At 39.3% G+C, this 138,982-nt stretch overlaps 18 protein-coding genes, 1 long non-coding RNA gene and 2 pseudogenes across 24 annotated transcripts; 11 read left to right on the forward strand and 10 right to left on the reverse strand.

The window, feature by feature from the left end:
• The first annotated feature begins 24,242 nt into the window (after positions 1-24,242).
• Positions 24,243-28,789, forward strand: LOC121748630 (probable inactive receptor kinase At5g58300). 3 transcript variants are annotated; one of them, XM_042143103.1, is made up of 4 exons: positions 24,243-25,382; positions 25,990-26,104; positions 26,525-27,844; positions 27,989-28,789. In XM_042143103.1, exons 3-4 carry the CDS (start codon positions 26,572-26,574, stop codon positions 28,606-28,608), a joined length of 1,893 nt encoding a protein of 630 aa, XP_041999037.1. In that variant the 5' UTR covers positions 24,243-25,382; positions 25,990-26,104; positions 26,525-26,571; the 3' UTR covers positions 28,609-28,789. The 3 variants fall into 3 exon arrangements, with proteins under 3 accessions (XP_041999037.1, XP_041999036.1, XP_041999035.1); XM_042143102.1 differs by lacking the exon at positions 25,990-26,104 and having other exon boundaries at positions 24,243-24,628; positions 25,273-25,382; XM_042143101.1 differs by lacking the exon at positions 25,990-26,104.
• A 2,954-nt stretch (positions 28,790-31,743) lies between these two features.
• On the reverse strand, positions 31,744-35,691 carry LOC121749014 (mediator of RNA polymerase II transcription subunit 19a-like). The gene is made up of 7 exons (XM_042143621.1): positions 35,410-35,691; positions 34,837-34,919; positions 33,485-33,774; positions 33,138-33,365; positions 32,781-32,840; positions 32,502-32,639; positions 31,744-32,033 (listed from the first exon to the last, which is right to left on the reverse strand). The coding sequence occupies exons 2-6, from the start codon at positions 34,865-34,867 to the stop codon at positions 32,589-32,591; spliced, it is 660 nt and encodes a 219-aa protein (XP_041999555.1). The 5' UTR covers positions 34,868-34,919; positions 35,410-35,691; the 3' UTR covers positions 31,744-32,033; positions 32,502-32,588.
• A 13,741-nt stretch (positions 35,692-49,432) lies between these two features.
• Positions 49,433-53,629, forward strand: LOC121746679 (protein ASPARTIC PROTEASE IN GUARD CELL 2-like). Its single transcript, XM_042140592.1, has 2 exons — positions 49,433-50,981; positions 53,425-53,629. Exon 1 carries the CDS (start codon positions 49,500-49,502, stop codon positions 50,889-50,891), a length of 1,392 nt encoding a protein of 463 aa, XP_041996526.1. The 5' UTR covers positions 49,433-49,499; the 3' UTR covers positions 50,892-50,981; positions 53,425-53,629.
• A 1,161-nt stretch (positions 53,630-54,790) lies between these two features.
• On the reverse strand, positions 54,791-57,124 carry LOC121748837 (60S ribosomal protein L5-like). The gene is made up of 9 exons (XM_042143372.1): positions 57,035-57,124; positions 56,567-56,636; positions 56,401-56,492; positions 56,162-56,288; positions 56,017-56,096; positions 55,697-55,813; positions 55,426-55,560; positions 55,177-55,346; positions 54,791-55,096 (listed from the first exon to the last, which is right to left on the reverse strand). The coding sequence occupies exons 1-9, from the start codon at positions 57,035-57,037 to the stop codon at positions 54,976-54,978; spliced, it is 915 nt and encodes a 304-aa protein (XP_041999306.1). The 5' UTR covers positions 57,038-57,124; the 3' UTR covers positions 54,791-54,975.
• A 490-nt stretch (positions 57,125-57,614) lies between these two features.
• On the reverse strand, positions 57,615-61,140 carry LOC121748258 (cytochrome b561 and DOMON domain-containing protein At3g07570-like). Its single transcript, XM_042142499.1, has 4 exons — positions 60,823-61,140; positions 60,239-60,663; positions 58,488-58,761; positions 57,615-58,061 (listed from the first exon to the last, which is right to left on the reverse strand). Exons 1-4 carry the CDS (start codon positions 61,000-61,002, stop codon positions 57,831-57,833), a joined length of 1,110 nt encoding a protein of 369 aa, XP_041998433.1. The 5' UTR covers positions 61,003-61,140; the 3' UTR covers positions 57,615-57,830.
• Positions 61,141-61,923: 783 nt separating this feature from the next.
• Positions 61,924-64,372, reverse strand: LOC121748257 (ubiquitin carboxyl-terminal hydrolase 5-like). The gene is made up of 6 exons (XM_042142498.1): positions 64,286-64,372; positions 64,056-64,204; positions 63,338-63,886; positions 62,725-62,998; positions 62,412-62,541; positions 61,924-62,035 (listed from the first exon to the last, which is right to left on the reverse strand). The coding sequence occupies exons 2-6, from the start codon at positions 64,163-64,165 to the stop codon at positions 62,016-62,018; spliced, it is 1,083 nt and encodes a 360-aa protein (XP_041998432.1). The 5' UTR covers positions 64,166-64,204; positions 64,286-64,372; the 3' UTR covers positions 61,924-62,015.
• Positions 64,373-67,610: 3,238 nt separating this feature from the next.
• Positions 67,611-74,655, reverse strand: LOC121748036 (ubiquitin carboxyl-terminal hydrolase 5-like). The gene is made up of 8 exons (XM_042142251.1): positions 74,546-74,655; positions 73,475-73,720; positions 72,915-73,059; positions 72,784-72,843; positions 72,595-72,690; positions 71,268-71,651; positions 70,682-70,822; positions 67,611-67,808 (listed from the first exon to the last, which is right to left on the reverse strand). The coding sequence occupies exons 1-8, from the start codon at positions 74,653-74,655 to the stop codon at positions 67,611-67,613; spliced, it is 1,380 nt and encodes a 459-aa protein (XP_041998185.1).
• A 1,481-nt stretch (positions 74,656-76,136) lies between these two features.
• On the forward strand, positions 76,137-78,744 carry LOC121748440 (peroxisomal membrane protein 13-like). 4 transcript variants are annotated; one of them, XM_042142804.1, is made up of 7 exons: positions 76,137-76,326; positions 76,496-76,640; positions 76,739-76,978; positions 77,244-77,282; positions 77,337-77,551; positions 77,986-78,078; positions 78,221-78,744. In XM_042142804.1, exons 1-7 carry the CDS (start codon positions 76,222-76,224, stop codon positions 78,419-78,421), a joined length of 1,038 nt encoding a protein of 345 aa, XP_041998738.1. In that variant the 5' UTR covers positions 76,137-76,221; the 3' UTR covers positions 78,422-78,744. The 4 variants fall into 4 exon arrangements, with proteins under 4 accessions (XP_041998738.1, XP_041998739.1, XP_041998737.1 ...); XM_042142805.1 differs by having other exon boundaries at positions 76,138-76,326; positions 77,367-77,551; XM_042142803.1 differs by having other exon boundaries at positions 76,138-76,326; positions 77,244-77,551.
• Positions 78,745-78,940: 196 nt separating this feature from the next.
• LOC121748441 (protein CURVATURE THYLAKOID 1A, chloroplastic-like) lies at positions 78,941-81,113 on the reverse strand. Its single transcript, XM_042142807.1, has 5 exons — positions 80,840-81,113; positions 80,074-80,168; positions 79,841-79,948; positions 79,667-79,738; positions 78,941-79,259 (listed from the first exon to the last, which is right to left on the reverse strand). The coding sequence occupies exons 1-5, from the start codon at positions 80,967-80,969 to the stop codon at positions 79,194-79,196; spliced, it is 471 nt and encodes a 156-aa protein (XP_041998741.1). The 5' UTR covers positions 80,970-81,113; the 3' UTR covers positions 78,941-79,193.
• A 2,435-nt stretch (positions 81,114-83,548) lies between these two features.
• Positions 83,549-86,887, forward strand: LOC121748268 (FRIGIDA-like protein 3). The gene is made up of 4 exons (XM_042142511.1): positions 83,549-83,772; positions 84,343-85,396; positions 85,900-86,078; positions 86,208-86,887. The coding sequence occupies exons 2-4, from the start codon at positions 84,355-84,357 to the stop codon at positions 86,667-86,669; spliced, it is 1,683 nt and encodes a 560-aa protein (XP_041998445.1). The 5' UTR covers positions 83,549-83,772; positions 84,343-84,354; the 3' UTR covers positions 86,670-86,887.
• A 201-nt stretch (positions 86,888-87,088) lies between these two features.
• LOC121748270 (photosystem I reaction center subunit XI, chloroplastic) lies at positions 87,089-88,208 on the forward strand. Its single transcript, XM_042142513.1, has 2 exons — positions 87,089-87,335; positions 87,621-88,208. Exons 1-2 carry the CDS (start codon positions 87,180-87,182, stop codon positions 88,110-88,112), a joined length of 648 nt encoding a protein of 215 aa, XP_041998447.1. The 5' UTR covers positions 87,089-87,179; the 3' UTR covers positions 88,113-88,208.
• Positions 88,043-93,832, reverse strand: LOC121748271. Its single transcript, XR_006039425.1, has 2 exons — positions 93,747-93,832; positions 88,043-88,091 (listed from the first exon to the last, which is right to left on the reverse strand). It is a non-coding gene; the product is annotated as an uncharacterized LOC121748271 (long non-coding RNA).
• LOC121748267 (FRIGIDA-like protein 3) lies at positions 89,564-92,523 on the forward strand. The gene is made up of 4 exons (XM_042142510.1): positions 89,564-89,772; positions 90,322-91,375; positions 91,608-91,786; positions 91,909-92,523. Exons 1-4 carry the CDS (start codon positions 89,590-89,592, stop codon positions 92,323-92,325), a joined length of 1,833 nt encoding a protein of 610 aa, XP_041998444.1. The 5' UTR covers positions 89,564-89,589; the 3' UTR covers positions 92,326-92,523.
• On the forward strand, positions 92,821-93,858 carry LOC121748269 (photosystem I reaction center subunit XI, chloroplastic-like). The gene is made up of 2 exons (XM_042142512.1): positions 92,821-93,085; positions 93,276-93,858. The coding sequence occupies exons 1-2, from the start codon at positions 92,930-92,932 to the stop codon at positions 93,765-93,767; spliced, it is 648 nt and encodes a 215-aa protein (XP_041998446.1). The 5' UTR covers positions 92,821-92,929; the 3' UTR covers positions 93,768-93,858.
• Positions 93,859-94,045: 187 nt separating this feature from the next.
• LOC121748039 lies at positions 94,046-96,303 on the forward strand (annotated as a pseudogene).
• Positions 96,304-97,554: 1,251 nt separating this feature from the next.
• LOC121747833 (uncharacterized protein At5g48480-like) lies at positions 97,555-98,715 on the reverse strand. Its single transcript, XM_042141966.1, has 2 exons — positions 98,348-98,715; positions 97,555-97,994 (listed from the first exon to the last, which is right to left on the reverse strand). The coding sequence occupies exons 1-2, from the start codon at positions 98,593-98,595 to the stop codon at positions 97,775-97,777; spliced, it is 468 nt and encodes a 155-aa protein (XP_041997900.1). The 5' UTR covers positions 98,596-98,715; the 3' UTR covers positions 97,555-97,774.
• A 4,065-nt stretch (positions 98,716-102,780) lies between these two features.
• Positions 102,781-105,695, reverse strand: LOC121746645 (probable sodium/metabolite cotransporter BASS3, chloroplastic). The gene is made up of 5 exons (XM_042140554.1): positions 105,154-105,695; positions 104,567-104,662; positions 104,177-104,483; positions 103,830-104,077; positions 102,781-103,223 (listed from the first exon to the last, which is right to left on the reverse strand). The coding sequence occupies exons 1-5, from the start codon at positions 105,525-105,527 to the stop codon at positions 102,986-102,988; spliced, it is 1,263 nt and encodes a 420-aa protein (XP_041996488.1). The 5' UTR covers positions 105,528-105,695; the 3' UTR covers positions 102,781-102,985.
• A 9,688-nt stretch (positions 105,696-115,383) lies between these two features.
• Positions 115,384-118,691, forward strand: LOC121748991 (serine carboxypeptidase-like 20). Its single transcript, XM_042143594.1, has 14 exons — positions 115,384-115,632; positions 115,735-115,871; positions 116,235-116,308; positions 116,394-116,516; positions 116,600-116,702; positions 116,782-116,819; positions 116,898-116,999; positions 117,120-117,200; positions 117,284-117,523; positions 117,594-117,659; positions 117,725-117,846; positions 117,999-118,112; positions 118,289-118,334; positions 118,425-118,691. The coding sequence occupies exons 1-14, from the start codon at positions 115,499-115,501 to the stop codon at positions 118,506-118,508; spliced, it is 1,464 nt and encodes a 487-aa protein (XP_041999528.1). The 5' UTR covers positions 115,384-115,498; the 3' UTR covers positions 118,509-118,691.
• Positions 118,692-131,006: 12,315 nt separating this feature from the next.
• On the forward strand, positions 131,007-131,726 carry LOC121749752 (dicamba O-demethylase, ferredoxin component-like). The gene has a single exon (XM_042144374.1). It carries the CDS (start codon positions 131,034-131,036, stop codon positions 131,529-131,531), a length of 498 nt encoding a protein of 165 aa, XP_042000308.1. The 5' UTR covers positions 131,007-131,033; the 3' UTR covers positions 131,532-131,726.
• A 3,281-nt stretch (positions 131,727-135,007) lies between these two features.
• LOC121749750 lies at positions 135,008-135,671 on the reverse strand. Its single transcript, XM_042144373.1, has one exon. It carries the CDS (start codon positions 135,669-135,671, stop codon positions 135,159-135,161), a length of 513 nt encoding a protein of 170 aa, XP_042000307.1. The 3' UTR covers positions 135,008-135,158.
• A 10-nt stretch (positions 135,672-135,681) lies between these two features.
• The window catches only part of LOC121749748, a 4,416-nt pseudogene continuing 1,115 nt past the window's right edge, over positions 135,682-138,982 (forward strand).

Raw genomic sequence — 138,982 nt, forward strand, 5'->3', positions numbered from 1 at the left:
CATTATCATGCACAACATGATGGTCGAGCAAGAAGGTCCAGAACTGACTGATTGGGCCAATGAAGATTCGGACGGCGCCAGTCCAAGCCACGGCGTGGCCACCACCAATGTGCGAATGGGTGTACCGCACGACGTCGCCGATCGACTCTGTGCATTTACCGACATGCGCCAACAAGAAGCCCATATTCGACTCCAGAAGGATATAATTGAAGAGTAGTGGGCGCGCCGTAGTGCACGTTGATATTTTCATTACTTTAATTCGCGGAACTCATTTTTTTTAATTGTACCTTTTTTTAAAAAAATTTATAAATTGTTTGCATTTCCCCCGTATTCGCGTCGAAATTTAAATTCCATATTTGTGAATTAGTGATTTTGTTTGTTGGCTAGTCCTTGTGCTAGTCCGTGTGCTAGTCCTTTGTTGTGCAGTGGCTAGTCCGTGTGACGTGGCAGTGCAGTGGCTAGTCTGTGTGACGTGGCAGAATGTGTTTTTTGCTAGTCCGTCTGCTAGTCCGCCTTACCGTGGATGCTCTGGCTCTCAAGACATGAGGCATATATGCCCAGTATTTATATAAGTACATTATCAGGCCCAATTAAATCATATGTGCGCATTTCGGAAGCTACTACAAATTCTCCTATTAAAGAATTAAACAGCCGTAATGTTTTGAAAACTTAATTTAAGTGGCCGTAGTGTTTTGAAAATTTTATTTAAGTAGATGTAAAATTTGAACTTACGAATTGGAATGAAACTACAAAAAAATGCAATCTTGTAAAAAAAGGAAACTAATGCTGTATAATTGAAATACTATGAAATAGTACTAGTATGAATTACTACGTACGGATCCTCAGCACCACCAACCGCGAGTTGCTCAAGCCGTCCGCCTCCGTCGCTACTCCAACGCCTTCGTCGACTCCAGCATCTAGCTCCTGAGTCAATCGTATAAGCCTAACGTCATATATAATGTGAATTTTGTTGATTAATTTCGCGATTTATTTATAACGTAGGGTTTTGCTTCTCTGTCATTTATTAGTTTTGATGCTGATGGTAACTTTACTAAGTGAGTTGATTGATAATATATGGTGACCATTAACTTACTGTGCTATTATTTGATGCATTTATATTTGAAGTGAATTTGTAACATAACCTCTGCTTGAATTAGTGGTGAAGGCTTCTGATATCTGTGTACTGCAGGATTGTCGCCAATGATTGTTAAACAGAAACCTACTGGTCTCTGACAGCCTGTTAAACGGAAACCTACTGTCTCTGACATCCTGACATAGAAAATGACTAACCAGAAGATTAAAGTGCACTGCATCAATATCTAGACACATCAAACTAAGTAACCTTGTTTGTGTTTTATCTCTTAAGTTTGCTTTCTGGAGAAATAGGAGCTGGACTGGAACCAATGTTTTTAATTCAACCTATATTGATTCAGGTTGTATGTGATTGAATTCGAATATAATCTGATCAGTCATAAAGATAAAACCATGAAAAAAAGATACTATATCTTGCTTCCCTATAAGATACAAGTGCTGAGATAGTTGTTCCAATCCATTGAGAAAGCTAAAGATCAAGGTTTGCTGTGCCAAAACTCACTCAGGTAAATTCTGGTACTTATTTGAATGCTCTATTAATTCTCTTGAATTTTGGTAACTTTTCAACTTCATAACTGTCTCCCTTTGTAGGAGTCGTCCTATGCTCGTTTAGGATCTGTGGTGAAACAACCAAGGTGATAAAACAGGATTATCGTTTTTCCATTCAACTTGATTCATTCTAATTCATCATGCCCCTTTAAATGGGTATAAGGATCAATACATACGGAAAATATTTACCCTATCTTCTATATGGTAAGGATCAATTATCGATCAATTACAAATCAATCAATTATTAACCCTCAATCTTTGATATCTTCTCCATGATTTGGTCTTCTTTCCAACACTCCCCCTCAAGTTAAGCAAGAATGTCGGTCTCCATGATTTTGGTCTTCTTTGGTCTTCTTTCCATCCACAGCCTTAGTAAGAATGTCTGCCAACTGATCTTCGGATCTCACAAAAGGAAGTTCAACAATCTTTGTCCCTATGTTTTCCTTGATGAAATGTCGGTCTACTTCAACATGTTTTGTTCGATCATGTTGGACTGGATTCTCAGATATACTGATAGCTGCCTTGTTATCACAGAACAACTTACATGTTTTATACGAGAATAAACCCAATTCGGTCATTAACTTCTTGAGCCACAGGATCTCACTTAGCCCACTCTTAATTCCTCTGACCTCAGCCTCAACACTTGACAATGCAACCACCCTTTGTTTCTTTCTTCGCCACGTAACAAGATTACCTCCAACAAAGGTGAAATAACCAGCAGTTGATCTTCGATCATTTGGATTTCCAGCCCAGTCAGCATCAGTAAATTCATGTATCTCAATGTGTCCATGTTTTTCAAACAACAGACCATGTCCGAATGTGCCTTTCAAGTATCTTACAATCCTCAAAACTGCTTCCCAGTGGTCAGTTTGAGGTTTGTGCATGAATTGGCTGACTATACCGACTACATAGGCTATATCATATTTGGTATGAGAAAGATAGATTAGTTTTCCAACCAATAAATCCAGAATGTATTTCTTCTGATTAATGAATATCCCCTTCGGTGATCTTAGCACTTCAATTCCCAAAAAATACTTGACTAGACCAAGATCTTTCATCTCGAATTCGGCAAAGAGATTGTATTTTAACTAGCATATCTCCTCATCATCGTCTCCAGTGAGTATCATGTCATCTACATAGATAATGTGGCACGTAATCTTTTCCCCTTTTCTCTTCAAAAACAAGGTGTGGTCCGAATTACTCTGCTTATAGCCATATTTCTTCACGACTTCATTAAATCTTCCAAACCAAGCTCTAGGAGATTGCTTCAAGCCATAGAGTGTTTTTTTCAGCTTACATACTTCCCCTCTCTTGAATTCCTCAGAAGAACCAGGTGGAGCTTCCATGTAGATCGGTTTCGTCAGTTCCCCGTGTAGGAATGCATTGGTTACATCAAATTGAAGTAGGGTCCATTCTTTGTTTGCTGCAATAAAGAACAAAACTCTGATAGTGCTCATCTTCGCTACTGGCGAGAAAGTCTCTGCATAGTCCACTCCATACGTCTGGGTGTACCCTTTGGCTACCAATCTTGCCTTATATCTTTCAATAGACCCATCTGGATTTCGTTTGATGGTGAAGACCCACCTACATCCCACCATTCGTGCATTTTCAGGAGGTTGGCATTTTTCCCAAGTATTATTCTTCATGAGCGCTTTCATTTCTACCATCATTGCCTCCCTCCAGTGGGGAATATGCATTACTTCTTCTGCACTCTGAGGTAGTTATTCTTCTTCATACAGGGCTGTAGTAAAAGCTCTGGCCATTTCTGTCAAATTGGCCTTCGTAAGATTGGCTATAGAGTATCGACTCTTGGTCCCTATCTTCTCGGGACTATATCTCTTTGGGGGAATCCCACGAGTGCTTCGGGGGCAGAATATATCAGCCCATATCTCCATCAATTGCAGCATTCTCCTTGGCTGTATCAGGGTTAGTAGCAGAAACTACAGTGCTATAATCAAGACTGGGTTCTAAAGTTACCTCAAATATCACTATAGGAGTTTCTTCGGGCAATGACACCAGAGGAGATTCTACATCACACAAGTCTTGCTCGGCGATGACACTAGCTTGTTCTGTTGGTTCCGCCGTTGATCCACTTGGCAATGGCACTAACCAACTTACAAGTCGACTATCGTTACTCTCCCCCTGGCCTCTAAGTTGGGTAGGATAAAAGTACTCCTTTCGAGGAAATTGCAATTCATAGTGGTTATCATTTTCCGTGAGTTTGGATCACAATTCATAGGATAAAAGTACTCCTCTAAGTTGGATCATATACCCCTTCTAGATCATATACCCCTTCTAGTTTATCTCATATCCCAAAAAAACACATTTAATAGCACATGCAGAAAACTTGGTTCGTTCATGTTTGGGAACATGGACATAAACAGAACATCCAAAGATCGTAAGCGGAAGTGTGAGTACTTCGGGTAATTTGGTGAGGGAGGATAGGGTTTGGATGGGTGTTTTCATGTTGAGGATTTTTGTAGGGAGGCGATTGACTAAGTATATGGCGGTAGCTACAGCTTCTGGCCATAAAAACTTGGGAACATTTGAGTCAAAAAATAAGGCAAGAGTAATTTCCAAAATTATCCTATTTTTCCTTTCCGCTGCCCCATTTTGTTCGGGCGTGTATGGACAAGTAGTTTGGTGGACTAGCCCTTTTTTCCTTGAAAAAATTATTCATTTCCTTATTGACAAACTCTCTACCATTATCGGACCTCAGAACTTTAATCGTGGTTGAAAATTGAGCCTGGATAAATTTAAAGAACAAGACGATTTTTTCAAAAACCTCATATTTGTTTTTCAAAAAATAAGTCTAGATCATCCTAGTACAATCATCCACAAACATCAAAAAATATCTAAAACCATAGTCACCAATAATGGGCGCAGGACCCCACACATGAGCATGGACTAAAGAAAAAACATCTTTAACATGAGTCTCACTAGATTTAAAAGATTGTATGTGGCTCTTGGCCAAAACACAAGATTCAAATGTAATGTCTTTAAACTTAGAATTTGGGAAAAGTAATTTAAAATAACCAGGTGAAGGATGAACCATTCTACGGTGCCACAACCAAGCTTCTCGAGTAGCAGATCCGTGAGCAAGCATCGCGGTGCCACCTTGTTGAGCTATCTCGTCCACATAGTAGAGACCTTGACGCTCAGTGCCACGCCCAATTATCCCCCTCGTCCTGATATCCTGTAATAGACAGAGGTTCGGATGCATAAGTAGGGTGCAATTCAACTATTTGGTCACATGACTAATCGATATAAGTTTATGAGATAATTTTGGCATATAGAGACAATTGGACAGTTTCAGAGTTTGTGATATTTCAATAGTTCCACTACCAGCCACAGGAGTTGATTCCCCATCAGCTGTTTGTATCCAATTTTTTTTAGTCTCACCAAAGCAAGAAAAATCTCCCTTATCATAGGTCATAGTATCCGTTGTACCACAATCGAAAATCTACCCTCCCCCTTTGGTTTTACTTTGGGCCATACAAGCAATAAGAATTTTCTCTAAGGGAGCAAAACTATTGTGACTCACAAAGGTATTTTCAATTTTTTCGGGAGTCAATCTGCAATTATTAACACTTTTGGGGTTGGATCTCGGCATAGGGGGAATATGGGTACCAAACTGCATAAAATTCTTAGGGCGGGGTTTTTTTTGTAAATCACACAAAATTGGAGGATGTTTATGTAAAGTATAAAATGGATTAGGATTTTATGACCCTAAGGCCATCTACAACGTTGTCTCTTATCCATCCCTTAACCATCTCTTAAATTACTATTCATGGGCCCCACTGTACTTTTTTACTCCATCTCTTAACTAAGGGACGGAACCTGCAACCCTCCTTCTATTATTCGTCCCTTAACCATCTCTTAAATTACTATTCATTCAATTTCATTTTTTATTTTTATTTCCAACAAGTTCAATTAATAAAAAACACACTTCATTAAATAAAATAAAAATACAACTTAAAATCCTAAAAAAATAAATAATTAAATTCGTGGCAAAATAAATAAAAAAAGACATAATTTAAAATATTAGAAATTAAAATGCAAATTATTGACCATAAAAATTCCACGTACGGAAGAAAATCTTAATCAAACCAAATTTATAATAGATGCGTATGAGAAAAAGCAAACGTCATCGATCGCTGTTTGATGAAGTCCACGTCAGGTCATTCAACTCTATATATTTTGATTCCTTAAATTTATTTTCATTTTTTATTTTTATTTCCAACAAATTCAATTAATAAAAACACATTTCATTAAATAAAATAAAATTACAACATTACATTCTTAAAACAATAAAACAAAACATAATTAAAAATCCTAAAAAATGAAAAATACATAATTTAATTTCTACCGGCGATGATGTGCGCCTACCGGTTGCCAAAGTTTGCCCAAATGTGCTCAATTAGATCATCTTGGAGTTGGGTGTGGGCGGTAGAGTCACGTCTCCTTGCCCGAATAGACAACCCTTCTTGTATAGACGGATGCACTCCACTTCGAGGCGGACTACTTGCGGTTGAGCTTCCGGGGGCTTCAGGGTCGAACCAATTTCCCGCCTCGGGTCCTTCGTCTTGGACAATCATGTTGTGCAAGATTATGCACGTATACATGATGTCGACCATGCTCTCCATGAACCACGTACGAGCCGGGGCTTTGATAATGTGTAAGCGCGCTTGGAGAACCCCGAACGCCCACTCCACATCCTTCCGAGCAGCCTCCTGCTTCTGCGCAAAAAGAGTTTGCTTTGCGTTCACAGCCCTGGTGCACGTCTTCACGAAGGTTGTCCACTTTGGGTAGATGCCGTCGGCAAGATAGTACCCCATTTTATAGCGTCGGTTGTTAGCAGTGAAGTTGATGGCCAGCGCTTTACCATCCAAAACTTCGGCGAAGAGGTCGGATTGGTGGAGCACGTTTATGTCATTGTTCGAGCCGGGGACCCTGAAGTACGCATGCCAGATCCATAGCCGGTAGTCGGCAACGGCCTTGAGTATAACGGTGGGGTGGGTCCCTTTGTGGCCGCTCGTGTACGACCCCCTCCACGCCACCGGGCAATTCTTCCATTGCCAGTGCATGCAATTGACGCTGCCAAGCATCCCGGGGAATCCGTACACTTCTTCGTGAAGGCGGAGCAGAAACTGGCAATTTGTCGTGCTTGGCTTCCGGAGAAATTCGTTGGTGAAGTCTGCCCGGACGCCTTTACAGAATTGGATCAAGCACATTCTCCCAGTGCTTTCTCCAATGTGGAGGTATTCGTCGAACACATCCGCCGTTTGTCCAGTCGCAAGCTGACGGATTGCTGTAGTACATTTCTGCAGCGTCGTGTGGCTGGGACGGCCGACGGCGTCAAACTCTTGGAAGAACTCTTCCCGGGCCGCCAATGTATTTGCGATGTGGAGAAATAGCGGTCGCCGCATGTGGTAACGGCGACGGAAGTAGGTATCTCCCCATACCGGGTTATCGCAGAAGTAGCCGCGTACTAACCTTGCGGCGGCTTCCTCCCGGTTACGATGGATGTAAGTCCGGGAGCATCTTTGGGGCGGCGCGGCTTCCTCCGCCTCCCGGCGTCGATCTTCTTCAAGTGATTCTTCCATTATTCGACGCATTTGCTCAAATGGATCCATTAGATCGATTAACTTTGAGAGAAGAATAAAAGAGATGATTTGAGATGAAAATTGGAGTGGAAAGAGAGATGATTTGAGATGATTAGATGTGTGTTTGTGTGTGAAATGAGGATGAAATATGAGTATTTATAGAGTCAAAACAAATAAATTTAAAAAAAGGGAAAACGGTCGAAAACGGTAATATTACCGTTTTCAAATTTTAATTTTTTTTATTAAATTCGATTTTTTTAAAAAAAATGATTTATTGCGTCAGCGTGACGAAACCCACTCGCGGGCCGGCGAGTGGGCATCACGCATCGCCCCGGAGCGTGCCACGTCGCGCAAGCGCGTGGCGAGACAGCTCACGGGCTGTCTCGGTGTGACGGGGGTCTCGGCGGGATGGTGACGAGACAGGACGCCGCCACGCGTCCCGCGCCCGTCTCGTCACGGAGGGACGGGACTGGAACCTCCCGCGTATAGCGTTGCGGGTGGCGTAATCCAATACCTCCATTTCCTCCACTGATGTTCTCCCGTCTGAACTCGGCAAAAGCCGCTTCTCCCACTTCTCCCCCCTCTCGTCTACCACCGCCGCCGCCACAGTTGGTCTCCGTTCCTCGTTCGTGAGTGCTGGTAGCCTCAGGGTTGCCCACTCCGGATGGGGCAAACATCGTCGTTTCATCCTCGACCCCGATTACCATCTTGGCTTTTGATTTTTGATTTTCTTCCCACCAATCCGGGTACCCAATGCGTTGGAAGCAAGTTTCCCGAGTATGCTTGTTCATCCCACAGTGGGAACACCATAATTTTGACTTGTCTTGCTTGAAACTCCCCTGTCGGCGGTTGGAGGCAACGGGTCGATTTGGGATTCCGGTCTGTTGTGGGGTCGATTTGGTGGTCCAGCCTGCAATGGGGTCGATAGTCGCTGCCCTTTGGCTCCAAAGCCATACCCGACACTGCCCGATGATGTGTATTCTCCGTTGGTTGCGACGGGATGGTCAGGGCTTGCCGGCAGCATAATTTTGAACCGTAGGGCTTCCCTTCTAACCCATCCGTACGCGGACTCTGCTGAGGGCCATGGATCTTCCCTCAGAATTTCTCTCCGTATGCTTTCATACTTCGGGTTGAGTCCATGCATAAATTTGAACAGCCGGCGGTCCCCTTCGTGTTTCCGATACTGCACAACACCTTTGTCGCAGCAGGTAATCGGCTTTGCTTGGCATCGATCGATCTCTTTCCATGCGCCATGTAGTTGACGCCAATACGTTTCCAGCCCCTGTTCTCCTTGAACAATGTTTCCTACTTTCTCGTCCAGATCATAGGTTAAGTAGGGATCAGATACATTTTCGTAAGTTACGGTCAAGCTCTCCCATAAAGCTTGTGCCATTTGGTGATGTGCAAAATCTATGACAATATCGGTTTCAATATTGTGTATAATCCAGGAAAAAACAACCAAATCCATTTCTTCCCAATCGGGATATTATCTGCTGCCACGCTTTAACTTGGGAGTTTTTAACTATTGTCTTTACTCTAGGCAGAATTTTAACTAGCTAGCTTGATCAATGAAACTTTAACTACTGGGTCAAGTGAATTGCAGTTAACAGCAGAAAAGTAAATGTGAGAATGTAAACGAAAATAACTTTGATTAAACTAAAAACTGAGTACAGCGTGAAATTTAAACTAAGCTAACACTTCGGAAGCTAGAAAAGCTATAAAAACTGAGAAGAATCTCAGCTGGAAACTTAAGATAACGCTAACAGAAATGAGTATTCTGCAGCGCTCCCTTCGGTCACCCTTTTAAATAAGCTATCTAAGCTAAGCTAGAGAACTGAACTAAACTAAGCTAGAGAGCTGAACTACACTAGATAACTAAGCTAAGCTAAACTAGACGGAAAGTAAAGTCTCGGATCCCCTTCTTGTGGTGGCACATCATCTATTTATAAGCTCGATTCGACTCCCAGCTGGATAACGATCTTGACAGTGAATATTCGCTCATTCTGAGAGTGAGCGACTCATTGATTGCTACGTGCTGTTCTTCTAGAATGACGATGCTTTTTGGTAACAGATTCGTATAACAGCTTCGTCCTTGCGTTCTCATATTCCGGCACGTGTCCCCTTCTAGAACGTCGTCCTTGATAACAGAATGGTGCGCCATATCCAGCTCATTTTCTCACGTGTTCTTCTTCTAGAAGCCAGCGGTCCCCACCTAACTGCTTGATCGCTCCCCCGATTCTTGGCCCTTTTTCGCCTTTTGTACTTGCTTGATCAGTTCGACCTTGCTGCCTTGGTCAAGTAGCATTTCTGCACATTTTAACACTTGTTTTGCGCGATAAATCGATCAAGTAGTATACATTTTTCCCTTAAACCGATGCATGAAATGAGCCTTATCAAACCGATCACACTTAAAACATACTTGTCCTCAAGTATAAAGAAAAAGAAAAGAAAAAGATAATGCAAATTTCAGGCATGGTTTACTTATTTCACAAGTAAAAGAAAAAAAACGAAAAGAAAAAACAAGACCTCAAGATAAAAACACGTATTCACATATATATGGATTAGACCGAATAATTTTCCAACAATCATACCCGAGGTCGAGGTCAATCCATTTGTCAGTAGCTTGTGTTCCTTCTCTTTCGCCTTTGCTTGATCAAAGTGTCAGCTTGTCAAGATTGCTCAATTTAAAAACCACTGTTGGATTCACTCAGTCACTCATTTCTCACAGAGATGTTAGGATTGTTCACTCGGTGTTGCCATAAATTTAATACCTTGAATCGGACTGCACAAGATAGTTCCTTAAGGTCTTTGTTTTGGGTTGTAACGGGGCTCAAGGGTAGTAACGTATTAGGGTAGGGTCCTAGGGGTTCTAAGTTCAAATATAAAATTTTAAAGAAAAATCACATGAGTCGAAAAGCCAAAGATTTGACTAAACTCACTGGACCATAATTGAGATATTTATTTCTTCCTCTTCTTGATGCTCCTTCTAGATCAAATTTCGACCTTTAGCCATATAACTTTCGGCTTATTTGTTTATTTTTGATTTTCTGGGTCAGGTTACAACTATTTCCTGCATTTTCTTCTTCTCAAACCTTTTCATCATTTTTAATATGATCAACCCGATTGTCTAACTTAATCAACCCGGCTACCCTTTATTTCGATCATTCTATTGTTATCCCCTTTTGTTTCCCTTGACAAACCTTATCTCTTCGACCCTCTTTTCTCATGTGATATGAAACTTGTATTTGGTCTTAAAGCTTCAAAGAATGGGTAAGGACGTTTGGGCTCAAAGTGGTTAACTAAGGGGTGCCTTGATTAATGAGACGGGGTTGTGGAATCGAAAGAAGAAAACGGCTCAAAAGGCTAAGTCCTAGTGCCTTTAGTCCTTACTACTTGTGCAATTTTCATCTCAATATTAAAAGTCAGCCTCTCGTAAATTTTTCTTTTGTAAAAATAGTAGAAAGTGTTCTACTTTTGGCTTATAACTCACATATAGAGAGGCTTCACAGTTGGTTTAGAAATTGAGCGTTTCCATCATACTTGCGTCGTTCAAATTGATCAAGTTTTTGCAATCAAATTTTACATGTGAGCATATTGAATCCTTTTTCTAACTCTCCCAAAAAGTAATCAAGTCTTCCATTTATCCAATATCATGCATATTCCCTATCTTATTACTATCTGGAATTTGTTATTTTTGAAAAAACTTTAGCATGTATGATTCTACTGTAACTAACCCGTCCCCCCTCCCCACTGTATATGAACTCGTCCTCGAGGGACTGGATGCAGTGGGAAAAAAAAGGGTTAGGCACAGGCGACGGCACAACAAGGGAAACTTCTTACTCTTAGACCAGATACTGGGCTAAGTGTGAGACAGTGTTAGCAATCAACACATGCTAATATAGAAAAAACATAACACATAGGCAAAACAGACAATAACTTCCATAAACTTCTCACACTTAGTCCAGACACAGGACTAAGTGTGAGAACGGAGTCAAAAACACAATTTACACAAAGAAACAGGGTTAAGTGTGATACTACTGCCTTCTAGACTGTTGAATCATGGGAATGTTGCGCGCCTTCCTTATCGCCTCCATTACACAGGCCTTCCTTATTGCCTTTAAGGCTTCGCGTTTATCGGAGCTCCTCCTCCTTGGTATTTTTATTCTTTTTCTCCTTCGTGGGGAGAAGCATGCTGGCAGCGTTAGTAAGCCCCATACCTTGGTTGGTATGGTGGCCCATTTTAGGGGAAGGAATGATACTTTCTTCCCACTTCCTCTTGCTCCCTTCCTCTGCTCTCACCTGGTTGCTCTCCACAGTCTTGCTTGCTTCAATGACTGCTCCGGTCCCTTGGTTTTCTCCTCATCCGCTTGCTGCCTTGAACCATCAGCTTCAGGAAGCAGCTGGTTCATTGTCTGGTGGCGCGTCCTTCTCGGGATGGAGTCTTCCTCTATAGTCGAAGAAAGGTTAAATTCTGCCTCCTTTCGTCGTAGAAGGAAATCACTGGGAAGAGGCAGCCCTTCTGTTGGTGGTGGCGGAGCAGGGTCCTTAGACCGAGAAATTCTTAGGCGAGCTTTTAGGGCAGTGTAAATCTCCACGGGGTCAGCGCCGGCGGGAAAACTTCTGAGTACGGAGTCCACACGCCTTATGTCAGTCGGGTCCACATATTGGAGCGGGCCGATGAATCTAGGAGGCAATAATGGGGTTCTGGTGGTTGGTGGACTGGATGGTAACAAGGACCACTGATTATCACTATTGATGCCGGCTCCTGAAGAAAACGATGATGTATTGGATGTCTCGAGTTGATTGTCCTGCATTTCTTTCTGATTATGTTTGCTGGTGATTTGAATTTGGAGAGAATTAGATGAGGATAACACAAAGGTTCTGAAGGTAGTTGATGGAAAGTGAGATCCGGAAGACCCTTTTTTATATTGCAGCCCCGACTGTTGAGATTTCTGCCTGTTTGAGATCTCTGCGTTTGTTCAGATTTGTGCGACTCTTCACGTGCAGGCGCACCTTTTTAGAGTGCCAGGTGGCAAAGCTTCTCCGATACGCTTCCTTCCTCTCTGCAGGACGTCCTTTCATTTCAACAGTCGGCGCCGCCTGACACCTCTCAAATTACTGCGCACGTCTTATCATCACCTGTTCTTATCAACTCAATCACTGTACCACCAATTAAATTCAAATTGCACTGATTACGTGGACCATTAAATCCCAATGACAACTCACATAATTCCACTTGATCAGTTTCTTTCCTCCACGTCCGACTTTTGATTAACTAAGAAAAACTTAACACACTAAAAAAACCTATTTACACTAACAAGGATTTGACCGGGTTTCCTTGGAATGTCACTTGATCAAATTAAGAGATTTAGAATTTGTCGCTTGATCAAGCAGACTATCCATGAATACCCGATCACTCCTTCTACCTGTTTACTGGTGTGAGCTAGGCATTGGTAGTGAAATGTCGTTCACTACAAACGCCTCCATTCCGTTCCTACCGGGTAACTTGCTTTCCTCCAAATTGTCGGTCCTTCCTGCGAACTTTGCCCTTTTAGGTGCAAGTTGCTCTCAGCTTCTCTGTTTACTTTGATCAATCCTCCTTTCCTGGCAGATCCGTTGTCCCTCAGACTTCGACTTGATCAGATGCAGGTGCCCTTCAGGGAGTAACCATCTGATCAAATGCTTCCCACTCAAACTCCTGTAGAAGGAGTAACCATCTGATCAAATGTGGGTTTGATCTCGCCTCTATTTTTTCACATCCTTTCCTATCAACTACTTCCCACTCAAACTCTTGTAGAAGGAGTAACCATCTGATCAAATGCGGGTTTGATCTCCTCTTCGACGATAGGTATTTGATGGCCGCATGGTTTGTATACACCATCACTTTGGAACTAAGTAGGTGCTGTCTGAACTCCCCAAATGCAAAGACTACTGATAGCATTTCTTTTTCGGTACATCATAGTTCATTTGTGCCTGACCCAATGTTTTTGATGCGTAGAGGACAACATAACTTTTCCCATGGATTTTATGACTTAGTATTGCTCTCACCGCACAGTTACCTGTCTCACACATCACCTCAAAAGAGTGATTCCAGTCAGGGTCGCGTATTATAGAATAACTCATCAATCGATCTTTCAAAAATGGGAACGCGGCCTTGCAAACATCAGAAAATTTAAACTTTACGTCATCCTGGGGAAGCTTCGTCAGGATCTGGGCTCTCCCGGCGAAATCCTTGATGAGTCTTCCATGGGCCTCAGCGTGCCTTAACAAGGCTCTGATCTCCTCCTGGTTAATAGGGTACGGAAGTTTTGCCACATGTGTGTGCCTTGCCATGACTGTTCGAGGGTCCGACCAGTGTGAACTTCGCTTCTTGGACATCAGCTGTGGTTGATGTTGGAAGAGTAGTTCTTCCTGTTTCTGCAATCTTGGTTCGACTGGTTTGTGATCTGTCTGGCTGGACAGGTTCTTGAAAGCCATCGGCGATGCTGGTACGGAAAATAGTTGCCTTGTAAGCGAGGGATCCTTCTTCAGCATTCCTTTTAATGGGGCGGCTTGGTTAGGTGGTTTCTCGACCCTTCTTGGTTGAGTAATCTCTCTTGCCTCGGCTGGTTGTGACGGCTGGTAAAATTCCATAATTGCCCTTCTAATGGCTTGATCATCCATTGCTCCAGTCATTGCCATATCAAACCATTCTGCTGCCTCTCTCTTGAGCTGTTCACCTTTAGCGGAACCAGAGGGTGGCTCTTTGAAGGATTCCTTTTTCGAATACTTCTGTTTCTGAGGGCTGATAGCGTCTACTGTTTGTATGCTATCTCTGTCCTGTGGCATTCATGCAGCTTCATTAATGCCAACTGTAAGTCGCTCTCCTTTAAACTCTAGATTAATTGTCCCATAGCGGACGTCAATGACTGTGTTAGCGGTGGATAGGAAAGGTCTCCCCAAAAGGATTCCAATAGACTCCTCCGTTTCTGGTTCCGTCATTTTTATAACAAAGAAGTCGGCGGGATACATAAATCTGTTCACCTTGACGATTTCATCTTCCAGAACTCCCTCGGGGTAAATGCAAGACCCGTCTGCTAGATGTATTTCCATATTGGTTTTGACGAGCTTAGCATTCTCCAGTTTCTTGTATATAGAATATGGCATAATATTGATGGAAACCCCTAAGTCGCACATTGCGTACTCTATTTGAACGTTTCTGATGGAAATTGGGAACGTAAATACCCCTGGGTCAGTTCTCTTGGGGGGAGATCACCAGATTGGATCATACCGGTCACTTTTTATGCTTCGACCCTCCTCCTCTTTTCAGTACCTTGTTCACAAATGTTAGACTCTTCTTTCGCTGTGACTTGATCAAGGGCGCTGGATTCAAGGCTTTTATTAAGACTGGTCCTGGGTGATGGAAAACTTGCAGTCGAGCTCTGATAAACTTCTTCTTATTTCAGAGAGACTGTGTTGACATTCTCTCGCTCTGCCGGAGGTTGCACTGTAGCCGGAATCTTTCCTTCATTACCTCTCAGCTCGCCCAGTGACATGGCGACCTGAGATAACTGTTTCGTAAGCATTTCCAATGCAGCTCTCTGTTCTCTCTGGGCTTCCTGTATTTCTCGCACAGCATCATGGGGCTGGTGTGGGATCATCATATCCCCTGGACCTTCATTTTGCTGCATGTTATTTCTCTAATTAAATCGGCCTCCCCCATGGCCTTGCTAGTAGAAACCGGAGGGTCCATACTGTCCTGGTTGGTCTTGGGAAAGATGATTTTGTTGGTTTCCTTGGAAATACTGTGGGTTCCCTTGATTTTGCTGGTTTCCTCTGTGGTACTGCGGAACATAACTCACCATTCGATTACTTGGTTGCCTTCCCTGGTTGCTATACTGAGGGGCTTAGTGTTGGTATCCACATTCTCCTTCCTGTTGTCGGCTTGACCAGCTACGTTGTCATCCACTTGACCAGTTCCCTTGAGGTCTACTTGACCAACCTGTCTGACCTCCATGCATTCTATTCCCTCCAGTGTTTGGTCTATCCAGGATTCGAGCTGGCCAGTTGGACTGCCCGTTAGGGGGCTGTACCTGTTGCGTCGCAGTTAGTTGTGGTTGGCTTTGATTCTGATCAGTCCATCTGAAGTTTGGGTGGTCCCTCCACGGAGCATCTCTCTGCTTCCCCTGGATCCAGTTGCCTTTTGTGTTCCAGTGGCCTATGGCGTTTACTTGCTCTACCTCAGGGGGAAACTCGCAGTAATAGTAGTGATGCTCTTCTGGCGGTGGCTGCTGCGGCACATACTGTGTCTCCTTCGGTGCAGGCGGTGGCGGCGGTCTCGTTTTTTCTACTGCTTCCAGCAGTTTCTTCTCCATCTGCTCGAATCGAGCCTCCAGCTTTTCATCGTTGCGCGCCTCTGCTGCGTGCACTGCTCATCTCCTGTACTGCCCTCGAGATGTTTCGTACGACCGCTTAGTCTCAATCAGCCTCTCCAAAATATTCTTAGCTTGGCTAAAAATGGTTTTTGAGAAATCCCCCTGTGCTGCAAGGTTGAGGTCGTTCTTGCTCTCCACAGTGAGTCCGCCATAGAAGATCGAGTAGATCTCTTTCTCTCCCAGCTTGTGGTTAGGGCATGCTTGAAGCAGCCCTTGGAACCTATCCCAGTACTGGCCGAGGGGCTCATCATACTCCTGTCTGGCTTCTGTAATTTCCCTTTTCAAGGCACTTGTTTTCGATGCTGGAAAGAAACGATCGAGGAATATCATGCGGAATTCGGCCCAAGTCCTGATGGATCCTTCTGGCGGCCTAGACAGCCAGACACTCGCGTCCCCCTTCAAAACAAATGGAATAGCCTTAAGCCTATAATCTTCGGATGTGGATCCAGCTGGCACGGGCTGAATATCACAGTATCGGCAGAATTCCTCCAGAAAAGCATACGGACACTCCTTCGAAAGGCCCTAGAAGTGGGACAAAACGGCCAGTACTCCTGATTTCATTGCGATGGTCCGCATCCCAGGAGTAGCGGTGATGGCATGTGTGGGCTCTCTCTCATCATGAGCGTGTAGAGAGCCGATTCCAGAGTCGTCAGGGACAAGGGCCATTTTTACTTCTGCTTGTTCAGGTGGTGGTGGGTTTGTGTTCTGCTCGGTGGCTGCTGCTACTTGTGCGGCTCTGTAACGAGTGGTGACAACGCCGGCTTCCTGGACTCTCCAATGAGCGTTAGTCTCTCTGTATAGAAAGGGGTGATTCTAGTGTCCACCGCGTTGGTGCCTTCTCATCAACAGTGAAAAAAAAATGTGAAAACAAGGAAATAAGACTATATACACCTACGCACTACGCACAAACATAAAGTAACATCATGCTTCCCCGGCAACGGCGCCATTTTGGCGGGACTTGGAAAGAGGCGAAAACGCGATTAGAATGCGGATCAAGTTATATGGAATGATAACCGAACCGGTCGGATCAGTTAGCAAATTGTCGTTGCCACTTAATCACTGCAGTCTTGTTTTGCTCTTTCTTCCTTGCCAAAGTAATTTATAAACTCCCAATTTTGCACAACTTTAACAGTAAAGCCGCAAGTTCGGGGTCGATCCCACAAAGAAGTTGGTGTGTCGAGTGTGTGAGTAGTGAACAGGGGGGTTGGCTGCTGCCACGCTTTAACTTGGGATTTTTTAACTATTGTCTTTACTCTAGGCAGAATTTTAACTAGATAGCTTGATCAATGGAACTTTAACTACTGGGTCAAGTGAATTGCAGTTAACAGCAGAAAAGTAAATGCGAGAAGGTAAACGAAAATAACTTTGATTAAACTAAAACTTAGTACAGCGTGAAATTTAAACTAAGCTAACACTTCGAAAGCTAAGAAAGTGGTAAAAACTGAGAAGAATCTCAGCGGGAAACTTAAGATAACACTAACAGAAATGAGTATTCTGCAGCGCTCCCTTCGGTCACCCTTTTAACTAAGCTATCTAAGCTAAGCTAGAGAACTGAACTAAACTAAGCTAGAGAGCTGAACTACGCTAGATAACTAAGCTAAGCTAAACTAGACGGAAAGTAAAGTCTCGGATCCCCTTCTTGTGGTGGCACATCATCTATTTATAAGCTCGATTCGACTCCCAGCTGGATAACGATCTTGACAGGGAATATTCGCTCATTCTGAGAGTGAGCGACTCATTGATTGCTACGTGCTGTTCTTCTAGAATGACAATGCTTTTTGGTAACAGATTCGTATAACAGCTTCGTCCTTGCGTTCTCATATTTCGGCACGTGTCCCCTTCTAGAACGTCGTCCTTGATAACAGAATGGTGCGTCATATCCAGCTCATTTCCAAGAACAAACAGGTAAAAAGATTTAGTAATTTGTTTCCTTTCTTAAAAAAAAGGATTTGAATATTCATCCTTCTATAAAAAATTTCACATATCTTTATTACTCCACTATCTTTAACAAATATTTGTATTTACCTTCAGGCCTATAAACGTTCAATTAATGGTATTTTCCATGCAATATGCTGCTTAAATGTTTATTTCAATTTATATTTATAACTATATAAAAGCCGAGTTTTTAGCTAATTTTTTAATATGTATACGTTTTGGGCTGGAATGTGAATATTTATGAGTTTTAAGCTAAATTTTGAATTTTTATGAATATTGTATTGGATTGTGAATATTAAGTTTTGGACAGGATTTCCAACAAATTTAAATAGTGTAGTAACTGCCATGAATATTTATTTGTAATAATTGCCATTGAATCTTTAGACTTTAAACTCATTTTGTTCATTTTTAATTGGCAACAAATTTAGATATATTTTTTAATAAATCATTACAATATAAAAGGAATGTTTTGAGGATATATATATAAGGAACATTTTGAGGATGTAATTTAGGAACAAAGTCAAGGTCATTAATAAACTCATATCTAAAAAATGATGAAGAGGTCGTGCATTTCTTTTCAAATAGTTTGATAGTTTAAAAAACACGTGATGCAGCAAAAAAAATATAATAAGAAATCTCATTTTAAAAAAATCAATTATTTACCGCAATTACAAAAACAATTTTAATTATATATGTCTCAACGTTTTATAAAACTACTATGTTAATTATATAATAATTAATAATCAATTAAAAGCATGGAATTAATATGAATATACCTTTAATTTCTCTAAATGTTTTTACATAAATTATAAATTAATTATTATTGATTAACTAAATAAATATATTTAATGTATAATAACAACTGAAAGGTTTTAGAATTTGTTGTTTACTTTAATTTTTATCTATAAATACATGTTTATTTCATTGTGGAAATATCTATTTGCATACAATAATAAATTTCATTACCGCTTTCTCAAATGATTCAACACCAGTGCCCTACGATAAGGGTTGTCCTGTAATGGTAAATGGAGACGGAGGCGTTGGAAATATAATCCTATAAAAGAGAGTGAAAGCCGAAGAGCCAAAGATGTGAGTCAGAGGTTATGGAGAGATGGTGAAAAAGACAAATAACATTTTTAAACATATTAACATTTTTAAACATATTTTGAGCATTTTCTAATTCATTGATGTTAGTTCATATTTTAAACTTTATTAAAGTCAGATTTTTTTTGTTCGTTTTATTTTATTTTTTTGTCTTAGTCTATAGCAGTTCTTTTTTTCATAAAAAATCATATAAATTGACTATTTATAATATTTTGAAGCTACAAGTTTACATATTCGTCGCCAACTTCGTCACTTCCATAATTTTTACGTAAAAAAAAACACCCAAAGTTAATGAAATGACCAAAGGAAACAAAGAAATCGAAAAGCATAAAAATTTCACATTGTTATGTATAAATAATCAATTTGGATATTAAGAAGGGAAATAAGATTGTGGCAGAGTCGTAGATTGAGATTTGGCGGGCTGCGAAAATGCGGTTTTTTTTTTAGTTATATGGAAGAGATAACTGAACCGGATGGATCAGTTAGCAAATGTCGTTGCCACTTGATCAAGTTGATCTCGCTATCGCACGCCACCAATGTAATTTATAAACTTCCAATTTTGCACTACTTTAACAGTAAAGCGGAAAGTTCGGGGTCGATCCCACAGAGAAGCTAGTGTATCAAGTATGTGAGTAGTGAACAGGGGGTTAGCTGCTGCCACGCTTTACTTTTGGGAGTTTTTAACTACAGATTTTAACTTAGACAGAAAAGTAACTAACTACTTGCTCAAGGGAACTTTAACTACTGGGTCAAGTAAATCTCAGACTGGAATGAAAATTAACTACTCAGAACAGTAAACACGATGATGAAAACGAAAGCAACTTTGATTAAAACTAAAACTCAGAACAGTACAGCGTGAAATTTAAACTAAGCTAACACTTCGGAACTACGAAAGCAAGTAAACCGAGGAGATCCTCGGCGGGAAACTTAAGAATACGCCGACAGATATCAAGTATTCTGCAGCGCTCCTTCAATCGCCCTTTCTAACTAAGCATTACTTTATCTAAGCTATCTAGGGAACTGAACTAGAAAGCTAAACTAAACTAAACTAAAGACGGAAAGTAAAGGATCCCGCTCCTTTTTTTTTAATGTGGTGGCACATCCTCTATTTATAGGCTCGGCACGACCTCTAGTTGGATAACGATCTTGGCAGGGAATATTCGCTCATGCTAAGAGTGAGCGACTCATTGATTGCTACGTGCTCTCCTTCTAGAATGACGATGCTTTTCTGTAACAGATTCGTGACTCAGCTTCGTCCTTGCGTCTTATATATCAGCACGTGTCCCATTCTAGAACGTTGTCCTTGATAACAGAATGATGCGCACCACCAGCTCATAGCCTCATGTGTCCTTCTTCTGGAAGCCAGTGGTCCCCTCCTTGACTGCTTGATTACTCCCCTTGATCAACTCCCCCGATATTTGGCTTTTTCGCCTATTGTACTCGCTTGATCAGTTTGGCCTTGTTGCCTTGGTCAAGCGGCATTCCTTCATATTTAACACTTGCTTTGCGCGATAAACTGATCAAGTAGCGTACATTTTACCCCTAAACCGATGCATGAAATGAGCCTTATCAAGATTTGTGCTTTACTATATCTTTTTATTTATTTTGTTATTCTTATTATTGTACTATTATGGTTGTTTACGGATACTAAGTTTTTTCATATTACAAATTATTATTTATTATTCTAATGATTGTATATGTGTTTTTTATTTATTTTATAGTTCATAATTTTATCTTTCTAAGGTGATAGCATTGTCCTCATTATATTTTGTAGTTATATATTTAATATTTTATATTGACTTAACATTAATAGTATTTTAGTATCAAAGTGTGTATATTATTAAGGACGATATGTTTCTTTGTTGTAGAGACCTAATGAATATTATAATTAAGAAATATCTTCACGTTGGTTCAATTGAACACTTATTAATTTTATATTTATAATTTTTTAACATTTTTACTATATATATATTTTATTTTATGTAATAATGTTATTTTTATTTTATTTGATTTATTCACAATATTAAATTAATAGAATTTTGAGTCGCGCTACGCGGGGATAACACTAGTTAATGTAACATTCGACATTAGTTTTTTTTATTGATTTGTCACTTTATACCTAACAAACACACCTTTACGAATTTAACTTAATGTTTTAAAAAAAAATGCTTGTCTTGATTAGTGTTGTTAGATCTAATTTATACTGAGTTGCCGAAATTAAAAAGTATAGATCATAATAATAATATTGGATAATGGATTGTAGTACCATAATATTTTAGTTCATCTAGTAATATACACGGATATGACATTTATATTAAAAATGTACTGATTAAATAAATCAAATATGAAAGGTATTAATTATTTGAGCAACAATGTCTAAAGTCCAGATTTTATAAACCACATTTGGAGGTGATTATCTTAGTCAAAAAACAGCATTTCGCAATTAGTTAAAATTCTAGTATATTATAAAAATGCTGGACCTGCTCATTTGATTGTATTGAATACACTCTTTACATCTAATTATATTAAGGGAAATGCTACGTGGCCACATTATGACTGGCCATAAAATGTCATTTCAGTAAAATTTAGATGTTAGGGCATCCACAATGGGGTACCCCCAAGACGCGCCCTATGGCGAGCCACGTCAGCAGTTTTATCCTCCTACCCCCCCACCTGCAATGGGCGTCCTTAGGCGCGCCCTAGGCATTTTATTTTATTTGAATATTTAAATAACAAAAAATTGGGAAAAAACTTCATTTCATATATAAAAATTAATACATTACAATACAAATTAAAAAAATACGCAAACTCAACGACGGCGGTTACGGGCCCACACTTCTTCAATCATGTCGTTCATGAGTTGTGCATGGTCTTGTTGGTTGTGCATTGAGGCCTGTCTAGCTAGAACCTCGTCGAAGCCCGACGGCAATCCTCTAGCGGGGGGCTCGGTCGCCGTGCTGGACGAGCTAGATGCACCGTCATCATCGTTCCACTCGGTGATGCTCCCACCTTCATGCTCGACTATCATGTTGTGCATGATAATGCAAGCATACATGACGTCGGCGATGATTTCCTTTAACCAAAGACGAGCCGGCCCTCTCACAACGGCCCACCGTGATCGGAGCACACCAAATGCCTGCTCGACATCCTTCTGCGCCGACTCCTGCTTTTGCGCAAACAAAACCCTCTTCTCACCCATTGGGCAGTTGATCGTCTTCAGAAAAACAGGTCACCGTGGGTATATGTCATCGGCCAAGTAGTACCCCATGTGGTATCAACGCCAGTTGGCAGTGTACTCGATGGTCGGGCCGTTGTCGTTGCATTGCTCGGCGAAGAGGGTGGAGGAGTTGAGGACGTTGACGTCGTTGTTGGACCCGGCTACGGCGAAGTACGCATGCCAGATCCAGAGCTGATGGTCAGCGACGGCTTCGAGGATCAAAGTCGGGTGGCTGCCCTTGTATCCACTAGTGAATTGGCCTCTCCACGCCGTCGGACAATTCTTCCACTCTCAGTGCATACAGTCGATGCTCCCTAGCATCCCAAGAAAGCCGTGCGCCGTCTCGTGCATCTTCATCAGGCCCAGGCAATCAGCGGCAGCCGGCTTGCGCAAATATGTGTCGCCGTAGGCCTCCACAACTCCCCTACAAAATCTCTTCAAGGACTCCCGGCCTGTTGTCTCCTCGACTTGGAGGTACTCGTCGAAAATGTCCGTCGTGGTGCGGTATGTCAACTGACGGAGTGCAGCCGTGCACTTTTGCAACGGTTTAAAACCGGGTCTGCCGATGTCGTCTTCCCGATACGTGAAGTATTCATCACGTGACGACAACGTCCGGACAATGCTGAGAAATAGGTAACGCGCCATTCTAAACCGCCGGTGGAAAACAGTTGGTCCCCACCGTGTTTGATCGGCAAAATAGTCTTCAACCAGACGTTGGTGAGCTGCCGCGTGGTCGCGTCGGACAGACGTCCGATGTCGAATAGGCCTGCGGATCTGCTCTGCCCCCGCCGCCGCCTCCTCGCGCTGCAGTTCGAGTAAGCATTCCGCCATGGCCTCTTCAACGGCTGCATCTAAAGCTGCCGAGGTCTCCGAGTGCGAACTACCCGACTCCGAGGAGCTAGAACTAGTGGTGTCATCGTCGTGGTTCATTTTGGTATGTGAGATAGGTAGAAATGTGAGAGAGGCGAGATGTTCGTATGAACAAATGAATGAGAAACGAGGTTTAAATAGAAAAAAAATAAAAAACGCATGGCATCGTCCGCGACCATTGTCCGCCGATCCCGCAATGGGGCGCCCGATGGCGCGGACGATAGGCCATCATCCGCGCTTCAACCGCGGACGATGCATTGGGCGTGGACGTAGGGCGCGGACGATGGCGGGTACCCACAATGGGCAGACGATGGCACCCGCGGACGATGGCACGCATCGGGCGTGCCATCGGGCGTCCCATTGTGGATGCCCTTATAGCTCAAATAGGTCATTTAATGCTCCAATACCTTTACACTATTATCCTTTCTATGTAATTGTTTTCCAATTTCATTTCCTTAATCCGATATTTACATTTCTTTTTTAATTTATTTATTTTTTAATTTTCTATTTTCAGCAATTTATTTTTAAACAATTTTTTAGTCTAAGATTAAGTTTTTATCTTTCCCTAAATGTTTTCTATTAATCATATTAAATTGAAATCAATAATAACTAAGTTGTATGGTGCATTATAATGTAATTTTAAAAATAAACATACTAATTATTTTTTATATACTATGATATAGTTTGTTTACATAATTATCTTTTTCTCTTTATTTTGAATGTTAGGTTCTAACATAAATGTTAGTATTTTATAAATAATAAAATATTAAAATAGAAAAAAAAAATTAAAACATGAAAATTCCCATCCCCAGTAAGTTTCTGCCATGTCCCACTATCTTTAAAAAAATAAAAATAATTCCTCCGGTGCATTATATTAATTTGACTTACCTATTTACTAAGTAAAATTAGTGTGGAAAAGTTATTTGACTCATCTGAAATTCTCTCCCGCATACACTCATTAACAAAAGCTATACCATCCTGGGTGAGCAAAAAAACCGAAAACCGATTATCCAAACCGAAAATTTGAAATTCGGTTCAGTTTTTTCAGTTTTTCGTTTCGGTTCGGTTTTAAAATTTTAAAAATTTCAGTTTTTCGGTTCGGTTTGGTTCGGAGGAAAAAAATAACCGAAAAACCGAATTTTATTTATATATATATATATATAGGGGAGCGTTATTCTCCTATTCATCCCTTAGATCCTTTATTCTTCTTAATATGGGCCATTAGATCTCATTCATCAACTGTCCAGATGATCTGCATTATTACATTATAATGATGCATTATTAGTCGGTGTGCATTATTTAACTGAAAATCTGCATTATTACACAATAATGGTGCATTATTAGTCAGTGTGCATTATTCAACTGAAAATCTGCATTATTAAATGACACGTGGCACCAATCTAACCGTCGGATGATAAAATCATAGGACTGAGATTAAAAAGAACAAAGATCAAAATATACAAAAAGTCTAACTCTAATTTCTCTCCTTTAGCTTTCCGCCTCCTTTCCAGAACCTCTCCAAAATTTGAAATCTAGATTCTCCATCTCTTCTCCACCTCTTCTCCCATCTCTTCTCCACCTCGTCACCTTGCCTCCATCTATTCTCTACCCCGTCGCCTCCATCTCTTCTCCACCTCGTCGCCTCCATCCTCCAGCCGTGCTCCAGAGTCTAGCCCGTCGCCTCCGGTCTCCATGTCGGCGCCCCTCCACCCACGTCTTCAACTTCACGCCCTCACCGGTAACATCCGCCATCCGGCCATCCACGCAGGCGACGCGACTCCAGATCTGGCATCTAACCCTAGATGCTAAATCTCTCCGGCTCTAGCTTAGCAGAATGCTATGTAAATGAAATATATTATGGAAATTTAAGAATTTATTATCGAAATTGTACTCATTTTGTTGAAATTGTGGTAAATTATTGTTGATGAGTTTACTATTTACCCATTTTGATTAGATTAGTTAATAATGAAATTTAAATTTTTTGTATTTCAGATTTTGGTTGTTCTTGGTGGATGATAATCAGTATTTCTAATTTTTTTGGTTTTAGCTTTTTTAGGTTTTTAAAAATCTTATAGAATTTTGGTTTTTTCGGTTTTATTCGGTTTTTGTATTTCGGTTTTTCGGATTTCGGTTTTTCAGTTTTCGATTTCAGTTCGGTTTTAATTTTCAATAAAATTCAGCTTTTCGGTTCAATTCGGTTTTGGTAAAAACCGAACCGAAACCTACCAAAATCGAACCGAAATCCGAATACTCACCCTAGATCCTATTATCCTACCCATCTTCCTCCCTGACTGACTGAGTCATGACCACCTCACTCTCTCTTCCTCTCTTGAATTTTCCTTTTTCCATTTCCAGCTCACTCGCCAACACACCCCCAAAAAAATGAAAAAATTAAAAAATAAAACACAGATCTTCGAATTCTCGCCTGCAGTTGCAAATGCTGCTTCTTCTTCAGCCAGTAAGCTCCAATTCTCTCTCTCTGCAGCATTCCTCTGCTACGGTTTGAAGTTTGGAAGAAAAAGATCAGATTTTTACTCCCAAGCTCAGCATTTGTCTTCTGGCTGAAGATTCTAGTATTTCTCGGCATGCTTCGAGGTAGTCTTGCAAAACCCTTCTCACAAACAAATTTGGTTAGTTGTAGGCAAGGATGTTTAGTGGCAGTCTGGCAGATCTGACTCAGACATATTTGTACTTTTCTCAGAGGTTGCAATGTTAGTTTTATTTTGCTTAAATAATTACTGAATTGGTCCATCTTTTTTGCTGCAATTCACAATCTTAGAATTACTGTATTGTGAAGAAGATAGATTGGAACTGCATTGTTTCACAATTGACCAAAAAATGCCTTTTTTTCTTTTAGTCTGTGATTCTCTTTAAGAATGTTCTATAGGATTCTGTCTTCATACTTATTCCCTTTTGTTGTGTGTGTTTGTGTGATTAAAACTTGCCATCAGAAATCTCTTTTTCTCTACAGAAACTATATGTATCTTTTTTGTGTTATGGTGCTTTGATTAAAGATCTGGGATGTGCAAATGTGGGAGTTGGATTTTGTTGTTTTAGATTGTAAGATTTACTCTTCATGTAAAAATATGGTTGATGATTAAATTTTTATCTTTTCCTTTTTTTGGGGCACTAGCAGCAGTTACTAATCCACTTTCTTCCTTAAATAAGCTTGTTTTTCTTTTGGTGCTTGTTTCCTTTCCAGCTCTCCAGCAACTTCTTTTGTTGAGATGTGTTTTCAACAGCATGCTTTGCCTTTGATGTGTGGAGCGTGGTGGATATGTCAAATTCTAGCACCTAATCTTCTTTGAGCTTATTTGGTAACAATGAGGAATTCGAAACTTTCTAGTTTGTTAACATTCATGTGTGCTTGTGAGTTTGGACTCTCAAAGACAGCCTCTTCCTTTTTCTCAGCTGCGATAAAGTAATAATGTCTCAAGTTGAAACTTGAAAGTTCTGCATCATATGAGATGCTGCCCTTTGTGGAAAAGTTGTGAATATCATTGTGGAAACTCTAATGTCCTTGAACCTCTGTGTTTATAACTGATAACCATGAAATGCTCTTCGATACTAGTGCACTGCCTTTTGTGTAGAAATGGTTTGCCTTGTGTTCTTTTACTTTCTTGATTCCTCGGGGAGCTGCTTTTCAATTATAGCTTGGATTGACTGCAGATTTCGTTGCTTTCGTCTTCGCTTACGTTAACATGGATACTCACAAACTGATCTTGCTTTTCCTTCAGGAAAAATTTGTTGCTCGGACTGCTTGAACGCTTGGGGGAGTTTTCTAATGAAGTGCTGCTCTTCCCATGTAACATTATGCCCTCTCTTGATCATTGTGGCTCTTTTTCCCCTGGCATGGGGTGACTTGAGCTCAGACAGTCGAGCCCTTCTGGCATTCTCGACAGCCATACCTCATGGCCGGAAGCTCAACTGGAATGCTGGTTCCCCTGTCTGCACGTCGTGGACAGGAGTCAATTGCAGCACAGATGGCAATTCTGTGGTTGGTCTACGCCTTCCAGGTATCGGACTTACTGGTCCGATTCCCTCGGACACTATTGGGAAATTAAACAACTTGAGGGTTCTAAGCTTTCGTTCCAATAGCCTTAGTGGTAGCCTTCCTTCTGATGTCCTTTATCTCCCTTCTCTTCGCTACGTCTTCCTCCAGAACAACAACTTCTCCGGCGAAATACCATCGTCGCTCCCTCCTCAGCTTGCGGTTTTGGATCTCTCATTCAATTATTTGACCGGAGGCATTCCACACACGTTTGAGAACCTGACACATCTTACAGCATTGAGCCTTCAAAACAATTCACTCTTTGGATCCATTCCTGACCTCGACCTTCCACATCTCAAGCGTCTCAACCTAAGCTACAACCAATTCAAAGGCAGCATTCCGCCTTCGTTGGATAAGTTTCCGAAATCTTCGTTCATTGGAAACTCTCTATGTGGACCACCTCTCAATCCTTGCTTCCTTAATTCCCCACCTCCCACTAGCCCCACTGCTTCATCTCCGCCTATGGGGAGACAAACGCCCACAAAGAAACTCTCGTTGGGAGCTATAATTGCTATTGCAGTGGGAGGTGCATTACTGCTATTTCTTGCTGCTCTGATTTTATTCCTGTGCTGCTGTAAGAGGAGACAGAATGAAGATGGTGCTTCTCCCAAGATCAAGTCTTCGGGTGTCGGGAGACCTGAGAAACCAAGTGAAGAGTTTGGCAGCGGGGTGCAACAACCAGAGAAAAACAAGCTAGTTTTCTTTGAAGGGTGCTCATATAACTTTGATCTCGAGGATTTGTTGAGGGCCTCGGCTGAAGTACTGGGGAAGGGTAGTTTTGGGACTGCGTACAAGGCAGTGCTGGAGGAGTCAACCACAGTTGTTGTGAAGAGACTAAAAGAGGTCATCGTGGGGAAGAAAGACTTCGAACAGCAAATGGAATTAGTCGGGAGAGTCGGACAGCACCCGAATATCGCCCCTTTACGTGCTTACTATTACTCTAAGGATGAAAAGCTCTTGGTCTATGACTACTATCCTAATAGTAGCTTGGCAAGTCTACTACATGGTACTCTCTCTCTCTCTCTCTCTCTCTCTCTCTAAATATAGAGTTCAATGTAAGAGTTCTCACGGTTATATACATATACGATATAGTTATTGTTTAGTCACACCATTTTCTCATAGTCTTTTTATGCTATTCCTATTAAAACAGGAAACAAGGCTTCTGGGAGAGCTCCACTGGATTGGGATTCGAGAGTGAAGATAACCCTCGGTGCTGCGAGAGGGATCGCACACTCGCATGCTGTTGGAGGCGCGAAATTCACTCATGGAAACATCAAGTCCTCAAATGTCCTCCTGAACCATGATCTTGATGGTTGTGTGTCTGATTTCGGCCTCGCCCCTCTCATGAACTACCCGGCTACTGCATCGCGGCAGGCGGGGTACCGGGCTCCAGAGATCATCGAGACACGCAAGTACACTCATAAAGCGGATGTGTACAGCTTCGGAGTGGTCCTACTCGAGATGTTGACAGGGAAGCAGCCGATCCAGTCCTCCACGCGGGACGACATTGCCGATCTCCCCCGGTGGGTCCAGTCGGTCGTCCGGGAGGAGTGGACGGCAGAGGTCTTTGACTTCGAGCTCATGAGATTTCAGAACATCGAGGAAGAGATGGTACAGATGCTGCAGATCGCCATGGCTTGCGTCGCGAAGGTGCCGGACTTGCGCCCCACGATGCCTGAGGTCGTTAGGATGATCGAGGAGCTCCGGCAGTCGGACTCCGAGAACCGGCCGTCTTCTGATGAAAATAAGTCTAATGTGCAGACCCCGTGATTCTTCCCATTCTTGTGAATTTGTCTCAGGTCATTTGAACTTGGTAGTTTTCTAGTTTAATTTATGTTTCATTTAACAACTCGTTAAGATTTGTCTGTCTCTTTGTACAACCCTTCAACTTCAACAGGTAGACTACATTACAAATTGATTCCAAATTATATCAACTCCCATTTCGTATTTATATTGTTACGCATGATTTTTTTATTGTCCCAAGTGGTGAGATTTTCCATGGTACACCTTATGAAATAGAATATCCATGGTACACTTTAGGAGATTTTCCATTACTCTAAGAGTGAACGGCACAAAAGGTCCTTAATTTTTCACCCTATAACAGCAGAGACCCCTAACATTTAAAAATCTCATCACAGGTATCTAACAAAATATATAATCACAAACCTTGTATTTTTTACCATTTTTCGGACGAAAATGCCCAAATGGGCTGAAGGGCAGTTTAGTCTTTTTACCTACCAAACCTGCACCCTATGCTGCACATCTAGTCTGCATGTGTAGGGCAATTAGCTAAGAATGTGCCATATTTCCCTTTTCAGAACATGCAATTTATTTTATGTACACGCATTCTTAGCTAATTGTCCTATTCTATATATCATTTATTAATACTGTGATTCATCATTTTCAATGTACTTGTCATTACAATGCAAATTATGTGAATTTTTTTATAAGTTGCGTTCGTTTTGTTTTTTTTTTCTTTTTCTTTGCTTTAAATGGGAAATAACTCATACAGTCATAGTAGTAGTATATAACACGTGTAGCCATGTATATAGGATTAAAAAAACTTGAAATTCAACTAATAAAAAAAAACTCTTGTATATAAATCGAGCTAAAATATTGGATTTATATGAAATTGATTATCCCACGTAATTAAATTCCTAATAGTGTAAGGATAATAAATGCATGATCTAATGCTTAAATGCGAGAATTTTTAAATTTTATAACACATTTTAATTGTAGATTGAATTGATAAATCGTAATTTGAAAAAAATTATAATTAACTATAAATATGTCTTTATCGTTGCAAGGCTTTATTTTAAGTGGGATATAGTATTTTCTATTTTCTTTGTTTGTTTCTTGAATGCGTGAGAGATATTCTATTTCTTTGGAAGATTTATATGCTACTATGTTTTTATTGTTTTGAAAATTATACGCTTTATTTATTTGTAAATATACGCTGAAAGTGATGTGAACATATATATAATAAGATTGAAAAACAAAATAGACTTTACATATATAGTTTCTTTTTTTAAAAGAGAAGGCTTGATCTACAAAAAACATGCCGACATATTATTTTAAATACACTATTTTTCAAAGAATCAATAACGAATAAATTTATACTACTTTCTTTCATTATCAATTTTCTTTTATGTTCATTAAAATTAAATTAATACAACGATTAATTGAAAAAGGACGGCACCAGTTTCTGTTATCTTTTACTTCAACCCTTAGCCTATCAATTTTATATAGAATAATTTATGGAGTCTCCCTTAGTCAATGATGACGTGTACCCCACCCCACCCCCACCCCCACCCCCACCACACCAATCGTTGATTCCCTTTTCTGTCACATCAATTAGGATTGGCAGTACATGCAGCAGGTGGGATGCAGTGACGGCGTCACAAAAGGTCGAGTTTGCTCTTTCAAGGTTTATATATTTTGTTAGATACATGTGATGGGATTTAAAAATGTTATGGGTCTCTGCTGTTACAGGGCGAAAAGTTAGGGACCTTTTGTGCAGTTCACTCTTACTCTAATATGTAATTGATTCGTAAATCATGGATTGGATGTCTTAATCTATTTCGTTTTCTTACTAATATCTCTATCTATAGTTTTAAATTCTAAATAGGCCTCATGGTTGCATTTATGCGATTTCATAATTTTTGAATTTGAACGTCTCTTTAACTTGAGAGTTTATTATCTTGTTCAGAGAGAGAATCTCTAGTAGACATATAATGGATATTTTCTGTGTTTCCATAGGAAAATAATCTAAATTCATTCATCTTTGAATTATGTGTTTAGCTACTTTAAAGATGATAATTCTTCGAGTGAAAACGAAACCTAGTCTCATAAAGTAGTAGTGAGAATTAATAGAATAGGAAATTTGTTTGATCTTGATTCATGAATCTCACTTTGTTAGAAGCAATATTTGAGTTATTGGAACTACCAACTTTAATTTAGCTTTTAGTTTAGTTTTGGTAAGCTTGTTTCAAATGCTCCTTCAAAATTGGGTTATACCAAAATAATAATCCAAATTAAAAGTTTAGGAGCAGATTCAACATTAGTCTACTACATGGTAGGTTTACTTGCCTATGTATAGTATAATGCTTGATTATCTCTGATTTCGCATTACTATTTGCTTGGAACCATATGCCGAGTTGCTTGCATATGTATAACAGATTGTTTATCTAGGTTGTCATTTTAACAATAGTGTCATCATAATGCTCTGATTTCGTTTCACAGATTGCTTAGAACCATATGTCGTGTTGGTTGTCCATGTATCGCAGATTGCTTGCCTAAATTGTCATTTTTACTATATTGTCATTCTAACGCATTTTTCGAGTTAAATGAACATTAGCTCCCTATAGAGTATTATTGACCAACACTCTAATTATTACTCCCTCCGTCCCTTAAATTTTATCAAATTTTTCCATTTCCGTCCGTCCCACAAAATTTATCACATTTCACTTTTTACCATTTTTTGTAGTAGACCGCATATTCCACTAACTCACTTCAACTCACATTTTATTATAAAACTAATATATAAAAGTAAAACTCACTCTCTACTAACTTTTTCAACTTACTTTCCATTACATTTCTTAAAATTCGTGTCCGATCAAAGTGTGACAACATTTAAAGAACGGAGGGAGTACTACGAAGATAAATATAATCTTACGCTAAAGTTTGTACTTCTTGGTCTTTCATTAATCATTTCATTTTGTCATTTTAATTTGTTCGTAAATAAATGTCTCATTTACTCTTTTAACAACTTTTGGAAATGAACCCCAAATTCCACTAAAGTAATTTCACTCGTATTTTATTATACAACTAATACTACATAAAAGTAGGACCAACCTTATTTCCGCCCACTTTGCATTACAATTGCTGAAACTCAAACCGAGTAAATTAGTAGCGGACGGAAGAAAGCTATTTTATTACTGTATTTTTTAAACTAAGTGTCATTTATTCATTGATTAAACTTCTATTACACATCAAAAGGCTTGCATTTCTAATCTATCTGTAACTAATTGAATGATACACATCGCCACATCCTTACAAATAAGTTACTGCAGTTAAGGGTTAGAAGACAAATCCTATCTCCACCTATTCTCATTACCATGTATTCAACCAAATCTGCAAGCTGTGCACACCTTGGATTCACTTCTTGGCATTCTTTAGTAAGTCCAAATAAAGCTCTGCACGGAAAAGAGAGATTCAAATAAATGTAACGAAGCAGTGCACACCTTATAGGAGTAAAGTAACAATAAGTGCATACCACATCTAACACTATCTGCAGTTTCAGAATGTTATATGTAAATCTCCATATAATGGTACTAATGCATGAAGCATCAAATACAAGATGATCTAAAATCATTCTATGGCTTTCAGCATTCTCATTATCATTGTGGACAGTGTTATGACAGCGGATATATTTTTACAATGTTATTTCTTCTAAAATGGTTGCTTTAATCTCTCCATTTGCACATTAGACACTTCTAAGTTTGGTGATTTGGTTTGTATTGGACTATTGAGACCCCTCATCCCCCCATATTGACCCACTCAATTATACAAGATAGGCCTGTATAGTTTAAAAGATACTACGGAAACATAACGTATAACAAGGCAAAGACATAAGCTGCCTCTCATAAGTGAATAATATGTACCTTAGATAACTTGAAATAACTAAGTAAGAATTCCTCTATTATCAACTCCAACATCTGATGAGAAATTTAAAGATCAACCACCATTTTTCACCCTGCAACCTTTATTGCTCCCATATCATCTATCTTCGAGCTCTTGTGCTGCATAATTACAAGTGGGTGATGTATGGTTTTGAAAGATGTTTAAGGAAAATGAATGGAAGGTACGTAAAGATGAAAATCAAAATCACATGCAAAAAGAGTCGATTTGAAATTGAGGATTAATCGTTTTCTTTTTTATACCTTACTTTTCTTGTGTTTATGAATATCACCGTCATCCTCATCTCCATCATGCTTCCTTTTCTGAAAGTAATTGGTGTGATGAGTAAGAGCATCACAAGTTAATAGCTACCAGAAAAGTAGAAACCAAATAAAACTCAATGCATAAACTGTAAAATTTCTAATAAATACACTCAACAATATTTACATGTCTTGCCACCAGAAAATAACATCAGTGAAAAAAGAAGACATGATAACGAAATTTTCCTCAAAGGTAAAAAATGATAGACTACAAGACAAATTTATTTAAAGAAACAGGATACATGCAATACACGAAAAGGCTAGTTAAAGATTCAAGAAAGTAGGACATATAATTCAAACCTTCTCATGATGTCTTTTTGAGTGGTCATTTCCAGAATCATGATGACCATTTTTATCTTTTTTCTTCTCCTTGTCCTTGTCTTTGCTTCGATCTTTATGCCGATGTTTGTGCTTTTTGTGCTCTCTGTCCTTGTCCTTATCTTTGTCCTTATGCTTCTTATGTTTCTTCTCTTTATCTTTAGACTCGTTCTTTGATTTCCCAGCAATGGTGGGAGTGCCCTTCTCAGACTACAAATATAACGAGACTAACTCAAAAATTCCAAAAAATAACATTAATCTTTTAAAAGATGATATAATTGCTGTCATAGATTGACAGTAGGTTGCAATATCAATATACAGAAACTCACAGAAGGAAGATCTACTAGAGCCGTTTCCCTTAGCTGAAAGGCTTCCCTAAGAACATCTAGGTCAAAAGGTTGTATACGTGTATTAGTTTCTCTAGATAAAGAAGAATTCTGAATGAGCTGACCCAATTGCATCCCCTCCCCCTTTCTGATTTCTGTATCTCCGGCAACATTGTGAAGATAATGGGTGTCTGCTATTGGCACAGGAAGTGACCTCTTGCAGAAGAAATCATAATGAGGTAACAACTTGTAGTGACTTATAAGATCCACAGCACCTGTAAGTTCTCTAGGCCCTGAATTGAAAGATAGGCATGAAAAAAATAGTTGATGAGGTTAGAATCAGGCGGGATGAAAAGAACAACTAAAAAGTTGGCAGGCGTTTTTTAAAAAAACTGAGTAAAATTTCAGTACCAGGACCCGTGAAAGGAATGTCATTTAAGTGAATGCATTCTGCTAAAAGAATTTAGCCACATTTCATGAAATAGATATTACCAAGACATTTCTATGGAAATAATATTAGCCAAGTTGTTCTCTCTTCTATTATTCCTTTTCATATCATCATTAAACCGTCAACCCTTCTGGGTACGATGGAATGGCCTGTGATTCCTACTTCCATTCTATTCATTTGCTTGGTACGATGGAATGAAGGAGGAAATAGAATGAAAATGCAAAGGAAATGCAAAGAAATTGTCATTTGATTCATATCTTCATTCCATTCCTACATTCATTTCATTCCATCTTACCAAGAAGAGCCTCACTAGATAAAGAAGAATCAGTACCCAATTTTATCTAACGAACCACCAATGTCATCATTATGTCAAGTCTGCAAAGTCAAAACCAGTTCAATAATCCCCTTTTTCTACCTCCCAAATTTTATTTCCATCTTCAGAATAAAAAGATTCCAACAAACAAAAAGTTTAACGGATAAGCTTTTAAGCCAGTACGGGAGAATGTGCTTCTTGCTCTAGTTTTTCTGACACATCCACTTATAATATTAAATCTGCTTTGCTAACCACATAACCCCTCATGACTGGCCCAAAGATTATAAGAAAAAACAGATTTAGTTATATGTAAGGGTGACGAATGACGATTGAATCTCTTTGTTGAATCAACTATTCTAGTTGCCATCCAGAATCCAGTATTAGTATCTGGCATCTTAAGAGTGACCATTGAGTCTAAGCTACTCAGTAACTTTAACAGCCAATCAGGGCACATAATTCTTAAAACCAGCATGCTTACATGCTAGAACTAAAAGTCGCTGCAACTCAGCTACAAACATTATTGTTATTTAATTATATCATGCATGCATTTGGTTTGAATTTTCAAATACAGCACCATAGAGATAACATACTTACCTCTTCCAAACTTTTGGTAATCTGAATCCATGAATCAGCAGCTGACATGGAGATAGCTCATTACTTGTCAGGGACTATTTTTACTGTAACAAATGGGTCGAATAATTAAGCCCACCATCATGTTGCTACGCTTACTTGCTATTAGCAACAAAACAATCATAAATACCAACAAGCAGCACAGCAGTGCATAAATAATTCAAAAACAAGAAAGTTGATATGACCTTTGGAGAGTTCATAAGCTTAATTGAGCTGGTAAATAAATGAAACATCAAATATGAACAATTATAACTAAAACAACGAAAAATCATTATTCAATTAAATAACAGTCGCAGCTTAAAAGCACGGATATCCAGATAAATAAGAAACCGAAACCATGAATATTTCGCGAGTAGACAGCTTAATTAAGAGTAAAACACAGGTTGGGCTGAATTCCCACAACTCTAAAACCGAAACCCTAGTTCCCAAATCCCAAAAACAAAACAGCAACAACGACAATTAACCAAATCCACGCCCAATCACACGGAGAAACCAATCACAATTCTACACAAATGAAGCGCAAATCACGTGCCATACCTTGGCAAATTCGTGGGTTTTTTCACCGAGTTTGAGCGATCGCCAGCAAACAATTCGAACTGCTTAAATATAAAATACTGATTCCGGCTTAAATTAGGCTCCGCTTCGGCTTAGCGATGTGGGAAGGGGGAAGAGGTTGAATAGTGGAATTATTTGAGCTGCTTAAAAAGCTCGTTAATGGAGGGAAAATTGGGGAAGAGATGGTGTGTTGGCGAATCGGGAATCTGGAGTGTGCGAGAACACTTGCGAGAGGGTATGCAATTGGCTTCCTCTGTCTAAGCAACACGTGACGCTATTTTAGTGGGTGTGTATTTTTTTTTTAAATGCAATAAAAACTCAAACCAAGCTTTGGTCTCTCAATCATTACTCCAATTTAATTTAGAGCTTCCACACTCGGGAGGGGATCCCCTGCTGTGGTGGGAGCACAGCAGGGGCTGCTGCCCTCTCCCAAACAATTTTTTAAAATAAATTTTTTTTTAATTTTAATAATACAAAATTAATATTAAAAAAATTGTTTGAGAGAGGGCAGCAGCCCCTGCTGTGCTCCCACCACAGCAGGGGATCCCTCCCCTCCACACTCATACTCTTAGACAAGAGACAAGAGAATGAATATGGGCCAGACCCATTTTAATTCATTTTTTACTCTTTATTCTTTTGAAAGAGCACAACATCTACATTCATACTATTCTATAAGAGCACAACATTTTTATTCATACTCTTCCACAAGAGCATGCTCAATAATCTCATCATTCTATTATTCAATTTAAATACTTCAATTACTAAAAATATTTCAACAATATTAAAATGCATTAAAATACCTGAAACACTATTACAAATTACTTAAAAATTAAGAATTACATAATTCAATTCGTAAGCAAAAAATTTTTGAAGTATGAATGATAGATAATTTAATGTAAAGAATGGATGATGAATGTGGGTATTTATAGATTATTTTGGTATAAAAAAATTTTTAAAAAAAACAAAAAAAAATGGTAAAAAACAGCTATATTTTTGGAAATTAGAAAATATTTTTTTTCTTTTTTCCGGATTATTTTCGATCTTTTATGAATTTTTAAAAAAAAATAATTAATTGAATAATAACGAGCCCAATCAGGAGACGCCAAGTAGGCGTGTTCTTTGGTACGACGGTGCTCTTGCTATCGAGCAGGGTCGTGCCGTTGGCAAGAGCACAGCGGCAAGCAGGGTACTCGCCGCGCCGACAGCACGACAGGTGCTCTTAGCTAAGAGCAGTGCTGCAGATGCTATTATGCCTTCATATTAGTGGATGTGTATATTCTTTCCATCCAAGGTAGTAAAGCAAAAAATATTAAACTATGAGATCAACAAAAAAATATGTGAAAGAGAGAAAACGGTAGTGGGCCATGTTATGTTAAAAGTTACTCCTCTCATCTCACAATAATTGTCATACTTACTATGGGTATGAGTTTTAAAAAATGTAAAGAAAAATTGGTTGGAAAAGTTAGTGGAATGTGGTACCCACATTTTAATATTTGTTTTATAATAAAATGTGAGTGAAGTGAGTTAGTAGAATGTGAGACCTACTTAACATTTATGGTAAAAATGAAGTGTGACAATTATTGTGGGATGGACCGAAATAGGAAAGAGTGACAATTATTGTGGGAAGGAGGAAGTATTTCCTAAGAAAGTACAATAAAGTTAATAAGAAAAATGATTTAGAATTACTTTATTTTCTTGTGTTAGAAAATATCAAGATTTTAAATTTTATATTTAATTTAAACATTAAATTAAAATGTAATATAGTTAATTTATTATAAATATGTGCTAAAAATATATATTATGGGTATTATTATCATCCTCATGAATACTTCATATATTTTATTAATATAAAATTTTCATTATTTAATAAATTATTTATTATTATTATAATAATATCGATTATATACTTGTCCAGAAAACTAGATAAGTTTTGTCATTTTGGTCCGTCCACAAAAATAGACTAAATTCAAAAAAGAAACTTTTCAACCAATACTAACCCTACACATCATTTTAAATGTGGACTCGGCAACCCACTAACACGCATTTTACTATATTTTCCCCTCTCTCTTACTTTAACAATTATGTGTTAAAACTCGTGATATTCGCAATCTTGTCTATTTTTTGCGGACAGAGGGAGTATAATATATAATAATATAGTTATAATTATGATAATTTTAATTATAGTTATTTATTATATTGAAATTAAGTATGATTTATAATTTTAAATTGTTTTTAAAACATTGTAATTAATAATAATACTATATTATATTAAATATATAAGAATCCTAAAACTGGGAAAAAGAATACCTAAGAAAAGTTAGGATTACGAATCTTGAAAAATTGTACTAACTTTCTTTCTTCTCGGGATTCTGATTACTTTTCATATTTGAATAAAAACGGAAACAAACACAGGAATTTAAAATTTAAGGAATCAGATTACTTTCTCAGACATAATCCTGAAAACCAAACATGGTCAAACAGAAGAGAAGAGTTATTTCTGTATGTTTTAAAATCCTTAAGATCGGGAAAAATGAATAATTGAGTTTTACAGGGGAATCAGAATCCGCTAATTTGACCCAACTTTTCCTATTTTTAGGAATCATACTCCCTCCGTCCCGTGCTACTCGCACGTTTGTTTTTTGGCTCGTCACAAAGTCCTTACACTATTTATAATTTAAGTTAGAATTAATGCATTTAATTAATATGTTAGTTTAAGTTAAGAGCTCTTTTATTAAGTGATGTCTCATTACACCTAAAATTCTTTTTTAATTACACAAAAAAATTAATCCTAAATTTACGGCCTAAAATGAAAAGTGCGAGTAGCATGGGACGGATGGAGTATTACTTTCCCTATTTTTTATTATTAAACCAAACAGGTGATTTTAATAAACAGTAATCAAATTACTTTCCTAGGTCAATCCATGGCAAACAAACTAGGCATAAGATTATTTTTTATGGATTAAAATGATTTAAATAAAACTACTACTTCCCTTGTTTTCTAAAAATATGAACTTTTGGAATGACACTTATTTTAATGCAAAATCGGTAAAATAAGAAAGAGATAGAAATAAAAAGTGTGTTACCGGTAAATGAGTCTCACCTCATAGAGAAAAAGAACTTCTCTAAAATGGAGTGTTTCTATTTTTAGAACATGAACTAGAAAAGAAAAAAGTTTTTATTTTTAGGAAACGAAGGGAGTATTAATTATGAATAGTTAAAGTATGTACTTAAATATGATTGTGTTAAAATTAGTGATTATTTTGATAAAAAGTTAACATTTATTAAATTCATAAGTAAATGGTTCCGTTGTGATATTATCCTAACCAATTGTATATCTAAATCCAAAAATCATATTGTATAATACTTCATTTGTTTTTTTAAAATAGACTAGTTTTATTATTTGGGACATTCTACAAAATTAGATCAAGTCTAAACATAGAAAGTTTTCAACAAATAATAATTATGCATATCATTTATAATACGAAACTCACAATCCACTAACATAATCTCACCATCTTTTTTTCTTCTCTCTTTTTTACTATACTAATTGTATATTAAAAGTCATGTTATTTATAAGTTTATCTATTGTTGAAGATGGAGGGGGGAGGTATATGCCATGCATGCAGAGTTGAAATCTTTTTCACATCAAAACTCATGCATAGCAAACATCGTGAACTTTGGCAACTTCAACTAAATGAAGTAGGTGGAGGAACCGTCTTGTAACACTCCTTTTTAATTGAATTGAAAGAACGTCGGTGGATCTTTATTTCTTTTCGATGATCAATGGAACAGGCTGAAGTAGTTGATAAAAATTGGGGTAAGATGTTTTTCATTCTTTGAAACCTCAATTCTTTTATTTTAGAGAACCCACTTAGTATTTGTTTGAGTCCATATATGAGTTTCAATCAGTCAGATTTTCTCAACACAAAACTGTTAGAAAATTTTCACCCACTTCCACTCAAAATCTAATGAGAAACCGGTTCATCAACTCCAATAGTAAAACTCAATCTCACATAAATTAAAATTCTGTTACTCTGAACTTGAAACCATTTGTTTAGCTACATAGATCATGAAGCAGGATGTTTGGTTTAGGAAAGCGAGTGTGTTTGTTCCAACTGAATTGTTCCCTACCATATTTCAGGCCTTTTTTATTTGACTCAATTTTCCTAGCAAAAATTATTAGGCCACACCTGGATGAGTTTACTTTTCCTCGAAAATTAATTACCACAGCCCTTCTTAAAAACATATTACTATTAGTATTACTACTTTGATGCCTCATCTTCACTATCTTATTGAAATTTCAACAAATGAGATGTACCTTAGTTACCAGGATTGCTCCTCCTATTTTCATTTTGATCAGTCTGCATCACAATCTGAATCCTAAATTGGTGATCCCATAACTCATAAACATGTGTTGTTCATTTTTCTGTATGTTTTCTTTCAAGCTTTTTATGTACGATCATGGATATCTAGTGTACTCCATTGCTCACTCGTATTATTATATATATAGCTTTGTAAGAATTACTCCATTTTATGTATAGCTATGACCCGACTGGTTTGTGATGAACAGTATGCATTATATTGTGTACGTTTTATTAGACGTTTTTCTTGTACTCAATTTTCCATCTATAACCGGCCTTTGTGCTGGCAGAAGAAGGATATGATATGTAGCATCTATTTCTGATGATGAAAACAAACATTTCACTTAGCTTCAAACACCACACAATTTAATTTGATGAACTAAACAATTTTGAGCTTCTTTTGTCTGATCCTTCAAATACTCAATCATGTATTGCACTAAATATATAATTTGGAATATTTCTTCCTCGTCTCACAAAATAGCTCATCCATCGTTTTCTGGTTGTACAACTTGAACACGTACGGGCGTGCACATTCCACTCTACAATCATCCATCTGACCGAATCGCCTTGCTATGCATTATGATTTAAATTAAGATGTTTTTATTTTCAGGGTTAAGGTTGATATATAAGAGCTATTAAATTGATCTAGTATAGCTAGAGAACAACCCCCTTCCTATATATGATTAGTGATTCAAACTACTCCTTAATTCCAGATCCTACTTTAAACTTATAATGATCTACTCATGTTAATTAAGAACCCAAATAAAATATACTAGTACCAAATACTAGCGTTTGATTTGGCTAAATTATAGCAACTAATATTAGTTAATAATTTGTTGGACGGCAATTCATCAAACTATTTCTTATACTACTAAATATTAACCAATTGTGTTTATTGTTCACTGTCCATTACGAACTTCGTTTTCAAATCTTCCATTAATCCTTGTGATAGCAATAGTATTTGAAGCTGACTCATTAATCCTCTTAATTATATATGTTCAATCCAAGTAATTTATCCCGCAATTAACGAACACTTATTGCACTTCTGACCTATATTAAATTAATTAGTTACTGTCACTCCATTTAGTTATTACAATATTACAATCATAGAACTATCACGGAAGCTGTGAAACAAAACAAACATTTGTAAGAAATAAAAAACCTAGGAAGTCTGGTTGAAAAGCTAATTAAATGTATTCACTGAAATATTTTTCATTATTAATGATCAACATTATTCACTGAAATATTTCCATTATTGATAACATTTAGCTAATCTTATGAGTATATGCGTCCGACACCATCGCAATAGTATTACAATAACCTAAAAAATTAACGTAAAATAAAACATTTTCCCAAATTTATCTTTCTCAGCATTCAAAATCAGATGTACAACAGTACAATTGTATAAAAAAAACCAATGAAAATCAAAGATTGAAAATATGCTACTGGCAATCCCTCCATGAAAATAACAATCAATCAATCAATTGTTTAATTAATTGTAACAATGGCAAAGGAAACTTGGGCCTGCAATCTGCAACGATGAGTCGATTACTCTTTGGTTGAGAGTAGAGGCATTAATTAATTTATTATATTAATCGTGTAATTATTTTAAAGGAAAGCAACTTTTAGGTGTAATAATGGCTCAATTATTGGAAAATGGTGCAACTCTTTTTGATCAAGATGACATTCCCACTTTCAAATATTTTTTTATTTTCTTAAGTCCGCTAACCCAACCCAATTTGGTTAATCTTGTCCTATATACCTACACTCACATATATTCATGAATATTCTCATAACTTTTTGTTAGTTAATCTTTTGTTATATAATTGTTTATTTTGAATGCATATTATTTTCCACCAATATACATCACCATATATATGTTGTGTCAGCATATAACATAGTAATGGAAACATGTTGGGGTGATTATTGTAAATAATTCAATATATTAATGCAATCTTTGAAAAATTTATATAGAATCTAATAACTTGATTTACCTTTTTGAAAAACTATTTCCCAATCCATACCATACGCGACACCTACGCTTATAATATTATTTACTTTCAAAAGTTCTAAATATATAAATTTAAGTTGCCCCATATATTTTAATCACATAATTAATTTAAAAGTAAATGAGCAAGCTGCCATTGATTATGTGAAAAAAGGAGATTTTGTGCGATCTTTTACGTCTACAGTGAACCTTCCACACTGACTAAGAGATCAATATGAAATTGAAAGGAGCAGATCAGCTAACTTAGCGATACCAACTTCAAATGATGTAGCAACTCGAAGTAAATGTTACATGAAAACTGTACTCGATATACATAATGCTCCCATGAGAAATGTTATACTGAGCGACACTATTTGAGCGCAAATTAAGCGACTAATGACGTGTTAGATTTTTTTTTATTAATATTCCACCTTAATCTTACCAACCATTCTCTCTCTAAAATGTGATAGTGGTGGGGCCTTCCATTCTCTCTCTTACCGACTGTTCTTCAACCTTCAGAGGAGTTGCAACTGAATTTTTTTTCACCATGAATCAATGCTTCCCACAATTTAATGAATGCCAGATTATTCCCTCAATTCAATTTGAATCACTTCTCTTCAATTCAATTTGAATTACTTCTGCACACTTCAACGAATTTTTGCAGTTGATTTTCACAAAGTTTTTACATTCTTCCCAAAATTTTATGAAAATCACATAGCATTCGCAGATTTAATTTTTTTTAAAGATTTAGTATAATCAACAAATTTAAATTCTTTTTGAAATGGTTTCTTTCCCATCAACCACCAATATCAAATTTTGCAATCACACTTATGTTAATAGAAACTGTTAAGAGTAGTAGAAAAATTCTACTGTCTGTCTTTAAGAAATTTACATAAAAGGGAGAATTTGCAGAGGAATCAGATTTTTGTAGAGAAATACTGAGTATATGAAGAGAAAGATTTCGAAATTTCAGTAGCCTTAAAAATCGTATAAATGCAAGCAATATAAGGAAACAAAGGAGAGAGAGTATTAAGAACACTTTTAAATCAGAAAAAAATCATGACTCGCTCCCACGTAGGCAGTCGCCTATCAAGCGCGCATTTAGCCACGGCCAGCATATCAATTCTCATGCTCCCATATATATATATATATATATATATATATGCTGTCAAGCTAAGATAAGAAAAAATATAATGAAAAGATATAAAATCAAGCTAATATTTCTCCACTTCCAACACAGAAAAGGAAGAAATATAAAACAGCAACAGAAAGCAATATTCGTTGATTGAAAACCTTAAATTATCTACTACTAGTATAACGAAAATTCTCCACTCAATATTTATTTTTGTGTCTTGTTGTGTTTTAACTAACAATGCTTTATTATTAAACGAAAAAGTGAATGTCCCCTTTTCATATAGCACTACAACTTTAAGGAGAATAAAGTGTACTTATGTACACCTCAAATAAAAAATTTATTAATAAATAAATAATAACTTCCTTTATAAATTGAGTGTTTTTTTGGGTGTCTATAGTACATCATGGTATATACTACTACATGTATTTGGAGTTTCTGTGACATAAGTTAGGTGAAACAGAAATATCCTCATAATAACAACAAACTATGTATGAATTTTGTAGTAGGTATTTCTAATAATAAAAACAATAATAAGGTAAAAGATTGGAAATAAAAGGAGCCCATTAAAAGGGTATATGGAAAGCTTGTCTCATCTTCCCTAGTTTTGCATTTTTTTTTTCTCACCGCACTATCTCTACTTTCTCTCACATACAGACTTGCATGTGTGTGTATATATATTAGCATTAATTTACACCCTTTAATTATTAATAAGTTGTGATAACAAATCTAGGGTTACAAAATTTATAAACTATATAAATATCAAATTAAGTCTGATTACAAATTACATATAACTCTCTATGATAGCATAATTCATAAGGATTTGGGCCTCTTGCATCTTGCTCATGTTTTGGTGTTCAGTTTTTTCCTTGATTTGTTAATTTTTTGTTATATTTTCGTTGTAACAAACGAGTACTCTTTATTTTCTAATGTTGGTGTTTCCTCCCACGAGTTTCTCACTAGAAGTTTTAACGACTCGACTATTGACTGTGGCTTATGTTTATTGAGTTTCTTATAGTAATAAGAAAACATTTAAGTACATTATTAAGGAAAGTGGTAAAGTGGTAGAAACTATTGTGGAAAAGGGAAAATAAGATAGCGTCAAAACCATGCATGCGCTTTTCTCTGGCATAATTGCACGATTTTGAGTGACCACGCTTTTCCCACAATTTCATCATTTACCAACCGCCCTTAAACACAATCTCTCTCTCTCTCAATTATTAATTTCCAAATTTGTGATATATATAGATGTCATAACTATATTATTAATTATTATAATTAAATATTCGTAAATTTTTAACTAACAAAACAACGTCGCGTTAGGGATACATATTGAATAAATTTTGATGGAAATAATTGGAATCGTAATAAAAGGTGGTATTGTGATGAATTGATATTGAACTGCTACAAAATATTGTCGTAGTAATTTTTATGCTGAGTTATTTCCCTATATTATACTCCACATGGTGGGCACTAGACTAGAACACACACAAATAACTTTATGATATAAAATGCAGGAAAACAAAAATATAAATCTTGTATGCATCCACACGTATATATCCTATAATAAGAGTCATGTTTTATCATTTCGGTCTATCCTATAATAAGAGTCTTATTTCACTTTTACCATAAATAAAAATAGGCCACACATTATACCAACTTATTCCACTCATATTTTATTATAAAACCTAATATATATAAGTGGACTCATATTTCACTAATTTATTCAATCTATTTATCTTTACATTTCTTAAAATCTGTGTCATAACCAAATAGGACTTCTATTGCCAGACGGAGGGATCATAATATTTACACACACGTTATCTGATTATTATGTACATCATTATATTAATTTAATCATCAATAATTGCAACAATGATTAATCTAAACGCTTAGATCGTGCTTGAACTAGAGTTTAAACTTGTCTCCTTTTTTTTAAAATTTATATGTACTTAGATGTTCATACATGGAAAAAAACAATAAGTATGAACATCAAAGTATATAATTGTATGACAACTTTAATTACCATGCATATATAAGCAATACAGCAATGGAAATTGCTAAAATTCAGGTATTATGCACTCAACAACTATAATAATTTATGTCGTGTGAGATGAGTTGCAAAAATGATTAAATATATGTGTGACCACTGCCTCTGAATTATGCCTTTTCAATCAAAATATTTCATGCTTGCCTGCAGGTGGTCTATGTGGGCACCAAAAAATGGTGCTGTGTGCGGTAAGTATATACTCTATATAATATGGTATTAATATATATGTAAAAACGCATCAGCATAAATTATGTAGTACGAGTAATATATATAAAGGAATTAACACAAAAGAAACATTAATGTACTCATAAAAACAGGCACAGTTTATATTTTTAATCACTGGAAAAAGTTATAGGAGTATTAATAGCATCCCAAATTTTGATACTACTATTATTTTAAATAAATATGTTAACGTATAGATCAAGCTATTTTATACAAATAATATACTACATCACATACTTGTGTGTAATTTAAAAAGAAGGGAGTAATTATTTGTTATAATGATGAAATAAAGGGTTAATAAAAAAGAAGGCAGCTTAAATGGATGCATGTTTGCCAACAGCTTGCGACAAACACTCGTTTTGTATGCAAACTAGAAAGCATATGTTTCAATGGTTGGATTGCTTTGACCATACTTTTATATAGTACTATTACTAAGCAATTCATGCTTTCACATGTGCAATTTCATATAGTAATTTTTTTTCATTATTCCTTTAAAGAAGCAATGGCAGTTTTATTAAATTCATTCGTTTTATAGTACTCCATGAAATAAAAGATCACAACAATGTGCACGCAGTAATGCTGGAATCCGTTATTTTTCATTCACAAATAGTACTTCTCAAATCTCCGTTGAACTCTAGAAATTTTTTTTATCATTTTTAAGTGGAGGATTTGAATTTTTAAAATCTGTGACTAATTTATTGACAAACAGAAAATATGAAGTGAGGGCTTTAATCAGCCCACAGACAGCTATAAAGATAGTAGTACTACTATACAATTCTGGGTCTGGTGAGAGATCAATTCACTGTTAATTTAAAAGTTAGGACCAATTTGATTATGCTTGTATCTAATTTATACTGCTCCTATAACTATTGAGCGTAAAATATTCATACTAGGGTAGAAAATGAAAATCAAAAGGTTAGTGTACGTACGTATGTATGACAGACTATTAATTTACCTCAGATCTATAGCCATAAAATCACATAATTATATTGCAAATTATGATACACTTATATATTTATATTAGAAGTAAAACAGTACTGCATATTTTTTTAAGAGGGAACATCATTTTTGGTCCATGAACTTTGCCAAAGTATCATTTTAGGTCCGTGAACTTTGAAAATATCATTTTAGGTCCGTGAACTTTGAGTTAGTATCATTTGAGGTACTTTTTACTATTTCCAAGTTTTTTTAGACGAAAATACCCTCAATACCTTAAGGTGTATATATTTTTAATAAATTTATCATATACTCATAATTTTTTATAAATATCTTTACAATATATTTTTGACAAATTTTCTAAATATAATTTGACCTTAAATATTATCACTTAAAATTGAATAAAGAACTTTTTTTTAATAATAAAAAATTGAATGATAATATTGAAGGTCAAATTATATTTAGAAAATTTGTCAAAAATATATTGTAAAGATATTTATAAAAAGATCTTTATTCAATTTTTTATTATTAAAGAAAGTTTTTTATTCAATTTTAAAAAAAATTAATATAAAAAATTGAATAAGCAATTTTACTTGCATGTCACAAAATTAAGTGATAATATTTAAGGTCAAATTATATTTAGAAAATTTGTCAAAAATATATTGTAAAGATATTTATAAAAAAAATATGAGTATATGATAAATTTATTAAAAATATATATACTTTAAGGTATTGAGGGTATTTTCGTCCAAAAAAACTTAGAAATAGTAAAAAGTACCTCAAATGATACTAACTCAAAGTTCATGGACCTAAAATGATATTTTCAAAATTCACGAACCTAAAATGATACTTTGGCGAAGTTCGTGGAACTAAAATGATGTTCCCTCTTTTTTTAAAGGTCAGGACCAATTGAGTCGCCCTATGTGAAAGTCATCCTCATAAAGTATCATCATCATCACAAACTATCAAAGACTTTTTTAGACACCAAATTATCATCGAGTTTAATAACTAAAAATTGCATATTTGATCCTCCCGATGCTTAATTCACTCAAAGTTATAAAATTAATTGCATATTATAAGAATTCATTATTTAATAGTCATACTTTTTGTGTAGTCAACCATAAACGTTTAGAGGACGTATGCTTTAATTGATAATAAAACACAAAATTATTGCAAATAAGCTCAAAATTAATCGTGCCATTAAAAAAAAACTAGCTAATTAAGCATCTCACTCAAGGGATGTATTCATTTCCTTTTTCTATATTTTCTCATTTTTCCTTTTTAATATCAGCCATTAGATTAGAGAAATGGACGGTCAAGATCAACATTGGGTAATTAATCTCGTGTTGCATTATTTGTCCTATTTTGTGCATTATGAGGGTACAATAGTAATCTAATAATGGCTGGAAACCGCTACGAATAATGCACCACATGGTCACGAGTAATGCTTATAATTGACTATATAATGCACAATATGTTAACTGCAATGCATACGAATAAGATGTACCATGTTATGATGTTTGGACACACGTTTCTTGTTTCCCCTAAGGGTTTAATAAGCTTAGGGGCTAGGGTATAGTACGTAGACACGTATGTAATCTTCACATGGTAACGAGTAATGGATATAATTGACTATATAATGCACAATTTGTGAACTGCAATGCATACAAACAAGATGTGTTGTGTTATGATGTTTGACACACGTTTCTTGTTTCCCCTAAGGGTTTAATAAGCTTAGGGGCTAGGGTATAGTACGTATGCATTAATAACAAATTATAAAACGATACGAATAATTCACCAAATTGTCACGAGTAATGGATGTTATTAACTATATAATGCACAATATGTGAACTGCAATGCATACGAATAAGATGTACCATGTTATGATGTTTGACACACGTTTCTTATTTCCCCTAAGGGTTTAATAAGCTTAGGGGCTAGGGTATAGTACGTAGACATTACTAAATGCACGTATGTAATCTTCAATCCGTTGATTAACCCATATACACAATACCTCTAATAATGCATAATATACTGAGATAATGACAATTAACAACTACATAATGCACTACCTAAACCAAATAATGCACATACGTATATTCCAATAACAACAATTTGTTAGTAATGTCTACGTACTATACCCTAGCCCCTAAGCTTATTAAACCCTTAGGGGAAACAAGAAACGTGTGTCAAACATCATAACATGGTACATCTTATTCGTATGCATTGCATTTCACATATTGTGCATTATATAGTTAATAACATCCATTACTCGTGACAATTTGGTGAATTATTCGTATCGTTTTATAATTTGTTATTAATGCGTACGTACTATACCCTAGCCCCTAAGCTTATTAAACCCTTAGGGGAAACAAGAAACGTGTGTCAAACATCATAACACAGCACATCTTGTCCGTATGCATTGCAGTTCATAAATTGTGCATTATATAGTCAATTATATCCATTACTCGTTACCATGTGAAGATTACATACGTGTCTACGTACTATACCCTAGCCCCTAAGCTTATTAAACCCTTAGGGGAAACAAGAAACGTGTGTCCAAACATCATAACATGGTACATCTTATTCGTATGCATTGCAGTTCACATATTGTGCATTATATAGTCAATTATATGCATTACTCGTGACCATGTGGTGCATTATTCGCAGATACCAAAATGTGGCAGTTACTTTTCCGTCAAATGTCAATAATAACCATGTAATGCATACAACCACCTTCTATAATGCAACACGGAACCAGTTTTATAGAATCAATCTGATCCGTTGATGCCTTAGATCTAACGCGTAATATTAAGAAGGAAAAAGGATCTAAGATGTGAAAAGGAGAATAACGCTCCCCTCTCACTCAAAGTAAATAGTCTGTTTAATTATAAGCAGAGAAAAAAATGTGCAGCACAATAATCAAATATTGAATTTAAATTTAGTACTCCCTCCGTCCCGGATAATTTGTCTCATTTTTCTATTTCAATATGTCCCACATAATTTGTCTCATTTCACTTTTTACCATTTTTGGTAGTGGATCTCATATTCCACTAACTCATTTCTACTCACATTTTATTATAAAACTAATATATAAAAGTAGGACTCACGTTCCACTAACATTTTCAACTCATTTTTCATTATATTTCTTAAAATTCGTATCCGATCAAAATGAGACTAATTATCCGGGAGTACTACTCAACTAAAAGTCGACAGATAAAAAATAAAGGCGTCAGAAAACCCCATCACTCAATTATTTCTGTTTCTTCTTCAACCCCCCCCCCCCCCCCCCACCACCACCACCATATACCCACTTACTTACTTTCCCTCTCTTCATAAATCTCACCTTCCCTCTCCACCTAATTTCTCACACTCACCTTAACAATGCTCATTCTCCATCTCATAACCTTCCTCCTCCTCTCCCCGCCTCCATCCGCCCTTTCCGCCACCTCCTCCGGCCATGCAATCCCCTTTCCCCACTACGAACACCTCAACGTCAAGCAATCAATCGCCTCCACCACCCTCCACCCCCTTTCCTCCGACTCCGACTCCAAAACCAATAATACCACCGTCAAACTCCACCTCCTCCACCGCGACAAGCTCCCCTACCACCGCCACAAGGACCACCGCCGCCGCTTCCTCGCCCGCATGCAACGAGACTCCCTCCGCGTCGCCGCCGTCCTCAGCCGCACCTCGGTCGCCGCAGACATCGGCGCGGAGGTGGTCTCCGGCATGGAGCAGGGCAGCGGCGAGTACTTCGTGCGGATCGGTGTAGGGAGCCCGGCCAGGAGTCAGTACATGGTGATTGACTCCGGTAGCGACATCGTGTGGGTCCAATGCCAGCCATGCAGCCAGTGTTACCACCAATCCGACCCGGTATTCGACCCGGCCGAGTCCGCCTCCTTTTCCGGCGTCTCATGCAGCTCCACCGTCTGCGACCGGGTCGAGAATTCGGGTTGCCACGGCGGCCGCTGCAAATACGAGGTCTCCTACGGAGACGGCTCCTACACCAAGGGCACTTTAGCCTTAGAGACTCTGACCGTCGGCCACACCACCGTCCAAAACGTGGCAATCGGGTGCGGCCACATGAATCGGGGCATGTTTGTCGGGGCGGCCGGGTTACTCGGGTTGGGCGGGGGATCCATGTCGCTGGTGGGCCAACTGGGAGCCCAGACGGGTCAAGCCTTTAGCTACTGCCTAGTGAGCCGGGGTACGGCCTCCTCCGGCTCACTGGAGTTCGGGCGCTCCGTCCTGCCCGTGGGGGCCGCCTGGGTTCCGCTTTTGCAGAACCTGCGTGCCCCCAGTTTTTACTACATTGGTCTCTCCGGCCTTGGGGTCGGCGGCACCAGGGTGCCCGTCTCCGAGGATGCCTTCAAGCTCTCCGAATCCGGCGACGGCGGGGTGGTCATGGACACTGGCACCGCCGTCACCCGTCTTCCCTCCGCCGCCTACGCTTCCTTCCGGGACGCCTTCTTAGCGGAGACCGCAAACCTGCCCCGGGCCGCCGCTGTCTCCATTTTCGACACGTGTTATGACCTAAACGGCTTTGTGACGGTTCGGGTCCCCACCGTTTCCTTCTTCTTGTCGGGCGGCCCGATCCTCACTTTGCCCGCCCGAAACTTTCTGATTCCGGTGGATGAACGGGGCACCTTCTGTTTCGCATTCGCCCCCTCCCCGTCGGATCTTTCTATAATAGGAAATATTCAGCAAGAAGGCATCCAAATCTCTTTTAACGGAGCAAATGGATATGTTGGGTTTGGCCCCAACGTTTGCTGACTGGAATTAATTTTGGATGTTTAAACTGTAAAATAATACTACTCCTACTAGTTTATTGTTTCTTTCTTTTTGTTGGAAAGATCACTTTAGGTGTCCCAAGTATATTGGGAAAAGAAAGTGTGGAGTCTCAAGAATATTGGAAAGAGTCACTTTAGAGTTTCAAGGAATATAACATTAATAGTGTTATAGTTCCAATTGTTTAGTTCCTAGGTACATTACTTCTCTAGTCCTATAAATAGGGATGTACTATGTATCAACAAAATAATTCAAATCAATCAAAATGTAGTTTTCAAGAGTTCTTCATTTTTATTTTCCGCATTTTACTTTTCAACATGGTATCAGAGCAGGTTTGATCACATGGATCGATCTATCTCTACCAAAAAAAAAAAAAGAAAGAAAAAGAAGTCTATTAGAAAAACATAAAGGAAGAGAAGGCTCTGCAGTTAGCAAGATGCTGAAACTCACCTATGTCCGCACCACTCCAGTCTTCAGGAATTCCAGGACGACAACCTCCAAGAACAGAAGAAATTTCAGACACTGGGAAAACTCAGATGCAACTTCCCCCCAACTTGGATCCTTCCGTGCTTCATCAACTGCTAAATCTGACTCCGGAGCAGCTAAGTTTGCTGCCACCAGATCAACAGCAACAAGAGGAAGTTCTTCACCAACAAAATGATGACATAGCAAGATCCGACAGGAACAGCGTCACGGCGCCAGCAGCAGCGAACGGCGGTGGTAGCCAAGACGCTGACATGAAGGAGCAGCATCATGCCCCTCGTAAGCCATATCAGAACTACAGTGACAGATGCTGACATGAAGAAGAGCCATCAATCTAAAAGGAAAAGGCAATCAATAAGTGGTAATGCTTTGGTTGACCTATGGAGTGTGCAATGCACGGAACGTTTCAAGTGGAAGCTGATTCCTACTGAGGAAGAGTTTGAAGAAATCAGAAGCAAATTTAGTAAGGAATCATCCAGCCGAGGGGGAGAGAACTGCCACAGCCGGATGATTCCAACCAAGAAAGAAGATCCACCGTTATGGTGAGAAGATGAAAGGCCAGTGGCAAACCTCGAGAAACCACGCCCGGAGAAGAAGGCTGATGTCAAGATAAGAAGGAGTCCTCGGTTTGTCCGGCCGAGGGGGAGAGGACTACCACAGCCGGAGAAACCAGAAGGAGGCGGCCTCGTCGGAAGTAGGAAAGAGAGCAGGTGGTGGAACCGGCATGTCTGGAGAAGATTGAGCGACCGAGAAGAGCTGCTGACGGTAAAGGCAGCAGAAAGACCGCAACCGGCAAGGCTGGAGAAGAGTTGTTCGGCACAAGAAGCCGACATCGGAGGAATGAGAAGAAGAAACGTTGAGAGGGCGAGAGCAAAAGCTCGTCGAGATGTCTCTCCGTGCAAAGGGTGGATCCAACCAGAAGTATATGGCGATTACTCGTCGGAGTTGGCGCCGCTGGACAAGTTGTCGGCGAGAAGAGGAACAGAAGAGAAAAGGAGGCATCGTTTGATTGTCCCTCAATATAGGGTTTTCACATAAAGAAGAAACATGGGCAAATGGGCTAGTGTTGGGCTCAAGAAAGTTAAAAATTGAAAAGAGAGAATATGGGCTCATAGTTTGAGCGGAATGGGCCGAGAATGCCATTCCAAAATGAAATTTTGGGCTTCATTAAATTCAGTCCAAAGATGAGTAAGTTCCTCGGTATGAGCAAAAACTGTCAGTCAGAAAAAAAAGCTCCTCGGCACGAGTAAAAACTGTCAGTCAGAAAGAAAGCTCCTCGACAAGAGTAAAAACTGTCAGTCAGAAAAGAAAGCTCCTCGACACGAGTAAAAACTGTCAGTCAGAAAAAAAATGATTTGGCTCCTGGATACGAGCTAAAACTGTCTAAGATGGCTCCCGGACATGAGTAAAAAACTGTTTAAACTGGCTCCTAGATACGAGCTAAAACTATCTAAGTGGCTCCTAGATACGAGCTAAAACTATCTAAGTGGCTCCTGGATACGAGCAAAAAAAGGTCTAAGATGGCTCCTGGATATGAGCTAAAACTATCTAAGATGGCTCCCGGACATGAGTAAAAACTGTCTAGATTAGCTCCTTGACATGAGTTAAAACTGCCAATCAAAAAATTGAAGAGCTCTATGACACGAGTTAAAACTGTCAATAGAAAATTGAAGAAACTCCTTGAAATGAGTCTAAACTTTCAATGATGAAGAGCTCCTTGATAAGAGCCTAAACTTTCAATGGAAAAAAACGAAGAAGCTCCATGAAATGAGTCTAAACTTTCAATGAAAAAAAAACCAACTCTTTGATATGAGTATAAACTATCAATGAAGAATTGAAGAAGCTCTATGATACGAGCATAAACTATCAATGATGAATTGAAGAAACTCTATGATACGAGTATAAACTGTCAATGAAAATTGAAGAACTCCTGAATACGAGTATAAACTATTTATCAAAGTGAAGATCGTGCAAGTTAAGTTTCGAAAAAACTCGATACTTAACTTGAGGGGGAGTGTTGGAAAGATCACTTTAGGTGTCCCAAGTATATTGGGAAAAGAAAGTGTGGAGTCTCAAGAATATTGGAAAGAGTCACTTTAGAGTTTCAAGGAATATAACATTAATAGTGTTATAGTTCCAATTGTTTAGTTCCTAGGTACATTACTTCTCTAGTCCTATAAATAGGGATGTACTATGTATCAACAAAATAATTCAAATCAATCAAAATGTAGTTTTCAAGAGTTCTTCATTTTTATTTTCCGCATTTTACTTTTCAACACTTTTCCTTGTATTTAAATTTTCTTGTTTAGCTACTATAGAGTGATTAATTATATGTAGTTCCTTAACTTTCAAAAGATTGGGAAAAGGCTTCATTTTCTGCTCGTGGAGGAGTGAGATATTTTATAAAAAACAAACATTATGTTTGGTGATCAACTTTCTTTAATCACTTTTTGCTGCTGTTATAAATTAATTGAACTAGGTTAACATGGTGTGAAAAGAGGGACTTGTATTACCGCTAATGAGAGTCAAAAACCAAAACACACTGTGATTTATAGCTATATTGTAGTCAAAAAGTTGATGGACAGAAAAGGCATTTACTTGGGAATAAGAGAACCTTTTTACACCTAAAGAGGGTCCAAGAGGTCCCAAACCATCTCTCAAATATTACTACTCCTAATTCATACTTCAAAGTATGAGATAACATTTGTGGTATGAATTGTAATTGATACTTTATTTTGTTACGGTCTAGACTGTGAGAAGAGTAAGACTGCGGCTCAAATATGGTGTAAAAAATAAAGAGTCATGTGTGAGATTATCTCACCGTGAAAAAAGTCTAAGATTTGAATATTACTACTTCACATTTCGGTGGAATATTTGTAGCTCTATCTTTATGTATTCACTCCATGAGCTATAGTGAGATCTATGTATATAAAATAGTAATATGAATTAATGAAGCCTCCAAAAATGGGTAAAAAAGAAATTCAACCACAGTGCATTTGTACCAATAAGTGAACATGATTTGATGACCCTAACCTGGATAGTCACTTTTTGACTTTTGTTGGCCTACAATTTGTCACCCTGCAAGATTCTCTCCTCTCTCTCTCTCTCTAAAGAATAAAAGAGCAGCATTCAAATCATGAAAGGAGGGAGCCACCAACTTTGGTGGGCATGTTCAGCAATCACAAGGAGTTATTGTATGCCTTTTAACCTATCTTTACATCTTCAGAATTGGGTTGATTTAATTTAATTCTTACAATCAGTTATTGCATTCATTTTCATACATTAGGCTGAAATTATCATTTATTTAGATACACAACTAAAATGGAAAATAAACCAAGTAAAAAACACTTCTAAAAATATTGACATTGCAACAAAATAAACATTAAAAAAAATACTAGTAATAAGTTTAAAACAATTTCAAGACTAATCACCTCAATGTTAGTTTCATTACCACAGACGACCATCATTTCCAAAAAAAGTTAATATTGTAAATAGATGATGCCGACAACCTAAAATGTCAACAAGTCCATTAAAACCAAAAACACAACCATAATTGACAAAAACGAGGTGCTTCAGTTCAAGTTCTTCACTCGTCATCCTCTTCGTCTTCATCATCGTCGTCATTTCCAGCAGCAGCATTCAGAGCATTCAACCTCTCAATCAACTTGGCCTTCCTCTCCTCGTAAGTAAGCTTCTTAAGATTGTATCTGAAAGGGTAATTAAACATTATATTAGATATCTAAATTCTCGAGGCATAATTTATAAAGATTAAACAATTATGGCTTACCTCTTGTGCTCTTTGGGAGCAGGCTTCCCAGTCTTAGTTTGAATAGGATTGGCTCGAATGGCTGCATGGACCTTCTTGTACATATCCTCGATGTTATCAGCCTCGATCCCCCTCTTGATGTATTCACTAAAGTGAGTCTGATACTTCTCAGGCTCATCTTCCATCAAAGTCTGCAAAATTAATTTTGTATTATTGTGGGTCAACACAGAAGCATATAAACGATGAAAGGGTGGCAAATCAAGACTTTACATTCATGTATGCAGCAACATGGCCACCATAGATGTACTTCCGATGCACCTCCGCATCAAGTTGTTTGTTGTCCTTGCTGAATCCAGCAAACCTCTTCTCACTGTGGGGAATATCAACACCAGCATCAAGAGCACCCTGCATCGTAAGTGGGTTTAGTTAAGTATACCAACATGTAATGCACAGTCAACAATTTATGGTTAAGAGTATAATAAAATGCAATACACCTAGCAATGATCTAGGCCAACAAATCATAATTTAAACCAGAAACTACCTTGAGTGCACCAAAAACACGGTTGCCAGTTGTGGTCTTCAACAGACCAACATCAAGGAGAGCACGGAATGGCCTCCTGCTGTCAGCTGGTTCGACAGAGTAATCCTCTCCAGTTGCCTACAAAAATTTCTAATCAGTCGCAATAGGACACCACAGCATCTAATAACCAGTGTATAAAAACAACTGCATTGCTTACTAGTGGCCAAAAGCAGTGTTATTGAGTTATGGAGTGAGTATCAACAATATATACAGATTACACAAGTGGGCTTAGAGAAAGGATGCAGACAAACAAATTATACAAAGCTTAAATGATAAATTACTTCAACATTTCCTTCATACTCCTCGTCCAATTCAAGCTTCTTCAGAACACGGCGGCCCAATAGAAGACCAGTGCAGTAAGCTAGATAACAACAACCAGACATTAGTAAAGACAAAATACAAAAGCATATAAGTTAGAAGTAGTACCAGCAGCATAATTGGTTAGGCCAACTTCCAGTCCATAACAAGGCAGCTCATGTGCATAAGCAGAAACAAGAATGTGATCACCAGCAATGCTAGCCGAACAGATTTGGGCAATAATATCTTTGTTGGTCTAAAATACAGGTTAAGGTAAGAACATACTGTATCTAAATTAGTCAATTAGCCTGCAACGGTAACTAACAATTGAAATCAACTCAAAAACACAGATGAGTACTGAAGGATACGAATCGCACAACAAAGCGGAACTTGGGAGTATTGTACTTGTTTTTGTCCTGATTTATCATGCGAATCCTTGCACGATAGTCAGTTTTCCCCTCTGCATTAAAAATTAAACCAAATCATAGAATGTTACAACTAAAACATCAACAAAAACAGTCTTCAACAACTCACGTCTTCTTCTCTTGAATTTAACCTGAAACCGCTTGAAATAAGCCTTAGACTTTTGGGCCTTGACAAACACCTGTACATAGAACCAATTTTCATAAGCTAATAGACCGGAAATTAACCACAACTGCCTAATCCACAAACCAATCATTACTAAAATGTAATGTTACAATAAATAAATGCACAAAAAAATTCCAGTATATAAATATCACTGCAATTAGTGATTCAAGTCAGCAGACATAGATATAAAATTTGAAATATATAAGAACGATATCAGGCATCATCAGTACTACACCAGAACTATAGCCGCTCAAATCAACAGAACACACTATTTTCAAAACAATATCGAAATATGAGAAACAAAAAGGAAACAAATGATCGAAAACATGGTGGTTCAAGATGGTTTACGTCTACAACAATCAGCAGAAACGAACAACTATAACTGAAGAATTGAGACAAGATATGAAATCTCACCATTTCGGCGCTTGAGAGAGAGAGAGGGAAAAGAGAGTTGCAGAAATGCTGCGGAGTGACACTTAAACAAGCTTAAACCCTAGCTCAGTAGCGGGATATATCTGACGGCTATGATTGATTGCCTTAATGGGCTAGGCTTTATTTATTGATCAGAATAATGGGCTTATAATTTTTGGGCCTTCACTAATATAGTCAGTTTATTTAAGGATTACACAGTCCCGATAAAGTTCATTAACTTTTTAAGCAATAAAGTTCACAAAAAATGCAAACTATTTTAAAAATTCATAATTTTATAGGCTAATTTTCCTTTTATTTATCACAAGCATGGGTCTATAAATAAATTAAAATGATATAAGCCCCTGAAACCATAAACTTTGATCAAAGTTTAGTATTTTTCACAAACTTTAAAATTAGTTTATAATATCACAAATTTTGCAATTATTAATTTATAGTTCATTAACATTTTCAATATATGTTATTATAAAACTTAATCATCGTAAAAAAATTGTTTATGTACAGTAATCTGTTATAACTCATCACCGAGTAATATATATTTACAAAGCTAAAAATTGCAAGGAGATAAAATAAACCATCGGATTAAACATTTCTCAGATTCCTATTTTCCATCCTTTCTATAATATACAAAATTATCTCAACAAGCTTAAAAGAGAAGGTTTTCTAAGTTGCAAATAAGTTAAACACATGCCTCTATCCCTAAATCAAAGTAATTAAGAAAAAAATGAAATCATAAACTAATAACTTACTAGTGGTAATACATTTATTAAGGAACATAGTATCATTCTCTACACCATATTCTAATCTCCATAATCAGAGTTATGACGAATAAAACGATGAGAAACGCTGCAAATCCAACATTCCACGACGAATCGGCCTTCCCCAAGTGGATGCCGTAAAACACATTTATCACAGCCAAAAACACCAAAGCCCTTCCCACCCCAAAATGATACCAATTCCAATATTTTCGAACTTTTGATGTCTTATCCGGTCGGATTAGGAGAGCCAAAACCTGCGAAACATAACTTACACTAGTAAGATAAGATCTGAAATATAGAATGGATACTATATTTAGACCATTGTGGACCAAAACTGCTTTTACTATTCCATTTGTTCCCCTATAGTTAAGGCGTTTGTTTTAGTCACGGAATTTTTTTTAAAAAATAATTACTGTTTTAAGTGGAGAAATAATAAAGTAAGAGAAAGAATAAACCAGAAGAGAAAATAAAATAGGAAAAAGAAATTGTGTTAACTACTACCATACATGTAAATGATTGACCTAAGTTGAAACATCCCAAAATGGAACAACTCAATATGATGGAATGGGGAGAGAATATAGCATTGGCATATAAACAGGCTCAAACTAATATACACTAATAATAATAATAATAATAATAATAATAAATATAAGTATTATTAAGAAAAAAAGGAAGGTAACCTGAAGGCAGCCAAAAGTGATAATAACAATTCCAAGAGCTTTGTGTATGGGAACGTTGGCGCTGAGACGGCCGTCCAAAACAAAGCCACATATTACACCAATAACACCCAATATAAAGCATATTGATTGAGTAACGGCATGCATATAGAACCAAAGTAGGTCCCACTTCCTCATGTACCGAGCTACCATCACTCCAATCGGTATCAAGATGGCCCAGCCCAACATGTTCAAGAGCCCATGGATCCTCCGGAGATTCGACTCTGGCTGTTTCTCAGTTTGAAACTGACATGTTATGTGCGATCATACAGAAATGTGCATGCATAAGGATTGAGATTGGGCTTATATACTTTGCTAGTTATGCCAAGAAAATAAGTTTTAAATGAATTTTACATGTGTTTAATTTGCAAGTTAATTAATAGGCCTTAGAAACAATTTCAGGCTTGAGAATTTTTCATATACTAATTCATAATTAGCATTTCTCACCAAAAAGATAAGTTAATATATTCCAAACATAGTCATAAAAAGTAAGAGATGAGGAATAAAGTAGAGAGTCCCTAAGATATACTCCCCTCGTCTCAAGAAAGATGACCACTTTCTTAGGCAACACGGGAATTTATGCAACATTATTTTGTGTGTGAAGTGGAGAGGGTAAAGTAAGCGAGAGCGAATAAAGTAGAGAAAAATGTGTTTCCATTTTTAGTAATGAGTCATCTTAATTGGGACAAACAAAAAAAGAAAATGGGTCATCTTCGGAAGTATGTAATCTGGTTAAGCGGTTAGAATACTTACATCATGTACAAAAAATAATAAATATTGTTATCCACATAAATAAAGTGAAATAAATTTGGAGACATTCGTTTCTTCAAACGTGAGGGCCATCTCCCAACTTGCAGTCCAAATAATAATATGACTATGAGAGTGCCATTTAAAATTCTACTACTACTATACTCATTATTAAAAAATAGAAATACATTTATCTCTATTTTATTATCTCTCTTATTTTATTCTCTCCACTTAACAAACAAAATAAAACTGCATATAATCGCCCGCCCAAGAAAGAGGTCTTCTTCCTTGGGATGGAGGGATGTCAGTAACATGCAAATCGGTCAAATTATGTAACGCACAATTACGATGCTTAAAAAAAATTAAAATCAATTAACTATAATAATAATACTAAAACTAGGAGGTTATGTTAGTTAGTCAATTCTTGTGTCATTTTTTACTCTTGGTGGGTGGGTTAGCCGACGACAATATACTAACTTAACCCACCAAATATTTTTGGGAATGGGATCCCCTTCTGTGCAAAATGCCACAGCAGGGGATGTTGTGGCATATCAAACCATTCGTTTTTTAAATGAAAAATAATAATGCAAGTAGGGAAAATTAATTTGTGGTGTAGATCTCCACAGCATCCCCTGCTGTGGCATTTTGCATAGCAGGGGATCTCATTCCATATTTTTGGCCTTAGCTATTGTAGGCCCTACGTTTGAACTATTCAAATTTATTTTATGTAATTAAACGCGTAACTTCAAATATACTATTACTACTGTTTATTTCAGTATGATTTAGACAATGTGACCATCTGTTTTTCTAATGTTATGGTCCGAACAACGTCATACGCTTGATTCTTCTTTAATTTATTCAATATAATAATATCAAACCATTCTTTATTTTTATTTTTATGTTTGTGTGGTATTAAATGTGAGTGAGGAATTCATTTTTGGATTCCATTCCCCTTTTTTCGCTAGAATGTTGTTTTTAACTGACCTGAAGCGTAATTCAAGGAGGTGGCGATTTTATCTTGATGTTCAGTCAATCGGAAATCAGGGGCCTGGGGTAGGCGCCCAACCGGCCCCACTGCGTAGATGAGGCGCGAGCCAGGCTGCGCGGTGAGGAGCTGGAAGGCGATGTAGATTCGGCCTGACTGGACAAGCATGGTGGAGACGTTGCCAAATGGCAACCCTTGAGTGGGTGACTGAATCAACGTAACGAGGCTAGGTTGTTGGCCTCCCAAGAAGTATTGCTTCATGTTAGAAGTGCCACCAGATTCCACCCAACCAACCACGGCAGTTGAGCCTACCATGTTACCATTGGGTGAGAAGCCTATGGCAACATATGCATTTGTGCTTGGTGCTGAGAGCACGAAATTCCATACATTTGGTGCAGCCTGCACAAACTGCACCCCAACAAAGAATCATGTTTCACCCAAGGGGGATGTCGTATTGGTGCTATACCTGATGAAACATATCAGGTTTGTTGTCTAGGTTCGCAAACATGATAAGTAGATAAGATTGGGTCACCACTTTGTGTGTGTGTTTGAGAGAGAGAGACTTACTCTGAGGATGAAGCCTTGAGAGCTCCAGACTGTGACACATTGCATAGAAGTTGTGTCAAACGAGAGTGGGTTTTGCAAAGTGAGAGGAAAATTGCAAGAATCTTGTGATTGTGAACAAACATATGAAAATAAGAAGCTAAGAATGAAGAATTGAGTGTAGCTTGGAGGTGCCTTCTTCATCTCTATCTCTCTCCACTCTCTTTACTTCTCTCTCTGTAACTCTCTCTAGCTATATTGTGTGTATATTTATGTATATTAGGGGTAAATTGCAAAATGGACAAAAAATGATAGCATTTTGACTAAGCTCCTCTTGATTTTGCTTTATGTTAATTGAAGGTGGGAATAAAGAATTGACAACTTCAACTGAGATATAATTACTTTCGACTACCCATATCATCTTTCATAAATAATACTTCTTAGTATGACATGGCAAAGTTCAAAGAAACGATCATCACAGCAAAAAACAAACTTTATTTTCACAATTTTATGCTATAATTCGTTAAAATACAGTAAAATAAAAACATAATAAATACCACGAGAACTGAAAACTATATGAGGGTAGGTGTATCAAATTATTAAAGAAATATGTTCTCTTAGTGTTAATCAACTATATAATGATGACATGATGAGATGCAAAATAGGACATGGCACCAACTTTTCTCAAGAGGCGACAGGGAGCTAGCAAGTCAAAAACAGAAGACCGGTTAAAGAAAAGCAAAACAGACTGAAACTCAAATTTCAGAAGTTTGGTTAAATTTTAACCAACCAAGCCATTTCAACCGAAATGTGTTTCATTCGAATTTTTGGAATTTTGCTGAGCTCGAACAGATTCCAGACGATGATCCAATCAGGATCAGCCACCACTACCACCAACTAGATAGAAAGCAACTAATAGCTGAACACCATGTTAAGACTTTCTGCTAATAATGATAAACAGTTAAAGAATGAAAGTAACTAATAGCTGAAGACCTGGTTAAGACTAACTGCTGATAATGTTAAACAGTTAAAGAAAGAAAGCAACTGATAGTTGAAGAGCATGTTAAGACTATCTGCTAATACAGTTAAAGAAAGCACTAACGCTTGACATCAGATGATACTTACTCCCTTACCATGATCTCCCACAGCATAGCTACAATTGAGACAGTCCCTCGGTAATGGTTTTCAAGAGGATCAGGATTTTATCTGCACCCTCCTCATCGGACAGAAGTGTAACCTGACAGCTTGATTCAAGGCAAAATCCACTTAACAACAGGTTTTGCAGAAGTCAGAGGACAATATTTACAATATTATAAACAAGATATGCTAGCAGCCTACTACAAGTATTGTTTGCAGTCCAAAAGGTTTGATAGGCAAATTTCCATCTATGTCACAACAATACTTCATTTCCCGAATCAAAATCTTATCAGATAGTATAAGTTTTCTTGTCTTTGCTAACTGTAACCTCATAATTTTCCTATAGGCACTATGAATTCTTTCAAGTATTTAAACAGCAATGTTACAGGTAATTTACAGACAAAACGGTGCCAAATAAAACTAGCTAGCTGGTGGAGTTAAGTTTTGGCTGTTAATATTAGAGTAGACACCATTACCTGCAGAAGATCTATCATTGTTCACCCTTTTATAGAATAGGACATAAGCTGCAGCTGACTTCACGTCTTCTTCATTGATAGGCGATATGTGGCTGTCATCGAAGTTGTACCACCTGTTTTCGTCCAGAAGCTGCAAAATGAAATGAGTGCAACTTAGAAAAGTTACCACCTTGTGGATTCAATTAGATCTTACATCATAATCAAATCATGATTTTGAGCTTTCATGGGAATATGATTGAAGGCATCAATTAAGCAATCAGTGAAGCATGGAAATAAGAAAATGACATGTGAAAGTATAAAGGAAAGGGCAAACCTTAATGTGTGCTGTGTAATGTCCACTACCCATGCCTCCATAATGATTTGTCAGGGCATAGAGTTCATATATCTGACGCCGTGTGTTGTTCTTGTTCGCAACATAATTTGTCAAATCGAAGTCATGAATGGGAAAATTTACAAATGTGTCAAGCTTGTGCTTCATCGACCTACTGTAGGAGAATCTTTTCAAGTGAATAACAAGAACTTCTGGAAGCCTCCAAAGGTCCAGTTTCTTGCTTGCCTGGCGCCTCTCCTTGCACTGAGGACAGTACCTTCATCAGGAATGCATAACCATGTTAGATACTCCCTACGTCCCATAAAAATGTCACTTTCCTTTTAGTTTGTCCCATGTCACATTTCCATTTTTGGAAAAAGTTCTCCCTCACACTAATATAAATATTATATTTTCTCTCTCCCCTTCACTCACAAAACAAAACCTCCTAAAATCTCGTGCCGTCCCACAAGTGTGACATCTTTTGTGGGACGGAGGGAGTACAATATAACCAGAATACATTCTCGCAAACATATTAAAGACTTTAGTCTCATGAGTATATAAAATATTCATAGTTAATGGTGGTACAAAGCAACAGATAAAGAGGAAAACAGCTCACCACATGTCCTCAGGTACCAAATGCTCCTCGCGTAGAAAAGCTTCCAAGCAAGTGTACAATGAGAGAGGTTCATTACGAGCTTTCTTGCTAACATGCACATGCTTACAAACTTCTGGAAGATTTTCTAAGTGTTTGGTATCGTAACTTGCCAGAAGCTTCTGGGACCAGTCAACAAATACAAGAATTGACATGGAGGATAATGATAATTTGACCACCTTATCATCACCAACAGTTAAGTCGATGCAAGCATTATTTTCGTCAACCAGCTGCAGTGGAAGCTTCTCTGACAGCATTGGTTTAGAACTTCCACCATCTCCTTTTGTTGGATCGGCTATACTAGAATCTGAATGGGATTCATTTGAAGCCACAACTGAAGCATAGCTCATGGTCATAGCACCTGAACCTTTTGTTCTTAACATCGGTGAGAGCATAGTATGAACTATCTGTTGTATGTCACTTGTAGTTATAGTATCATCACAGGATATTGGTGAAACAAGAGGAGTTCCATAAGGTTTCCACCCAACAGGGCTCTGAGCATTTCCTGTACCCCTGTCAGCAAGCACAAAAACAAGGAAGGGGCAGGGTATTAATCAAAAGAAATAGAAATTAAAGAAGGCTACATTACATTGAATAATAAGAAAATAGTTATTGAACAAAATAATTTAATAAAGGAAAAATATCTATCATAATTCTAAGTATGTGAATTAAGCGGACATACTGTTCTTCCTGCCGGTGTATCAGTTGTAGGAACTTTGTTTTCTTCAAAACTTTTGGAATCTTGTAAGCGGTAAGGTGGTCATCTTCTTTTATGGTAGATAATAATATCATTGGATCTTCCAAGAATCGGTAAATCAAATGGCCTCTTATCTGTGACAGCAAATAAATACATAAGTTACCAATACATGTACATACATTCTGTGATGCCACCATATAATTTACTTTACAAACCTCTGCAAGCAGAAGTTTTTCATTAAATTGCAAAGAACAAGCATTACTGAGTGCTTGGACCAAATCTCTGCAACGCCCGTGCTTTGGCACAGTTAATGTGTAGGCTGCTGGAAATGCACTTACATCACACGTAAAAATAGTCAGCGTCATACTACGAGTGGCAGTAGACTGAAGAGGCAACGACAGATACATGAATGGGTCAAATGTGACTGAAACTTTATTGCATAAAGGACATACAAGAGTTGATTTGTATTGGCCCTGCAAAAGAAATACTCCCGACTTCAAAAAAAAGGCTGGTGTAACACAACAAGAAAGAGAGAAACCAAAGATTCTCCATAAATACTCCCTCCGTCTCCCATATTAATTGGCACCAATTTCCTTTTTCGTCCATCCCCAATTAATTGACACCCTTACTTTTTACTCTTTTTGGTAATGAACCCCACATTCCACTAACTTTACACCCACTTTCCACTACATTTCTTAAAACCTGAGGCAAGTCAAATGGTGCCAATTAATGGGGGACGGAAGGAGTAACAAATTAAAAACTAAGCATGAAATGCAGCACGATGTTATGGGAAACAAGACAGTAAGCAAACCAAAGTTGGATTATCATACAGTGAAGCTAGGTATTAAGTTATTAACTTGATTATTAAAATCAGTAAATGCCAAGGAGCAAGCAAAGATAAAAGTGGTTAGTCAAGCAATAGAGACTCGTCCTGCTGTGAAGAGGAATGCTGTCAGATTATGTTGAAATTGGTAGCCAGAAGTAATATAACAGCATGGTTTGAATTGTAATACAAAGATGATGATAACCAGATTCCAAAAAAAAGAACCACTGAACTACAATGATTTGTGAACCAATACAGTTTCAACTTTTCTTTGTATAACATTCTAATCAAGAGGTTAAAAACATCAGAATGGATTAATGTGATTCTCCACTCATCGAGGAAGCCAATTACATATTCTATATCTGAAAACCCATTAAACCAGTAACTGAATCCTTATAGATATTGGTTGCTGCACTTACTAGACAGACATCAACGATAATCGAATCATTACGAGCAATATGATTTGCCCAATACTCATCCGCAACTTCTTCATAGGCCCTACCATCTGCATCTCTAGATTTTATATATGGTTTGTGTTTTACACGATTCAGATCTTCATGAAGCCCATCTAAGATAAATGCAAGTAGTTCCTATACAGAAGGTGTTGGGATCTACACACACAAGGCTTTCACACCCTTAAGAAGATCACACACACACTCACTGTTGTATGAGATCACACAATGCAGAAACACACACACTCACACTTTGAGTATTGAAGATGATAATCTTGGAGAGAAACTGGAAAACTCTTTATTGATTAAACTACTAACTACATACACGGTTTATGAGCTATTTAAAGCTCTACAATCAAGTAGCAACTGCTACTAACTAACTACAACAAGAATCAAGAAAACAAGAAGAATAACCGCTACATCTCAGCTAACTAACTGCTGCTCCAACGGCTAGTTTCTCTAGGTTGCTTCTTCCTTCTCGGCTCAAGACCGAACTCCCTTCTCGGCTCAAGACCGAACTCCCTTCTCGGCTCAAAACCGAACTCCCTTCTCGGCTCAAAACCGAACTCCCTTCTCGGCTCAAAACCGAACTCCCTTCTCGGCTAGTTCCAGCTCAAAGCCGAGCTTCCTTCTTCTGCCTTCTTCTTCCAACTGAAATGAGCACTCCATTATTACAATTCTCCACCTGAGGGCTCATCTCAGTTCTTGCACAAACATTGATCAACTTCTTGCAATGATCAAACTTGTCTCTACCTAGAGACTTTGTTAGCATGTCAGCCGGATTGTGCAAGGTGTTAATCTTAATCACCTTCACTCTCCCCTTTTCAATCTCATCCCTAATAAAATGCAACTTTATGTCTATGTGCTTGCTTCTTTCATGAAAACCCGGATGTTTAGCCAAGCACATAGCTGAGCTGCTGTCACAATGAATCACCATTGTCTTTTGGTCAAAACCAAAGTCAGAAATCACTCCCTGAATCCAAAAGCTCTCCTGTACAGCTGCAGTGAGAGCTATATACTCTGATTCTGTTGTTGAGAGAGCAACAACACTTTGCAAACCTGATTTCCAGCTGATTACAGTTCCAAACATGGTGAAAAGATAACCTGTTTGGGACTTTCTGTTGTCCAGGTTTGCAGCATAGTCTGCATCACAATAGCCCTGCACAACCTCCTCAGATTCACCTTCCCAGCCATTGAAGACAATTCCCCAGCCACTGGTTGACTTCATGTACCTCAATATCCACTTAAGAGCATTCCAATGCTCCTTCCCCGGGTCAGCCATGTATCTGCTAGTCACTGAGATAGCATGTGCCAGATCTGGTCTGGTACAGATCATAGTATACATAACACTTCCAACCACACTAGCATAAGGAATAGACTCCATCTCCTCAGCCTCTTGCTTAGATTTAGGGGCCTGCTCCTTTGAAAGCTTAAAACTCTGGGACAGAGGAGTTGATGCAGCTTTTGCATTTTCCATTTTGAATCTCTGCAAAACTTTCTCAATATAGTCAGTTTGAAGCATCCACAGCTTCTTGCAGCCTCTGTCTCTCTGAATGTGTATGCCTAGGATCTTCCTTGACTCTCCTAGATCCTTCATTTCAAAGCTAGACTTCAAATCCTCCTTGACTTACTGAATTTCTGTCATAGAAGGTCCTGCAAGTAGCATATCATCCACATAGAGCAATAGATAGGCAATAGGTGTTTTTCCCTTCCTCTTGATGTAGATGCAATCATCAAACTCTGATCTAATGAAGCCAATCTTCTTCATTTGTGCATCAAACTTCTTGTTCCACTGTCTAGGACTTTGCTTAAGATCATAAAGACTCTTTTGTAGCAAGCACACCTTGCTTTCTTCACCACTCTTCACATAGCCCTCTGGCTGATCCATGAAGATAGTCTCCTCTAGGTCTCCATTTAGGAAGGCAGTCTTCACATCAAGCTGCTGCAATTCCCAATCTAGCTGATTCACCACAGCCAACAAAATCCTAATAGAAGTGTGCTTAACAACCGGAGCAAACACCTCATTGAAGTCAACTCCTTCTTGCTGTGTAAATCCCCTTGCCACCAGCCTTGCTTTGAACCTGATTCTGTCTTTATCAGTGGTCTCTACCTTCTTTTTAAACAACCACTTGCAACTGATCAGCTTCCTCTCCTTTCCATCTGTATTCAGCTTGGATTTGTCCACCAAAATCCAGGTTTTGTTCTTGAGTAAAGACTCTATTTCTTCATTCATGGCCTCTATCCATCTCTCTCTGTCTTTGCTTCTCATGGCCTCTTTATAGGTGAGAGGATCAGCAATATCAATACTCTCAGCAGCACACAGTGCATAATAGACCATATCTGCAAATTTCTCATGGGGCTTTGCATTTCTCCTTCCCCTATCTCTTGCAATCTGGTATTCTCTGGTAGGATCTGCTGTGGGCTCATCATTTCTTCTACCTTGAGCTGGAGCACCATCACCCTCTGGATCAGGTTCATTTTCTGAGTCAGTGACTCCACCTGCTCCTAGGCCAACTCCCATAGGCTCCACCTTGAAGAAATCACTCTCAACTTCACTGGAGTCACTGGAGTCCAGCTTATCTTTCAAGTAGGGCATCTGATCCTCCAAGAACACCACATCCCTACTCACCACCACCTTCTGCCTACCAGGCTCAATACACCAGAGCCTATACCCCTTAACACCCCTCTGATATCCCAGCAAGATACATTTCAGAGCCCTAGCTTCAAGCTTACTTTGCCTAGCATGAGCATAGGCTGCACACCCAAACACCTTGTATTTTGAGTAGTCACTATGAGCTCCATACCACATGTAATCAGGAGTTTCAGATTTCAGGGCAGTAGATGGGCATTTATTGATGAGATAGGCTGCTGTATACACTGCCTCTCCCCAGAACCTGCTGCTCAAACCAGAACCAAGAAGCAGGCACCTCACCCTCTCTAGGATAGTCCTATTCATCCTCTCCACAACACCATTTTGCTGGGGATTACCAGGAACAGTACGGTGCCTCTTCATACCCTTCTCTTTGCAAAATATATCAAATTCAGCAGACAAGAATTCCAAGCCATTGTCAGTTCTTAAACATTTAACACTCCTTCCTTTCTCTAGCTCCACCTCCTTACACCATATCTTGAACTTAGTGAGTGTTTCAGATTTTTCCTTAAGAATATATACCCACAACTTCCTTGTATAGTCATCAATGATAGCTAGATAATACTTTCCTCCACCAATTGAACACACCGGTGAAGGCCCCCAAAGATCACTATGTATGTAGTCTAAAGGGGCTGTAGAAGAGTGAATACCTGTAGGATAGGGTGCCTTCTTTGCTTTTCCAAGTATACACTGCTCACAGGGGTCCATGTTGTTGAAATCTCCAGAGATCAGGCCCTTCTTGATGAGTTCTTTCAAGCTTCCTTCTGCTGGATGGCCCAGCCTCTTGTGCCATAGCATTAGGGAATCATCTGACACAGCATTGCTTTCTCCATCAACAGCCTTAGCCTTCAAATAATAGAGAATATGCTCTCTGTCAGCCTCCATCATCACTGCATCTCCAGATTTCACAAACAATTTTCCTTGACTCATTAATATAGTGAACCCCCTCTGCTCCAGCATTCCCAATGAGATGAGGTTCCTCTTCACTTCTGGAATATACCTCACCCCAGTCAGGATCTTCACAGAGCCATCTTGTAGGCTTAGCTTCACCTTCCCTATCCCTTTTATCTGACAAGTATGATTATTTCCAAGAACAACCGTACCCGATGCTTCTTGAAGATCATGAAACCAGCTTCTATTGGGGCACATATGGAAGCTGCACCCCGAGTCCATTATCCACCTGTGACTGACCCCACTGTCACTAATATTCATAAGTTGAGCCGGGGGATCAGCACTCTCCACACAATCAGATTGGTTGTGTCCCTCAGAGGTCATCTTTCTCTTCCATGCATGACAATCTTTCTTCAAATGTCCAGGTTTCTTGCACCAATAGCAAGCTCTGGTTTCCTTCTGAGCATCAGAACTTGAGGGTTTAGGGCCCTCAAACTTCTTCTTGAAGTTCTGCTTCTTGAACTTCTTCACATTCAAGGCCTCTGCAGCTTGAACATTGGAGCTTGCAGAGCCTCTGTTGGCTGTCTTCTGGAGTTCTTTGGCCATCAAGGCTGAATAGACTTCTGCATAGGTGATAGGTTTATCTCTTCCATAGATAATTGCATCACTTAACTGGTCATACGAGCTAGGCAAGGCATTCAATGTGAGAATGGCCTTATCCTCATCTGAAATCTTGACATCAACAGATCCCAGGTCATCAATGATCTTGTTGAACTCCTCTAGCTGCTCAATGATGGACCTATCTCCAGAAAAACTATAGGCATACAGCCTCTTCTTGAGATACAGCCGGTTAGCCAAGGATTTGGCCAAGTAAACTTCATCCAACTTGTCCAAGATCTCCACCGCAGTCTTGGCTTCTTGAACATCCCTCAAGACCTTATCTCCAAGGCACAGAATCACTGCAGAATGTGCCTTGAGCTGCATCTCCTCCATCTTTGCCTGAGCTTTATCATCAAGCACTGGAGCATTTCCTTTCTCCTCTGGTTTTGCAAGAACTGCGGCCAAGCCTTGTTGAATCAAAACCGCCTTCATCTTCATCTTCCACAGGCTATAATCATTCTTGCCTGTGAACTTTTCTGCATCAAGCCTTGCTGCCATCTCTGAAACCGTTTGATCCTCTGCAAATCAGCTTCAATATCCCTTCCCACAGACGGCGCCACTTGTTGGGATCTACACACACAAGGCTTTCACACCCTTAAGAAGATCACACACACACTCACTGTTGTATGAGATCACACAATGCAGAAACACACACACTCACACTTTGAGTATTGAAGATGATAATCTTGGAGAGAAACTGGAAAACTCTTTATTGATTAAACTACTAACTACATACACGGTTTATGAGCTATTTAAAGCTCTACAATCAAGTAGCAACTGCTACTAACTAACTACAACAAGAATCAAGAAAACAAGAAGAATAACCGCTACATCTCAGCTAACTAACTGCTGCTCCAACGGCTAGTTTCTCTAGGTTGCTTCTTCCTTCTCGGCTCAAGACCGAACTCCCTTCTCGGCTCAAGACCGAACTCCCTTCTCGGCTCAAAACCGAACTCCATTCTCGGCTCAAAACCGAACTCCCTTCTCGGCTAGTTCCAGCTCAAAGCCGAGCTTCCTTCTTCTGCCTTCTTCTTCCAACTGAAATGAGCACTCCATTATTACAGAAGGGAACATATAATTGACTCTTCAATCAATACTACCATTAATTCAAGAAAGCTATTAAAAGGCGCCAAACCTGTGAATCATGTTGACTGCATCCACTGAACTGCGGAGCAAAGCGAACTAGCTTTGCCTTAAATGCCCTAGGAGCAACCGGAGCTCGTCCTGGTGCCCACAACTTTCTAAGCAGATCTCCAAATGCTAAAGCAAGCTCCCCCTAAATCATACATCTAAAGTAAGCAAAAAGATAACCTTCAAAATCAATAACAATATTCATATAGAACTCTAGCAAGTGACTGATCTTTATCCTCTAGCGGAAACAATCAGAAGCTAGTGTAAAGGCAAAATCCCCATGAAGAGGTCCTAAGCTATTCGGCTTCAAGTATATAAAATATACATATATAATAAACACGATAAATAAATAAATAAAAACATTTGTTCCTTCACGGATATACAAATAGATCAAGTCATTAATTTCACAAGATGTTTTTATCCATGAGTCACACAAACTCCATAGAATGAGAAGACCATAAGGGATAATCAACAGAAGAGATCAATTATGAAATCGTAACAAATCTAACCACCTACCCTTCATGTCCTTGTACAATACCAAAAAAAACTAATTGAGAAACAAGAATATTTTGTAAAGTTTTGAAACTTACAACCATGCCAAGAGGATTCTGTCGATTAATCTCTTGATGGTAACCTTCGCAAAAATACCGAGCAAATTCCGGTGTATGAACTAGGCATTGTATAGCACTGTTCATAAAACAAGTGTTCCCAAGATTCAACAATCCAGTGAGACCGCAAATTGCCCCTCTTGCACTGACACCGCTCGTTCCATATGCCTTTTCTGTATTTAGATTTTGAAAGTGGGATCCCGAATTACCATTTCTTGATGAATACTTGCTTGCAGATAAACCTCCGGAAGTTGCAATACTTGAATGAGAAGTAGCAGCAGCCAGGCTTCCATTATTCATTGATCCATTCTCTTGGTTGGAACTCAAACCACCTTCTAATTTAATATTGATTACTTCTACCAAGATCTGTTTCATGCATCGCAATGAACATCAGAACCAAATCATAGAAAATTATCCAATAACTGGCGAGCATTAATTCTGCAGAAATCCACAGAGGTTCTAAAACTGAAGGAATTTGGGAGAAAATGAGTCTGCAAAGCACTCAACAAGCAAAGGGAAACAAAATTCAAAGAATTCTAGAAATATGTAGTAACGAGATAAGCTAATATAGATTACTTAGTAGTTTCTAGTTTGTTTATGCAAAACACTCAGAACACTGGCCAAAGTTAATAACAGGCACTAAGAGAGAAAAATAAGATTATAAGAGAAACCAAAGCCTAAGTAATGAAACATGAAGCTTAAATTTCTATAACCAGATCCGTTTGAGAACACATTGCGTAAGGGATAAGGCAATTTTGAACTTGGTAATTCGTTAGGAGCATATGAAGCACAAACTGCCATCATGTGCCAAGAGAGTATATATTAGGCAATCAATGCCTTGTATTTAGCAATTGGACAATAAATATATATATAAAATCACAATCTTCATACAGTAGCATACAAAACCTATATTCCATAATCTCCTGCTTCTAAAAGTAGAAGAAAGGACACCATCAAAATTCCTTAGGTACTAGGTTATGGTACTGTTCTTAACCAAGTGCTTCAGTAAGATTATTATCCAAGCGGGTGAAACAGAAAAGTATTCCCTATATGAGGAATGAAGTAAAATTAGATGAAAGAACTACTTATTAGACCAGAAGACCAAATTAGACTATGCAATATAGTGATACCACCCATATCAAGATCAAATCACAAAGGGAGAAACATATAGCAAATTTAAAATGATGAACAATTAGAAAGCAACTCCAATTGAATAGGAAAACATCAATGTTGAATTTGAATATGAAATTACATGCATAGACAGTACAGTCTTTAAAACAAATTATGGCAAAAACATATATTCACCTACATCCTGATCCATTTGAATGTTTGCATCATCCAGCGTCTTCTCCATGTCATTCATCAATGCATGTTTTTGATGGCTGAAATAATCCCAAATAGATACCTAAGAGATTGCAGAGCTCAATTTCAGAATTAAAGTGAAAAATCAAAACCAATACAGACATATAAGGAATGTATTATAGAAAAAACTACTTACTTGCTTCGGTGTGAGATCAAATATTTCACAAGCTTTTCGGTGAAGTTCTCCAATTGTTTCCTGCACAAAAAGAAAGGTGTCCGAGGTGGGAATTGATGTTTTCCCTTAAGGAGAAGGAATACATTATTTACCTTTTTGCTTATTCTTATGGCCGAACGTTCACCTTTCGGCATCAAATGTAACTCGAGTCGTAGTGGATAAACATCTACTGACAATTCTGTTTGAGAAAGACCGGTGTTGATCGCTATACGGGCCAACACAGGACCACCACCATACCTATTAAGCATCCATATTAATACTTCTTTTTTTAACTTCTGGTATTCTTTACATAAACAAAATTGGAAGTAAACACAACTTGCTACAAATAACCCAGTATAGTTAATTAGTGATTTGCTATTAGGCATTGAATACACCTATCCATATATATATCCATCAGTTGGAAGAGAAGATAATAGTATTCATGAATTTCTTTCAACAGCCAGTCTCATATACTATATTGTTCCACAAATAAGTTCTATCCAGAACTAGTATGTACTAGAGAATGCAGCTTAGTATCTCTTTTGAATTTAATAGGGGATTAATAAAAAATTTTGTATCAGGTTTTTACTAAAAACAAAGAATAAAATAAATAGTGATATAAAAACAAAATAAAGACAAGGTGGGTGACTGAAACCATTAGCTTCTTACTCACCAAGAATGCATTTTGTTCCAGACTTCTTTTGGAAGCAGTATATAATCAGTTCCTTCCACTAAGGTATCATGAAGTTCAATGCCCATAGCAGAATCCTCCGATACTGCTTCATCTATTAAATCAGAGTTGTCAATGCAAGATGGTTTCTTCAATGCACTTAAGTTGACTGCCCCCTGATGCTCGGAAGAAGATTCATCATTAACGATGCTGGTTTGGTTTACGTACTCAAGCCAGTCTTGCCACCATCTGGAGGTTACACAATATGTAGATAGAGAAGAGAATGAAAAAAGTTGAGTGTTCTGAAATGCAAAATAAGTGGACCTAAATGAATCATCAAATAAGTATATTTCATTTTCATCAAGAATGAGAAAGATAAAGCAACAAATCCTAGTGGAAATAATCAATCCAAGTTCCAAGTTCTTCTAAGAGTTTGCACGTTTGCTAACACTCTAAAACCTGCAAACAGCACTATCTGTTTAGGTTTAATCAAAGTTGTCCAAACATAATTCATACACATACACCTTTCAGATAGTCATTATACTATTTACTAGCATTCATCTCCTTTGTGTACCTTATGGTAAAGCCAGCATATATTCCATTTGCTTCAATCATACTAGTTAGGATTTCGTATACCACTCGCAACACAATACATCACTGGCTTTACAGCACTAAGATCCGCATCTACAAAACAAAGCTAAATTAAGCGCAACCAGAATGTTTTGTCAAAACAAAGCAAAAAACTACTTTATTTCTTTAGCCCCTAAATCCAGCCATATAAGATAAGACACAGTAAAAACACAAAGGACTGATTCAAAACAAATACTAGTACAATTAGCCATATAGTACATTCCAACTCAGAAACTAATGGAACATCATATCCTGCATTTCACTCACTCCACAAGCAATCGCATCTAGCCTCAAAATAAAATTCAAACAAAGGTCTAAGAATTGAACAGAACCTGCGGAAAAAAGAACTAGTCACCAACGAAGCATCCAGAAAGCTAAATTATATCCCTCTCAGAACACCAAAAAAACAAAATCACCGTAAAAAAGAAGGCCAAGCATAATTACCTCTGGGTTATTAAATAGAAAGTATCGCCGACTTTGGTCTGGGCTTCTGCGGCCACAGAAATGTCTCTAACGGCTTGCTTCTCTTCCTCCGGCGTCAGCTTCCGCGCCATATCCACCTCCCCTAAAAAAGAGGGAAAATAAAAAATAAATTTTCCGGCAGAAATTGAAGATTTGTATACAAAACTCAGATGATATTTGCAGTGATCTAGGGCGTGGGCGTTACAAGTGAGAGTGAAATCAGCTCAGCAGAGAGAGAAAGAGGGAGGAAGCAAGGGTTTCTGGTTTGTACCGTTGAAGTTGGAATAGCGCCACCTCACTCTGTGTACAGACAGAACAGAAGACGTCTGATGCTCACTCCATCCGAGTCATATGAGTTGTATTTAAGTGCTAAATTTGGACATTTATTTTATTTATTTTTTACGTTCTCCATTTTATTTAACTCATCAAACACAATTTTCTAAAATTTCATATCGAAAAGAGATCTTTTCGATGTAACAGAAGGGGTGAGTTCAGATTTTTATTCAATATGAAGTATTATCTTCTCCATTTTATTTAACTCATCAAACACAATTTTCTTAAATTTCATACTGAAAAGAAATCTTTTCGTGTAACGGAGGGGTGAGTTCAGATTTTTATTCAATCTGAAGTATTATAACCAGAGAACCAGTTTTCTGGTTTTAATAATGAAAAGCATAAAGATTAAATTTTTAGAGAAATAGTCTTGAGGTTTAAATTAGTGCAATGTAATGTGACTGATTACTGATTTATGTATTACCACTAGATGTTGTCATTTGCTAAATCTTTGTACAAAAACGAGCATTGTTAAATCATACTCGGTCATCAATCAAGGTTTATGAGCTATATTTATTCTAATTAACAATGATTATTTTCATTTTTTTTATTATAACGTCATTTTGTCGAAAAAATAGGACCAAGTCACAAGGAATTAACAAAATACTACGTACTGTATAATTTATCTCTGCAGTGCAGCTAATCTATAGAAATACTAACTTACTTAAGAGCAGAGAGAGGCGGCGGTTAATTTACTTATGATCTGATTTTTAGGGGATTAATTGAATTTATTTGGTATGGGCTATTAATTTTTTTAATGTTGTTATTCTTAAGTTAATCATCCATTATTATTCATAAATTTGCTTTGACTCCCCTTACTTTTGACTGCTTTGGTTCGAGAACTGATAATAGACTCTATATTATATTATAAAATTAATACTCCCTCCGTCCCGTGCTACTCGCACGTTTGCTTTTCGGCTCGTCACAAAGTCCTTACACTATTTATAATTTAAGTTAGAATTAATGCATTTAATTAATATGTTAGTTTAAGTTAAGAGCTCTTTTATTAAGTGATGTCTCATTACACCTAAAATTCTTTTTTAATTACACAAAAAAATCAATCCCAAATTTACGGCCTAAAATGAAAAGTGCGAGTAGCATGGGACGGAGGGAGTATATTTTTTGTTATATTTTTAAAATCTAAGTTAAATCAAACCGAGTTAATTAAGATAAAATATTCGAAAGTGGTTAGACTACTACTCCCTATTCAGTCCAAAATAATAATTGGGCTGAGGCAGCGCAGCCCTTTAACGAAGACCGATTGGGGTCCGCCCACCTTTTTCATTTTTCAATGAAATTTCTTCGCTTTGCAAAAAACATTTCTGATGCACACTGAATTCTGTTTTATTTTTGCCGATCAATTTGTCATCTCTCTCTACTCTAGGTTTGAAGACCCTTCCCGTCAATGGAAAACAACGGCCAAGCAGCCGGTATGTAAGAGGAATTCCACTATATCCGATTCTCCACAGCTACACTCTCGTTGAATTTTCTGTATTTCTAGGTGTAGTTGGTTATTTCATTCATTTTTTGTTGGAATGACCGAAGATTATTAATCCGTTGAATTTGCTGCATCTTATTAATAGTTCATATCGCGTATAGGTGATTGTGCTGCTGGTTGGAAACTTTCAATTACTAGCTCGATCGCACACGGCAAAACGAATTCCTTATGTTTATAGATTCAATTGGTGCAGGGCTTTTGTTGCATATTCATTCATCTCAATCCTCGAAGCCGTGATTTTTCTCAGTATACAATAATTTAGGGAATTCGGCCAATATGTTTAAAGTCAAGACTAAATTCTGTCATAGATAATCTGTGTATAACGTGGCTAAATCCTGGTGCAGCTAGCGGTCCTCCTCCAAAACCATGGGAAAGAGCAGGATCTTCTTCTGGTCCTGCACCGTTTAGGCCACCCTCTGCTGGAAATACGAGTGAAGTCGTAGAAGCTTCTGGGACAGCTCAACCTGGTGAAGTTGTTTCGACTACCAATATAAATGTTAATAGAAATACAGTTAATTCAGTTGGCCGGCCCGTCCCTGCCAGGCCTTGGGAGCAGCAACAGACGTACGGGAGCACTTATGGAGGTACTGATGGATTCTTCTTTTTAAACGAGCAGAAAAATGGCTATTGTGGGGTGTGTACATGCCTGCCCCTTTTTGAGTGCTATCCAAATGAAACTCCAGTCTATGTATCAAGATCATTTTCAGAACCTATAGTATTTTCAGAACCCATAGTCATATTTTTGTCTTTATCATAAATATGTTTCTGTATTAGTTATGGTGTAATATACTACTATATTTCTGTTTGATTATGTTACTATGCGATAACATTTGTTTTTTTTCTTATCAGGTTATGGTACGGGTGTAAACTATAACTCTGGATATGGAGGTGGGATGTACGGTTCTTCGTATGGGGGATTTGGAGGGGGTGTGGGTGTTGGTGGTGGGATGTACAGGAATAGCATGTATAGAGGTGGTTACAGCGGACTTTATGGGGGTGGTAGCATGTATGGAGGAGGAATGTATGGTGGCGGTTTGGGAGGTCCTATGGGGGGCTATGGAATGGGCATGGGGGGGCCTTATGGTGAACAGGATCCAAACAATCCGTATGGACCACCTTCTCAACCACCAGGCTTCTGGATTTCGCTAATGCGGGTGGTGAGCTAAAAGCATCCTTTTCCTTCTTTCTTATCTTGTTTAGTTCATAAGGATTGTCATCATACCATAGTTGTCTTGAACTGGTTCTTAAAAATCTAATGATAATTAATGAATTAGTGTATTACGAATTTATTTTATGTTTTGATTTGCAGTCGTGTCAAAAGATCCCCAACCCCTAACCACATTCCGAAAATTTATAGAACTCATCAAGACATTCTATTAGTAGCATGAAAATCATCACATTATTGAACATTCCTTTTTATGTACATCAACCTCTGAGCTAAGCCAAACAACAATTCCAGTGATTTATAGCTGTTCACTTAATCCAGCTTACGAAAACATTGAAATTTTGATTTTATTCTAGCAACTTTTACACTCATTTCTCACTAGTACCCTATTTGAACCTTTATGCTTAATTTGTTTGACAATGGCAGATGTCAGGAGTAGTTAATTTCTTTGGGAGGGTGGCAATCTTGATCGACCAGAATACTCAGGCTTTCCATATGTTCATGTCCGCCCTTCTTCAGGTATCTGCTTCCAGCCTACCACCCGTGTCCATTTCAGTGTCAAAACCTGAGACAGAAAAATTGAATTAGATAGAAATATCATTATTTTGAGCTCAAAATGTGTTCCCATGCATAAATCCTCAATCGTTCTGCACTTCTGCAGCTCTTTGATAGGTCCGGAATGCTATATGGAGAGCTAGCAAGGTTTGTTCTTAGAATGTTAGGAGTCCGAACAAAGTCCAAGAGAGTTCATCCACCAGGCGCTGAAAGCCTACCCGGACCTCACAATATGCCAGGAAACCAGAACTACATCGAGGGTCCCAAGGCTGCTCCAAGCGGTGGTTGGGATAGCGTGTGGGGGTGATGATAGGTAATGCATCAATACATATATGAGATTTTTGGTTCTAAATCTGCACTGAAGATGCAATGCGTAAGAAAGAGGATGCTGTTTCCTCGGAAAAATACCGGTTCTCAGCAAAATTACAATCCCCTTGTGATAGCTCCTCCTATCCTTTTTTCATAATCTGGCTCCACAGTTGTAAAACATTAAAAAAGCAAATACTGTTGTGTTTGAATTACGCTAGCATATAGTTGAATGTGTTATTTCACTTGTAAAAGTTGAAAATTTTGTTGTAACTATTGACCCTCGATGGGCTATTTTATGAAATTTGATATAGTTTTTGATAAGTTCTTTTATGTGATGTCTTGAGGACAATAGCTTTTAGGTCTCTCTAAAAAAAGGCCATTTTATCTTATCATCTCAGGTTTAAAAGTATTCTCTTTAATTCAAAGATTCATCTCACAGTGTTAGTGAAGCAATCATTTTTCTTTCTGTTGATGGCTCATTATCATTATCAGCTGAATACTCCTATAACAATGTGAATAAAACAAAATGCAGTGATTTCAACATTAACTGAATCTTAGTTGGGAATGGAATCAACAAGCAAAGCTGTTGAATAACTTAATGCGAAGTGCACTGCTGAAACATTATTTGCAAGTGCAATCAAACTATCAAAGAGGCAAAATACACAAGGGTCTATTCTACATTACACACAACATATGCCCCTTATGCAGAATACACAAAAGCAGCCTATCCGAGGTTGAAACAAGCAGATGACACCTTACACAACGTGTTCTTACTCTGTTCCGGTGATCTTCTTCTTTACTTCTTCGATGTCTTCCACCAGCTCCTTTCTGCTTGACTGCGAAACACAATAAGCTTTCTCAAAAATCACAGACTCTGCGAAGAAAAGATTTTTGCTCCACATGGTGTTTCATTTATCATGTAACTGTTTAATATATGTCCTCATACAATTCGAGTTTCCATTTCAAGTTAGAATGCTCGAATTAGGAAGGAAATTGCAGGATAAATGAGTCATTTATGTGAACCGAGGCATTATGATTGTTGAGAAGTAATTTGGAAATGGGATAGTTGCTCAAAAATTTAAAAACCTTTCCTTTACACCACATTGCAAATTCAACACAACTTTTAAACTACACAAATATACAAATTTGTTTAGTTTATAGGTTGTATCAAATTTGCAATTTGGTGTGTAGGTTGTGACGTGACTTGTGATTTCTGGTGCAATCGATCCTTTTGAAATTGTACCTTGAAAAGAAGGTAGCGGTACACAAACCATCCGGTGTATCCAAGTCCAACAAGCTCCAAGATCTTTGGAAGCTGCAACAATTGATGAGAGAGACAGTCAAAAAAAAAATAGAGTAGCTTGCTACATTTAAAGATAAGCAAACACACAGATTTAAGATTTCAAAAAGAACCTACCAAAGGGACTGAGTTGACAGCACCAACGACGACCGAAGCCAACCAAAGGGCCACTATTGCGCCACCGCCATAGGTGAGTACAGTGGACTTGTTTTCAATGGCGTCCCACTGTAGCACGAGAGAAAGGGTATGTCAAGCAAGAAAGGAACTCCAGGCGAGTAGGCAATTGCAATCAAGAGGCGAAGTATTACAAATGCTAGAAGCTTGATCCACTAATTTGGGGGTAATATTACCTTTTCCTTTAGATCAGCAAACAGCCCATTAGAGTCGAGAGACGACTCGTCTGATGAAGAAGCCTTGACCAGGACGCCTGGATACCTCGTGGTCCCTGTTTGTATGCAAAAACCAATCATGTAACACAGAATATCAATATCCATTGAGCTCAAAGTTTAATCGGGCTTTAGGAAGGAGGGAAACTTCACCTAGTTAACAAACACAAACAAAAGCGCGAGCACGAGTTCACTTGTAAGACTAAAAGCAAACAATATCTCCACCACTCATCATACACTGCAATCGACGACTTACACAAGAAGTCTCCTAACGGCAAGGATCAAGTCCTTTAAAGCACATGAATGAATGTATGCATACACTAGAATCATAAGTTTAAGAGTTCAAAAACTAGAACTGAAGCAAAAAACAACAGATCAAGGTATAGAATTCAAGAATCCAAATTTTCTTCATTTCCTCTCTCTCTCTCTCAACATATATCTATTTCATTAAAAACTAACAATGTAACTCCAACCCCAACATCCAATATGACAAGTCAACTGAAGTACAACAAAACCGCAACTATTACCCCCCAAACTCACAATGTAACTCTCTCTCTCTCTCCAAATTTCATAACAAACAAACTAACATCCAACTCCAACCCCAATATCCAATTTGAAGTGTCAATTGATGTACAGAACAAGGGTCTGTCTGAATCCCCCATCCGCTCTCTATCTCTAAAAACACATACACACAAGCATACTCAAAAGCAATAAGAAAAAAAAAGTGTACCTTTGAGCTGAGGGGAGTAAAGAGATTGGCGGTTGGGCAAGGGGGAGAGGATCGCGCCGAGTTTGGAGACGGGGAGGCGGTGGATGAAGACGACGGCGGCCGCCGTAGAAGTGGATGCTGCCGCTGCCATTCCTTGGCCGAGAAGCCTTTAATTCAGCAAAAGATCAATTAATGGGTTGTGGACTCGTTCTATCTCTTCAGATTGAGGAAAATTTCGGATTTTTGTTGCGAAATTTGGGACCGAATTGCTAAGCTATCCACAATATCTCAGGTCAATGCTCCGATAATTTGAGCTGCTGACACGTGGAGGACTGCATCTTTTTTATTGGTCTATTCCCTATCCTGAAAATCTACTTATTTTATTTTGTTTTGGGTTTCAAATCCTTCAACTGCACAAACAAATTATTTTATGCGTGATTCTTTCTCAATATTAAAAATGTGACATTTCAAGTTGGAAAAACAATACTCCTATAAACACGTAAAAAATGTGAAATAGAAAACAATATTCGATGTTAAATATAGAAAAAAGAACGTAAATTTCTGTACTGTGGAAGGAGTAATAAATATAATGTTGATTTCACTTTAATAATGATAATAAATAGTTAAAATAAAAAAAATAAAGTAAGTAGGAGAATATTGTAGAATATCTTCTATATTATTATTTTTTTTTTCTATATTTTCATTATTTATTATCATTTTTTTAAAACACAAAAGAAAAAAAAGAAATGGGCGTAGGATCGTGAAGAACTCGTAGGGAGTAATTCGTACCTATATAGCTCATTAATAAAATCTATGTGAATGGATCTAAACAATAAGCATAAATATATATTGGCCCAAGTTTCTAAATGGGCCTAGGATTATGAAGAATTCGTCGTTATAGGTTGAATTGGCCCGGTTCAATGAAATTTTACATGCACTACTTTTTATTTCTGAATTCCAATTAATTATTGCATCCTTTCATTAATAAAAAAGAATTAAATAAATTGACTTCTTAAACCTAGCTAAATAGATAGTATTAATAATTTAAAGTTCAGATTATACATTGATCGACGACATATTTCAAGCCTAAGTTATAAATCAATCTGTTCTACTACGACATTTTTCTAAAAGGTTGGTTGAAACAGACTAAAGGCCAAAAGTGGTCCTTAACATATGACGATTTTACGATTTTGGTCCTAAATATTATCTTTTGAATTATTTAGTCCTCCACAATTGAAAACAGGCCGGATTTAGTCCTTTTTGGACGACACCGTTAAAAATTGACTGTCAATGTATGTTTAAGCTATTTTGATTGGATTAGGAGTTTAATTAGAATATTTAATTTATTTAAAACTAAATTACGCATCAAACTCCATATATTATAAGCATTACAAAAAATCTGGAAAAAAAAGAAAAAAAATACAGTACATTACTGAGTGTGAATCTGCAGATGGGTTTGTTTTCACTTTTCACCTTCTTATTGTTGTTCTTGAGCTGAAACAATCCCTTCAAAAATGCATCGACAATTTTCTTATAGGATTCCAACATCATTTCGTTCTGCTCCATCTCCATCCACGCTGCCTCTATCTCTCGCAATCTCCATCCTCACAATCCTTCGCCCAACGTTTTATCGACGCCATGATCTCCTCCACCACGCTCTTCAACTTAAATTAATTTGTTAATCATGACAATCCCATTAATTTCATTAATCAAAAAGCAATGAAATAATAATGAATTGATAAATGAACGCATACGCTATGTGTGCAGCTAAATCACTAAAATTTCTGGCAATTGTTAGAACCCAAAAAACCAACTGGAAAGAACCCCAATTCAACTGTAAATCGTCACAGCCTTGAACCAGAATTGACCCTAACAATCGAACCAAATCGAAGATGGAACAAAAAAAAATTCCAACAAAAATGGGCCGACTTCCTCTAAAATGGAACATAGAAATTCAACGAAAATAGCTCATATTTACAACAAATTGAACTTGGAGAGGCAATGGTTGCAAAGAAGTTTCCTTCTGAGTTTTCCCAGCCAAGCAACGACGACCACCCAGCTATTTTCATGAGATTGTGCTCGTGAGAGGTGTTTCCTCTAGAATTTCTGAGTAATCGATCGGTATTTGAGCTCTGGAATTGAATCTATTATGTTTGACGCCGTCGGCGAATCCTAATTTGGTGTTGTTCTTTGATTTGAGCTTCAATTTCACAATATTCTGATCCAGCAAAGACTTCAGTCGAGATCCGTCTTCAGGACCCTCTTGCTTCTGCGCGATTGGTGGTGGTGCGGTGTCGTTCTCCATCGCGTCCATGTTTTCGAATAAGAACTACGACGAGAAGTACCTCCCGCCGCCTGGATGGTGCGGGAACGCGCCGGTGCACTGCCTCTCCGCCACCGCGTGGAGCTTTTTTTTGATAAATGATTGATTAATAATTTAGCATTAGCAATGGTAGTTAACAAAGCGTACTTAGTTACCTAATCCCATCAAAATAGCTTAAACATGCATTTACTGTCAATTTTTAACGGTGCCGTCCAAAAAGGACTAAATCCAGCCCGTTTTCAATTGTGGAGGACTAAATAATTCAAAAGATAAAGTTTTGGACAAAAATCGTAAAATCGTCATATGTTAAGGACCACTTTTGACCTTTATTCGTTGAAATAATGAGAAATATTTGGTAATTAACAATTTAAAATACAAAATGAAAATAGGAGATGGAAAATAGTAATCAGGAGAGTGGCGGAAGCAAAAAGCAGCGATAGGGGGAGTGCATGTGGTGTCGGCGTGGAGCTGTCGAAATAGTAATACAACCTCTCTTCCACACACGTTCCCTTACCCCTTTCCCAAACATCCTCTCTCTCTAGGGATTCGCCTTCACCTCGATTCCAATGGTCTAAGCTTCCGCTTCTCCGCCGCCGTTCAATACTCTGCCGGCGTCGCAATTTGTGATCAGGTGAGCTTAGCTCTTCATTTCTACCCGTTTTGGTCCGCTGATTCGGCCTATGCTTGCAGATCAAGCACAGTTTGTTTAGCATATAGGTCGATTTTCGATTTTAATGATGAATGCTTTGTGATTTCGATAGTTTTTATTTATTGAGCTGCTGCATTCGTCGGGTTGACTTGATTCTGGTGGATTATTGTTTTGCGGTCTGATTTTGTTCAATTGCTTTGCTTTGATCTGAGTTTTCAGTTTAATTGCTTTGATCAGAGTTTTCAGTTCAATTGTTTTTTCTCACTATTTTTTTAGGGTTCTTTTATCGTGAAATCTTGTTGGTGGCGTAAGATTTTCATAGATTTTTTCTTGTATTTTGACAATAGATTATTTGTTTGATTGATCTAATCAATCTTGAATGACGTCTTTCACGCCTCTCTCTCTGTTGTTCATCTCTATGTATTTTTACTCTGTTTAAACCCTCAAGTCAACTCATGTCATCTACTACTAAAGAAGAATATTTTGCAACCATTTTGTTTCTTAAACGAGCAAAAAACCATGGTTTGTTTATTTATAAGCTGTAATTCGCAGGATTTCTATGTCATGGAAGACAACATAACAACTTCTACTCCAATGGACTCGACAGCCTCAAAGATACAACAGCTTCAGAAAGCATTTGCTGAGCTTGAAAGTCATCGGGCCATTACTCTCAACTTGAAATGGAAACAGCTCGAGGAGCATTTTCACGGGCTTCAGAAATCATTGAAAAGACGCTTCACTGAGCTGGAAGAACAGGAAAAGGAATTCGATACCAAGATAGTTGAATCTAAGGAGATGTTGGAGAAGCGTAAAGCAGCTGTTGTGGCCAAAGAGCAAACATCCCTTGAGAAGCTTCAAGAGAAGAGAGATGCCGCACTTTCTGCAATTGTCACTGCTTTGGGGAAGCACGAGAACCCACTCTCTTCGGGTTCATTAATCTTAACTAGGGAAAACAAAGTTGAAGCACCATGTCTGGAGGATAAAGCTACCAATGTGTTGGTTTCTATGGGACGCATTAATAATACTGTTCAAAACATGAGTGCATTGGTTAAGTCTTACCCTGGGCTTGTGAAATTGTGCCAAGAGATGAACTCGGAAGGACTCCTTAAGTTTATATCTGACAACCGGAAGGATCTTGTTACTTTGAAAGAGGAAATTCCCGTTGCTCTACGTGCTGCACATGACCCAGCCTCTCTGGTTCTGGATTCACTTAAAGGGTTCTATGGTGCAGATATGGTGAATTCGGATGCTAAAAAGGATTCAAACCTCATTGGCCTTTGCCGCACCTGCATCATGCTAATGGAATGCCTCAGCAGTTTAATCTTAGGTCTGGATGTGGACTCAGTTTCTGGCATTATCTCAGATAGTGCCAAGGAACGAGCAAAAGCTATTGCTGAAGGATGGAAACCAAAGTTAGCTTACCTTGATATTGATGCCAGCAATGGCAATTCATTGGAGGCTCATGCATTCCTACAGCTGTTGGCTACATTTGGCATTAATTCGGATTTTGATCAGGCTTGCTTGTCAAAACTAATACCCATGGTTTCGCGCCGTCGCCAAACAGCTGAATTATGCCGCTATCTTGGCCTGTCAGACAAAATGCCAGGTTGGTTACTCTAACCAGGCGGATTTAGGTTGTTGTTATAAATAGGCTCTTGATCTTCTTTCCTATGTTTATCTCCACAAAGTTAACGTGTTTTGGTACACGCGTATACAGGCATATGCAGTGGCGGACCCAGGAATTTAAAACTGGGGGGCCCAAGTCACAAGAAAAATGAAAATAGAAAGAAAAAAGCATAAGAAAAATCAAAATTTTATAAAATACACCTTCAGCCGGGCCATGAAAATCAAATAATTCTACCAATTATCACAAGACCAACTGTGCTAAACCAAAACTAATGTACAGAAGATACGTAATATATATAGTTAATGATGGAATAGTTGTGCTTCCAATGGCCCCCCATCCATACATGTATCTCCGCCTCTGGGCATATGCGTATTTATGTCATCAAATTTACTGTATGCGCACGAGCCCATTTTCTTATTGCGACCTAAGACACCCATTCTTGTGAATATCTGCAATTCATGACCATTTTACTGTCTGATCAGGTGTGATCGATGTGTTGGTGAAGAACGGAAGACAGATCGATGCTGTTAATCTAGCTTTTGCATTTGAGCTCACTGAACAGTTTTCACCTATTACATTGCTGAAATCGTACTTGTCCGAGGCCAAGAAAATGCCGTCGCCTGCTAAACCTGGAAATATATCACACGGTGTGTCTGCACAGGTATGAATGAATGATTATGATTTGGGGTAGTTTCTGGTAGCTCTGAAATCAAACTACAGAGTTTTGCATGATCTAAATTTGTAGTTTTTGAAGCTGATTCTTGATTCTCTTTTGACTGCTCACTTCCAGAATGATGTGAATGAGAAGGAGCTGACTGCACTTAAAGCTGTAATCAAGTGCATCGAAGATCATAAGCTCGAGCAGCAATTCCCAGTAGAACCGCTCCAGAAACAGATGCTTGAAATAGAGAAAGCAAAGGCAGACAAGAAACGGGGGACAGAAGTTGCGAAACCACAGTCCAAAAGACCCCGCGCCAACGGCACCAGTCACGTGCCTCGAGCCGCAAATGCTGCGAGCGACAAGAATTACTACGGTGGGATGACTGAGAGGTACCCGCAGTACGTCTACGACAGACCTGCGTATGCCTATGCTGCGCCGAACAACCACCATGTTCCATCGTACAGCAATGCCTATGCTGCGCCGAACAACCACCATGTTCCATCGTACAGCACACCGGCTTACAGTTTCTCCCCCAGCCATGGCAACTTCTTCGGGAATGCCTATCAGTATCACACAGCCTACTTACACTAATCCGTAGAGATGCTGAGACTCATCAACATTTATATTAACTATTAGAGTTAACCCTCCTCAGTTTGTGCAATGCTCAACTTATCAGCACAAGTTAATATATTAAAAAAATGAAAAAAAGAAGAAAAAGATTTAGCCTTGTTAATTTCTAGCCTGTTGTTGTAAAAGCTAATATTACTGTCTTCTAATCGATGCACTGTTTCTCTTTTGGATTTTGACAATTCCTTGCTTTTTTGGTGATTTATTACTGATTTATATCTTGATAATGTTTTTTATAGATGTATGCTTTTCTGCGACTTCCCCATCAAATGAACAAATACTACATAAAGATTCAAGAAATGCCACATAAGCCCACATCCCAAATCCCTTGCCCCAATATGGATAAGTGATAAGATTTGTTTGAACATAATCAACTCACAGCCACCAGCAAAAGATACTGCAATTTGTACATAATATATTTTTATTTTCCGAGTTATTATAAGCTTCCAATCAAGAGAGAGATCTGAGTGAGAAATGGCAGCTGCTGCTTCAACCATGGCCAGCCAACTCCAAAGCAATTTTGCATCTTCACTAACAAGAAAGCTTTCCACTCCAAAGGGCATCTCTGGTGCTCCCTTTAGAGTGAGAAGAGCCAGTTCCTTCACAGTCAAGGCCATCCAGTCTGAAAAGGTCTCCATCCTCTATTTCATACTAGTAGTATCATGTTTCTTTAAGGTGCATATAATATAATATAGTAATTCACTTTTATTTTTTTATTTTATTTTTAGAAATACGAGACATCTAAGTCATTACAAGTAAAGAGAGAGAACAAAATGTGAATGAGATTGATATATAATAGAATCATGGGTCACAAACAGTTATTTGATTATTGATGATGAAGAAAGGGAATTCTTGATTGAGTTGTAGTTTGTAGGTTGATGATGACACTTAATTTAACCATTTAATTTATTGCAGCCCACATACCAAGTGATTCAACCAATTAACGGCGACCCATTCATCGGAAGTCTGGAGACACCTGTGACATCAAGCCCATTGGTGGCATGGTACTTGTCCAACCTCCCCGCCTACCGGACAGCTGTGAACCCGCTGCTCCGTGGGGTCGAGGTTGGGCTGGCCCATGGTTTCCTCCTAGTGGGCCCTTTTGTGAAGGCGGGCCCACTTAGGAACACCCCCTATGCGGGTGGGGCGGGGTCGTTGGCGGCAGCGGGACTAGTAGTGATCCTCAGCATCTGCCTCACCATATATGGGATTGCGTCCTTCAAGGAGGGTGAGCCTTCAACGGCCCCGTCACTGACCCTGACGGGACGGAAGAAGTCGCCCGATCAGCTGCAGACAGCCGACGGGTGGGCAAAGTTCACCGGTGGATTCTTCTTCGGTGGGATCTCCGGTGTGACTTGGGCTTACTTTTTGCTCTATGTTCTTGACCTTCCTTACTATGTTAAGTAAATTGGGAATGAATCAATGCATGTGTTGTTTTTTTTTATGGGAATCAAGTTGTATATTTGATTATGGCTCCGATGGATGTTCTATAATGTTTTCTTAGTTGTGTGTTGTGATTTGCTGGTTTAGCTGCTAAATGAATCCAATCCAATTGACCATAACTGTTGTTTTAATTGAAGACTAAATTGACAACTTTTTTTTTAAAGTCCGAACATATGCGCATCATATTATTCAAATCTCCAACCCCCTAACTACACCAAAAATCGAGTTACAAACTGAGTTTTGTCTCGTCATCAAAGCTAGCAACGAAAGTTTGGGGCAATCATACTCAAACATGAAACATTAGTTGTAAATTAAGCATAAAAGTTTTATATATTTTTATATTAAAATATACCCACAATACCATACAAATTTATAGTTTTAGTAAAACGTTTCTTTTTCACGTCCATTTTGAAAAAATAACAATGTACCCCGTTGCGTACTCTTTGTTGGGCTCGTTGGATGAAAGTGGGACTGGGACAGATGACGCATTTTCCTTCCGCGGCATCTTCTTCTTCATCCTCGGCGGCTCAGAGGCAGGAGGTTGCCAACAATTGGGCTCCATGTCCTCAACCCGATACGCATCGGTGTTGAAGAACGGATCGAACTCAAAGTCAGAAACGAAAGTGGACCCTATAGATCAAGGAGTCTCGACTCGGTAGTCTTCGTAGCCAGGCCAACAGGCGCCGCCACCAAACATCAGCATATTGTCATCGACACCATGCGGGATTGGAAATTGACTCAGATCCATTCTTAAAAGTGTGAAAGTGAGAAAAGAGAAGAGAAAGAGAGTAGAGAGTATTGTGTGAAAAGTGAATAAGGGTTAAGGTATTTATAGTAGTTTAATAAAGAATTTAAAAAAATTTCAAAATCGACGAGATCGGGCTCGGGTACGACCCTGCAATGGGCTCCCGATTAGGCGCCCGATGGATCTGGCGCCTGAGTGGGACGACCGTCTTTCGGTCGACTCACTCGGACGCTCGATCCATCGGGCGCCTGCAATGGATGCTTGAGGAAGCCGAGCCTGATCTCACGCGATCAAGCGTCAGATCGGGCATCCATTGTGGATGCCCTAATGAGAAATATTCCTTAGTACTCCCTCCGTCCTACAATAATTATCACTCTTTTCCATTTTGGTCTATCCCACAATAATTGTCACACTTTATTTTTACCATAAATGATAAGTAAGTCTCACATTCCACTATCTCAATTCACTCAAATTTTATTATAAAATCAATATAAAAAATTAGCCCCACATGTCACTACCTCTATCAACCACTTTTCTTTGCATTTCTTAAAACTCGTGCACAAAGAATATGACCTTTTTCAATCTACATTTTTTAAAACTCGTGCCACCATCAAAACTGATAATTAATCCGGGATCGGGGGAGTATTTAGGAGAGTGGCGGAAGCAAAAAGCAGCAATAGGGGGGAGTGCAAGTGCATGTGGTGTCGGCGTGGAGCTGTCGGAATCATAAATACAACCTCTCTTCCATACACATTCCCTTTCCCCTTTCCCAAACATTCTCTCTCTCTAGGGATTCGCCTTTACCTCGCTTCCTATTGTCTGAGCTTCCACTTCTCCGCCGCCGTTCAATACTCTGCCGGCGCCGCAATTTGTGATCAGGTGAGCTTAGCTCTTCATTTCTACCCGTTTTGGTCCACTGATTCCGCCTATGCTCGCAGATCAACCACAGTTTGTTTAGCATCTAGGTCTATTTTCGATTTTATTGATGAATGCTCTGTGATTTCGATAATTTTTAGTTATTGAGCTGCTGCATTCGTCGGTTTGACTTGATTCTGGTGAATTATTGTTTTGCGGTGTCTGATTTTGTTCAATTGCTTTGCTTTGATCTGAATTTTCAGTTCAATTGCTTTGATCAGAGTTTACAGTTCAATTCCTTTTTCTCGCTATTGTATTTTTTAGGGTTGTTTCATCGTGAGGTGTGTTTTGACTTACGTGTGCAATAGTTTATTTGTTTGATTTATCAAATTAATCTTGAATTACGTCAACATTCACGCCCCTCTCTCTGTTGTAAATTTCTACGTTTCTTTATTCTGTTTAAACTCTCAAGTCAACTCATGTTATCTACTAATGAAGAATATTTTGCTACCATTTTGTTTCTTAAACGAGCAAACAACCATGGTTTGTTTATTTATGAGCTGGAATCTGCAGGATTTCTATGTCATGGAAGACAGCATAACAACTCCTACTCCAATGGACTCGACAGCCTCAAAGATACAACAGCTTCAGAAAGCATTTGCTGAGCTTGAAAGCCATCGGGTCGTTACTCTCAACTTGAAATGGAAACAGCTCGAGGAGCATTTTCACGGGCTTCAGAAATCACTGAAAAGACGCTTCACTGAGCTGGAAGAACAGGAAAAGGAATTCGATACCAAGATAGTTGAATCTAAAGAGATGTTGGAGAAGCGTAAAGCAGCTGTTATGGCCAAAGAGCAATCGTCCCTTGAGAAGCTTCAAGAGAAGAGAGATGCCGCACTTTCTGCAATTGTCACTGCTTTGGGAAAGCACGAGAACCCACTCTCTTCGGGTTCATTAATCTTAACTAGGGAAAACAAAGTTGAAGCACCATGTCTGGAGGATAAAGCTACCAATGTGTTGGTTTCTATGGGACGCATTAATAATACTGTTCAAAACATGAGTGCATTGGTTAAGTCTTACCCCGGGCTTGTGAAATTGTGCCAAGAGATGAACTCGGAAGGACTCCTTAAGTTTATATCTGACAACCGGAAGGATCTTGTTACTTTGAAAGAGGAAATTCCCATTGCTCTACGTGCTGCACATGACCCAGCCTCTCTGGTTCTGGATTCACTTAAAGGGTTCTATGGTGCAGATATGGTGAATTTGGATGCTAAAAAGGATTCAAACCTCATTGGCCTTCGCCGCACCTGCATCATGCTAATGGAATGCCTCAGCAGTTTAATCTTAGGTCTGGATATGGACTCAGTTTCTGGCATTATTTCAGATAGTGCCAAGGAACGAGCAAAAGTTATTGCTGAAGGATGGAAACCAAAGTTAGATTACCTTGATATTGATGCCAGCAATGGCAATTCATTGGAGGCTCATGCATTCCTACAGCTGTTGGCTACATTTAGCATTAATTCGGATTTTGATCAGGCTTGCTTGTCAAAACTAATACCCATGGTTTCGCGCCGTCGCCAAACAGCTGAATTATGCCGCTATCTTGGCTTGTCCGACAAAATGCCAGGTTGGTTACTCTAACCTGGCAGATTTAGGTTTTTGTTATAAATAGGCTCTTGATCTTCTTTCCTATGTTTATTTCCACAAAGTTAACGTGTTTTGGTACACACGTATACAGGCATATGCGTATTTGTGTCATCAAATTTGCCTTATGCGTGCGAGCCCATTTTCTTATTGCGACCTAAGACACCCATTCTTGTGAATATCTGCAATTCATGACCATTTTACTGTCTGATCAGGTGTGATCGATGTGTTGGTGAAGAACGGAAGACAGATTGATGCTGTTAATCTAGCTTTTGCATTTGAGCTCACTGATCAGTTTTCACCTATTTCATTGCTGAAATCGTACTTGTCCGAGGCCAAGAAAATGCCGTCGCCTGCTAAACCTGGAAATACATCACCCGGTGTGTCTGCACAGGTATGATTATGATTTGGGGGTAGTTTCTGGTAGCTCTGAAATCAAACTATAGAGAGTTGCATGATCTGAATATTGAGTTTTTGAATCTGATTCTTGATTCTCTTTTGACTCCTCATTTCCAGAATGATGTGAATGAGAAGGAGCTGACTGCACTTAAAGCTGTAATCAAGTGCATCGAAGATCATAAGCTCGAGCAGCAATTCCCAGTGGAACCGCTCCAGAAACAGATGCTTGAAATAGAGAAAGCAAAGGCAGACAAGAAACGGGGGACAGAAGTTGTGAAACCACAGTCCAAAAGACCCCGCGCCAACGGCACCAGTCACATGCCTCGAGCTGCAAATCCTGCGAGCGACAAGAATTTCTACGGCGGGATGACTGAGAGGTACCCGCAGTACGTCTACGACAGACCTGCGTATGCCTATGCTACGCCGAACAACCACCATGTTCCATCGTACAGCACACCGGCTTACAGTTTCTCCCCCAGCCATGGCAACTTCTTCGGGAATGCCTATCAGTATCACACAGCCTACTTGCACTAATCCGAAGTGATGCTGAGACTCATCAACATTTATATTAACTATTAGAGTTGACCCCCCTTAGTTTGTGCAATGCTCAAGTTAATATATTAAAAAAAATGAAAAAAAGAAGAAAAAGATTTAGCCTTGTTAATTTCTAGCCTGTTGTTGTAAAAGCTAATATTACTGTCTTCTAATAGATGCACTGTTTCTTCTTCTTTATTGTATTGTGTTCAAAATTTAAACTTCGAACTGATGCATCGCTTTTGGATTTTGACAATTCCTTGCTATTTTGGTGCTATTTTTGTGGTTTATTACTGATTTATATCTTGACAGGAGGATTTTTTTATAGATGTATCATGTATGCTATTCTCTGATTTCCCCTTCAAATGATCAAATAATAAAGATTGAAGAAGTGCCACCTAAGCCCACATCCCAAATCCCTGGACCCCAATATGGATAAGTGATAAGATATGAAACACAATCCCACCCAATCAAAAACATTTGCTTGAACATAATCAACTCACAGCCACCAGCAAAAGATACTGCAATTTCTGCATTATACTATAATTTTATATTTCCATTTATTAGTGTAAGCTTCCAATCAAGAGAGAGATCTGAGTGAGAAATGGCAGCTGCTGCTTCAACCATGGCCAGCCAACTCCAAAGCAATTTTCCTTCTTCACTAACAAGAAAGCTTTCCACTCCAAAGGGCATCTCTGGTGCTCCTTTTAGAGTGAGAAGAGCCAGTTCCTTCACAGTCAAGGCCATCCAGTCTGAAAAGGTCCTTCTCCATCCTCTATTTCATAGTACTCCATAATTCAATTTTTTTAGAAATACGAGATATCTAAGTCATACTAGGAGATAATAAAACGTGAATGGGAGTTGGATTGATGGAAGAAAGAGAATTCTTGATTGTGTTGTAGTTTGTAGGTTGATGATGACACTAAATTTAACCATTTAATTTATTGCAGCCCACATACCAAGTGATTCAACCGATCAACGGCGATCCATTCATCGGAAGTCTGGAGACACCTGTGACATCAAGCCCATTGGTGGCATGGTACTTGTCCAACCTCCCCGCCTACCGGACAGCTGTCAACCCGCTGCTCCGTGGGGTCGAGGTTGGGCTGGCCCATGGTTTCCTCCTAGTGGGTCCTTTCGTGAAGGCGGGCCCACTTAGGAACACCCCCTATGCGGGTGGGGCTGGCTCGTTGGCGGCAGCTGGACTAGTAGTGATCCTCAGCATCTGCCTCACCATATATGGGATTGCGTCCTTCAAGGAGGGTGAGCCTTCAACGGCCCCGTCACTGACCCTGACGGGACGGAAGAAGTCGCCCGATCAGCTGCAGACAGCCGACGGGTGGGCAAAGTTCACCGGTGGATTCTTCTTCGGTGGGATCTCCGGTGTGACTTGGGCTTACTTTTTGCTCTATGTTCTTGACCTTCCTTACTATGTTAAGTAAGCCGGGAATGTTGTTTTTTTATGGGATTAATTCCAACAGGAACTTGTATATTGGTGGATTCTTGATTATGACTTCCATGGATGCTTTATTAGTTGTGTGTTGTGATTTGCTGATTTAGCTGCTAAAGTCCCAAACTTATTATTCTAACCAAACGAAAATTCGAGTTACAAACTGAGTTTTGTCTCATCGTCAAAGCTGGCAAGGAAAGTTTGGGGCAATCATACTCAAACATAAAACATTAGTTGTGTTATATATTTTTATATTAAAACACCCACAATATGATGTAACAACAGATGAGTAGATGACAATCCAAACTGTAATGCCAAGATATATTTTTTTATAAGATTTAGGAAATTTTTTAATGGTTTAAATAAAAAGATAATAATGGAGTATAAAATACTACTATAAAATAGAAAATAAAGAGTAAAATAAGAGACTTAATAAAGTAAAATAGTTTAAATATTTTATTTTTATTATAAAAGACTTAATAAAGTTAAAAAAATTAGATCTTTTATTTTTTTATTATAAATAGTAAAATAGTAACACTAGCATAATACACAAAACCCACCTGAAAAGTTTCGGGAAGTCAATAATCAACGAGTTCGTTACTACCTCAGCTTCATCTCCCGCCAAATTCAAACTCCCCCAATTCCAACTCAGTTCGTCGCAAAAAATCGATTTCCCTCCTACAAAATTGCAGAAATCTCGATCAAATAGCTGCAATCCACACAAGCATCATAAAGAATGGCCAAGAGCATGACCATTTCGTCGTGTTCGAGCTTCTCCGAACTTGTTCCAGATTCGACGCCATTGATTACGCAGTCGAGGTTTTCCGTCGAACAAGGCAGCCGAATGTCTACGTTTACACCGCCATAATTGATGCTCTCGTCGCATGTGGGTCGTCCTACCACGCAATAAGCTCGTATGTCCACATGATTGAGAATTCCGTATATCCAGACAATTTTGTCGTTAATTCTGTGTTGAAGGCTTGTGCGCTAGAACTCAATTTACGGGTGGGTAAGCAGATACATTGCCATGGTTTAAAACTCGGACTGTGCTCGAATCGTCAGGTTAAACTGAAGCTGATGGAGTTATACGGAATATGCGCAGAATTTGATGATATGCAGAAGGTGTTCGATGAAATGCCTCAAAGAGATGTTGTTGCTATGACAGTTATGATTTCCTCTTACTCCAAACATGGATTGGTTGAAAGGGCTCTTGCCGTTTTCGATTTGTTGAAGGTCCGGGATACAGTTTGCTGGACAGCAATGATTGATGGACTTGTAAGAAACGGAGAAATGAGCAAGTCATTGGAGTGTTTTAGGCGGATGCAGAGGGAAGGCGTTAGAGCTAATGAAGTCACAGCTGTCTGCATGCTATCCGCCTGCGCATATTTGGGAGCATTGGAGCTCGGAAAATGGGTTCATTCATACATTGAAAAGTATGCTATCAAGGTCAATCATTTTGTTGCTTCGGCATCGAGGTGTGGGAGCATCGAGGAGGCGGAGAGAGTGTTTGAGGAAGCGAAAGAGAAAGATGTGAGCACTTACAATTCCATGATTTCCGGCTTAGCGTTGAATGGGAAAACCATGGAAGCAGTTGCATTGTTTGGAAGAATGGTGAACCAAGGAATTAGGCCAACAAGCATTAGTTTAGTTGGTGTACTTAACGCTTGCAGTCATGGTGGTTTCGTGGATCTTGGGTTTAACTTCTTCAGAAGCATGCAAAATGTCTACGGATTTGAGCCAAGAGTCGAGCACTATGGATGCATAGTTGACCTATTAGGCCGGGCAGGAAAAGTGCACGAGGCTTATGAGTTTATTCAAGAAATGGGATGTGCACCGGATCATATAATCTTGAGTGCGTGCAAAGCTCATAAGGCATTTGAGTTGGGGGAAAAGGACGCAAAAGCTCTTCTAGATGATGATGGTGTGCAAAGATCTTGTGACCCTGGGACGTACATTTTGGTCTCTAACTTCTACTCGTCTTGAGGGAAATGGGACGAGACTCTGATGGTTCGTGAGGAGTTGAAGAAGAAGGGCATTGAGAAGGAGCCTGGGAGCAGCTCAATTGAAGTGGATGGCGAGATCCACTAGTTCCTCCTAGGCGACATAACTCATCCGCGAAAGGAAGAGATTTATGCAAAACTCAAAGAGATGGATGAGAGAGTGATCGGAGAGGGCTATGATCCACAAGTGGAAGATGTGTTGCAAAACATGGGAGATCAAGAGAAGGAACTTGCTTTGGCCATACATAGCGAGAGGCTTGCTATATGCTACGGGCTTATATCGACTAACGAGGGCTGCAGTTTGAGAGTGGTGAAGAATTTGAGAGTTTGCGATGATTGCCACACGATGATCAAGCTCATCTCGAAGGTGAGTGGCCGGAAGATTGTGATGAGGGATCGGAATAAGTTTCATCACTTCGAAAACGGGAGGTGTTCTTGTGGAGATTTTTGGTAGAGGAAGGTTGATTCTTGAAGTTGTGGATTTGTATTAGAGCTTTGGTTGAATACCAATCTCTATCTCTCCTTCCACTTTATTAATATGATTGGTTATTGATGATTTCTTATGTCTTTTCAATAATTGCACTTTCTCATGTCATTTTTCTGCAACAATGTGATTAAGTGGCAAGATAAAGCAAAGCCCATATGATTTAGTCTTACATTGCATGCTCTTTTATCTGAGCTAGGCATTTCATCTATCCTACAAAAAACTAGGTTAACATAAACACAAATATAGACAAAGGAATCACAGTAGTATTTTTTAGCATAAAAAATTACTGTACTAGAAAAAAGATGCACCTATAACTCTATAAGATAGCTATAAAAATATGAATGCTCCTAATGTTGAGTTTCAAAAAATTTAAATTGCATGCTCGAACATAACAAATTGCACGTTTATATTAGTTAATTTAGGTACTGTTAGGTAAGCAAGAATATATGTATTGTGTTTAGTTTATGAGATTAAATCTCATAACTTAATCCTACAATAACATGATAGTACAACTCATTATTGGTAGTTGACTTAAAAACCTAACTAAAAACTCTTTATTTATGTCATGGATAAGAGTTTAACCTAAAACTTAGTAGTATTAATAAAAATTGATCAAAACCATATCTTGGTAACAACGAAAAAATCAGAAACACAGTTTTAAGTTTCCCAAAGTGAGGAGGAACATTAAAAAGTTATGCAATAAGTATAGTGAATAATGCACTACTTATTTCACGTGTCATAATATTATTAACCTTTAATTGGAATTTAAAATTGAAATTAAAAAAATGACGAGGCTCAAAATACTCTAGTCACGAGATATCCACTCGCACAAACCAAATTGGACCCGCAGATCCTTCCCCAATAGCCGCATCTCCAGCGACACGTGTCCTTGACTTGGTAGACCATCAGTATCTCTCTCTCTACACGCAAATCACAGTACTCCCTACGTTTCAACAATATAGTATTCCCTCCGTTATAAAAGAAAAGAAGATACTTATTTTTTGGATAATATATAATTTTATTTTATGTATTAAGTGAAGAGAATAAAATAAAAAAATAAAAATTTATTTTAATAATAAATTATTTTAGATGGGATAGATTAAAAAAAAGTGAGTTATCTTTTACAAACTAGCTACTAATAAAGTAAAATTAGTAAACATAGGGTGAATCAAAATCCATAACGCCGAAAGCACACGTGAATTGGGACACGTATGAAAAGCTTTTCATTTTTATAATTCATAAACCGCACCCACTTTTCCAAATTAGAAGAATAAATTATGCACCTAAACAAGTGGAGTATTGTCAATCCTCAATAATTGGAAAAGTAAAAACCACAGCAGTAACCTGTCAAAAAAAAGCAGTTGAATACAGAAACTACCAATAATTAGAAGTAATATTATAGCATAAGGTTTTGATTAGTTGTTGAAAGCTTCGAGTGACAGTACTGAGTGAAGTAGGAACCAAGATAGAAGAGTTAAAGAGCTGCCTAACTCGGTAGATGGCTCAGATCAGCTAAGCAGCCACGCCGCCGCCGCACTTGTTAGCAGGAGAGCAGATTAGCCAAACGTTGCCGTATGGGTCCTTCACCTTGCCCGCGCGTCCACCGCAGCACGCGCCTTCACCTTCCACCACTTCGTCGTCGGAAACGGCGCCGGCGCCAACCGCCTGCGCGATGGCAGCTTCAACTGCTTCGGTCTCCAGGCAGAAAACACCGCTCACAGCAGATTTCACTCTGACCAAATTTTAATACATCTTCAGCTTAATTAGTATTTGCCATAGTTTATTTATATAAAAAAATGCAAAAGTATCAAATAAATTTGTGAATCCGGCGTTCAAAAAACAGATATTATGAAACAGATAAAAGGTGGAGTACGTAGTAGAACACAAATATCATACGCTGAAAAAAAAGGTAACTATTCGAGTATCAACTAGAATACATAAGCAGAGAGAAACGCGAGAAATCACGAAAATCTATCACATAATCAACGAGTCAAGGGAGAAAACGAAGAACGAAACAGAGTAACATTCATCACACCAACAGATCTACGCAAAAACAGGAGGAAACAAGTGATCAAAAATACGCACGGAGAGTCGTCGGAGAGGTCTGAAACAACGAAAATAGAGGATCCAATCTTCAGCTCAGCAGAGCGAATGAGAGGCAGCTCCTGCTCCGCCTTCCTCTTCGGATCGTTCACTCGGCTCAACTCCTCAGCTCCAAACGCCGCCTTGTAGAACTGCACGGCTTCGTTCGCCTTCGGACCCTCCACCACCAGCCACGACTTCACCGCCGTGAACACCACCGGAGATGAAACTGCATGTGTCTCTTGCGCCATTCTGAAAGTGTTAAAACCCTAAGAGAGAGAAAATGTGAATTTTTCGTGTGTGGAGGGAGCACGTAGAGAGAGAAAGAGAGCCTGAATATGAATGTACGTTTAAGTGTGTGGGGTAAAAAGGGATCATTCCGGTATTAAATAATTGTATATTTCAGAATTGGCCCCCAAATTTTGTTTTATTTGCAAAATCACCCACTGTAACTCTCGTGTCACTGCTTTAGCCAATGATTTTACATTAAAAATTTCTACTCAATATTTTTATTTTAGAGAATGAAATTTCTACTATTCGAGAGCACTCTTTATCTGTAGTGACAGAATAATTTTGTAGGCTTTTTAGAGATTTAGAAATAAAAAAAAGGACTAAATACAAATATTACAAACTGAATTTTTTTTATTGGATGAAAAAAAGTCTGCATAAAATGAAATGAAGAATACTCCACAAAAGTACTACTGCTGAAGTGAATTTAAATTGTTGTATGTAGCCCAATAATACAAAATGAAATACTCATAATAGCATCCCCATCCTTATTCTTGCCAACGAGCAATGATGTGGGCCCAAACCCACTTTTCCAAAAAAATTAAAAATTACATAATCAAAATCCTAAAAATTAAAAAGTACATAATTAAAATCATAAAAATTAAAAAATACATAATTAAATTCATAAAATTAAAAAAAGCAACTACTCGTGGCCGAATTTCGCCCAAATGTGTTTGATTAGGTCTTCCTGCAGCTCAATGTGGCATGGGGTATCGCGCATTGTGTTCCTTGTTTCGATCCTCTCGCCCACCGTCATATGCACACCTCGGCGTGGGGAGACCTCGCGGTTGAGCTTCCAGCTTCATCCTCGTCGTAAAAGCTAGCCGTCATCGGTCCTTCGTCAGCTATAATCATGTTGTGCGAGATAATACACGTGTACATGATGTCAGCGATATTTTTCACGTACCACAGCCGAGACGGAGTCTTCACAATGTTGAATCGGGCTTGAAGGACCCCAAAAGCTCTTTCGACGTCTTTCCGAGCGGACTCTTGACGCTGCGCAAAAAGAACCCGTCTCGGGTCTTACGGGTTGCTGAGCGTCTTCACGAAAGTCGACCACCTTGGATAGATACCATCGGCGAGATAGTAATCCATGTGGTATGCATTTCCGTTGACGGTGAAGTCGATCGCCGGTGCTACACCATTCAAAACATCATTGAAGAGTGGTGAAGATAGAGCACGTTAAAGTCGTTGTTGGATCCGGCAATACCAAAATATGCATGTCAAATCCATAGGCGGTAGTCGGCGACTGCTTCAAGGATAAGTGTTGGGCCGCCGCCTTTATGGCCGCTTAAGTGTTGCCACCTCCAAGCAGTCGGACAATTCTTCCACCTCCAATGCATGCAGTCAATGCTGCCAAGCATACCGGGAAAAACATGGACTGTTTCGTGAAGACGAAGCAACAGTTGGCAATCATCGGTGGTGGGTGCCCGAAGGAATTCCTCACCGAAAGCTGAACGAACGCCGCCGCAAAATTTTTTAAGGCAAAGGATTCCAGTTGACTCACCGACATGCAAATACCCGTCGAAGAGGTCAGCCGTTTGCCCAGTAGCAAGTTTTCGGATGGCACACGTACACTTCTGCAACGTCGAGAGACTTTGCCGACCGGTTGCGTCTGTACTTGTTTGAAAGTATTCAACACGAGCGGATAATGTGTTGACAATACGCATAAACAAGCATTTTGACATGCGAAAACGGCGCCGAAAGTAATCTTCCGGAAACCGCTGCTGGTCGGAAAAATAGTCGGCATCGAGCCTTTCATTGGCCCCATCCCGGTCACGATGGATGTAGCGGCGAGTTGATCTAGTTGGTCAAGGAGGAGGGGCGGGGGTATTCGCGGTGACATAGGCTTCATAGGCGGCACGATATTGTTCATAGTATTCTTGTTCTTCGCGCTCCGCTTCCGCAATGAGATTGGTGAAATCCATTTGAGAGGGTTTGAGTGAGAGAGGAAGATGTATATAAGTTGTATGAAAATATTTGAATGAGAGATGAATGGGAGATGATTTGATGTGAAAAATGGATGATAAATGTGTGTATTTATAGATGATTTTGGGAATAAAAAAATAAAAAAAATTCTAGAAAAACGGTAAAAAACGGCCATATTTTTTTGGAATCTGAACGCGTCACGTCAGCTGCTCGCTGTCACGGACGTGCTCGATGCATTGAGCAGCGCCGCGCCAGCGACAAGAGAGCAGCGGCCAGCGACTCTTTATCAGATTTTAATTAAAAAATCCGATTAAAAATAAAAATAAAAAATATTTTCCCACTTCCCAAAAAATTATATCCGTTTTCTCCCAACTTTTAATTTATTTTTCAATTTTTTTCCCCAAAAATTCACATTTTCATCTATAAATACCCCCACTTCCACACAAAAAATTTCACACCGCACTACACAATTCTCATCTAAATTCTCTCATTTCCATTCTTACAATTCTCAATCTTTCTTTCACTATTACAACAAAAAAATGTCCGGCTCCGGCGATCACCCATCTGACTCCCACGGTTGGAACCATGAATGGTTCGGCTCGTAACCATTTCCTAGTCCGGAAACGGAATTTTCGGCCCCTCCTCAAACCCAAAGTTCGCAAGCTCCGGGTGGCTATCCGCCTTACCCGGTGGACGACCAAGATGCCCCCCGATGGGAAATACGGGTGGGCACCCGAACCACCCATACCTAGAGCGGGAGCTCTCAAACTCCTCATCTTCCTACTCGTGGTGTCCGCACCCCGTATACTCCGTGGGAGATGGATCAATTATTCAAAGCGTTTTTGTCTATCTCTGAAGATCTGGAGATTGACACAAACCAATCCGGGGACCATTTTTGGTGGCGCGTCTGTCGCCGGTAAACCGACCGTCTGGAACAATCGAGCGCAACGAGAGTATGGTACGCAATGTCATATACAGAGCCAACGAATAAATCTAAAAGTTCCGGGGGTATTACCTCCAGGAAGAGCGGTCGGCGTGGAGCGGCAGAAACGAGGTCGACATCATCAGTGCCGCGTTGGCGACCTACCAATCCCAACACTACATACCGTTCAAGTACCTCAATGTTTTGCAGGAGGTACGTGTGCATCTGAAGTATATGGGAGGCGTATCATCCTCCTCTAGCTCCTCCAGAAAACGGTCGAGGTCGGTATCCCTATCCGACGGCGGCTCCGATGAGGTGTCCACCCAGCTCGCCGGAGCTAACTTGGGTAGCCCCGACGCCGGCCCGAGTAGTTCCCAACGCCGACCGCAAGGAAGGAAGAAGTCGACGACCAACCGCCGTCGCGCCGCGACTCCATCCGCCCCCGATCCCGCTCCTGCTCCTTTTGTGCCACCTCAACCCCCCACCAACTCGTTGTGGGGGGTTTTGGCTCAACTCAATTTGGCCGATAGGTCAACTATGACCCCCGAGCAACTTCGATCGCATGTGTGGCAATGATACGGGGTCTTCAAAGAACATTGGGGGTAGAGCCGGATGAATAGTCTTCCACCGGGGTATTTTAGCCTTTAATTATGTAATTTTTATTTTTTAGGAGTTTAATTATGTAATTTTTAATTTTTAGGATTTTAATTATGTAATTTTTAATTATTAGAATTTTAATTATGTAGTTTTTATTTTTTTTATAATTTGTAATAGTATTTCGGGTAATTTTAATGCATTTTAGTATTGTGAAAATGTTTTTATTTAAATTGAATAATAGAATGGTGAGACCCTTGAGCTTGTCCTTACGGAAGAGCACGGATGTGGGTGTTATACTCTCGCCTAAGGATAGGGAGTAAAAGTGGATCCGGGCTCACATCTGTGCTCGTTGGCAAGAGCACGGATGAGGATGCTCTTATTTATATTTGTAGAGTTAGAGAACTTAATGGAGACTTTTTTTTGGTTTATTCATGACTATTTCTTCCTTTCTCTCTATTTCTAGATAACTGTAGCATTAAATTTAAATAAAAATAGAAAATCCTTTACAAATATTTGATTTATTTCCATTGGTTTTTTCAAATTTCATTGTCTACAAGTCAACTTCGTTGCCTAAATCGAAGAAAGATCAAGTTATAACTTTTTCTATAAATCGTTCCTCAAAATATCTTATCACTTGATGATTATTCATATCCTCGCGACAATCAAGTAAGCCTACCATACCCAGAACACATGGCATCACTTGAGAAAGTCGAAACTTATACTCCATCAATTTCTATATAAAATTAGATCACTAGAGTCTATACATAAAGAATATCAAGTGAGGATAAAGCTAGAAAAAAACAAAGCAAAACCTCTATTTACTCTCTGCAGCTATACTTGTTGAACTACACTATCACTGTGGCGTGGCGAGGTGGGACTATGCAAAATTAAAACGAGCAGTTACCTCAGGCACTGGCAGGCGAACCAGTCCGTGGGACTAGGCATGTCAGCATGTCTCTGATTCTGTACCCGTTACCCCAGAAGGAGGCGAGGCAGAGGCCCATGATGGCCATGGCAACAACAGAGCAAGCTGGGGGCACGGCTTGGGTGCTTCCGAGAAACTGAGTTGCAAGAAGGCCTGCTAGGGTCGAGCTCTGCATTCCTGTGCACAATGATATTGTTCTGCAAACTTCTTCTTCTAACCTGATGACCAACAATTTATGGAGTATATCAGCCTCCAGCATATATGAGTATGACTCGAAATCAAAATTTGGTGTTCAAGCATATAGTTGATTATGTGTTACTCTTTCTACATTTAGTCCTAATGTTCGAGCATATGCACAGTGCAGAGTTCGAATTCAAGATTTGGAGTAGAGTGTGATATAGTTTACGTGCTACTCTTTCTACTTCACCTAGTCCTAGTGCTAACTTATACACTGAATTTTATCCAAGAAACGCCAGAATTTTGTTGAACATCTCTCTTCAAAAACTTATTCTGAGTTTTTTTTTTGCTGTTTATGGTGAATTTCATGACAATAGGATTGGTTTTTTGTGTGATATGAAGTTGGTGGTGGAAACTAAACGAGCTGAGAGAAGACAGGGTTGGATATCATGGTGGTGTAGTCTAACACAATGAGCTAAATCTTGTCTTGAACTCAAAGCGCGAGGAAACAAACTACAGCTAAAGAGGTTAGAAAAAATTTGCCCAAACTTAGCATATATTTGATCAAAATCTGAATTATAGTGTCCCATCTGCCTCGTGTCATGTAAAGACATTGCAATATAGGTAAAGTTTTCCGAGTTACTTGCCTGAGATGTTGAATCTTGGTGGCCCAATATCCCAAGGTAAACGCAACTGCATGAAACGCCAGCACTGGACCAACCAATCTCAGCCCCTCAGCTGAAAGGATTTGGCTCCTATTTATGGCAAGAGGACTTCCAATGCACAATGAAGTGCAGACCATCGCGACAAATGGCATCACGGGTTGCAGAACGGATACAACGGGTTTGGCATAAGTGTTCAGCGCCAAGCCAAGAGCAATAGGAGCAAGAACCACCTGAAAGAAAAGGGCAAAAAATCACAAGATTAATAACTCAAGACAACATTACAGTTTGGTAATCAAAATCACCGGCCAACTGTTCTAATTGCTTAGCACCTGCAAAATCGACTTTGACATTGCCACAGCATCGACTGGGACAACAGAGCCAATAAGAAGGCCAGTTAAAAGAGGAGTGACGAGAACAGAGGCAATGGTCGAGGAGCTGGTCAAGAGGATGCTCAAGGCCACATCTCCCTTGCTCAAGAAGCTGGCATAGCTAGACAGCTGTGCCCCTGAAACACACGCCATCAAAACGAAACCAGCATAGAACATCGGGGACATCCCAAAGGCACGTGCGATGAACACACCAAGGGCAGGCTTCAAAACATATTGAGCTATAAATCCAACGGATAGTGGTAAAGGTCTGCACACAAGACAAACACATAGGTGTATTCACATGCTAGTTTAATCCAAATGCAACCAAATTTGAGGTGTACTAAAGTAAACCTCTTAAAAGCTAGGGCAAAATCATCAATGGAGAGTCGAATCCCAATAGACAACATGATTCCTCCAAGTGCAGGAGCGTACAGTTCTCGCGACACCCTGCACGTTCCTCTATCGTTTACAAGAAAACAGAGAGATATACACAACTTTAAGAAAGCATTAAATTTATGTAATGTTCAATAACAAGAATCCAAGTTTCCTCAAACAAGAAACAGATTGAAGCTGAAACAGTTCACAGTGTATGAATTGAAGCTGTGCGTGTGAGCAAACCCTACCAAACAAAAATAAGAGTAACTTAATTCGATAGAATCACTGTCAGAGTAGTTATGAACTGGCATAAAGGAAACTTGTCAGTAAAATAACGAACTACACTCAATCTAAGATATTTTAACTCAGCAACAACAAAAAAAAAAAAGTTAAAAAAATTCTTCATGCTTCAAAACCGAAAACCAATCATTGATTAATCTAAAATAATCAACCAAAAAGGTTCGAAATGAGCTTCCGCCTGAGCAAATTCACAAACACATGATCAACAACATTCAACACTATCCTAGCAAAATTAAATCCCTATTAAAATAAAAGATCCTCACCAAGTGAACGTCGATGGCTTCCAAAGGGCGGAGACGGCGGTGAGAGCCACGACGACCGGCAGCAGCGCCGACAAAGCCTGAGAGCCATCGGATTTATCCTCCGCCGTAATCGTGTTCTCGGCGCCGAATGAAAGCAGCGTGGAATTTCCCTCACGTTTGTGCAGCCCAACCCTCCCTATGAAGGGAGACGAAGTTGAGCAACCGACGGCGATCAAAGAGCCACGTTTGACGTCTCGGTAGTTTCGCGAAATTGCGTTTGGAATCGGAGAAAAGGAATTGGCTTTTACGGGAATTGAGCTCTTGGAGGCGGAAATATGGCGGAGAAGCAGAGTTTTGGGGGTGGTTTGGAGCGAGAGGCTTGGAATTTGGGACATTGCTTGCTCGCCGGAGATAACTTGGCGTTTTCCGGCGAGTTTTGGACGGCGGCGGAGGAGGTGATAAGATGATAAAATAAAGTGTATTCGAAAATAATAATAATAACAACATAAACAATAAATTTATTCACGTTTTGCTGTCTCGTTTTAATTTGGAAGCTGATTGGCTGCAGTCTAAAAATTCTACATATATTCCTAGTAGTTGATCTATTGCTCAATTCTCGAAACTTCTTTAGTGTGAATACTACTAGGAGTATATTTATGATTTCATATGACTACATGTTTTGCTTCAATATTGTATTTTGAAATACAATAAATTCAAAAACTAATAGAACTAGGCTTTAATTTAGGAGTAGTTTTAATAATTTATTGGTTAAAATATCTTAGGTTGATACGTATTAACCTTGGGCATGCATATCAATGCATAACTTTTGTGTTTTATTAATTAAGTTAGAGAAAATATATTTATATATATATGCATAAAAATACAGTTCCTAGGGGACAAGTCCCAAGGCTAATACTCTACATGAAATAGCTAGGTATATAAATTTTTATATATATTTGATCTATCATTAAAATGTTCACAATTGTTCACATTAACAAAATATGATAAAAAATAATACTCCCTCCGTCCCTAAAAATTTATCAGTATTTCTTTTTTTCGTCCGTCCCTAAAAATTTGTCACCTTTCATCTTTACCATTTTTATAGTGGACTCTACATTCCACTAATTCATTCCTACTCACATTTTATTTTAAAATAAATATATAAAAGTAGGACCCACATGTCATTAACTTTTTCAACCCACTTTCTATTATATTTCTTAAAATCCGTATCGGGTCAAATGGTGACGAATTTTGAAAGACGGAGGGAGTACTTATTAATTTTTCTCCTCTGTCCATGATAAAGGATCGCGAATATGTCATAAAAATGAGGAAAATATCTAAATCATTGTATAAACACTAACTAATTATAAAACATTGAGTATGATATTTTGAGGGGTTATTTTCATATTTTGTCATTATTAATGTTAGATAGATCTCTTTCATGCGGCGCAAACTTGAAAAAGAAAAGGAACGCTAGACAACCACACAATTAATTATCGAAGGAAAAAAATAGAAATAAATACTAGTATGTGCCAATTTTCTAAAATTAAAATGTACTCCATTCTTTAATAACAGTGACAAGAGAAGACTTAAATTTGAAAGTATTGAAAATAATCATAAATTAGGACATAAAAATAATTAAATTGTGAATAGGGTCGAAATTTTAATTGTTATTTGATTTTTAAAATAGCTCGTGGCTTATACAGATATGCTATGTGTTTTCATCCTTGAAATAAAATACTGTAATATGAAAAGGGGTTGGCTATATTAAACTAAAATAAATTAAATTTACATTGCTTGTATTTTTGGAATAATATGTCGAAAATATAGTATTAAAGAAATTTAAAGTTTCATGAGTAATCGAAGCTCAATTTATTATTGACTTACCCATTAAACATCTAGGATATAAAAAAAATGAAGCTGTGTTTTTATAAATTTGATAATCTCAATGGATATGAGTATATTTTTTTATAGATGGTCGAAAATAATGAGTAATAGTATATGATAAAAACCTGATTCACTAACCAGGAGCACCTACGTACCTCCTCGTCTTCGCCACCAATGCTGATCAACGTGATCGAGCTGAATGTACATCATTGGCTGCATTCGTCTACCACGCAGCATTCTCACACACAACAATCATCATTTATTGAAGCAAATGCAGCCAATATAAAACACAAGGAATATATGTAACTTCTTCAAATCAAATCCAAACTACTAGCTATGTTTCAGGAAAAAGAAACTAGGAGTATTCCCTTTTTGGGAGCTAATTATATTAAATGTTGTTTCCATGTTGAAAGCTTGACTCCTTAGCTTGCAGCCACACTTGATGTCAGTCCATAACTCTTCTTCTCCTTAAACTTGTTGCCTACTTTAGCAGCAAGATGCACCAACCCTGCCACCCACCATATCCCTTCACTCTCTCTCATCAAACTGCATCTTCTCTTCTCTTCTTTCTAACAATCACCTGGAACTGCAAGTGCCAAGCCCTTGTCCTCAAAACAAGGCATTTTCAGCAGCAAATACAAGCTCAACTTTGATCTTTCATTTTCCCTATTTCTACTGTGGTTTTTCGCTCATTCTCTCACAAAAGCTGACCTCAACTACAGCTGAGAGATTTGGAGCAATATTATATGCCCCATTCGACCCTCCACAAAATCAACCACCTCTTTCTTTGCATAATCTACAGCAAGAGCGCCATCACACGCATCATCCAATGTCTCTTGCAAGACATCCTCCGAGAAGAGGGTGATCTGGAAATCTCAAGCTGTACGTATTTGCTGCGGATGATATTGTGAATTACCACAATCTCACATCGACAAACTTTTCTTCAAAACGTAGGATATGGAAAGGCTTTCGATAAAGAAGATATGAACTCCAAGACTAGTGAGGGACAGTAAGAAGTAGTAGGTTTTTAATTGATGATACAATACTAACTAATTTAGCTTACAATGAATATTTTGGGAAGATTTCTAATATCCAAAGAAATAAATCTAAAGGCAAAAGGAAATAAATATAAGAAGATTTCCAGCTTGTGCTCTTCTTTCTTCGCCTCATCCTTCATTCCCATTCATAACATTTCGATACACTGTCAAGATCAGATCATCATAGTTAAGTGCTTCTCTATATCACCTAAATCTCCATCTACATCTTCTTCCATGTGCTCAACAACGTGATTGAGCTAAATGCACATCATTGTGCTCGTCTACCACGTCATCCTACCAGCATTCTCTGCTCAAACTTGATACATCAATGATCAATCAGATCCTCTAACCAACAACATATATGCATGTTGAAGCAATTCAGATATAACAGCAGCCATTCTCACAAACAATTCCATCATATCTCAACTAATAAAACACAAAGGATATATAACTATATTTCAGGAAAAAGAAATACTATATCTGCAACATGTCCAAATGCAGCCCATCAACTATTCAGTAAGCAAAAAGATCCCATTTTTCCACATAAATTTGACCAGATGGCTCGGGTGTTCGAGCTTATCGAAACCAGCTTCGAATAGCTCGTGAGTAGCTCTGTTCACCCACAATAACTACTCAATGCGTGCTAACAGCCAAAACTCCTGTTAGAAAAGAAAATATTGCAATTAAGATCAATTGTGTGATAAGGAAAGATTCCAATTAGAATCAATTACACAAATTAGGAGATTGATAGAATATTGTATAATCAATGTCTTACCATGTACATTATCTCCTACACCCTATTTAAAGGGCTCTCTGTACAATTGAGAAACCATCCTACTCAATACAAATCATAGTGTTCTCTCCCCTCTAAATATGTCGATTATACCTTATAATATGTACCAGCATCGTCCTTGATACCTTTCTTTGCCCTTTCCCGTGTTACCTTTCTCGGCCTCTTGTCTGTACCCGTACCTGTACCAGCAAGATGTCAGACGAAGGAGATAACAAATTAACAGAAACTACCAACCAGTCCATGAAGGACGAATTTGCCCGGCAATTTGCCAATTTCATGCGCAATACTTTTGCAATGAACCAAAACCAAAACAACCCACCAGAAACTACTGTTGTGTCATACAGAATCGACACACAGCCCCTCCACATCGGCAGGGACAAACTCAACAGAGAGAATTACGCTCTCTGGTCCATACTCATGAAGGCAGCGATAAGTGGTCGGGGAATGATATCTCACGTGACCGGAGTTCCACCATCCCACCACGAACCGATCCAGCCTTCACATAGTGGCAACAGGCGGATCACTGTGTGTTTACATGGCTGACCCAAAACATTGAATCTCGACTAGTCGGTCGAATCTCACAACACCTGACGGCCAAGCACATCCGGGATGTGTTGGCCGTTACATATGGAAGCGGAGGAGACAGAATCCAAGTATATGATCTCCAATTCAAAGCAAGTACACTGAGACAGGGGAACAACTCATTAGACGAAATATGGAGCAAGTTGCAGGAAATATGGATTTCAATTGATCAGAAACAGAGCAATCCGATGAAGTGCCCAGAAGATATTGAAATCCACAACAAATTCATACAAGATCAGAGATTGTGCCAATTCGTCTATGCAATTGATAGCAAGTATGAATCAACCAAGAGGGAAATACTGAAATTAAATCCACTTCCCTCAGTCGACTTTGCGTACAACCTAGTCCAGCAGGAGGAGACACGCCTCCAGATATTACAGACGGCAAACAATGGTGGAGCAGTCACCACCGATGGAATCGGGGCGGGTCTCGCCGTCCGAGGGTGGCAGAACCACACCGGCGGCTCGCGGGGTGGTAGTCACGGTGGAAATGGGAGAAAACATGCCACCCGGAGCGATGAGGAGGACAAATCGAAGTTAGTATGCTCCTATTGCAAACGGAAGAAGCATACGAATGAGTCATGCTTTGAGCTCATCGGATATCCCGACTGGTGTGAAGAAAAGCACGGCAAACCGCCACTACCGCGAGCACCCTGGAACCGCTGTGGGCATGCCGCCGCAGCGGTCGGAGGCCAAGAGATGGGAGGCGCCACCCAGCCAGCAAATCCGGCCGACCTCGCCACAACCCAACCGGCGAACAGGACCGGGACGGTAAATTTCTTCGCCGGATGAAGTGGGAGCATCATTGCCGATTGGAGTGAGGAATTACTTGGAGAAGAAGAAGAGGAGACGACCCTTAGGGTTTCAGGTAAAGGGAAATTTGGGGCCTGTTTTATTAGGGAGCCCCAAACTTCAAACAAATTCCAAAAGTTACCCCAAACTCCTAATAAATGCCGAAAATTACCCTATTTTTCCTATAACTCAGATACCCCAATTTTGTGTAAAAATCAATTTAAGCCCCCCAGAAATTATGGAATTGCGTGTCAGGTATATAGTGAATATGAGAAAAATAATAAATGGATTTTCGATTGTGGGGCAACTGATACGATAACTTATGATGCCTCAGATCTTACAGGAATTCAAAAGCCTCAGAAATCCCATATTCAGACAGCTAATGGGGAGTTTACAAAAGTTGAGGGGGCCGAGACTGTGAAAATATTACCTACCCTTCAATTATCTAATTGCCTTTACATTCTTTCAATGTCTCATAAACTGTTGTCTATTATCCATGTCACGAAGGAGTTAAATTGCACCTTATTGATGCAACCTCATTTCTGTCTGTTGCAGGATATCCGGACCGGGGAAATAATTGGACGTGACACTGAACGTGATGTGTTGTACTATGTAGACGAGATAGCTCAAAAAGATACCGACATGCTAACTCACGGGTCTGCCGATAGAAAAGCTTGGCTTTGACATCGGCGCTTGGGACACCCTTCTATCGGTTACTTCAAATTATTGTTTCCTAGTTTTGTTTCTAAACATGATGAGTATTGTGAAACTTGTTTTTTGGCCAAAAGCCACCGAACCTCTTATCCTTTGAATAATACTCGTGTTGATTTCCTTTTTCCTTAATCCACTCTGATGTTTGGGGCCCGCACCTTTTTTTGGGGGACAGGATCTTAGATACTATTTAATTTTTGTAGATGACTGCACCCGCATGACTTGGGTATATTTCATGAAACCAAAATCCGAGCTCCATACACACTTTTTACACTTTTTTAACCTTATAAAAACCCAGTACCAACACTCTATAAAAATTCTAAGATCAGACAATGGAAGAGAATTTGTTAATTCGGCCATGAAACAATTTTTTCAAGAAAATGGTCTAATTCATCAAACCAGTTGTGCCTATACCCCCGAACAGAATGGTCTAGCTGAAAGGAAAAAACCGTTCCCTCCTTGAAATGACCCGGTCCATACTCATTGAGTCAAAAGCTCCAAAACACTTCTGGCCAGAAGCTATTGCCACCTCAGCCTACCTTTTGAACAGATTACCCACAAGTATCCTCAAATACCAAACACCACTCCAAGCCCTGTCCTCCTTCACTAAAATTCCACCACATTTAACTCTTGAACCACGAGTCTTTGGGTGCTATGTTTTCGTTCATACCCCAAAACATGAACGAACCAAACTGTCTCCTTGTGAAATTAAGTGTGTCTTCGTGGGGTATGGGGTTAACCAAAAGGGGTATAGGTGCTTTGATCTCAAGACTAACCGCATGTTTGTCACAATGAACTGCAATTTCCTCGAAACTGAATACTTCTATACCCACCTTAGCAGTCAAGGGAGTTGGATATCAGCGTCGATGCCAACACCAAGTAATCCTGCAGCGGACCCAACAGAGGCGCCAGTAAGCGATCCCGCTGAGCAGGTCTCTGAAGTAGGACAGCCCGTTCCTTAAGGTGACACACAACCAATTACTTCCCCGTTGAGGCTATCCGATGTAAGTTCTGATAACCCTGCTTCTCCAGTTTTCCTTGCTACTGATGATGTAAGTGTAGAGGAAGGACCAGGCCCCTATGTGGTGAACACGGTTGAAGAAACCAGTGGGGTAGAAGAAGTTGAAGGAATTGACCCTGACACAGGGGGGTACACTCTTCCACCCCGGGCCAACAGGGGAGTTCCGCCAAAAAGATATACCCCAGAGAGGATTAACAGGAAGGCTCGCTACTATGTGGCTTGCCTAGTTACGAGTCATCTGACAGAAATGACTCAAGCATTTGAGAAGGCACTGTATGAGGAAGAAGAGATCCCACAGTCATGGGAAGAGCTATGCAACATAAGCACTGGAGAGAGGCAATGCAAAAGGAGATAGATGCACTGATCCGGAACAACACTTGGGAAACATGCATCTTACCCAAAGGGAAACGGCCTGTAGGATGTCGATGGGTTTTCACTATCAAGAGGAGACCAGATGGCTCAGTTGAGAGGTACAAAGCACGGCTAGTCGCGAAGGGCTATACCCAGACATATGGGGTAGATTATTCAGAAACTTTCTCTCCGGTGGCCAAGATGAACACAATTCGAGTCCTATTGTCTGTAGCGGCAAATAAAGATTGGCCACTACAACAATTCGATGTGACGAACGCCTTTCTTCATGGTGAGCTAAGAAAGGAAAAAGAGGTGTATATGGAGGTTCGCAGCAGATTTCAAGACAGGGGAAGGATGTAGGCTAAGAAAAACTTTATATGGGTTGAAGCAGTCCCCAAGAGTATGGTTTGGAAAGTTCGTCGGGGCAATGATTAGCTATGGATACAAACAGAGCAACTCTGATCATACTTTGTTTTTGAAAATGAGAGAAGATAGAATCACTTGCTTAATCATATATATCGATGACATGATTATCACATGTGACGACTTGGAAAAAATTGAGAACTTGAAGAAGAATCTGTTTCAGGAGTTTGAGATAAAAGACCTAGGGGATCTCAAATTCTCTCTTGGGATCGAGGTGTTGAGATCACAGAGAGAGATTTTTTTGAGACAACGAAAATATATTCCGGATATTCTTGCAGAAACGGGGCTCCTAGAGTGTAAACCGGCCGATACGCCCATATCAGTTAATCATGGATTGCAGATTGATGATAAAGCCAAGCTGACCGATCGAGGGCGATATCAACGACTAGTTGGAAAGCTTATCTACTTATCGCATACTATGCCAGACATTGCCTACGCCGTAGGGGTCGTGAGTCAATTCATGCATAAACCACAGACAAATCATATGGAGGCAGCGCTCAGAATTTGTCGATATCTGAAGGGGATAACGGGTGCTGATTGGGCCGGGAATCCAAATGATAGGAGGTCCACCGCAAGGTATTTTACCTTTGTTGGAGGTAACTTGGTGACTTGGAGAAGTAAAAAACAGAAAGTGGTGGCTCTTTCCATTGTTGAGGCAGAGTTTCGGGGTATCAAAAGTGGACTAACTGAGATAATGTGGCTAAGAAGGCTGATGAAGGAACTTGGTCTCTCTCCAAGGAAGAAGTGTCGACTATACTGTGATAACAAGGCCGCCATAAGCATTTCAGAAAACCCGGTTCAACACGATCGAACCAAACATGTCGAGGTGGACAGACACTTTATCAAAGAAAACATTGAGAGTGGAATTGTTGAGCTACCATTTGTTCGCTCAGAAGATCAGCTTGCCGACATGTTGACTCGCTCAGAAGATCAGCTTGCCGACATGTTGACGAAGGCAGTCAATACGAGAGCCTTTGGAGATGCTCTTTGCAAATTGAGTATTGGAGACCCCACCACTCAATTTAAGGGGAGTGTTAGAAAAGGAAATATTGCAATTAGGATCAATTGTGTGATAAGGAAAAATTACAATTAGAATCAATTACACAAATTAGGAGATTGATAGAATATTGTATAATCAATGTCTTACCATGCACATTATCTCCTACACCCTATTTAAAGGGCTCTGTACAATTGAGAAACCATCCTACTCAATACAAATCATAATGTTCTCTTCCCTCTAAATACGTCGATTATACATTATAACAACTCCAAATCACCATTAAGTCATTCACAAACACATACCAACAACGAGAATCCAAAAAAAAAACTCAGAAACGGCTAAACAATCCCTAGGAGTTTCGAGCGACGAGAGAGAGAACTGCTTGGACACGACACCGACGTCAAAGTATATCAATCCCGATCACGGGGAACAACTCCCAGACACCTGGTCGATACGGCCGTAGGCTGAGATGCTCATGTCGTGGTGGAGCTCGTTCTCGAGAACTCTCCGGAAGTTTCGAGGCTGAAATTAGTGATCCCTTTGGGGAGGCCGTGGAGATGCAGAGCTTCGTAGATTGAGGCTTCTCCCCAGCTCAGTCGGACTCTGAGTATTGATGAAAAGATAGAAAATGGCGCGGGGAGACCATGTTTTTTTTACAACAAAGTGGTAGTATTATATTTTCTTTTACAACAAAGTGTTATAAGAATACATTTTCTCCCCAACTCCACAAACATCCCAACATGCTAAGTTCTAAATCTTTTTCTAGCTCTTAGTTGTTAAAAAAGAAGTTACTACTCCACTACTTTATTAATGATTTTATTAGACCATCCACAACGCGTCTCGCGCCGGGCTCGCGTCTCGTCTCGGAGAGACGAGACCCCCGCGAGACGCATTGCAGCGCCCATCTCGTCTCCAGCTCGCGACCGTCTCGTCGCGTAGCTCGTCTCGGAGAGACACGAGACGAGCTGTCTCGCCACGCGCTAGGGACACGTGGCACGTCCTCATGCGTGCGTGACGCCCACTCGCTGGCCCGCGAGTGGGCGTCGTCACTGATGACGCAATAATTCATTTTTTTTTAAAAAAAATCGATTTTTAATAAAAATTTTTTTTTTTCAAACGGTAATATTACCGTTAAATATTTATTTTCATTTTTTAAATTTTTAATTTTTTTACTCTATAAATAATTCTCTTCCATACTCATTTCAAACACAAACACACATCTATTCCTCTCAAATCCTCTCTATCACTCCAATTTTAATTATGTCTTCGTTTTTTTTAATGTTAAGTTGTAATATTGTTTTAATTTTAATAAAGTGTGTTTGTTTAAATTGAATTGGGTTTTAAAAAAAATTATAAATTAAATTGAATGAATAGTAATTAAGAGACGGTATAGAGACGGTTAAGAGACGGAGCGTTGCAGGTTCCGTCTCTTAGTTAAGAGATGGAGGAAAAAAGGACAGTGGGGCCCTCAAATAGTGCTCAAATAGTAGTTAAGAGACGGTTTAAGAGACGGTATAGAGACAGCGTTGTGGATGGCCTTAGCCAAAATGCCTAAGGGTTACGACTTGAGGCATTAAAAAAACCAAAACAAAAGTAAAAGAAAAATAAGCGTGCAAAGAAAGGCATTTATTGTAAGTTCTCACTTTTTAACCACTTTTGATCCACAAACACCTTACTTGTAAGCTAAAAAACTAGTAGCTTTCATTGTATAAATTTAGTAGATAATAATTTTGGCAGAAAAATTATCTCCTGTTACCCACATCTTGCAAGATGAAAGTTTTGATTCTAATAATTTTGACACAAATAGCATTGAGCTGCAATCCAGCTTTATCTGCGCCTGATGGCAGTCTTGTTGCAAAGCTCCCTGGTTTCAATGGCAGCTTCCCTTCCAAACACTATTCTGGGTATGTTAAAGATTCAATTTTTTCCCCTTCTTTTAGATTGGATTCAATTCTTGTTGGTTGTCTTTTTTATTTAACTCCATCTTTTTTTCTCCACACACATAGGTATGTGACCATGAATGAGAAGAAATTGTATTACTATTTTGTGGAGTCTGAGAGGAATCCATCTAAGGATCCTGTTGTCCTCTGGCTCAATGGCGGTCCGGGTTGCTCAAGCTTTGATGGCTTCATCTACGAGCATGGTAATCTTTCTCTGTATGTGTGTGTGTGTGTGCTTGATGTGGACTTGTTTTTGGCAAGATTAGGTGAAGTAACATAAGTGTGGGACTTAGTTTGTATCGAAATTGTCTTTTATCTAAAGGATTCTAAGTTTGAATCTTTTGTTGAAGCTTTTATTCTTGGTAAAGATTCTCTTTTTTGTTCCTAATGTGTTAGGTTGTAAGTTAGTAGAATTCATGTGTGGTCTTTTTCAATGTTGAAGTTTGCTTAGGCTGTTTTCTTGAGTGTTTCACTCCTTGAAAGTCCTGCATTGCTGCAGTTGTTTCATTTGTTTCTTGAGACGTTCATGTTTGAAATTGAGTGAGAGAGATTGATTTCGATTGCAGGCCCCTTCAATTTTTCCAAGGAGCCACATGGTGGCTCTCCCACCCTGCATCTCAACCCATACAGTTGGTCCAAGGTTGTAATTCTTGATCTCGATTGCTAAAAATCTCATTACTTCTTGCACAACAAGCTCTCACGAAATCATCAATTTGTCATTCTAGGTCTCCAGTGTGATATATCTAGACTCCCCGGCTGGCGTTGGATTCTCTTACTCAGCAAACAAAACTGATTACATTACCGGAGACCTTAAAACTGCGTCCGACTCTCATACATTTCTCCTCAAGGCACTGAAAATTACTATTCTTTGTTATAAGTATGTCTTTGCTGCATATTTGCCTCGACTAACTTTGTTTGTCATCTGGCTTAGTGGTTTGAGCTCTATCCGGAATACCAGAACAACCCGTTCTACATAGCGGGAGAATCATATGCAGGAATATACGTTCCAACTTTGGCTTATGAAGTAGCTAATGGTAAAATCATCTGTACCATGTGAATTGCTTCTGATAGTCGAGGATGCACGAATTGATTATGTTTTTCACGATTTTGTAGGAATTGATGCCGGTGTGAAGCCTGTCCTCAACCTCAAGGTATTATACATTGTATATCACACCTCGTCTTTGTAAGCATGAAATATGGAGAATAATACAAATTTTGTTATATTACAGGGGTACTTGGTGGGAAACGGAGTTGCTGACAGTGTGTTTGATGGCAATGCTCTCGTACCATTCGCTCATGGAATGGGCCTTATCTCCGATGAGCTCTTTGAGGTACATTTCTCCAACACGTCTCGTGTACTCTTTCAGTTGAACGAGACAAGACTCGGATTTGAAGGACTATGTGTTTATATAGATATGTGTGTGTTTTGCTACAATGGTCTCATTATGCAGGCAGTCAACTCAGAATGCAACGGTGTTTACTACAATCCGACGAGCCAGAACTGTGAGATCAAACTTGTCAAAGTTCATGAAGTAAGTTGTTTTCAATCTATCAAATGTTGGGAGGTATATGTACTCTTTTTTATGTTGTAATAACCACCTTCGCGTCATTCCAGGCTATCGGCGATCTAAACATATACGACATACTTGAGCCGTGCTATCATGCCCCGACAAGTTTCATTCAGCTCAAGAACACGAATGTGCCCCTAAGCTTCAGGAGATTAGGTGAGACAGAAAGGTCTCTACCCGTTAGAAAAAGGATTTTCGGGCGTGCATGGCCTTATCGAGCTCCAGTTAGAGACGGACATGTCCCTACATGGCCTCAACTTCTAAATGGTGAAAATGTCCCTTGTACGGTAAGATTTAAACAACAATTTGCCCCAAAAGAATTTCTTGACAACTTTGATTTCCTTTGTCAACGTGCAGGATGAGGAGGTTGCGGACGTATGGTTGAACAACGAAGCAGTTAGGAAGGCACTTCACGCTGACAGCGTAAGGTTTACATTTTTTCGTTGAGTTGGTACGTAACAAACTAAAGATCATGGCGGCTCCACCAGGCAGACCTAGCCGGAAGGTGGGATCTTTGCACGGACCGGATTGAATTTAGCCATGATGCTGGGAGCATGATCAAGTATCACAAGAACCTCACATCACGCGGGTATCGTGCCCTCATATACAGGTTTGAGTTACACTATAGGAAGTTTTGAAACAGTAAGTGTTAGATAAAAATATGAACTTGTTTGGTATCATATTATGAAATGTAAACGTTGCCTTATGTTTAGCTCTGAGGTGTTTTTCGAGGCTATACATGATCGTTTTGCTTGGTCGCAGTGGAGATCATGATATGTGTGTCCCATTTACCGGAAGTGAAGCTTGGACAAGATCAATCGGATACAAGACTATTGATGAGTGGAGGCCTTGGTATGTGAGAGGCCAAGTTAGTGGGTATGTAACAAAACTTGTCATGCTAACTTTGTTTTGGAGTTTAATCCATTTTATTATACTATATTGTCCTGAGATGGTAACCATATTTTTATCCAACAAACTGACAATTTTACACAAGACTCTCTCTTCCTTCCTTCTGAATGTGACTTGTGTTTTTTCGTTTGGTGAATACGTAGGTTCACTCAGGGCTATGACTACAATCTCACTTTCCTCACCATAAAGGTATGCAAACACATGATATTTGTTGATTGAGTACACAGCCTCGTTCCCCAATGTATTGACTATACTGACCCTCGGATCTCGACTGCACAGGGGGCTGGGCACACTGTGCCGGAATACAAGCCACTCGAGTCGTTGGAGTTCTATTCACGCTTCCTAGCTACCGCGAATATTTGAAAATCGTATGAGACGAAGATATTACTATATTTGTTAACTTATTTATATTCTACTCTCAAAATGTTACTTCTCCATCTACTCAAAATAAGATGAATTTGTTATATAGTGTAGATTGTGTGACTGCGAATTTATAATAAATAGTATATGTTAGGTCTCCATCCAATGAATTTGTTATATCGTGTAGATTGTGTGAAAGCTTACACATTATCATCTTTACGCAATACTCTTTCTCTACTTACATTATTTTCACAATTTTTTTTCCACTTACTTTTCTAATTGCTCATTAAAGCACGTGTCATTTCAAAACTTGTTATTTTTATGTGTTGGGATTTACGCACACAAGGCTTTCACACACTCAAACAGATCACACACACACTCACTGTTGTATGAGATCACACAATGCAGGAAACACACACACTCACACTTTGAGTATTGAAGATGATAATCTTGGAGAGAAAACTGGAAAACTCTTTATTGATTAAAAACTCTTCTCTAAACTACATACACGGTGAGCTATTTAAAGCCCTATAATCACGTAGCAACTGCTACTAACTAACTACAAGAAGAATCAAGAAAGCAAGAAGAATAACCGCTACATCTCAGCTAACTAACTGCTGCTCCAACGGCTAGTTCGGCTAGGTTGCTCCTACCTTCTCGGTTCAAGACCGAACTCCTTCCTCGGTTCAAGACCGAACTCCTTCTGCTCGGCTTACAACCGAACTCTTCCTGCTCGGCTCATTCCAGCTCAACGCCGAGCTGCCTTACCGAGCTTCCATACCGAGCTTCCATACCGAGCTTCTTTACCGCTGAGCTTACCGACTTCTGCCTTCTTCTTCTTCTCGGCTAGTTCCAGGCTAGTTCCAGCTCGGTAAGCCGAGCTTACCGAACTCTGCCTTCTTCTTCCAACTGAAATGAGCACTCCATTATTACAATTCTCCACCTGAGGGCTCATCTCAGTTCTTGCACAAACATTGATCAATTTCTTGCAATGATCAAACTTGTCTCTACCTAGAGACTTTGTTAGCATGTCAGCCGGATTGTGCAAGGTGTTAATCTTAATCACCTTTACTCTCCCCTTCCTTTTAAGCAACCACTTGCAACTGATCAGCTTCCTCTCCTTACCATCTGTACTCAGCTTGGATTTATCCACAAAAATCCATGTTTTGTTCTTGAGTAAAGACTCTATTTCCTCATTCATGGCTTCAATCCATCTTTCTCTATCTTTACTCTGCATAGCTTCTTTATATGTGAGTGGATCTGCGCCATCAATACTTTCAGCTGCACACAGAGCATAATACACAACATCAGAGAACTTTGTTGGTGGCCTTGTTTCTCTTCTAACTCTGTCCCTTGCAAGCTGATAGTCCCTGATAGAGTCTGATATAGACTCACTAGCCTGGTTGCCCTGAGTTGGAGCCTCTTCTTTATCTGAATCAGACTCACTCCCTGAGTCAATGACTCCACCTGCTCCTAGGCCAACCCCCACAGGCTCCACCTTGAAGAAATCACCCTCATCTTCATTGGAGTCCGGCTTATCTTTCAGGAATGGCATCTGATCCTCCAAGAACACCACATCCCTACTCACCAAGACCTTCTGCTTACCAGGCTCAATACACCAGAGCCTATACCCCTTAACACCCCTCTGATATCCCAGCAAGATACATTTCAGAGCCCTAGCTTCAAGCTTACTTTGCCTAGCATGAGCATAGGCTGCACACCCAAACACCTTGTATTTTGAGTAGTCACTGTGAGCTCCATACCACATGTAATCAGGAGTTTCAGATTTCAGGGCAGTAGATGGGCATTTATTGATGAGATAGGCTGCTGTATACACAGCCTCACCCCAGAATCTGCTGCTCAAACCAGACCCAAGAAGTAGGCACCTCACCCTCTCTAGGATTGTCCTATTCATCCTTTCCACAACACCATTTTGCTGAGGATTACCAGGAACAGTCCGGTGCCTCTTCATACCCTTCTCTTTACAAAACAGATCAAACTCAGCAGACAAGAACTCTAGGCCATTGTCTGTCCTTAAGCATTTAACACTTCTACCCTTCTCTAGCTCAACCTCCTTACACCATATCTTGAACTTTGTGAGTGTTTCAGATTTTTCTTTTAGAATATATACCCACAACTTTCTTGTATAGTCATCAATGATAGCTAGATAATACTTTCCTCCACCAATTGAACACACCGGTGAAGGCCCCCAAAGATCACTATGTATGTAGTCTAAAGGGGCTGTAGAAGAGTGAATACCTGTAGGATAGGGTGCCTTCTTAGCCTTTCCAAGTATACATTGCTCACAGGGGTCCATCTTGTTGAAATCTCCAGAGATCAGACCCTTCTTGATGAGTTCTTTCAAGCTTCCTTCGGCTGGGTGGCCCAATCTCTTGTGCCATAGCATTATGGAATCATCTGACACTGCATTGCTTTCTCCATCAACAGCCTTAGCCTTCAGATAATAGAGAATATGCTCTCTGTCAGCCTCCATCATCACTACATCTCCAGATTTCACAAACAATTTTCCTTGACTCATCGATATGGTGAACCCTTTCTGTTCCAGCATTCCCAATGAGATGAGGTTCCTCTTTACTTCTGGAATATACCTCACCCCAGTTAGGATCTTTATAGAGCCATCTTGTAGGCTTAGCTTTACCTTCCCTATTCCTTTGATCTGACAAATGTGGTTATTACCAAGAACAACCGTACCCGATGCTTCTTGAAGATCATGAAACCAGCTTCTATTGGGGCACATATGGAAGCTGCACCCCGAGTCCATTATCCACCTATGACTGACCCCACTATCACTGATATTCATGAGTTGAGCCGGGGGATCAGCACTCTCCACACAATCAGATTGATTGTGTCCCTCAGAGGCCATCTTTCTCTTCCATGCATGACAATCTTTCTTCAAGTGTCCAGGTTTCTTGCACCAATAGCAAGCTCTGGTTTCCTTCTGAGCATCAGAACTTGAGGGTTTAGGGCCCTCAAACTTCTTCTTGAAGTTCTGCTTCTTGAACTTCTTCACATTCAAGGCCTCTGCAGCTTGAACATTGGAGCTTGCAGAGCCTCTGTTGGCTGTCTTCTGGAGTTCTTTGGCCATCAAGGCTGAATAGACTTCTGCATAGGTGATAGGTTTATCTCTTCCATAGATAATTGCATCACTTAGCTGGTCATACGAGCTAGGCAAGGCATTCAATGTGAGAATGGCCTTATCCTCATCTGAGATCTTGACATCAACAGATCCCAGGTCATCAATGATCTTGTTGAACTCCTCTAGCTGCTCAATGATGGACCTATCTCCAGAAAAACTATAGGCATACAGCCTCTTCTTGAGATACAGCCGGTTAGCCAAGGATTTGGCCAAGTAAACTTCATCTAACTTGTCCAAGATCTCCACCGCAGTCTTGGCTTCTTGAACTTCCCTCAAGACCTTATCTCCAAGGCACAGAATCACTGCAGAATGTGCCTTGAGCTGCATCTCCTCCATCTTTGCCTGAGCTTTTTCATCAAGCACTGGAGCATTTCCTTTCTCATCTGGTTTTGCAAGAACTGCCGCCAAGCCTTGTTGAATTAAGATCGCCTTCATCTTCATCTTCCACAGGCCATAATCATTCTTGCCTGTGAACTTCTCTGCATCAAGCCTTGCTGCCATCTCTGAAACCGTTTGATCCTCTGCAAATCAGTTTCAATATCCCTTTCCCACAGACGGCGCCACTTGTTGGGATTTACGCACACAAGGCTTTCACACACTCAAACAGATCACACACACACTCACTGTTGTATGAGATCACACAATGCAGGAAACACACACACTCACACTTTGAGTATTGAAGATGATAATCTTGGAGAGAAAACTGGAAAACTCTTTATTGATTAAAAACTCTTCTCTAAACTACATACACGGTGAGCTATTTAAAGCCCTATAATCACGTAGCAACTGCTACTAACTAACTACAAGAAGAATCAAGAAAGCAAGAAGAATAACCGCTACATCTCAGCTAACTAACTGCTGCTCCAACGGCTAGTTCGGCTAGGTTGCTCCTACCTTCTCGGTTCAAGACCGAACTCCTTCCTCGGTTCAAGACCGAACTCCTTCTGCTCGGCTTACAACCGAACTCTTCCTGCTCGGCTCATTCCAGCTCAACGCCGAGCTGCCTTACCGAGCTTCCATACCGAGCTTCCATACCGAGCTTCTTTACCGCTGAGCTTACCGACTTCTGCCTTCTTCTTCTTCTTCTCGGCTAGTTCCAGGCTAGTTCCAGCTCGGTAAGCCGAGCTTACCGAACTCCTTTCTAACCGAGCTTCTTCCAACTGAAATGAGCACTCCATTATTACAATTCTCCACCTGAGGGCTCATCTCAGTTCTTGCACAAACATTGATCCATTTCTTGCAATGATCAAACTTGTCTCTACCTAGAGACTTTGTTAGCATGTCAGCCGGATTGTGCAAGGTGTTAATCTTAATCACCTTTACTCTCCCCTTCCTTTTAAGCAACCACTTGCAACTGATCAGCTTCCTCTCCTTACCATCTGTACTCAGCTTGGATTTATCCACAAAAATCCATGTTTTGTTCTTGAGTAAAGACTCTATTTCCTCATTCATGGCTTCAATCCATCTTTCTCTATCTTTACTCTGCATAGCTTCTTTATATGTGAGTGGATCTGCACCATCAATACCTTCAGCTGCACACAGAGCATAATACACAACATCAGAGAACTTTGTTGGTGGCCTTGTTTCTCTTCTAACTCTGTCCCTTGCAAGCTGATAGTCCCTGATAGAGTCTGATATAGACTCACTAGCCTGGTTGCCCTGAGTTGGAGCCTCTTCTTTATCTGAATCAGACTCACTCCCTGAGTCAATGACTCCACCTGCTCCTAGGCCAACCCCCACAGGCTCCACCTTGAAGAAATCACCCTCATCTTCATTGGAGTCCGGCTTATCTTTCAGGAATGGCATCTGATCCTCCAAGAACACCACATCCCTACTCACCAAGACCTTCTGCTTACCAGGCTCAATACACCAGAGCCTATACCCCTTAACACCCCTCTGATATCCCAGCAAGATACATTTCAGAGCCCTAGCTTCAAGCTTACTTTGCCTAGCATGAGCATAGGCTGCACACCCAAACACCTTGTATTTTGAGTAGTCACTGTGAGCTCCATACCACATGTAATCAGGAGTTTCAGATTTCAGGGCAGTAGATGGGCATTTATTGATGAGATAGGCTGCTGTATACACAGCCTCACCCCAGAATCTGCTGCTCAAACCAGACCCAAGAAGTAGGCACCTCACCCTCTCTAGGATTGTCCTATTCATCCTTTCCACAACACCATTTTGCTGAGGATTACCAGGAACAGTCCGGTGCCTCTTCATACCCTTCTCTTTACAAAACAGATCAAACTCAGCAGACAAGAACTCTAGGCCATTGTCTGTCCTTAAGCATTTAACACTTCTACCCTTCTCTAGCTCAACCTCCTTACACCATATCTTGAACTTTGTGAGTGTTTCAGATTTTTCTTTTAGAATATATACCCACAACTTTCTTGTATAGTCATCAATGATAGCTAGATAATACTTTCCTCCACCAATTGAACACACCGGTGAAGGCCCCCAAAGATCACTATGTATGTAGTCTAAAGGGGCTGTAGAAGAGTGAATACCTGTAGGATAGGGTGCCTTCTTAGCCTTTCCAAGTATACATTGCTCACAGGGGTCCATCTTGTTGAAATCTCCAGAGATCAGACCCTTCTTGATGAGTTCTTTCAAGCTTCCTTCGGCTGGGTGGCCCAATCTCTTGTGCCATAGCATTATGGAATCATCTGACACTGCATTGCTTTCTCCATCAACAGCCTTAGCCTTCAGATAATAGAGAATATGCTCTCTGTCAGCCTCCATCATCACTACATCTCCAGATTTCACAAACAATTTTCCTTGACTCATCAATATGGTGAACCCTTTCTGTTCCAGCATTCCCAATGAGATGAGGTTCCTCTTTACTTCTGGAATATACCTCACCCCAGTTAGGATCTTTATAGAGCCATCTTGTAGGCTTAGCTTTACCTTCCCTATTCCTTTGATCTGACAAATGTGGTTATTACCAAGAACAACCGTACCCGATGCTTCTTGAAGATCATGAAACCAGCTTCTATTGGGGCACATATGGAAGCTGCACCCCGAGTCCATTATCCACCTATGACTGACCCCACTATCACTGATATTCATGAGTTGAGCCGGGGGATCAGCACTCTCCACACAATCAGATTGATTGTGTCCCTCAGAGGCCATCTTTCTCTTCCATGCATGACAATCTTTCTTCAAGTGTCCAGGTTTCTTGCACCAATAGCAAGCTCTGGTTTCCTTCTGAGCATCAGAACTTGAGGGTTTAGGGCCCTCAAACTTCTTCTTGAAGTTCTGCTTCTTGAACTTCTTCACATTCAAGGCCTCTGCAGCTTGAACATTGGAGCTTGCAGAGCCTCTGTTGGCTGTCTTCTGGAGTTCTTTGGCCATCAAGGCTGAATAGACTTCTGCATAGGTGATAGGTTTATCTCTTCCATAGATAATTGCATCACTTAGCTGGTCATACGAGCTAGGCAAGGCATTCAATGTGAGAATGGCCTTATCCTCATCTGAGATCTTGACATCAACAGATCCCAGGTCATCAATGATCTTGTTGAACTCCTCTAGCTGCTCAATGATGGACCTATCTCCAGAAAAACTATAGGCATACAGCCTCTTCTTGAGATACAGCCGGTTAGCCAAGGATTTGGCCAAGTAAACTTCATCTAACTTGTCCAAGATCTCCACCGCAGTCTTGGCTTCTTGAACTTCCCTCAAGACCTTATCTCCAAGGCACAGAATCACTGCAGAATGTGCCTTGAGCTGCATCTCCTCCATCTTTGCCTGAGCTTTTTCATCAAGCACTGGAGCATTTCCTTTCTCATCTGGTTTTGCAAGAACTGCCGCCAAGCCTTGTTGAATTAAGATCGCCTTCATCTTCATCTTCCACAGGCCATAATCATTCTTGCCTGTGAACTTCTCTGCATCAAGCCTTGCTGCCATCTCTGAAACCGTTTGATCCTCTGCAAATCAGTTTCAATATCCCTTTCCCACAGACGGCGCCACTTGTTGGGATTTACGCACACAAGGCTTTCACACACTCAAACAGATCACACACACACTCACTGTTGTATGAGATCACACAATGCAGGAAACACACACACTCACACTTTGAGTATTGAAGATGATAATCTTGGAGAGAAAACTGGAAAACTCTTTATTGATTAAAAACTCTTCTCTAAACTACATACACGGTGAGCTATTTAAAGCCCTATAATCACGTAGCAACTGCTACTAACTAACTACAAGAAGAATCAAGAAAGCAAGAAGAATAACCGCTACATCTCAGCTAACTAACTGCTGCTCCAACGGCTAGTTCGGCTAGGTTGCTCCTACCTTCTCGGTTCAAGACCGAACTCCTTCCTCGGTTCAAGACCGAACTCCTTCTGCTCGGCTTACAACCGAACTCTTCCTGCTCGGCTCATTCCAGCTCAACGCCGAGCTGCCTTACCGAGCTTCCATACCGAGCTTCCATACCGAGCTTCTTTACCGCTGAGCTTACCGACTTCTGCCTTCTTCTTCTTCTTCTCGGCTAGTTCCAGGCTAGTTCCAGCTCGGTAAGCCGAGCTTACCGAACTCCTTTCTAACCGAGCTTCTTCCAACTGAAATGAGCACTCCATTATTACAATTCTCCACCTGAGGGCTCATCTCAGTTCTTGCACAAACATTGATCCATTTCTTGCAATGATCAAACTTGTCTCTACCTAGAGACTTTGTTAGCATGTCAGCCGGATTGTGCAAGGTGTTAATCTTAATCACCTTTACTCTCCCCTTCCTTTTAAGCAACCACTTGCAACTGATCAGCTTCCTCTCCTTACCATCTGTACTCAGCTTGGATTTATCCACAAAAATCCATGTTTTGTTCTTGAGTAAAGACTCTATTTCCTCATTCATGGCTTCAATCCATCTTTCTCTATCTTTACTCTGCATAGCTTCTTTATATGTGAGTGGATCTGCGCCATCAATACTTTCAGCTGCACACAGAGCATAATACACAACATCAGAGAACTTTGTTGGTGGCCTTGTTTCTCTTCTAACTCTGTCCCTTGCAAGCTGATAGTCCCTGATAGAGTCTGATATAGACTCACTAGCCTGGTTGCCCTGAGTTGGAGCCTCTTCTTTATCTGAATCAGACTCACTCCCTGAGTCAATGACTCCACCTGCTCCTAGGCCAACCCCCACAGGCTCCACCTTGAAGAAATCACCCTCATCTTCATTGGAGTCCGGCTTATCTTTCAGGAATGGCATCTGATCCTCCAAGAACACCACATCCCTACTCACCAAGACCTTCTGCTTACCAGGCTCAATACACCAGAGCCTATACCCCTTAACACCCCTCTGATATCCCAGCAAGATACATTTCAGAGCCCTAGCTTCAAGCTTACTTTGCCTAGCATGAGCATAGGCTGCACACCCAAACACCTTGTATTTTGAGTAGTCACTGTGAGCTCCATACCACATGTAATCAGGAGTTTCAGATTTCAGGGCAGTAGATGGGCATTTATTGATGAGATAGGCTGCTGTATACACAGCCTCACCCCAGAATCTGCTGCTCAAACCAGACCCAAGAAGTAGGCACCTCACCCTCTCTAGGATTGTCCTATTCATCCTTTCCACAACACCATTTTGCTGAGGATTACCAGGAACAGTCCGGTGCCTCTTCATACCCTTCTCTTTACAAAACAGATCAAACTCAGCAGACAAGAACTCTAGGCCATTGTCTGTCCTTAAGCATTTAACACTTCTACCCTTCTCTAGCTCAACCTCCTTACACCATATCTTGAACTTTGTGAGTGTTTCAGATTTTTCTTTTAGAATATATACCCACAACTTTCTTGTATAGTCATCAATGATAGCTAGATAATACTTTCCTCCACCAATTGAACACACCGGTGAAGGCCCCCAAAGATCACTATGTATGTAGTCTAAAGGGGCTGTAGAAGAGTGAATACCTGTAGGATAGGGTGCCTTCTTAGCCTTTCCAAGTATACATTGCTCACAGGGGTCCATCTTGTTGAAATCTCCAGAGATCAGACCCTTCTTGATGAGTTCTTTCAAGCTTCCTTCGGCTGGGTGGCCCAATCTCTTGTGCCATAGCATTATGGAATCATCTGACACTGCATTGCTTTCTCCATCAACAGCCTTAGCCTTCAGATAATAGAGAATATGCTCTCTGTCAGCCTCCATCATCACTACATCTCCAGATTTCACAAACAATTTTCCTTGACTCATCAATATGGTGAACCCTTTCTGTTCCAGCATTCCCAATGAGATGAGGTTCCTCTTTACTTCTGGAATATACCTCACCCCAGTTAGGATCTTTATAGAGCCATCTTGTAGGCTTAGCTTTACCTTCCCTATTCCTTTGATCTGACAAATGTGGTTATTACCAAGAACAACCGTACCCGATGCTTCTTGAAGATCATGAAACCAGCTTCTATTGGGGCACATATGGAAGCTGCACCCCGAGTCCATTATCCACCTATGACTGACCCCACTATCACTGATATTCATGAGTTGAGCCGGGGGATCAGCACTCTCCACACAATCAGATTGATTGTGTCCCTCAGAGGCCATCTTTCTCTTCCATGCATGACAATCTTTCTTCAAGTGTCCAGGTTTCTTGCACCAATAGCAAGCTCTGGTTTCCTTCTGAGCATCAGAACTTGAGGGTTTAGGGCCCTCAAACTTCTTCTTGAAGTTCTGCTTCTTGAACTTCTTCACATTCAAGGCCTCTGCAGCTTGAACATTGGAGCTTGCAGAGCCTCTGTTGGCTGTCTTCTGGAGTTCTTTGGCCATCAAGGCTGAATAGACTTCTGCATAGGTGATAGGTTTATCTCTTCCATAGATAATTGCATCACTTAGCTGGTCATACGAGCTAGGCAAGGCATTCAATGTGAGAATGGCCTTATCCTCATCTGAGATCTTGACATCAACAGATCCCAGGTCATCAATGATCTTGTTGAACTCCTCTAGCTGCTCAATGATGGACCTATCTCCAGAAAAACTATAGGCATACAGCCTCTTCTTGAGATACAGCCGGTTAGCCAAGGATTTGGCCAAGTAAACTTCATCTAACTTGTCCAAGATCTCCACCGCAGTCTTGGCTTCTTGAACTTCCCTCAAGACCTTATCTCCAAGGCACAGAATCACTGCAGAATGTGCCTTGAGCTGCATCTCCTCCATCTTTGCCTGAGCTTTTTCATCAAGCACTGGAGCATTTCCTTTCTCATCTGGTTTTGCAAGAACTGCCGCCAAGCCTTGTTGAATTAAGATCGCCTTCATCTTCATCTTCCACAGGCCATAATCATTCTTGCCTGTGAACTTCTCTGCATCAAGCCTTGCTGCCATCTCTGAAACCGTTTGATCCTCTGCAAATCAGTTTCAATATCCCTTTCCCACAGACGGCGCCACTTGTTGGGATTTACGCACACAAGGCTTTCACACACTCAAACAGATCACACACACACTCACTGTTGTATGAGATCACACAATGCAGGAAACACACACACTCACACTTTGAGTATTGAAGATGATAATCTTGGAGAGAAAACTGGAAAACTCTTTATTGATTAAAAACTCTTCTCTAAACTACATACACGGTGAGCTATTTAAAGCCCTATAATCACGTAGCAACTGCTACTAACTAACTACAAGAAGAATCAAGAAAGCAAGAAGAATAACCGCTACATCTCAGCTAACTAACTGCTGCTCCAACGGCTAGTTCGGCTAGGTTGCTCCTACCTTCTCGGTTCAAGACCGAACTCCTTCCTCGGTTCAAGACCGAACTCCTTCTGCTCGGCTTACAACCGAACTCTTCCTGCTCGGCTCATTCCAGCTCAACGCCGAGCTGCCTTACAGAGCTTCCATACCGAGCTTCCATACCGAGCTTCTTTACCGCTGAGCTTACCGACTTCTGCCTTCTTCTTCTTCTCGGCTAGTTCCAGGCTAGTTCCAGCTCGGTAAGCCGAGCTTACCGAACTCCTTTCTAACCGAGCTTCTTCCAACTGAAATGAGCACTCCATTATTACATTATGTGATAGAAGTATCAATTATAAATTTAACCCCATTCACAAATTACTAATTTCATCACTCTATACAAATTAATTCTTACATGATATACCAGTATCTCGTAAGAGTTTAATCATATCAAAGTAAGAATGAAGTTGCAATCTTAAATAGAATCTCAGCGCATCCACATCGGAGAACAGGCTCTGTCCGTCCGTCCGTGCCAGCGAGCAGGGCGACGTGGCACGTTTCTATTGGCCGTTGGCATTTTCTTTTTCTCTTTTTTTAAAAAAATTGAAAATAATACCAAAAATTAAAAATATATATATTTTCGGATTCCCAAAAATATACAGATTTTATTACCATTTTTTTTAAATTTTTTTGAATTTTTTTAAAAAAAATTAATCCCAAAATCATATATAAATACACACATTCATCATCCATTTGGGTGAAATTCGGCCACGGGTAGTGGATTTTTTTTAATTTTATGAATTTAATTATGTAATTTTTAAGAGTTTCATTATGTAATTTTTAATTTTTTGTAATTTGTAATATTATTTCGGTTATTTTTAATGAATTTTAATTTTGTGGAAATGTTTTTATTTAAATTGAATAATGGAATGGTGGGGCCCTTGTGCTTGTACTTGCGGAAGAGCACGGATATGGGTGTTGTGCTCTTACCTAAGAGTAGGGAGTAAATGTGGGGCCGGGCTCACATCCATGCTCGTTGGCAAGAGCACGGATGTGGATGCTCTCAAATCAATCAAAACTACAAAAGATATCATTTTGGTACAGTTTGTTGACGTTATGAAAAAGAACATTGTCTTTACCTTCTACTTGCAAAGGTTCAATCAGCAACTAAACGAAAGAGTGGTGTTGCTAAGTGTGAAGACCATAATTATATGCTCTTCTAACACCATAATTATATCAAACATCTTATTCCACTTGAGAAGACCTTGCACAAAAACGTTACATGTCACAACATTAGGCAAAGAATCGTTGCTTACCAATATGCTCTTGTTTGCAAAGTGCAGCAATGAGAATATTATAAGTATAACATCCATTTGTTTCATACAAGATCTGATAGATAGTGGAGAATTTAGATTTAGAATTCGGCAAAATTCTACCAAGAAATATATATAGCAGTGTAGCTCGAAATCATCTTGGAATCTTGAGATCATTTTCAAAAGTTTCTCTCTTGTCTTGTCTTGTTGGCTCAATTTTGGATTTGGGTTTTCATTTTTATTTTAAATTAAAATACATACAGTATTTAAATTTGGAAAACAAAGATAAAACCGGCCCGGCCCAATTCGTTTGAAGCCTCTATATTGAAAGCCCAAGATGAAAATATCAGTATACTGTAATTCACAAATTTCCCCCAATTTCTCCGCTCAACAATGGCGATCTCCACTCTCCAGAAACTCGCCTCCCAAATTTCCAAATCACCCTCTCTCTCCCTCTCCTCCCGCGCTGTAATTGCGCGCACCTCCGCCACATCCGCCGCGCGCACCACCTCCGCGAAAGTATCCGATCGGATCATCAATCTCAGCGCCATCGACCCCGACGGCAACAAACAAGACGTGATTGGGCTCACCGGCCAGACTCTGCTCAAGGCACTGGCCAACAAGGGGTTAATCGACCCCGCGTCGCACCGCCTGGAGGAGATCGACGCCTGCTCCGCCGAGTGCGAGGTGCACATCGCGCAGGAGTGGCTCGACAAGCTGCCGCCGCAGTCCGACGATGAGCAGTACGTGTTGAGGAAATACTCAAATCGCAATTCGAGGAATCGCGTTGTGAACAAGCACGCGAGGCTTGGATGTCAGGTGGTTTTGACGCCGGAATTGCAGGGTATGGTGGTCGCCGTCCCTGAGGCGAAGCCCTGGGACACTCCGTAAGGGTTTCAGTTCGATGCGGAGGCCGGATGTAAGGTGTTTCTTCTGTAACAAATAATTTCCATGAATTAAATGGATATTTGACCGGATCAATTGAGGACAATGTTGTGTTGAAGTATGTTTCAGGTTTTGGATTTTTCATACTTTTGTTATCATTTGCAGTGAATATTTCGATTTGAGCTGAGCATTTATGTTCCACAGTTGCTCTTATGTCTTAGTTGTTTGTTTGATATCATCATTTTCATGTTTTTGCATAGTGTTTTAAGGACATAAGCTAGAGTGTATAAATTGAGCAATGGGGGCACTTAGAAATTTGTTGTTCTGGATGAAATCTAAAAATTTCTCTAGTTAGTGTGTTATGCAATCAACTGTCAAGAATAGCAGAGTATCGAGATGATGGCGATACATCAGCTATATTAGGAACTAGTTGATTTTGATATCCAGAACTTCTTCGATTAGCGCTGTTATGCAATATGCAATCACATATTATGATTAGTCCCGTTTTTGGACACAGTTGAGTATCTAAATGTTTGTAAGACGTGGCTATTTTAGGAACTACTAGTTGATTTTGATGAAGCCCAAAACTTGGTTCCAGTTAGAGTTGTTATATAATTAAGAGTAGCTCTATGCTTTTATATCAGGATGCATGAGAATCTGTAAAGACTAAAGATTATGGCATTATATCTGCCAAGTATTGCTTTTTTTCAGCTGAACATAGGACGATGCTTGTTATCATATCATGCCATCTATTGATTTTAACGTCCTTAAAATGGAATGGGACGACTGGAACTCGTTCTAGAGATGATCTTTTGGATATGCATTGGTGTAGTTGCAGTTTGGCATTTTGTTTGCTTCTCCCAATTCCAAAACTTAGCAGGCTTTGGAAACAGCTCAGGAGTAGCTTTATATCAGTACTTATCTGTTAATTGTCAAAATGACCTATGACTTGTTTGAAAATCATTAGTTCACTGCTTCTAAGCAAAATTGAGAGTACATTTGTTCATACTGGAGTTGTAAAAGAGTGAAGATAGTCATCTAAGTTTCTTGCTCATTCATTCACCATCCATCTATTTTATTTCAAAATTGTTTTTGATGAGTTGATATAAAGTTCTAGAAGATGGGAAACGTTGCTTGAAATTCAGAAACTGTCAATGCTGAAACGTTTAGACCTTTTTAACTGCCAGAAATATTATTTGTGTCAAGTTCTTGCGTTGACCCTGTGAAACCGACATTAGCACAATCAATCTCATTTGTATTAGGTTGTTATCGTGTTGACACAACAACACCAAACATCGAATGTAATTTGAATTTTGTTTGATTTACTTGAGCATCGATGACTGCATTATAAGCATAAAGATCGGGTTTGCAGTTTCCTTTTTCCTTTTTCCTATAGACCGAGTAATTGAAGCACCTCAAGAGTATGTTCAGCTTTGCATAATCCATCATTAATCAAAGCGTGATATATACATAGATTACAGTTTTGCTACAACCTCACGCTCATACCCAAGCTTGAAAAATCTACATAGAAGTGCAAACCCAAAATCAGGTCTTTTGAGATGGCAACAGCAGTCGATCACAACATTCAAGGTGTAGACATTTACTGGAGCATCCCTTTGAATGGCGACATGGTATTATTGCATCTTGACCACAACACCAATTTTGAGAAATCAAGCATTCTTACCATTTTGTGAAACAGAGTGACTGCATGCATCATTGGGGCATTCCGCAAAGATCCGAAATCGAATCTGGGATAAGCTGAAAAATGTCTCATTCGGTGGCTAAACTGGATTTTGGTGGAGGAAATGATTGATAAATTGGAGAATTTAGATACAGAATTCGCCCAGCAGAATGGCTGGAGGGAATCATAGGATGTGTTGTGTGGGGATTCTCTGCTGCTGTTCCTCACAAATTAATAAAATAATTATATCTTTTTTTATTTGATTATTTTATCTTCTTGTGGATCGCCGTGCTAAAATGCACAACAGATGTTTTTAGGTTATGTGATGAGTAAAATAATAAGAATATTCAAAAGCTAAGTGAGAGTTTTGCCCTTACTCCAAAAATAAACACGCACAAATCAAAATAATGAAATATTCCCTACATAACATAATGTAGTAGTAATTGATTAGGGATGAAATTGATAAATGTCCATGATTAGAATGAAATCGATAAAAATGGGAATTGATTTGATCATTAATTCCATAAAATGTATGAGTTTAGTGAAGTATGAATGAATTTGATTTTGTTAAAGATAAGATTAATTGGAAAAAGAAGGCCATGAGAAAAACTAATTAAGATTTAAAAAAATCCATTTGTTGGTTGTACTAGTTTATGGGATATTGGAAATTTTAATAGTTGTAGAAGGAAACATATTCTTAAATAAATAATTGTACATAAATACTAAAAAGGCATAAAATAGAACCAAATTTGATTAGGTAAGAATCCATATATGGCAACATTAGCATTATATAACTTGGCTATCACGCTATACTAAAAATCATTATCTCTCTCATTAAACTCCTTGACAAAAACCATGGCTTCCCACCGTGGAATCGATCCCACAGCCATCGATCGTCGGTTACGTGAAACCTTCAACCGTAAAGCCACGTCAGCTCAACAAGAAAGCAAGCGCCACGCCACGCCGTTCGTGATTGGCAGCCCGACAACTGTGGCCCCGCCGTGTGCATGGAGGACCTGTATGGGGAATATTGGACGGTCGGAGTTCTTCGCTGCCGGCATCGTTTTCACCGCGGAGAATGGCTGCTGCGGAAGAATGATTGCAGTTCTTGATAATTTATTAGTGTTCATATTATGTGCAAAAATTCAATTTTAGGTTAGTTTCATTGATTATGAAAAAGTGCCTAATTTGATAATAATAGAATTCAACATCTTCAATTCCACTTGTAACAAACCATGTACTAGTATTTTGGTATTTTTAACATTCTTAATTACAAGACATCCTCAAGGTATATAATTGTACATTTTAAGACGATAAAGCAGAAGCATGTAAAGGAAAATAACTGATCCATCTTATACTGATGTTGCTATATAGTATATGATCAGAGCAGATCACAATGATGAATATGTGTTTGAGCTTTGGTGAGAAACCCTCTCGAGCGCGAGCTCTGTCTCTTTCTGCCTCATCTTACCTTTGGTAGATGTGAATTATAGCAATTTGAATCACACTAATCAAAGCACAAACTGTCAATCTTTTTAAATCTTAGATATGAAGTATATGTACCTAAAACACATTACAAGTGTTTAAAGTATAACTGTGTATTCCTTTCCAAAGATACAAGAATCAAGAGCAAAGTCAAAGTAAAACATGAATATCAACTAGGACTTAGAGAAATGAAATACTAGGACAAAACATAACACCTATTGAAATACAAGACGCAACATCATCAACATAACACCAATTGGGTCCCCCTTTCCCATCTTGCATTTCCATCTCGACCCCTTTGCCCATCATCAACAAAAATGACTTAAAGCTTTCAAAATACGAATACGAATACGAATACGAATACGAATACGAATACGAAACATAACACCAACCTCCTGAAATACAAGATGCAACACCAACAAAATTGAACCACCATTAATTATCAATACAAAAATGAAATACTACGATCAGTGCAGGAAAGCATAGACGGCGGTAGAGATGTAAACCAGAAGAGCACAAGTCACCAAAATAATCAACGCCGCCACAGCGTGCACGGCCGATCTGCTCCCACACGAAAGCATCCCCAGCCTGATCTGAATCACATTCACCATCGACAGCATCAGGAACAAGCATCCCATCACCGATCCAATCGCCGACGCCATCATCCCAAATCTCAGCACCTTCAGATTTATGTGAGCCCTAAATATCTCGTCCACGTCCTTGCTGTTCAGCAAATTGATCGCCAATTTCAGCCCCTGAGCCACCAGCGACGAGAACAGGAAGAAGCTGAACGAAACCACCTCGAACACCAGCAGCTTCTTCGCAATGTCCACGCCGGCGTCACAGCCCGACCGGTTCTCGAGGCTGTGCTGCCCCGGCGTCGCAAGAGAGAGCCCCACGAATACGGCGATGGTGAAGAGGGAGTTCACGTTCACCAGGCCGTCGAGAGCCGTCACGTGGACGCTCGTGGTGGACGACATTGACCGGGTAGGGTTTTGGGTACTCGTCTTCAAGGTGAATTGGGGATTAATTGGAAGAGGAGATATAAATGTTCGGGAGAGGGCTAGGACATGATTGGGGATCGCGGCTTGGAGAGGTTGTACATTGCGGCAGAGGTACAACTTTTATATACTATAGTATTGGGTGTATTAATGTTGCATCAAGTAATAACATAAAGTCCTAAATACTTTCTTTTGTCTAGTGTTTAACGATAATATAAAGTTTCAGTTTTGAGTTAAGATTGTCATAAATTTTCAAACGACACTGTCCACAGTACTTCAACACAAAATTCAAGGCCAGTTTTGTTTGCATAATAATAATTGGGATATTTTTATATTTTTTCTTATTTTATTCTCTTATCATTCGTTAATTTCTGTTATCTTTTCATTTTAATCTTTTAAGTATTATTTTAAATTTTGTATCAAATGATTTATTTATAGCGGGGTGAATGGAAACAATTTTATTACTATTAATTATATAATTTCCATTAGATTGTCAAATTCAGTTGAGACAACTTGATCATCATCCGGTAAAGTGAAAATCTTTCCGTCCAGCTCCAGCTCAATCGCTCGTTTCCGCCACAATCCAGAAGCAACAAATTAATCGGACAAGACAAATTCTAGGAATTCTGGCGATTAGATATGCAATGTAAAATTGAGTTGTTGATGCGAACACGTCACACCCACTGGAAAATCAAAATTTATTTATTTTGGACCAAATCAATCAGATTGCAAACTTGCGTCCGAATCCGATGAGTACCGCCGCAATCTCTGTTGTGGGTCCGACCAGTTGGGGCCATAGGAGAGGCCGACGTCGCCCGCCGCGAGCGGCTCTGGTGGAGGCGGCAAGGCCCCGATCTCTGAGAGGCGGCGTTGAAGAGGAGGTAAGTGTTGTCCGATTGAGAGACTCTTTCAGAGACCGAGCCGATGATATGCAAGCTGAGGCGGCGGCAATGGCTCGAGCCGCGGATGCTTCTGTGTACAGCGCGGAGCTTATTTCCACCAAATACGGCTCTCGCGTCTCGCCCAATCAAGGTTGCTCAGAGGGCTTTGGAGATATTTGCAGGGATGGGCTCCTTCGCCTTTAGTTTGTGGCTGGACCAGCTACAGGGACGCCTCGATCAGAACCAGAGGCGCCGAGCCGCCAATCTCAGGAATACTTTCACTAGATTGGGGCTTACTTTTGTCAAAATCGGACAAGGTCTATCCACCCGCCCGGATTTGTGCCCACCCCTTTACATTGAGGAGCTTTCTCAGCTGCAGGTACACACCCTTCTTTCTTTAACTTTTCCCTTTTCCATAGACGTAGTCGACTCTTTACCTACGTGATGCACAAAACACGAAACAATATAGACAGTTTTTGTACCAAGATGGATGTAATGATCTTTTACTTGCACAAATAAGAGCCCAACCTTATGTACCCAAGTAGGCGGCGAATGGAACTTTTTTGTATTATTTTATGCAAATTTCAATCTTTTTGTACCAACATGAAACAATGAGGAAGCATTTGGTATGAATAGTCTAATTACCCTGTTGTTTTCTAGTTTCAACTTTGTTATTTTGTTGGTGAAGGATGCTTTGCCAACATTTCCGGATGAACAAGCTTTTTCATGCATTGAGAGAGAGTTGGGGTGTTCGCTTGATTCGGTTTACTCATCAATCTCTGCATCCCCGATTGCTGCTGCTAGTTTGGGCCAGGTTTACAAGGCCAGGTTGAACTACTCGGGCCAGGTTGTTGCTGTCAAGGTGCAAAGACCTGGCATTGAAGAGGCTATTGGTCTTGACTTTTACCTGATCAGAGGCGTTGGTTTCCTCATAAACAAGTATGTTGACATTGTTACTAGTGATGTTGTTGCTCTCGTTGATGAATCTGCTCGAAGAGTTTATCAGGAGCTGAATTATGTACAGGTTAGTAGTTCTGGATGATGATTTTCGTGCTCAGAGGTTTGTTGTTTTTGTATAAAATGCAATGTTGAACCCCTACCGTTCTAGCGTTTTAACGAAAATGAATGATGTTGTATGAACATTTCAATGTGGGGTAATGTAAATATTCGATTTTGTCTCACTGTTCTAGGGTTTAAACGAAAATGTGTTATTCTAATTGCTAGAAAGGTAGTAACTTAAAATTTCAATTTTAAGTTAAGGATCTCCACACTAGAGATTTCCAAACGAACTGATCTAGAGTACTTAAACATCTTCTACAAATTAGGGGCAGTTTTGTATGGAAAATTTTTGTTGGGACATGTTTAACCAAAAATTGAGACGCTGAGTACTTTTTTGCTATTATCCAACATGTTTAGATTGTATCAAGTATAACTCTGTCATATGTTTCTGCAGAAGGGGCAAAACGCTAGGAGATTTAAAAAGCTGTATGCGGACAAAGCAGATGTGCTTGTTCCAGATATTTTCTGGGACTACACAAGTGGAAAGGTGCTGACTATGGAGTGGGTTGAAGGAATGAAACTAAACGAGCAAGAAGCCATCGAGAGACAAGGGCTCAAAGTTTTGGATTTAGTGAACACTGGCATACAGTGCAGTCTTAGGCAGCTGCTTGAGTACGACTACTTTCATGCAGATCCCCATCCAGGGAATCTCTTAGCAACGCCTGACGGGAAGCTTGCTTTTCTTGACTTTGGAATGATGAGTGAGAATCCTGAGCAAGCTAGATCTGCCATAATTGGTCATGTCATTCACATGGTCAATCGAGACTATGAAGCCATGGCTCGTGATTACTATGCTCTGGATTTTTTGTCTCCGGATGTAGATGTTACTCCTATTGTGCCAGCTTTGAGGAACTTCTTTGATGATGCACTCAATTCAACTGTGAGCGAGCTCAACTTTAAAACGATTGTGGATGGCTTGGGATCTGTTCCCTACCAATTCCCATTTAACGGTGACTACCTATTTCCTTGACGTCATTCATGCCAAATTTATCTCATAATGCTGACAGATTGTTGTCTCTGGAGAAACGAACTTGTCTTCAGATAAGTTTTCATAGATTATGATTTCTTTGGCGTTGGGTCCAACAATTTTTTATTTTTTTACAGTGCCTGCATATTATGCTTTGATTTTAAGGTCTCTCACTGTTCTAGAAGGCTTAGCTCTGTACACTGACCCTAATTTTAAGGTGCTCGCTGCGTCGTATCCATATTTTGCAAAAAGGCTTCTTACCGATCCCAATCCATATCTCAGAGATGCTCTTATAGAACTGCTTTTCAAGGATGGGAGATTCAGGCATGTAGTTTCCTAATTACTAAATCATCTTCTTGTTTTCTTTGCACTCGACATTTTGT

This window comes from Salvia splendens, chromosome 9, assembly GCF_004379255.2.
Source record: "Salvia splendens isolate huo1 chromosome 9, SspV2, whole genome shotgun sequence".
Taxonomy (NCBI): Eukaryota; Viridiplantae; Streptophyta; class Magnoliopsida; order Lamiales; family Lamiaceae; genus Salvia; species Salvia splendens.

Bases quoted from the DNA above. Each gene is read 5' to 3' on its own strand.
- LOC121748630 (XM_042143101.1), top strand. The intron at 27,845-27,988 runs GTACTCTCTCTC...CTATTAAAACAG, and splicing joins CTTGGCAAGTCTACTACATG to GAAACAAGGCTTCTGGGAGA.
- LOC121749014 (XM_042143621.1), bottom strand. From the start codon at position 34,867: ATGGATTCAGATTACCAAAAGTTTGGAAGAG. The intron at 33,366-33,484 runs GTGAGTTTCTGT...TTATATTTGTAG, and splicing joins CTCTAGTAGATCTTCCTTCT to TCTGAGAAGGGCACTCCCAC. The intron at 32,640-32,780 runs GTATAAAAAAGA...GTAATTATGCAG, and splicing joins ATAAACACAAGAAAAGTAAG to CACAAGAGCTCGAAGATAGA.
- LOC121746679 (XM_042140592.1), top strand. From the start codon at position 49,500: ATGCTCATTCTCCATCTCATAACCTTCCTCCTCCTCTCCCCGCCTCCA.
- LOC121748837 (XM_042143372.1), bottom strand. The intron at 55,814-56,016 runs GTAATTTATCAT...AAATTTTTGTAG, and splicing joins AGTATGAAGGAAATGTTGAA to GCAACTGGAGAGGATTACTC. The intron at 55,347-55,425 runs GTAAAGTCTTGA...TTAATTTTGCAG, and splicing joins ATGTTGCTGCATACATGAAT to ACTTTGATGGAAGATGAGCC.
- LOC121748258 (XM_042142499.1), bottom strand. From the start codon at position 61,002: ATGAAGAAGGCACCTCCAAGCTACACTCAATTCTTCATTCTTAGCTTC. The intron at 58,762-60,238 runs ATTCTAGCGAAA...TCAGTTTCAAAC, and splicing joins TCAGGTCAGTTAAAAACAAC to TGAGAAACAGCCAGAGTCGA. The intron at 58,062-58,487 runs GTTACCTTCCTT...TATGTTTCGCAG, and splicing joins TCACTTTTGGCTGCCTTCAG to GTTTTGGCTCTCCTAATCCG.
- LOC121748257 (XM_042142498.1), bottom strand. From the start codon at position 64,165: ATGATATTATTATCTACCATAAAAGAAGATGACCACCTTACCGCTTAC. The intron at 63,887-64,055 runs GTATGTCCGCTT...GCTTGCTGACAG, and splicing joins ATACACCGGCAGGAAGAACA to GGGTACAGGAAATGCTCAGA. The intron at 62,036-62,411 runs GTAATGGTGTCT...TCAAGCTGTCAG, and splicing joins CAATGATAGATCTTCTGCAG to GTTACACTTCTGTCCGATGA.
- LOC121748036 (XM_042142251.1), bottom strand. From the start codon at position 74,655: ATGGCGCGGAAGCTGACGCCGGAGGAAGAGAAGCAAGCCGTTAGAGAC. The intron at 72,844-72,914 runs GTAAATAATGTA...CTTTTTGTGCAG, and splicing joins CCATAAGAATAAGCAAAAAG to GAAACAATTGGAGAACTTCA. The intron at 72,691-72,783 runs GTAAGTAGTTTT...GCAATCTCTTAG, and splicing joins TTGATCTCACACCGAAGCAA to GTATCTATTTGGGATTATTT.
- LOC121748440 (XM_042142803.1), top strand. From the start codon at position 76,222: ATGCACACTGAATTCTGTTTTATTTTTGCCGATCAATTTGTCATCTCT. The intron at 76,979-77,243 runs GTACTGATGGAT...TTTTCTTATCAG, and splicing joins GTACGGGAGCACTTATGGAG to GTTATGGTACGGGTGTAAAC. The intron at 78,079-78,220 runs GTATCTGCTTCC...GCACTTCTGCAG, and splicing joins TCATGTCCGCCCTTCTTCAG to CTCTTTGATAGGTCCGGAAT.
- LOC121748441 (XM_042142807.1), bottom strand. From the start codon at position 80,969: ATGGCAGCGGCAGCATCCACTTCTACGGCGGCCGCCGTCGTCTTCATC. The intron at 80,169-80,839 runs GTACACTTTTTT...GCATACAAACAG, and splicing joins TTACTCCCCTCAGCTCAAAG to GGACCACGAGGTATCCAGGC. The intron at 79,260-79,666 runs GTACAATTTCAA...TGTGTTTCGCAG, and splicing joins ACCGCTACCTTCTTTTCAAG to TCAAGCAGAAAGGAGCTGGT.
- LOC121748268 (XM_042142511.1), top strand. From the start codon at position 84,355: ATGGAAGACAACATAACAACTTCTACTCCAATGGACTCGACAGCCTCA. The intron at 85,397-85,899 runs GTTGGTTACTCT...CTGTCTGATCAG, and splicing joins CCTGTCAGACAAAATGCCAG to GTGTGATCGATGTGTTGGTG. The intron at 86,079-86,207 runs GTATGAATGAAT...GCTCACTTCCAG, and splicing joins CACACGGTGTGTCTGCACAG to AATGATGTGAATGAGAAGGA.
- LOC121748270 (XM_042142513.1), top strand. From the start codon at position 87,180: ATGGCAGCTGCTGCTTCAACCATGGCCAGCCAACTCCAAAGCAATTTT. The intron at 87,336-87,620 runs GTCTCCATCCTC...AATTTATTGCAG, and splicing joins AGGCCATCCAGTCTGAAAAG to CCCACATACCAAGTGATTCA.
- LOC121748267 (XM_042142510.1), top strand. From the start codon at position 89,590: ATGTGGTGTCGGCGTGGAGCTGTCGGAATCATAAATACAACCTCTCTT. The intron at 91,376-91,607 runs GTTGGTTACTCT...CTGTCTGATCAG, and splicing joins CTTGTCCGACAAAATGCCAG to GTGTGATCGATGTGTTGGTG. The intron at 91,787-91,908 runs GTATGATTATGA...CCTCATTTCCAG, and splicing joins CACCCGGTGTGTCTGCACAG to AATGATGTGAATGAGAAGGA.
- LOC121748269 (XM_042142512.1), top strand. From the start codon at position 92,930: ATGGCAGCTGCTGCTTCAACCATGGCCAGCCAACTCCAAAGCAATTTT. The intron at 93,086-93,275 runs GTCCTTCTCCAT...AATTTATTGCAG, and splicing joins AGGCCATCCAGTCTGAAAAG to CCCACATACCAAGTGATTCA.
- LOC121747833 (XM_042141966.1), bottom strand. From the start codon at position 98,595: ATGGCGCAAGAGACACATGCAGTTTCATCTCCGGTGGTGTTCACGGCG. The intron at 97,995-98,347 runs GTGCGTATTTTT...AAATTTGGTCAG, and splicing joins GACCTCTCCGACGACTCTCC to AGTGAAATCTGCTGTGAGCG.
- LOC121746645 (XM_042140554.1), bottom strand. From the start codon at position 105,527: ATGTCCCAAATTCCAAGCCTCTCGCTCCAAACCACCCCCAAAACTCTG. The intron at 104,484-104,566 runs GTTTACTTTAGT...TCTTGTGTGCAG, and splicing joins TTTGCCCTAGCTTTTAAGAG to ACCTTTACCACTATCCGTTG. The intron at 103,224-103,829 runs GCAAGTAACTCG...GTTGGTCATCAG, and splicing joins ACCAAGATTCAACATCTCAG to GTTAGAAGAAGAAGTTTGCA.
- LOC121748991 (XM_042143594.1), top strand. From the start codon at position 115,499: ATGAAAGTTTTGATTCTAATAATTTTGACACAAATAGCATTGAGCTGC. The intron at 115,633-115,734 runs GTATGTTAAAGA...CCACACACATAG, and splicing joins CCTTCCAAACACTATTCTGG to GTATGTGACCATGAATGAGA. The intron at 115,872-116,234 runs GTAATCTTTCTC...TTTCGATTGCAG, and splicing joins TGGCTTCATCTACGAGCATG to GCCCCTTCAATTTTTCCAAG.
- LOC121749752 (XM_042144374.1), top strand. From the start codon at position 131,034: ATGGCGATCTCCACTCTCCAGAAACTCGCCTCCCAAATTTCCAAATCA.
- LOC121749750 (XM_042144373.1), bottom strand. From the start codon at position 135,671: ATGTCGTCCACCACGAGCGTCCACGTGACGGCTCTCGACGGCCTGGTG.